General features: G+C 49.2%; 2 protein-coding genes and 1 long non-coding RNA gene across 3 annotated transcripts; 1 reads left to right on the forward strand and 2 right to left on the reverse strand.

Moving 5' to 3' along the window:
- Positions 1–17600: 17600 nt before the first annotated feature.
- On the reverse strand, positions 17601–97267 carry smpdl3a (sphingomyelin phosphodiesterase acid like 3A). The gene is made up of 8 exons (XM_072499337.1): positions 97118–97267; positions 60382–60595; positions 48651–48795; positions 46620–46716; positions 43656–43834; positions 32973–33153; positions 30751–30875; positions 17601–18678 (listed from the first exon to the last, which is right to left on the reverse strand). Exons 1-8 carry the CDS (start codon positions 97233–97235, stop codon positions 18373–18375), a joined length of 1365 nt encoding a protein of 454 aa, XP_072355438.1. The 5' UTR covers positions 97236–97267; the 3' UTR covers positions 17601–18372.
- On the forward strand, positions 96747–98537 carry LOC140410759 (uncharacterized). The gene is made up of 2 exons (XR_011940725.1): positions 96747–96858; positions 97095–98537. It is a non-coding gene; the product is annotated as an uncharacterized lncRNA (long non-coding RNA).
- Positions 98538–98861: 324 nt separating this feature from the next.
- Positions 98862–100667, reverse strand: fabp7b (fatty acid binding protein 7, brain, b). Its single transcript, XM_072499338.1, has 4 exons — positions 100493–100667; positions 100005–100177; positions 99353–99454; positions 98862–99255 (listed from the first exon to the last, which is right to left on the reverse strand). Exons 1-4 carry the CDS (start codon positions 100563–100565, stop codon positions 99205–99207), a joined length of 399 nt encoding a protein of 132 aa, XP_072355439.1. The 5' UTR covers positions 100566–100667; the 3' UTR covers positions 98862–99204.
- Positions 100668–144179: the final 43512 nt, after the last annotated feature.

The following is a 144179-nucleotide window of genomic DNA, read 5'->3' on the forward strand; positions in this document are numbered from 1 at the left end:
CTCGTTGAGTTTGCCTGGGCGATACATAATCTCGTAGTTATAGGTGGAGAGCTCGATTCTCCACCGCAAGATTTTTATCATTTTTGATCTTGCCCCTCTGTGTTGTTGAACATGAAGGCTACCGACCGTTGGTCAGTGAGAAGAGTGAATCTCCTGCAGGCCAGGCAATGCCTCCAATGTCGCTCAGCCTCAACGATAGCCAGGGCCTCTTTTTCAACGGTTGAGTGCCGAATTTCGGAGGCATGGAGGGTGCGGGAAAAACTGTGAGCGTGACCGTGCAGTACCCCCGGATCGCTACGCGATGGGATCCAGAGGCCAGGGAGATACTTTGATTAGTAGGGTGTACCTTAAGGGAGCAGTGCCTTACCATATTCGGGTGTACAAAGCTCTCGGTGCTCCCAGAGTCCAGTAGGCAGGAGGTCACCTGGCCATTGCCTTTCACGCTAGTGGATGCGTTGGTCAGATTATGTGGTCGAGACTGGTCGATTGCCATGGATGCGAGCCGTGGTTGATCGTCGGGTAGTGAGGCGGCCGTTGAGTTGAGATCCTGGAACGCCGTTGGTGTCCATGTGCTGCGGGGTGGATAAGATGGCAGCGCCCGGAGATCCTGGGGATTACAGAATGGCGGCGCCCATGGGACACACATTGCGGGGGTGGAGCCCATGAAACGCACGTGTTGTGCGGGGGAGAAGATGGTGGCGACCATTGATCCCACATGGCCTGGGGAGGAGAGAAGAATGGTGGCGCCCATTGTCCGTGACCGGGGGGTGGGGGCGACCGCAGCCGCTGAGCGGGCCTGGCACACCGCAGCAAAGTGGCCCTTCTTCCCACAGGCCTTACAAAGGGCAGCGTGGGCCGGGCAGCGTTGGCGGGGGTGTTTTTGCTGGCCACAAAAATAGCATTGGGGCCCCCCGGAGATCACTGGCTGGCGCGTAGCGCAGGCGTATTGGGTGGGTAGCGCCCCCACTAGGGCGGCTGCATGTGGGGCCCATGAAGCGTAGGAAGAGTGGGCCGCGCGGTTGGGGGCGTAGGACGGACATTGCGCAGGGCGACTGTCATGGAGAGCGCTAGTGTTTTAGTCTCTTGCGAGGTCACGTCTGGCCCCTTCTAGGCGCTGCTGCCTGATAACATTGTAGCCACCTAAAATGGCTGATTCACGATTAATTTGGCCAAACCCCGATGTAAAATGGCAAACTGAAAAGGCTGATGGGAAAATCAGCCAACAGGGCACAAACGGACAGCTGCAGACAGAACAGTGTATTCGGCTCTGGGGAAGTCGGCCCAGATCGATACCTGCGACCATTAGCAGCACATCAACCCAGACATCTGCAGTTTAATCAGCGATCCCCGGGAACAATTGCAACAAATTAGCAATTGAATGCCGATCCAGACCTCTCGGCGCCAGCAGTGGCCGAGACAAAGAAAGGTGAACGACCTCCCCCCGATCAAGGAATCGCCCCATTATTGGAGCATATCGAACCCAGTGATTGGGACCAAGTCCAATCACTTGGGACCAGGGTCAAGGTCCACCCCGAGAGGCGGGAAGCCCCTGGGAACTATAAAGATAGGGGCCAAGTTCAGATCGACCCTTCTTCTCCTACTCGCAACCTTCGAGACCCTTCGACGAAAGAACAAGTAAGTCTTACTCCAGCGATCGCTACCAGATAGGTGTTCCAGACTATCGACCCGTACCAGCCTTTTTGAATTCCGCAGGCCAGACCCAATTCGATAAGCCATTCGTTTCCCTGACCTGGTGGGCCATCATCAAAGTTAAGTCTTGGCCTTTAGTGGTAGGTAATAGTCTAGAGGTAGTATTATTGTATAAGTATTTATTGCTGTGTATAATAAATAATCGTTGATTTAACATTTACTAAGCGGTGTGCTGTATTATTAATCATGATGTGGAGATGCCGGCGTTGGACTGGGGTGAGCACAGTACGAAGCCTTACAACACCAGGTTAAAGTCCAACAGGTTTGTTTCGATGTCACTAGCTTTCGGAGCGCTGCTCCTTCCTCAGGTGAATGAAGAGGTCTGTTCCAGAAACACATATATAGACAAATTCAAAGATGCTAAACAATGCTTGGAATGCGAGCATTAGCAGGTGATTAAATCTTTACAGATCCAGAGATGGGGTAACCCCAGGTTAAAGAGGTGTGAATTGTCTCAAGCCAGGACAGTTGGTAGGATTTCGCAGGCCAGGTGGTGGGGGATGAATGTAATGTGATATGAATCCCAGGTCCCGGTTGAGGCCGCACTCATGTGTGCGGAACTTGGCTATAAGTTTCTGCTCGGCGATTCTGCGTTGTCGCGGGTCCTGAAGGCCGCCTTGGAGAACGCTTACCCGGAGATCAGAGGCTGAATGCCCTTGACTGCTGAAGTGTTCCCCGACTGGAAGGGAACATTCCTGCCTGGTGATTGTTGCGCGATGTCCGTTCATTCGTTGTCGCAGCGTCTGCATGGTCTCGCCAATGTACCACGCTTCGGGACATCCTTTCCTGCAGCGTATGAGGTAGACAACGTTGGCCGAGTCGCACGAGTATGTACCACGTACCTGGTGGGTGGTGTTCTCACGTGTAATAGTGGTATCCATGTCGATGATCTGGCACGTCTTGCAGAGATTGCCATGACAGGGTTGTGTGGTGTCGTGGTCACTGTTCTGAAGACTGGGTAGTTTGCTGCAAACAATGGTTCATTTGAGGTTGCGCGGTTGTTTGAAGGCAAGTAGTGGGGTTGTGGGGATGACCTTGGCAAGATGTTCATCATCATCAATGACGTGTTGAAGGCTGTGAAGAAGATGACGTAGTTTCTCCGCTCCGGGGAAGTACTGGACGACGAAGGGTATTCTGTCGGTTGTGTCCCATGTTTGTCTTCTGCGGAGGTCGGTCCGGTTTTTCGATGTGGCGCGTTGGAACTGTCGATCGATGAGTCGAGTGCCATATCCCGTTCGTACGAGGGCATCTTTCAACGTCTGTAGATGTCTGTTACGCTCCTCCTCGTCTGAGCAGATCCTGTGTATACGGAGCGCTTGTCCATAGGTGATGGCTTCTTTAATGTGTTTAGGGTGGAAGCTGGAGAAGTGGAGCATCATGAGGTTATCCGTGGGTTTGCGGTAAAGCGAAGTGCTGAGGTGACCGTCCTTGATGGAGACGAGTGTGTCCAAGAATGCAACTGATTTTGGAGAGTAGTCCATGGTGAGTCTGATGGTTGGATGGAACTTATTAATGTCATCGTGTAGTCGTTTCAGTGATTCTTCGCCGTGGGTCCAAAGGAAAAAAATGTCATCGATGTATCTGGTGTATAACATCGGTTGAAGGTCCTGTGCGGTGAGTAGGTCCTGTTCAAACTTGTGCATGAAGATGTTGGCGTATTGGGGTGCGAATTTGGTCCCCATGGCTGTTCCGTGCGTCTGGATGAAGAACATGTTGTCGAAGGTGAAGACGTTGTGATCCAGAATGAAGCGGATGAGTTGCAGAATTGCGTCTGGAGATTGGCAGTTGTCGGTGTTGAGTACTGAGGCTGTTGCAGCAATGCCGTCGTCATGGGGGATGCTGGTGTAGAGTGCCGAGACGTCCATTGTGACGAGGAATGTTCCTGGTTCAACTGGTCCATGGGTGCTGAGTTTCTGTAGGAAGTCCGTCGTGTCGCGACAGAAGCTGGGTGTACCTTGTACGATGGGTTTCAAGATGCCCTCGATGTAGCCAGAGAGGTTCTCACACAGGGTCCCATTGCCTGAAACGATTGGGCGGCCTGGTGTGTTGGCCTTATGTATTTTCGGGAGGCAGTAGAGATCTCCAATCTCCAAATCTCCAAAGATTTAATCACCTGCTAATGCTCGCATTCCAAGCATTGTTTGGCATCTTTGAATTTGTCTATATATGTGTTTCTGGAACAGACCTCTTCATTCACCTGAGGAAGGAGCAGCGCTCCGAAAGCTAGTGACATCGAAACAAACCTGTTGGACTTTAACCTGGTGTTGTAAGACTTCGTACTGTATTATTAATCATTACTTGAGCTTGAACCACATGGCGGTATCAGAAAGATGCCTGGCGACTCGTGAGCAAAGGTGACAGAATTAGAGCTAATAAAACTAAGGCTAATAAGAGCAACAACATCGGAACCAATCCCAGTTACAAAAGCATCCCACATAAGGAGATCCAAGTGCTCCTTAGCTGTAATGTCCTGGCAGTCACAGTCCCGAACTAGTGGGATCAAGGCCCTCCAGAAGTCCTCGATTGACTCACCAGGTAGTTGAGTATGCGTTGTGAGCGCGTGTCTGGCGAAGAGCGTGTTCGTCTTTTGTTCATAATTTTCTTTAAGTCGAGTCATGGCATCAGCGTAATTGGGCGCATCCTGGATCAGCGGGAATACTTTGGAGCTGAATCTGGAGTACAATACCTGGAACTTCTGAGCCTCTGGAACAGGGGTCGGAGCCGCGTTGATATATGCTTCAAAACAAGCTAGCCAGTGCTGGAAGTCCTTTCTGGCGTCGCTTGCGTGTGGATCCAGCTGCAGGCGATCTGGTTTAATCCGGAGGTCCATCTTCTGAATCTGATACTAATAAATTGAGGCATGATCAATTTGACTGGAGGTGAAGTTGAATCCAAACTGAGGCTATATTAGTATCAGATGCGTGGCCTCCCACAGCAGCTGCCGAAATGGCTGCGAGCTGGAGGCCACGCATATTTATAACCCGCCTCCTGGGCGGAGGTAGTATGCAGGGGCCACAGGTGAACCTGAAGTGGCGGTTTTACCGTACAACCTCTAATATCAGAACACAGTGGTTTACCACAGAGATGCAGACAATAAGCTCAGAGATCCTGTAAGGAAGAGAAGAATGCTAGCAGAACATCACACAGGGATGGAGGCTCTGCTTTCTATCTCAAACAATATCTGCCTTTTGTCATTTCTATTCTCTGTGGATATCAGAGGAATGCTCAAAACGGTGCATCCTTGACCAAGGCAAAACTTGTCAGGAACATTTTGCACCCATCCACATGCCCTCCAAACCACTAATTCTACCATGGAAGCATTTACTAATGGTCTGTAAGCTTTGGAATATCCAACACATTTCTTCCCGGGAGTTTGAGGATTTGAGGGATACCATTTGGTCTGTTTTCCCAAAGATCAATGATATTGATATTGCATCCTATATGAAAGCAGGAATTTGAACAAAGAAACGTGCTCTCCTTCATGAGAGCAACACATACTTTGAAGAGGTTCAAGAAATATCCTAAAGTGGAAACAACTATGTAAACATAAGTTACTGAAGAACCAATCCCAAAAATACATTCTGCCATGGGCCCATCTCAAGATTCTGTGTACCTGAAAGGAGGCAACCTCTGTCCAAAAAACTCACTATGAATGAAGTTAGTACATCACTCCCAGTCCTTGAGCGAGCACTTAGAAATAGCATGAGAATTGGGCAAAGGAATAATAATAATCTTTATTATTGTCACAAGTAGGCTTACATTAACACTCCAATGAAGTTACTGTGTAAAGCCCCTAGTCGCCACATTCCGGCGCCTGTTCGGGTACACAGAGGGAGAATTCAGAATGTCCAAATTACCGAACAGCACGTCTTTCGGGACTTGTGGTAGGAAACCGGAGCACCCGGAGGAAACCCACACAGACACGGGGAGAACATGCAGACTCCGCACAGACAGCGACCCAAGCCGGGAATTGAACTCGGGGCACTGGTACTGTGAAGCCACAGTGCTAACCACTGTGTTACAGACCAACAACTTTACAACACCCTACTTCTAATTTCCCAAATACATTTTCGGGCTGATATATTTAAAAGATTTATCAGGGAGATGTGGCTGGTTCATTAAAATATAATTCCTAGATACTTGATGAGAATTTCTCAACTGCTAGTCTTTCTGCTGACTTGTTTAGTCTGTTGAAGAGAATACACATTGCTGCCTGATATACAGATGAACGCTGTCTAGATGGATAAGTTATTTTCAGTGTCTTTCATACAAGTCTCTTCAATTCAAATCAGGATCAAGGGTTAGCATTGCTAAAAGTGTTAGTGAAATGCAAGGATGTTGGTTTTTTGAGCATTGATTTCCTGCTAACCTGCTTCTTATTTTTAATAAACGTGATTGTAACTTAAAGCCTGAGTCAGTCTGATAATGTCACTAGCAAAAGACTCTAGACACAAAAGCCAGCTCTCATTAGTTCAGTGAACACTCGGTAATCAGGACCTCCATTTGATTAATGGGCAATATGCATAGAAATTCACAACCGTGTTCCTGGAAAGAAAGCTTGCTTACAGGTGTGGCCGTTGGCTCACAACGCAGAAAGAGGCCATTCAGCCCTTCGAACCTGCTCCACCATTCATTATGATCATAGCTGATCATCAGGTTCAATACCCTGATCCTGCCTTCCCCCTCGATCCCATGATTCGTTTAGCCCCAAGACCTATATCTAATTCCTTATTTAAATTACATGTTTTTAAAAATATATTTACGGGATGTGGCCATCGCTGGTTAGGCCAGCATTTATTGCCCATCCCTAGTTGCCCTTCAGAAGGGGGTGGTGAGTTGCCTTCTTGAACCACTGCAGTCCTTGAGATATAGGTACATCCACTGTGCTGTTAGGGAGGAAGTTGCAGAATATTGCCCCAGCGACAGTGAAGGAACAGTGATATAATTCCAAGTCAGGGTGGTGAGAGACTTGGAGGTGAGCCTCCAGGTGGTGGGGTTCCCAGATATCTGCTGCTCTTGTCCTTCCAGATGGTAAATGGTCTTGTGTCTGGAAGGGGCTGTCTAAGTAACCTTTATGAGTTACTGCACTGCATCTTGTAGATGGTATACACAGCTGCCACTGTTCCGTGGATGGTGGAGGATTTGAATGTTTGTGGAAGAGGGAGCAATCAAGTGGGCTGCTTTGTCCCAGATGGTGTAGAGCTTCTTGGGTGTTGTTGGAGCTGCACTCATCCAGGCAAGTGGAGAGTATTCCATTACACTCCTGACATGTGCCTTGTAGATAGTGGCTTTGGGCAGGGGGGGACGGGGGTCAGGAGGTGAGTTACTCGCCATAGGATTCCTAGCCTTTGACCTGCCCTGGTAGCCACAGTATGATTCGCCCAGTTCAGTTTCTGATCAATGCCAACCCTCAGGATGTTGATTGTGGGGGATTCATTGAATGTCAAGGGCGGTAGTTAGATCCTCTCTTGTGGGATATGGTCATTGCCTGCCACGTTTGTGGCGCAAATGTAACTTGCCATCTGTCAGTCCAAATCTGGATATTGTCCAGATCTTGCTGCATTTGGACATGGACTGCTTCATTATCTGCGGAGTCGTGAATAGTGCTGAATATTGTGCAGTCATCCGCAAACAATCACACTTCTGACGTTATGATGGAAGTGAGGACATTGATGAAGCAGCTGAAGGTGGTTGGGCCCAGGACACTACCCTGAAGACCTCCTGCAGTGATGTCCTGAAGTTGAGATCATTGACCTCTAGTTTAGCTCGGGCTCCTTGATGCCATACTCCGTCAAATGCTGCCTTGATGTCAAGGGCAGTCACTCTCACCTCACCTCTGGCATTCAGTTCTTTTGTCCATGTTTGAATGAAGATCAATGAGGTCAGGAGCTGAGTGATCCTAGCAGAACATAAACTGAGCATCCGTGAGCTGGTTATTGTTGTGTAAGTGACACTTGATAGCACTGTTGATGACTCCTTCCATCATGTTGTTAATGATGGGGAGTAGGCTGATAGGGTGGTGATTGGCTGGGGTGGATTTGCCCTGTTTCTTGTGTACAGGACACACCTAGACATTTTACACATTGCCGGGTAGATGCCAGTGTTGTAGCTGTACTGGAACAGGCCTCAATCTTGTCTTTTGCACATATGTGCTGGGCTCCTCCATCATTGAGGATGGGGATATTTGTGGATCCACCTCCTCCAGTGAGTTGTTTCATTGTCCACCACAATTCAAGGCTGGATGTGGCAGGATTACAGAGTTTAGATCTGATGTATTCATTGTGGAATCGCATAGCTCGTCCATTACTTGCTGCTTATGCTGTTTGACGCACAGTCCTATGCTGTAGCTTCACCAGGCTGACACCTCATTTTTCTCTATGCCTGACGTTGCTTCTGGCATGCTGTCCTGCACACTCTTTATTGGCCTCAACTACTTTCTGTGGAAGTAAATTACACAGATTCACCACTCTCTGGGTGAAAAAATGTCTCTTCATCTCAGTCCTAAAAGGTTTACCCCTTATCTTCAAACTGACCACTAGTTCTGGACACACCACCACCGGGAACATTCTTTCTGAATCTACCTTGTCTAATCCTGTTCGAATTTTATGTAAGTATCGATGAGATCCCATCTCACTCCTCTAAACTCAAATGAATATAATCCTATCTGACTTAATCTCTCCTCATATGACAGACCAGCCATCGCAGGAATCAGCCTGGTAAACCTTTGCTGCTCTCCCTCCATAGCAAGAACATCCTTCCTCAGACAAGGGCACAACTGCACACAATACACTAGGTGTGGCCTCACTAATGCCCTATACAATTGCAGAAATATCTGCTGAAACCAGAAAAGCACAAAAGAAAGAACTTGCATTGATAAAGTTGCTTCACAGCCTCGATGTGAAGGAATCCAGCAATAAATAAAGAGTAAAAGTTTATCTTCAGATCAGTCATGATTTCATGGAGTGGTGGAGCAGACTGGATGGGCAGAATGGCATATTTCTGCTCCTACGTCTTATTGTCTTAAAGTCTTCTGGACTAAAATTGATTCTCTTATGAAGTAGGGATTAAAAATTAACAGAGAACAACTGCTGGTTAAAGGTTTAGAAGTCATGCGTGGGTATTAAAGTGCGCTTAAAGACAATAACATCCTGTCGCATAGAATATAGCATATCCTTTAAAACAAGGCAGTCCTGAAAAAAACAGGAATTGGCCTATACATCACTTCAGCATGGCACTGACAAATTAGAAGATACCACAATCTAAAACATGATATCCTTAAGGTTGATCCTAAAGAATGATCCTTGTCTACTAAATCCTGAAAACTGAGCGTAGTGACCACTATCTGCATTCCTTAGTATCCTGTTTTCTTGAAGGTTGTTGACTAAATGAAGGGTCTTAACGAAAACAAATTATGTTGCCCAGCATAAGTGCTCAAAATGCTTCCTGCTGGTCCAGTTCATTTATGGAACCATACAGTAAGATTTTTGGATTCACTAAATTCACTGCAGCATCTCTCAAGTTAAAGATGTAGCTGCTGCAGTTTAGTGTTGATATCTGAACAGGCGATGGAATGTGGCGACTAGGGGCTTTTCACATTATTATCATAGATCATAGAATTTACAGTGCAGAAGGAGGCCATTCGGCCCATCGAGTCTGCACCGGCTCTTGGGAAGAACATAGAACATAGAACAATACAGCGCAGTACAGGCCCTTCGGCCCACGATGTTGCACCGAAACAAAAGCCATCTAACCTACACTATGCCATTATCATCCATATGTTTATCCAATAAACTTTTAGATGCCCTCAATGTTGGCGAGTTCACTACTGTAGCAGGTAGGGCATTCCACGGCCTCACTACTCTTTGCGTAAAGAACCTACCTCTGACCTCTGTCCTATATCTATTACCCCTCAGTTTAAAGTTATGTCCCCTCGTGCCAGCCATTTCCATCCGCGAGAGAAGGCTCTCACTGTCCACCCTATCCAACCCCCTGATCATTTTGTATGCCTCTATTAAGTCTCCTCTTAACCGTCTTCTCTCCAACGAAAACAACCTCAAGTCCATCAGCCTTTCCTCATAAGATTTTCCCTCCATACCAGGCAACATCCTGGTAAATCTCCTCTGCACCCGCTCCAAAGCCTCCACGTCCTTCCTATAATGCGGTGACCAGAACTGTACGCAATACTCCAAATGCGGCCGTACCAGAGTTCTGTACAGCTGCAACATGACCTCCCGACTCCGGAACTCAATCCCTCTACCAATAAAGGCCAACACTCCATAGGCCTTCTTCACAAGCCTATCAACCTGGGTGGCAACTTTCAGGGATCTATGTACATGGCCACCTAGATCCCTCTGCTCATCCACACTTTCAAGAACTTTACCATGAGCCAAATATTCCACATTCCTGTTTTTCCTTCCAAAGTGAATCACCTCACACTTCTCTACATTAAACTCCATTTGCCACCTCTAAGCCCAGCTCTGCAGCTTATCTATATCCCTCTGTAACCTGCTACATCCTTCCACACTATCGACAACACCACCGACTTTAGTATCGTCTGCAAATTTACTCACCCACCCTTCTGCGCCTTCCTCTAGGTCATTGATAAAAATGACAAACAGCAACGGCCCCAGAACAGATCCTTGTGGTACTCCACTTGTGACTGTACTCCATTCTGAACATTTCCCATCAACCACCACCCTCTGTCTTCTTTCAGCTAGCCAATTTCTGATCCACATCTCTAAATCACCCTCAATCCCCAGCCTCCGTATTTTCTGCAATAGCCTACCGTGGGGAACCTTATCAAACGCTTTGCTGACATCCATATACACCACATCAACTGCTCTACCCTCATCTACCTGTTCAGTCACCTTCTCAAAGAACTCAATAAGGTTTGTGAGGCATGACCTACCCTTCACAAAGCCATGCTGACTATCCCTGATCATATTATTCCTATCTAGATGATTATAAATCTTGTCTCTTATAATCCTCTCCAAGACTTTACCCACTACAGACGTGAGGCTCACCGGTCTATCGTTGCCGGGGTTGTCTCTGCTCCCCTTTTTGAACAAAGGGACCACATTTGCTGTCCTCCAGTCCTCTGACACTATTCCTGTAGTCAATGATGACATAAAAATCAAAGCCAAAGGTCCAGCAATCTCTTCCCTGGCCTCCCAGAGAATCCTAGGATAAATTCCATCAGGTCCCGGGGACTTATCTATTTTCAGCCTGTCCAGAATTGCCAACACCTCTTCCCTACGTACCTCAATGCCATCTATTCTATTAGCCTGGGGCTCAGCATTCTCCTCCACAACATTATCTTTTTCCTGAGTGAATACTGACGAAAAATATTCATTTAGTATCTCGCCTATCTCTTCAGACTCCACACACAATTTCCCATCCCTGTCCTTGACTGGTCCTACTCTTTCCCTAGTCATTCGCTTATTCCTGACATACCTATAGAAAGCTTTTGGGTTTTCCTTGATCCTTCCTGCCAAATACTTCTCATGTCCCCTCCTTGCTCGTCTTAGCTCTCTCTTTAGATCCTTCCTCGCTACCTTGTAACTATCCATCGCCCCAACTGAAACTTCACACTTCATCTTCACATAGGCCTCCTTCTTCCTCTTAACAAGAGATTCCACTTCCTTGGTAAACCACGGTTCCCTCGCTCGACGCCTTCCTCCCTGCCTGACCGGTACATACTTATCAAGAACACGCAGTAGCTGATCCTTGAACAAGCCCCACTTATCCAGTGTGCCCAACACTTGCAGCCTACTTCTCCACCTTATCCCCCCCAAGTCACGTCTAATGGCATCATAATTGCCCTTCCCCCAGCTATAACTCTTGCCCTGCGGTGTATACTTATCCCTTTCCATCATTAACGTAAACGTCACCGAATTGTGGTCACTGTCCCCAAAGTGCTCTCCTACCTCCAAATCCAACACCTGGCCTGGTTCATTACCCAAAACCAAATCCAACGTGGCCTCGCCTCTTGTTGGCCTGTCAACATATTGCATATTGTTTCAGGAAACCCTCCTGCACACACTGTACAAAAAACGACCCATCTATTGTACTCGAACTATATCTTTTCCAGTCAATATTTGGAAAGTTAAAGTCTCCCATAATAACTACCGTTACTTTCGCTCTTATCCAGAATCATCTTCGCCATACTTTCCTCTACATCCCTGGAACTATTAGGAGGCCTATAAAAAAACTCCCAACAGGGTGACCTCTCCTTTCCTGTTTCTAACTTCAGCCCATACTACCTCGGAAGAAGAGTCCCCATCTAGCATCCTCTCCGCCACCGTAATACTGCTCTTGACTAGCAGCGCCACACCTCCCCCTCTTTTGCCTCCTTCTCTGAGCTTACCAAAACCCCTAAACCCCGGAACCTGCAACATCCATTCCTATCCCTGCTCTATCCATGTCTCCGAAATGGCCACAACATCGAAGTCCCAGGTACCAACCCATGCTGCCAGTTCCCCTACCTTGTTTCGGATACTCCTGGCATTGAAGTAGACACACTTCAAACCACTTACCTGAACACTGGCCCCCTCCCGCGACGTCAAATCTGTGCTCCTGACCTGTATACTCTCATTCTCCCTTACCCTAAAACTACAATCCCGGTTCCCATGCCCCTGCTGCATTAGTTTAAACCCCCCCAAAGAGCACTAACAAATCTCCCCCCCAGGATATTTGTGCCCCTCAGGTTCAGATGTAGACCATCCTGTCTGTAGAGGTCCCACCTTTCCCAGAAAGAGCCCCAGTTATCCAGAAATCTGAATCCCTCCCGCCTGCACCATCCCTGTAGCCACGTGTTTAAATGCTCTCTCTCCCTATTCCTCATCTCACTATCACGTGGCACGGGCAACAACCCAGAGATAACAACTCTGTTTGTTCTAGTTCTGAGCTTCCATCCTAGCTCCCTGAAAGCCTGCCTGACATCCTTGTCCCCTTTCCTACCTATGTCGTTAGTGCCAATGTGGACCATGACTTGGGACATCACGTACTCTTGCACCTGGGAGGCAACATACCAAACGTGAGTCTCTCACGCTCCCACAAAATCTCCTATCTGTGCCCCTGACTATAGAGTCCCCAATTACTAATGCTCTGCTCCTCTCCCCCCTTCCCTTCTGAGCAACAGGGACAGACTCCGTGTCAGAGGCCCGTACCCCATGGCTTACCCCTGGTAAGTCCCCCCCCCCCCACAAGTATCCAAAGCGGTATACTTGTTTCTCAGGGGAACGACCGCAGGGGATCCCTGCACTGACTGCTTTTTCCCAGCCCCTCTTAGTTACCCACCTATCTCCAATCTTTGGTGTAACTAATTCCCTGAAGCTGCTATCTATGACCCCTTCTGCCTCCCGAATGATCCGAAGTTCTTCCAACTCCAGCTCCAGTTCCCTAACTCGGTCTTGGAGGAGCTGGAGATGGCAGCACTTCCTGCAGGTAAAATCAGCAGGGACACTAACTGCATCCCTCACCTCAAACATCCTGCAGGAGGAACATTGCACTCCCTTCCCTGCCATTCCTCTAACTTTCTACCAAGATCTGGCTAACAACTAAATTAAATTTTTTATAAAAAATAATAATAATATAAAATATGGTACTTACCTCAGACCAATGGGTTTTATTATTAGGTTAGAGGAGGAGGGCGGGTGGGCGACACTACACGTGTAGTGTCTCGGGTTTCCTCTCCACCAGAATTTATTGGTGAGGGTCTTCCCAGATGTCCGCGGGTCGACTTCCTGTTGCCGCCTAAAACAGCTCCTGCTGAAATTGGTTAACCAGCCAGCTGTTCTCCCGCCGAAATCGACTGGCCTGCCCCTGCAAAGACAAGTGCTTTTAAAGGACAGACTTACCTCCCAGCAGCCACTTCCGCACTGCTCCCGCTGAAACTGACTCACCAGCTGTTCTCCCGCCGAAATCGACTGGCCTGTCCCTGCAAAGACAAGTGCTTTTAAAGGACAGACTTACCTCCCAGCAGCCACTTCCGCACTGCTCCCGCTGAAACTGACTCACCAGCTGTTCTCCCGCCGAAATCGACTGGCACCCCACTTAAGCTCACACCTCCGCCCTATCCCCGTAACCCAGTAACCCCGCCTAACCCAAGGGCAATTTAGCATGGCCAATCTAACCTTGCACATCTTTGGACTGTGGGAGGAAACCGGAGCACCCAGAGGAAACCCACGCAGACACGGGGAGAATGTGCATACTCCGCACAGACAGTGACCCAAGCAGGAATTGAACCTGGGACCCTGAAGCAACTGTGCTAACCACTATACTACCTCGTTGCCCTAATTATTATTATTTTTCCTTAATTGGGATAGAAGTAAGTTGCTAGATTGGGTAGCTTTCTACTTGGGATTTAAGGTAAATACTGCTTTAAATATTGATTGATATTGTAAAAATCTCTGTAACCTTAATAAGATTTGGATTCTCCATTAGGAACAGGGTTATACTATCAATGTTGCGATTACCGTCAAAAGTGAGTTGCGGGTTTGGTTCTTTAATAAATGTTTATATGATTTAGAAAACTATCGCATATAGTTTTTTGTATCCAAACTCGAGAACCTAACTCTGTACAGTCTTCAGTGAGTAGGTACATTGTTGACGGGAGATACTCAAGCCCTTAGACCTTGATGGTATAATCTAGCCAAAATGTATTAAAAAGGCTATCTGGAGGACTGCAATATTCTCTGGTTAAAAGCGAATTACTGCGGATGCTGGAATCTGAAACCAAAAGAGAAAATGCTGGAAAATCTCAGCTGGTCTGGCAGCATCAGTCGGGAAAGAAAAGAGCTAACGTTTCGAGTCCAGATGACCCTTTGTCATACATTCTCTGGTGGTTTCTTTCCTTTGGGAAAAGTTTGATCAGTTCTTCAGACCCATTTAAGTGTCTGTGGGCCCTGTCTTGCTCATCCTTAAAGTAAGAGTGATCATCAGAGGAGTACACCTGATCAGGAATAGTCCCAAAATGGAGATAGGATTATAATCCACTTCATTAGGACATCTGAAACAGTCAATGGAGTATGTTTCTGAAGCAAAGTCACTGTTACAATGTTGGAAATGCAGCAGCCAAATACACACAACAGGTCTCACAAACAGCAAGCTGATAATAACCAGGTTTACTCGTTTTAATGTCCAGGACATAGTCAAAACATTTCCTCCTCCAGTGATATGGATCTTTTACCACCGTCCAGCTAAAAGGGCAGATATTATCTCAGTTATGAGGCTCATCTAAAAGAGGGCACCTCCCTGAGCATTGTACTGAGGTTTCATCACAGATTCGATGTACAATACCCTTGCGTGAGACTTGAACCTATTACTTTCTGACTCCGAGGTGAGAGTGACACATAATTCCAGAATCAGGAAAGAAAATTTCCTTGCAGACGTTGAGAATTGTATACACAATTCTTACTCTTATACATAGAGGCTATGTTAAATGTTTGCAAAACAATGGTTAGGCACCAGCTAGCGTAAAGTTCCCAATTCTTTAGGAAGGATATTAAAGCCTTGAAGAGGATGCAACAAAGATTTCCGAGAATGATATAGTATGAAAGGTCTTCAGGTTATACGGAGAGACAGGAGAAACTGTTTGTCCTCATTCGAACAGACCGAGTGGAGATTTGACACAGGCATTCAAAATAGCTGAAAGGTTTCAATAGAGAAAATAAGGGCACACTGTTTTCAGTGGCCGAAGGATCAGTAACAAGACGACATAGATTTGAGTTAATGGCAGCTTGAGGAAAAGTATTTAGATAACAAGTTGCACTGATCTGGAATGTACTGCCTTGGAATGTGGTGGTATCAGATTCAATACTCGCTTTCAAAGGAGAATACTCAAAGTGGAATAATTTGCTGAACTTTGGAGATAGATATGGGAAATGGAACCAATTGGTCAGCCCTTTTCAAAGTGCTGGTACAATAGGTCAAGTTATTGCTTTCTGTATGATCCTAGAACCATAGAAAGGTTATGGTGCAGAAAGTGACCATTTAGCCCATCGTGTCTGCGCCGGCCAAAATAGAAAAAAAGAAACTCGCTGCTCATTTTAATCCCACTTTCTCACACCTGGTCCATAGACCTGCAGGTTCCACCACTTTAGATACAAATGCAGGCACCTTTGAAATGAGTTGAGTGTTTCAGCCTCAACCACCAACTTAAGCAGTGAATTTCAGACAATCATCACCCTCTGGGTGAAAAAGCTTTCCTTCATGTTCCCTCTAATCCTTCTATCAATCACCTTAAATCTAAGCCCCCTGGGAAACAAGTCTTTCCTGTCCAGGCCCCTCACCATTTTGTACTCTTCAAATAGGTCACCCCTTAGCCTCCATTCTTCTAAGGAAAGCAACCCAAGCCTATCCAATCTCGCCTCATAGCTGCACCATGTAAATTTCCTCCGTACTCTCTACAGAACAATTATGTTCTATCTGTAATGTGAACTGAATACATAATTCCAGCTGTGGCCTAACGCAGCATTTTATACTGTTTCATCATTACATCCCTATCTTTGTATTCAATACCTCACCCAGTAAAGGAAAGCATTCTATATGCTTTCTTGACCACTTGGTCCACCTCTCCTGCCACCTTGAAGACCTGTGGACATGTACTCCAAGATCTCTCACTTCTTCAACCTCTCTCAATGGGCGCGATTCTCCACTCCCACGCCGGTTGGGAGAATCGCCTGGGCCGCCAAAATTTCCGGGGACGCCAGTCCGACGCCCTCCTGCGATTCTCCCAAGCGGCGGGAACGGCCCGGTCGAGGTTCGTGGGCCGGAGAATCGCCAGAGACACCGAAAATGGCGATTCTCCGGCACCCCCGCTATTCTGAGGCCCGGATGGGCCGAGCGGCCAGGCCAAAATGGCAGGTTCCCCCCCGGCGCCGTCCACACCTGGTCGCTGCAATCGTGGGCGGTGCGTGAACGCTGGGGGGGCGGCCTGCGGGGGGATCCTGCATCGGGCTTTACCTGGAATGTGGGTGGCCCGCGATCGGTGCCCACCGATCGTCGGGCCATGCTCTCTGAAGGAGGACCTCCTTCCTTCCAAGGTCCCGCAAGATCCGTCCCCCATCTTCTTGCGGGGCGGACTTAGAGAAGACGGAAACCATGCATGCGCGGGTTGGCGCCGGCCAACCCGCGCATGCGCAGATGACGCCCGTTGTGCGGCGCCGGCCGAAGCATCTATTCGGCGCCGCTTTTACGCGGGCGACAAGGCCTGGCGCGTGTAGATGACGTGGCCCCGATCCTGGCCCATTGTCCGGGCCTGAATCGGTCGGGACCGGGGCCGTTCCGCGCCGTCGTGAACCTCGACGGCGTTCACGACGGCGCGGCCACTTCGGCGTGGGAGTGGAGAATCCCGCCCATGATCTTCCCATTTATTGATTATCCCTTACTTTGTTTGCACTCCCCAAATGCATTACCTCACACTTTTCCAGCTTAAATTCTCTTTTCCATTTCTCTGCCCACTCAACCAAACCATTGATATAATTCTGGAGTCAACAACAATCTTTTCACTATCAACTTCACAGTCAATTTTTTTCTCATCTGCAAATTTCCCAATCATGCCTCCCATATTAATAATGTATGCAACTAACAGCAAGGGTCCCAACACTGAGCCCTGTGGAACACAACTGGAACCTGGGCTGAAACTGGACCTATATGGTCTTTGAACATAAGGAAACACCAACTGAAGCTCTGGAAACATTATTCAACAAAAATAATAAAAAAGTGTTGCAGGAAAGTAGAACGGTGGAAACATAAGGGGCGATTTTGAACCCGTGTCCGCTATCAGTAAGAATAGAAACATGGGCGCAAAGTCTCGAGAGATCGCGCCGGTGAGCTCTTTTCCCAATTTTCCACTCCCTTCGTCAATGACAAAATGGAGATCACGGCCATAAAGGGTGAGAGCCTCATTTAAATAGATTTACACATATTTTAATTTCATTACCAAGCCCCCTGCCACATGATCTCCCCTCACTGAATATTCAAACTTTGCCAATGTGATATCACATCAACGAGGTTTGCAACAGATTTGGAAAGTTTGAATCAGTCGAGGGGATCCTCCTGGGGGCATAAAAGTAAGTAGAGCCCCAGGGAGGGTGAAAGGGACATACCCAGGCAGTTCCCACTGGCAAACGGTGTCACTGCCAGTGCCAACCTGTGCCAGGGGTGGACCCTCTGGGGAGCCCCATTAGGGGTGGAGCTCATGTTATGTTTGTTGGGGTTATGGGCCCTGGTGCTTGCGCTGGGGGGAGAGGAGGGGAGTCTCAGGTGCTTGTGAGGATTTGTGGCGGGGGTTTATTTTCTGTGCTGATCGGGGTGCCGTTTCGAAAAGGCGCCCCGATATCGGTGGAGGTGGCCTTGCCGGTTCTATCAGGCCCTGTCCTGCCACAATTATGCTTTTTCCGAGAGGTTCATGATCTGGACTAAAAGCGCAGCTGTGCAACTGGAGAGATACAATCCGGGTTTCAGTCAGAGCCTGACACGGAAAAAATATGGGAAAATTCTACCCAAAAATGCACACGGAGAAGAAGAAATTAAAGTTGGGAAAACTGATTTAAAAAGAGTAAAATAGAAGCAGCCTCTCAGGAAACAAAACAAAATGAAGAGTTTTTAAATAATTACAGGTAACAAGAGTTCAATACAAATATTTTCCTTGAAGCAGTCCTACTCTATTCCTCTTAAAATGCAGTTAGTGTATGCAGCATGATCTAAATGTTTTATAGCACATATCTGTTTCACTTTACAAAGGCCAACACAATGCACATTGATATTGTAATTGACAAAGTAATGATCATAATACATTTGAAATTTTTCACTGTGCAACCCTCTAAATTGATTAGTTAAATCGTACAAGGACTGTGGCTGTACGTCTTTTATGCCATAGGCTTCTGTCATGATGTATTCCAGCTTCCAGTCAGGTCTTTTCTCCTCATTGGCTTCAGTGAGATTCAGGTAATACTGCCAGAAATCCTGCAAGAAAAACAATATTTACTCCACTATATTACCTGGTACATCATTTTTAAAAACTGCTTTTGATTTTAAAGGGGCTCGTGTCTATGTGGACAGACTATTTGAACTAAGGAAAATAAAAGTTTGTGTGTATTTAAGCTATACAGCTGCAGGACGAAGTTAGACATCAAGAAGATTAAATGGAGGTATACTGACAATTGGAATAGGTTATCAGCTCACATGTTAAGTGTGGATTTGTTGCAATAATTCAAAAAGGAGCTAAGTGGGTTTCTTGCTGTAGCATGTATCACAACATACAGAAAGAGTATACACCTCACGGTCACTAACCTCCTGGAACTTACCTTGATTTCTGCTACAGCCCCCAAAGAGGTTTGAACCTACATTGTTTTAGATTCCCCTCCTACACCTTGGAATGCGAACTCCCCAGGTGATAAGGTGACAGAGCTTCCTTCCAATTGGAGGATCCCCCAGAGAATATAAACCCCGGCCTGGGAGCAGGTCGGGAGGAGGACCCTGAGGGGCAGTGGAGCGTGAGACAGTATTTTATTGAGGAGTAGTAGAATATACCTAGTTGTATCCTGTCTGTCTGGCTACGAGTGGAGTCCTTGCCTTTGGTCACAACAATTTCTTTGAGAATGGAAGATGGGAAGACGAATTTACTAGATTTTGTTCCTGAATTAGCCGAGATCTCTTTAATTTTTTTTGGTTGCAACTTTCAAGTGAATACAACAGAGAATTATAATGTTTAGTCGGGTCATGACTGTTTGAGACAGGCTTGAAGAACAAGCTGCTCTGTCCCATTCAGGGATTTTGTATGTTTGTAGATTATTTACAGATACAGACGTATAAGGGAGTAATCAAGGGCAAAGAAACAAATAAAGAGGCGAGCAACACCGAGATGACAAAAACGCCCAAAAGGCATCATGCATTCTAACTCACAGGTCCGAAGACTTCTCGGGATGTGATGTGGCAGTGCATTGGGTCTCTGAAAGGGAACTTTATTTGCACGAGGTGGATGTGGAGAAGTGCCGCAATGAGTACACCTCCATCTCCCAGGCCCCTGATTTCTGCCAAGATCCTCTTGGCCCTATGTATAAGAGAGCCAATCAGAGAAGTAACAGGAAATCCGTGGATGTCGTCTACGTGGATTTTAAGAAAATGTTCCAAAAAGAACCATACGAAAGGCTGGTTAACAAAATCATGGCACATGGAATGGGGATCCGTGTTCGATTGGATTAATAAAAATGGCCTAAGGAAAGGAAACTACAGGTCGTGAAAATGGTTATTTTTCAGACAGGAGGACAGTAAACAGTGCAGCTATTCCCCAAGGGCCAGTGCTTGGACCACAGTGATTTTTGCTACATAGAAATGATGTGGCTCTTGGAGTAAAGAGTAAAATTTCAAAATGTGCCGATTATACCAAAATTGGAAAAGTGGCAAATAGTAAGGATGATATGAATCATTTGCAAAATGACATAATTAGGCTAGTAGAAGAGTCAGACATCTGACAGGTGGAATTTAGAATCCATGGAAATCATAGAATCCCTACAGTGCAGAAAAAGGTTATTCGGCCAGCTGCACCGACTCTCCGAAAGAGTACCCTACCTAGGCCCACATACCCACCCTGTCCCTGTAATCCCATTTAACCTGCACATCTTTGGACACTAAGGGGCAATTTAGCATGGGCAATCCACCCAACCTGCACATCCTTGGTCCGTGGGAGGAAACCGGAGGAAACCCACTCAGACACAGAACGTGCAAACTCCACAATGACAGACACCCAATGCCAGAATTGAACACAGGTTACTGGAGCTGTCAGGCAACAGTGCTAACAACTGTACCACTATGCCCCCCATCAGAAACATGATGGAAAGTGCTGTCAATTGGCACATAGCAATATCTTGCTCACTGATTCTCAGTTTGGATTCTGCCAGTGTTACTCAGGTCCTAACCTCATTGCAGCCTTGGTCCAAATATGAACAAAAGAGCTGAACTCAAGAGTTGTGCTTAAGCCTTTGTCCTCCAGACCACATTTGACTGAGTGTAGCATCAAGGGGTATTTGCAATACTTGGGGATACCGTTCCACTGGTTGGAGTCATACTTAGCACAAAGGAAGATGGTTGTTGGAGGTCATTCATCTCAGTCCCGGGACATTGCTGCTGGAGTTATATCAGTCGAATCCTGCCAGCAGCAAACAATTCTGCACAAAATTTCTGAGACTTATTTAAAAATACAGTCGTTCCCAAAGTGGGTTATGTGTGTCCCTGTGGGTATGCAGATATCATTCAGGGGTACTTTTCTCTCAATTGTCTAATGGCAGATTTTCAGTGGTGACAACATTTTTCTGACCTCTTCCTTCCTCTCTCCATTATCCATCAGCTTCCAAACACAAATGCCTCTGGTGCTCAGGTCATCGCCTTCTGTCCGGGGAGAGAGTGCTGTCACTCCTCCGCAACAAGGCCAGCACTGCGAGGGTGGCATCCACAGTGGAGACCTTGGCACATGATTTGCACTCCATGGCAGGGGATGTCCGTTCCATGGTTTGGCTTATGGCCTCCGTAACTGAGGGAATAAGCGCAATGATGCAGGCACTCATGGGAATCCATGAACATCAGCGCCAGAGTGCGACGGGGCTTCTGGATCTCACTCCAGCTGCCCCTCCATCTCATGAAGGAGGCCAGGAGTCCCCAGACACCCGAAGAGAAGAGGATAGGCTGGAGCGCCACAGGAGACCCTGGTGGTGTCCATCCCATCTGACCCCACCCCACCCAGTGAGTGAAACACCTCTAGCCTCACACAATGGGATGGTCAGCCCTGCCCCACCTGTGCAGCCTGAAAGTAGGCCCAAACTCTCAAGGTCCAGGCCTCTCATGGGACGCCTGCCAAGATCATCTCGAGCAGCAGGGTGTGGAAGCTAGAACATCAGCCATGGATCCTGGGGATACACCTAGATGTAGCGAGTGGGCGACGAAGAGTAAAAGATGATGGGCACCGACTGGCACTAATAGAGATATGTCACCATTGTATTAAAGCACTTATATTAAATATCACTTTGATCACCCATATGAATACTCCACAATGTCATGGTGCCACGCTTCGCAAACCCCCACACAAACGCAATGTTTCATCCCTGTGCAGTGTGCGCTATGTCTCTCTCACCACTCCCCTCCGAACACTGATGACACAGTAAAGCCATGGCACTCCTGTCGCGGGCACCCGAGCCCCACCAACCCCTATCTATGTAACGTTTACCCCCACCACACCCCCCCCCCCCCCCACACCCCGCCCCGTGGTGGTATGTATTAGGGGTCATGTGGGACTGTGAAGCCGAGATGCTATTGGCTGACAGATCCCGGGTCCTGGTTGGCTGCCGACTCCTGGCTCCGTCCTGAAGGCGGAGTATAAGAACCCGAGCTTCTCCCCGCAGCTTCATTCTGTTGCTGAGCTGCTGGGGACAAGCATCGCTTAATAAAGCCTGGATCGACTTCATCACTTCTCGTCTCTCGTAAGTCATTGTGCGCTACAATTTATTAAGCGAGCTTAATAGACTATGGAGCTCCGAATCGCCCCGGAATGCCTGCGGATCAGCCCCCACGCAGCGAACCCGGCAGCAGTATTCAAACACTGGGAAGCATGCTTTGAAGGCTATCTCCGAACGGCCCCTGGCCGGATCACAGAAGACCAGAAAATGCAGGTCCTGCATTCGAGGGTAAGCCCGGAAATTTACCCTCTCATAGAAGACGCAGAGGATTTCCCAACGGCGCTCGCATTGCTGAAGAGCATCTACGTTCGGCCTATTAACCAGGTCTACGCGCGCCACTAACCCGCGACGAGACGGCAAAGTCCCGGAGAATCACTAGAGGAATTCTACGCCGCGCTGCTAATTTTGGGATGGGGCTGCAGCTGCCCGCCGGTGAACACAGTCAAACACACGGACCTGCTAATTCGCGAAGCATTTGTGGCAGGTATGAACTCTCCCCAAGTCCGCCAAAGACTTTTAGAAAGAGAGTCGCTAGGACTCTCAGAGGCATGGGCCCTTGCAGCTTCCCTAGATGTGGCCTCGCAAAACGGCCGCGCCTACTGCCCCGACCGCGTGGCAGCCCCTTGGGCGCCGTGGACCCCCGTCGCGACAAACTCCCCCCCCCCCTCGCAAGCTTGCGCGGTTAAAGCGCCAGACCATCCCGGGGGGGCCCGCTGCTATTTCTGCGGACAAGCGAAACACCCCCGGCAGCGCTGCCCGGCCCGTGCAGCTATTTGTAAAAGCTGCGGCAAGAAGGGCCATTACGCGGCAGTGTGCCAGTCCCGGGGGGTCGCCGCAATCCCCAGAGAAGAACGAGCCCAGCACATCCCAAACGCTCCCCAACCCCCCCAGCGCCCCATGTGCAACCCGCGGGCGCCGCCATTTTGGGTCCCGGGCACCACGAGGGGAGGATGGGCGCCGCCACCTTGTGACCCCCCCAGCCACGTGCAATTCATGGGAGCAGCCATTTTGTCCACCCCCGACCACGTGCGATCCATGGGGGCGGCCATTTTGTCCACCCCCGGCCGCGTGCGATTCATGGACGCCACCATCATGGTTGACAACAAAGGACCCCAGCATTGACGGCTCCACGGGGTCCGAAGAAGACACCGCGACACTACTACCACGACTGGCTTTGGTGACACTGGATCAATCGCGGCCCCGGACGCTCCAGACGACGACGACAACAACGGTGCTGGTCAATGGAAATGAGACGCCATGCCTGATCGACTCCGGGAGCACTGAAAGTTTTATTCACCCAGACACGGTAAGACGCTGTTTTCTGACCATCCATCCAAGCACGCAAAAGATTTCCCTAGCTGCAGGATCCCACTCCGTAGAGATCAAAGGGTTCTGTATCGCGAACCTAACGGTGCAAGGGAGGGAGTTTAAAAACTACAGGTTCTACGTCCTTCCCCAACTCTGCGCGCCCACATTACTGGGATTAGATTTCCAGTGTAACCTGCAGAGCCTAACATTCCAATTCGGCGGCCCAATACCCCCACTCACTATCTGCCGCCTAGCAACTCTCAAGGTTGAACCGCCGTCCTTGTTTGCGAACCTCACCCCGGATTGCAAACCCGTCGCCACTAGGAGCAGACGGTACAGCGCCCAGGACCGGATATTTATTCGGTCTGAAGTCCAGCGGTTGCTGAAGGAAGGCATAATCCAAGCCAGCAATAGTCCCTGGAGAGCCCAGGTGGTAGTAGTAAAGACCGGGGAGAAGCAAAGGATGGTCGTAGACTATAGTCAGACCATCAACAGGTACACGCAGCAAGATGCGTACCCTCTCCCCCGCATATCCGACATGGTCAATCGGATTGCCCAGTATAAGGTCTTCTCCACCGTGGACCTCAATGCCGCCTACCACCGGCTCCCCATCCGCCCAGGTGACCGCAAGTACACCGCCTTCGAGGCAGACGGGCGTCTATACCACTTCCTAAGGGTCCCATTTGGTGTCACAAACGGGGTCTCGGTCTTCTAACGGGAGATGGACCGAATGGTTGACCAGCACGGGTTGCAGGCCACGTTCCCGTATCTCGACAACGTAACCATCTGCGGCCACGATCAGCAGGACCACGACGCCAACCTCCAAAAGTTCCTCCAGACCGCTAACGCCCTGAACCTCACATATAACGAGGAAAAGTGCGTTTTTAGCACAAACCGGTTGGCCATCTTAGATACGTAGTGCGCAATGGGATAATAGGCCCTGACCCCGAACGCATGCGCCCCCTTATGGAATTCCCCCTCCCCCACTGCTCCAAAGCCCTGAAACGTTGCCTGGGTTTCTTTTCATATTACGCCCAGTGGGTCCCTCAGTATGCAGACAAGGCCCGCCCGCTAATACAGTCCACTACCTTCCCCCTGTCGACAGAAGCTCGCCAGGCCTTCAGCCGCATCAAAGCGGATATCGCAAAGGCCACGATGCGCGCCATCGACGAGTCCCTCCCCTTCCAGGTCGAGAGCGACGCATCCGACGTAGCTCTGGCGGCCACCCTTAACCAAGCGGGCAGGCCCGTGGCCTTTTTCTCCCGGACCCTCCACGCCTCAGAAATCCGCCACTCCTCAGTGGAAAAGGAAGCCCAAGCCATAGTGGAAGCTGTGCGACATTGGAGGCATTACCTGGCCGGCAGGAGATTCACTCTCCTCACCGACCAACGGTCGGTAGCCTTCATGTTCGATAATGCACAGCGGGGCAAAATTAAAAATGACAAGATCTTAAGGTAGAGGATCGAGCTCTCCACCTTCAACTATGAGATCTTGTATCGTCCCGGAAAGCTGAACGAGCCGTCCGATGCCCTATCCTGCGGCACATGTGCCAACGCACAAATAGACCGCCTCCAAGCCCTCCACGAGGACCTCTGCCACCCGGGGGTCACTCGATTCTACCATTTCGTAAAGTCCCGCAACCTCCCCTACTCTGTGGAGGAGGTCCGTACAGTCACCAGGAACTGCCACATCTGCGCAGAGTGCAAACCGCACTTTTTCAGGCCGGATAGAGCGCACCTGATCAAGGCTTCCCGCCCCTTTGAACGCCTCAGTTTGGATTTCAAAGGGCCCCTCCCCTCCACCAACCGCAACGCATACTTCCTGAACGTGGTGGACGAGTACTCTCGTTTCCCCTTCGCCATCCCCTGCCCCGACATGACAGCGGCCACAGTCATTAAAGCCCTTGGCACCATATTCACACTGTTCGGTTGCCCCGCATATATCCATTCATGAGTGACGAGCTGCGCCAGTTCCTGCTCAGCAAGGGCATAGACTCGAGCAGGACGACCAGCTACAACCCCCGGGGGAACGGGCAAGTAGAGAGGGAGAACGGCACGGTCTGGAAGACCGTCCTACTGGCCCTACGGTCCAGGGATCTCCCAGTTTCCCGGTGGCAGGAGGTCCTCCCGGACGCTCTCCACTCCATCCGGTCGCTGCTGTGTACCACCACTAACCAAACACCTCATGAGCGCCTCCTTGTCTTCCCCAGGAAGTCCTCCTCCGGAACGTCGCTGCCGACCTGGCTGGCGGCCCCAGGACCCACCTTGCTCCGGGAACATGTGCGGGCGCACAAATCAGACCCATTGGTTGAGAGGGTTCACCTTCTCCACGCGAACCCACAGTACGCCTACGTGGCGTACCCCGACGGCCGACAGGACACGGTCTCCCTGCGGGACCTGGCGCCCGCCGGCAACACACACACACCCCCGACACCGATCATCCCCTCCCTGCCACCGGCGCACCCCGCGACCGCCCCCTTCCCGGGGGATCGGTCCTCCTCCCATGCCCGCCCAGGAGTAAAACAGGAACAAACACCGAAACGCTCCCGGAGACAACAACGCCTGAGCAAGCACCTGCACCACCACCGGGGCTGAGGCGATCGATGAGGATGACAAGACCGCCCGCTCGTGGAATCCGCGTGACACCAAGAATGTTGTTGTAACAAAAAAAAGTTTTTTGCTAATATTGTAAATAGTTCTCACAAACTTGTACATAGCCCAGTGTAGGGCTAAAACTGTAGTAACATGTCCGAAATTTTCCTTCCAGGGCCAGCCTTGTAAACCCCTACCACCATGCGAACCACCACCCCGCCGGGTTCCTTTTTAACAAGGGGTGAATGTGGTGGTATGTATTAGGGGTCATGTGGAACTGTGAAGCCGAGATGCTATTGGCTGACAGATTCCGGGTCCTGGTTGGCTGCCGACTCCTGGCTCCGCCCTGAAGGTGGAGTATAAGAACCCGAGCTTCTCCCCGCAGCTTCATTCTGTTGCTGAGCTGCTGGGGACAAGCATCGCTTAATAAAGCCTGGATCGACTTAATCACTTCTCAGTCTCTCGTAAGTCATTGTGCGCTACACCCCCCTCCACACCGCCATATCTGTCAGCATTCTCTAGTTATGAGGGTGCCAAGGGCTGAAAATGTGCTGAGAGTCTGCCCACCTCGTCAGTAGGTGGAGAAAAACATCAGAACCCCTGACGTCAGAGGAGGAAACCTGTTCAGTGGCAGGTCACGTTCAGCTGGCAGAAGTCAGACATTTCGCTGAGGATAAGAGGAGCATCACTTTGTCCTCACTGCAGGCCATCATCATTCTCCTGCAGGTCTGCCAATCGTTTTAGCACCCTGCCCATGAATGTAGCCACCATGACGATGACCTCCCACAGGTACCACAGTAGTGAGAAGATATCAGACCCCATGGTGGGAGAGGTCATCACACCCTCGTCCTGGTTGTCCCCAAACAGAGGCTATGAGGATATCCGTAGCCCTGTGCCCCATATAGGCCCTGGCCACCACCCGAGGTCCATCCTTCAACTCCTCCATGGCCCACTCCACCCTCCTCAATATCTTCCTCATCTGAGGAGAAATGGCGCTCCTCCTGGTCTAGCTGGTCACCCTGATGCATGGCAGGTTACATTGAGCGCAGCAGACCACGAAGATGTGGGACACTCTCTGGGGGCTGTATTCGATAGCTCCCTACGAATGGCCCAGGCACCAGAACCGCAAATTGAGCAGGCCAATCGCCTGCTCGACCAGCGCCGCGTTGATGTGTGAGCCTCATTTTATCGAGTCACAGTGGGTGTTTGTGACCTGTACACAGGTGTCATCTGCCACTTCCTGAATGGGTACCCTTTGATCCCAGGGCGCCATCCCTCTAGCTGCTGTTCTCCCTTAAAATCATCTGGGCTCTGCGAGCATTCCACAATGTGATGGCCAGGGAAGCTCCCCAGGAAACTGGCATACACAGGCATTATGTGATCGCATGGTCACAGACGATCTGGTGGACATTAAGGGAGTGGTATTCCTTGTGGTTCACAAATGGTGCCCCATGCTGCATGGGGAGCGCAAACCCACCTGAGTACAATCAATGATGCCCTGTAACGACGCGGAGTTACAGACGCGCCGGGTCGGAGAATCGCCGGTGGGCCGCGTGAATCGCGCCATGCCGCCCAGACGCGATTGGTTGGCGCGGCGCCGGTCGCAGGCCGATCTACGTGACCGACCCACCGATTCTCCGGCCCAGATGGGCCGAACGGCCCAAAGAAAAGAGCCGAGTCCCGCCGGCCCAGAGCAGCTTAGTACAGCACCGGCGCTGTTCTAACCTGCTCTGGGCCGGCGGGACCTCGGCGTGTAAGGATCGGGTGGCGGCCTTTGGGGGGGGGGGGGGGGGGAGGGGGGGGAGGTGGGGGGGGGGGGGGGGTCCGACCCTGGGGCCTCCGATGTGGCCTGGCCCGCGATCGGGGCCCACCGATCAGCGGGCCGGCCTCTGTGGCTGGGGTCCTCCTTTACGTGCCGGCCCCTGTAGTCCTGCGCCATGTTGCGTCGGGGCCGGCGTGTTGAAGGAGGTCACTGCGCATGTCCTCGTTGGCACCGGCGCAGCTGCGCATGCGTAGATCCCGCGGCGCACATTTCGCGAATTGCTCCAGCGCCGTGCTGGCCCCCTGGAGGGGTCAGAATTAGTCGTGGGAGCGGCCCGTTCACGCCGTCATAAAACGCAACTGCGTTTACGACGGCGTGGACACTCTGCCGCGGGATTGGAGAATCCCACCCCCTGTACCTGAGGCATGCCAGTATGTGGGAGAAGCCCAAGGCCCTGGCATCATGGTTTGCCTGGGTCCCAGTCCAAGTTGATGCACATGTGGGCCCTCAAATAACACATCTGTGACCTCCTTTGTGCACTTGTGCACTGCTGACTGGGAGATGCCGCACAGGTCAGCCATGCAGCCCTGAAACAAACTGATAGCATAGAAGTTCAGAGCGGCAGTAACTTTCAATGCCACAGGCAATGGTTGGCTTCACAATCTAGGTGATGCCAACCTTTGTGTTACCTGGCACAGGTGATCCACTGACCCCGGGACAGAATCAGTCTTCTCCGGCACTGGTCCTCGGACATCTGGAGATAAGCAGTTCTGTGGAAGAATATCCTTGGCTGATAGTGTCTCGTCTGAGGCTCTGCCACCTGTGTCCCTGCATCCAGAATATCACCGGGCCCTGCCTCTCCCTCTGCAGGGCGCTGGTCCAGGCCATGTGCAGCGGCATGTCAGTGTCCCTGCTGCTGCTCAATAGCAACCAAAAGAACTGTTAGCGCGACTGGCTCCGTGATTCTACCGAATGAAAAACTGAAAGGAAAAACTGAGGAGGCCTGAACCACAGCCCTCTCAGGATCTTGGACATCCACCTATGCGCATCCCCATATACGAGCACCTTTCCAATGAACCTCACTGCCTCTCCTGTCACACAGTAGCTACTTCTGCACAGTTGCCCCTCTCAACTCCACCTGAATGAAGCGCTTTGACCCTTCCAAGCCTTAACGGGCCGCGTGACTCCCCCAAGGGCAGTTGAGTGCATTCAATGGACCTGCATTCTAGCCTCACAATGGAAACGAGATTCTGCCGCCCATCATCTCCTGAACAGGGTAACTGGTGAGCACCTTTAACATAATGCCTTCCATTCGGAGCCACATTGTACCCGGTTTGGCTTACATGTGACTCCGGGCCGCCAGAAACACAGCAATGTGTTTAACTCTTAAAATGCCTTCTGAAATGCCCTCTGTTCAAGGGTAATTAGGGATGGATAATAAATGCTGGCCAAGCCAGGGACTAATAAAAAAAATCTCTCTCTGTTATGGAGGTGTGAGTATTAGCCTCAGAGTTTAATGCTTAGGGGTTAGGCTTTCAACTATTTGGTCAACAAATAACTAAGTAAACTAAATCAAATAAACTGTGGGACAAATTAAAGAGACAGTCCCTTAAAGAGAAACTGCGTTAAACAGGGTTAACAATTGGGCACCAATCAGTGACACACTCACGCATTGCAATGCTGATGAAATTGGCACAGTTAGCTCGAGGAGCTCATTAGGCAACTGGGTTCCTTTTGTGGTAAGTGAGGCATACCTGATGCATGTGAAGACTGCAATTTGCAGTCAACGTCTTCCTTAGAGGGCACCCTCATTCCCCAGCGAATTAAACCTTGAGCATGCCAGGCACCATACACAATCGCTGTCAGCCTGGCCTCCATAACCAGTGGCCTTGAATGTCCAGACAGCTCATGCCCTCTGGCTTCAAAGTACAACCAGAGTGTTGGGGTTCAGTCTGACTGCACTTGTCCTCCTCATTGTGTATGGATCTTCAGCCCTCATGAAGCTGGGGAACACCCCTTGTCAATGTTCCCCACTCAGCCTATGCAGCCTGGCATATCACATGACACCACCCAGGGACCTCAGTCACTCCCGGTGTTGACTCTGGATTTACCTAATCCCACCCACTTTCCAGTTGTTGCTCTAGAAGGGCAATCCTTCAGCAATGATATCACCACAAGCCCAGCAAGGAGGACACGGGAGGTGCTGCCTTCAAACCAGTCACCAGACCCCTTTAAAACTAGAGGCTCACAACCATGAATGGCTAAGGGCTGCGAGCCACCCGCCCCCCCCTCACACCACCCCCCCCCCAAGATACTGAGCCTGACCCCCCACCTCCCCAAGGCCCTGAGTTGTACTTATTTGGGTCCCCCGCATCCTCTCCAGGGCATCCTCTTCAATTGGCACCCTGGAGGGTGATTCCAACCTGAGCGCTCACCTCCGGTTTCCCCTTAGGGGTGAGGTTGCCAGGTTCTTGTTCTTATACAGCTGTTGTAAATGTTTCTGTTGTAAATCATGCTGGTGTGACGTCACATTGGCACCCAATGAATATTCAGCGAGGGGAAGTCTCGGGAAGGCTCGATAAGATGCTCACGTGTTTAAATGGGGTTCCCGACCTTCCGTGGTGAGGTTCTCATGACATCACCTGCGAGGGGCCTGGAAAATCTGAAAATGTGATCGAGCCAGCGAGAATCACCCCGGACGGCTAACATGGGCTGAAAATCGCCAGCCCAATTCTTTCTATTACATTGCCCAATTGTCCGGTTCATGGAACACTACATTTATATTTAAGCAATTCATTTTCGCACAAACATGAGGCCCAACCCAACCAATTCCATATCAAGCACATTTTGACAAGAATTTTCTGATTGTGGCCAAAACAGAAACACTGCCTCACTTTTGTCCAAATTCCAGTGTCTAAAAGACTCTTACCAATAAGCTGTAGTCACTTGTGTCATACTTGTACAAGCGTAATCCTGGGTTATTGGTTACACCGTTCAAAGTTCGTCGTTGTGGAGTGACAGCTGGTGCAACAAATAAAGAGTTGATAGGATACCCTGGTGAAGAATAAAGGACGTGAAATAAAATAACTTAATCAGTGAAAACATTTGCAACACTGATACGTAAACTTCTAAAATATATTCCTGAAATTATTAGTATACTTTGAGAGATCTAAATCAATATGGGGGCAAAACTGGAACCCGCCCATGGAAACAAGCATGGGTATTGTGAGGCACATTTAACTTGCACTCTTTGATTAAAATATAGGAAGCATAGAAACTGTGTGTTACCCATTCATTAGATGATTGCACCTAACCACATTGAGTGGCTGGAAGGTGAGCTCATACACGCTGAGAAACAACTTCTGAAGAAATACAGCCAGAGTTTCTGCATGGTTCTTTAAAAAAAATATTCTTACTAAGGCATTTATATTAACAGCAAACACACAAATAAGAGTTAGGGTGTCAGTTAAGTGAGCTGTTTTCTCCCAGATGGTGTTGAGCTTCTTGAGTGTTTTTGGAAGAGTTTGTTTCACTTCAGTCCCTCAGATCTCACAGAAGGACCTTCAAGTAAGAGTGAGATACCTGTGGAGCAACCTTCCCAGGTCTCCCCATTGTTATGGTTGCTGAGCCTCAAAACCCTGTGTGTGGTTCAATCTTTTTGAACCCTGCTAGGGTCCCTTTAATCAGAAATCCTTTTCTTAACACCTCCAAGGATGTGTGTTCAGCCCTCGACTGTACTCCCTATACACACACGACTGTGTGGCAAGATACAACTCCAATTCAATCTATAAGTTTGCAGATGATACGATTGTGATGGGTCGTGTCTCAAATAACGATGAATCAGACTGTAGAAGGGAGATAGATCATTTGCATGGCATACCGAAAACAACCTCTCTCTAAATGCTGGAAAGACCAAGGAACTGATCATCGACTTCAGGAAGCGTAGCACGACCACCCCTCCCCGTCTATATCAATGCCCCCCCCCCACCCCCTCCCCCCCACCGTCTACATCTCCGAAGTAGAGATGGTCTACAGCTTTAAGATCCTGGGGATCACCATCACCAACAGTTTGTCCTGGTCCGCTCACGTTGATGCAACAGTCAAGAAAGCCCAACAACGTCTCTACTTCCTATGGAAGCTAAAGAAATTCGGTATATCTGCATCGACTCTCACACACCTCTACACATGTGCCACAGAGAGCATCCTATCCGGCTGCATTACGGCTTGGTATGGCAACTGCTCGGCCCAAGATCGCAAGAAACTGCAGTGTGGTGAACTCAGCCCACACATCACACAAGCTTGCCACCCTCCCATTGATTCTGTCTACACCTCCCGCTGCCTCAGGAAGGCAGACAGCATTGTCAAAGACCCCTCCCACCCAGGCATTGCCTTCTTCCAGACCTGTCCATCAGGCAGAAGATACAGAAGTCTGAAGACCCGCACATCCAGACATAGGAACAGCTTCTTCCCCACAGCTACTAGATTCCTCAACGACTCTCCCTTGGACTGATCTGTTCACTGTAAGAACACTATTCTCGACACCCTATGCTGCTCTTGTTTGGCCCCTTGTTCCACACTGTAACCAATCACTATTTGTTGATGTACCATTTGTCAATGTTCTCTGTCGATTATTCTTTTGTCTACTATGTGCGTACTGTGTATGGTCCCTTGGCCACAGAAAAATACTTTTCACTGTCTTTGGTACATGTGACAATAAATATCAATCAACCAGCACCCTCTCTGATGGACCAGGAAACATGGAAGTGGGATACCAATGCTGTGAATCAGTTAAAGAGCCAGACCGAAGTCCCCCTTGTTCAGCATTCGGGTGCCTAACGCACGAGTGGTCTTGCCATTCAGCAGGGACAAAGTTTTTAAAATTTTGCCTGGGATTTTGATCTTCAGAAACATTTGATGAAAGTTTGTGGATACCATGTGTAATATGACTGAATGCATTTTTATTCTTCCACAACCTGATTATCCATTTTCTGGACATCTGTATGAAAAACAAGCCACATTAACAAGTTAAGAGAGGATCAGCAGCAGCCTTGGAACTATATTCCAGGAAGGAATTTATGCTTTCCTGAGGGAAGGAGAAACAGACTGGAAGAAAACTGTCAGCAACAGGAGGAAGGAACAAGAATCCATTACCGTGATTATCCAGAAGGACCATGATGCTGTCCTTGTGAGTGTGGCCAAAAAACTGTCCATCGATGACATCGCTGTATTTGCAAAGAATCTGCAGCAGCCGCTCATTGTCTTTCTCCCTTATTGCAGTGGTGTTCATTGAATCTGGCAAGTAGCCCAGAGGAACATGTGCTATGAGATATACCTGGAAGAAATGCATTCACTGATGAGAAATTGAAACCCACTCAGCATAATGTTGTTATTTAAAACTCTTCTTCCAACTCTCCTTCTTACCATTAAATACATAGAAGGCAAATCCATGCCAATCATTAAAGAGTTTTATCTTTAAAATATTTCTGCCACCCTACCCTACTAACAGAAGCTAACGTTTGGGGCGCGATCTAATGGAAAGGTTTCTAAGTGTGGTAGCGAGCAAGAATCGCCAGATGCTTCCCGACGGCCAATCAGGGTTGGTAATGGTGTCCCAAGGGCTTCACGTCGGAAATTATTGTCCTGCCAGCTAAATCGCCTGGTCCGTGCACGGCAGCTCCCCGCTAACAAGGGGGAACAGCACTTAAACCAATCCCGCAGAGCAAACCCCAGACAGCACGCTGCCATGCCGTAGCACAGACCTGCTCCATGATTCAAAGATGCCAACCTGACCAGACTGTTGGATGCGGTGGTACAGTAGTTAGCACTGTTGCCTCGCAGCTCCAGGGTCCTGGGTTCAATTCCGCCCTCAGCTGACTGTCTTGGTGGAGTTTGCACGTTCTCCCCATGTCTGCATGGGTTTCCTCCACGTGCTCCGGTTTCCTCTCACCGGTTAGGTGATTGGCAATGATGAATTGCCCCTTTGTGTCAAAAAGGTTAAGTGGGGTTACTGGGTTACAGGAATAGGGTGGAGGCGTGGGATTAAGTAGGGTGCTCTTTCCAAGGGCCGGTGCAGACTCAATGGGCCGAATGGACCCCATCTGCATTGTAAATTCTATGATTCTATGAGACAGGTACCCTGTTCCCCTGAGGGAGTTGGAGGGTCAGCCACAGGGCAGCCGGTACCACCTGAGGGACAGTGGCAACGGGAGTGTCACAAGTAGAACTGGCATTTAGCGCCGCAAGAAGCTAAACAACCTCCACTGAGCCGCACTGGTGAGCTGACATTGGCCCCATGGCACTGGTCCCACCTGCCACCCTGGGCCTCTACATGCCCGCCCAACCCCCGCCCTCTCTGCAAATCAACGACCCTGCGGCTGGCACCGAATCCCCCACCAGCACAATACCGTGCCTGTCCCCCTGCACACCCTGGCACCCACCAGTATACCCCACCCATTGGACCGGGCCCTGGAGGTCGCAGGTGTGGTCGAGGACAGAGTGATCACCGATGCCGAGGTGAGCCAGCCCGCATCCAGATGGTCTGTCACATGTGGGTTGTTCATGTCAGACATAATGATCCTTCCCTCCCACAGACCACATGGCCATTCTCCTGCAGGATCTCTATATTCGATGATGCTGGTCCATCCAGGGTGGTCCCTGCCCCTGCTGCCGAAGACTTGGATGCCACAGTCAAGGCATCACAGTTGTCATCCCCACCCTGTACCAGCGCAGAGACACACACCTCACTGGGCGAAGTGGTGGACAAGCTTCGGGGGCACATTCTGGTGAGCACCACATGATTACCAATGCACATCAAGTGGAAGCAGGAACATCCAGAGGAGGCAGCAGTCGGAAATCTGCTGCATCCCAGGACCCAACTGGGTCCCAGTCAGATTCTAACCTCTGGATCAGGTTATCCCAGAGCGGATGCAGTGGCAAGAGTGCCGATGTTTCAGAAGGGGATGTCAGTGACACTATAGAATCATAGAATTTACAGGACTGAAGGAGGCCATTCGGTCCGTCGAGTCTGCACCGGCTCTTGGAAAGAGCACCCTACTTAAGCCCACACCTCCACCCTATCCCGTAAACCCATCCGAACCGAAGGGCAATTTAGCATGGCTGATCCACCTAACCTGCGCATCTTTGGACTGTGGGAGGAAACCGGAGCACCCGGAGGAAACCCAGGCAGACACGGGGAGAATATGCAGACTCCACCTGGGACTCTGGAGCAGTGAAGCAACTGTGCTAACCACTGTGCTCCAGTAGGTCCACAGCCGATTGGTGGACTTCCAAAGGCTATGGGCACAGGAGATGCCACCGCCAATGCGTGGCACCGAGGCCAACACTGTTAGGGTGGCGACCGCAGTGGAGAACCTGAGACGAAATTCTCCGGTATCGGCGCGATGTCTGCCGATCGGCGCCAAAACGGTGCAAATCAGTCAGGCATTGCGCTGCCCCAAAGGTGCGGAATCCTCTGCACCTTGGCGGGCCGAGCCCTAACCTTGAGGGGCTCGGCCCGCGCCGGACTGATTTCCGCCCCGCCAGCTGGCGCGGAAATGACATCGCCGGGTGGCACATGCGCGGGAGCGTTAGCGGCCGCTCACGGCATCCCCGCGCATGCGCTGTGGAGGGAGTCTCTTCCGCCTCCGCCATGGTGGAGACCGCGGCGAAGGCGGAAGGAAAAGATCGGTGGGCCCCGATTGCGGGCCAGGCCACCGTGGGGGCACCACCCGGGGCCAGATCGCCCCGCGCCCCCCCCAGGACCCCGGAGACCACCCGCGCCACCTTGTCCCGCCGGTAAGGTAGGTGGTTTAATCTACGCCAGCGGGACAGGCATTCTAGCAGCGGGACTTCGGCCCATCTGGGCCGGAGAATCGCAGGGGGGGGCCCGCCAACCGGCGCGGCGCGATTCCCGCCCCCGCCAAATATCTGGTGCCGGCGAATTCGGCAACCGGCGGGGGCGGGATTCACGCCAGCCCCCGGCGATTCTCCAACCCGGCAGGGGGTCGGAGAATCTCGCCCCTGGAGTACGATTTCAGCAGCATGAGTGGTGGTGCCCAAGGCGTTGCTCAGTCAGTAGTGAGGGTGAGGCCATGGGTGAGGGTCTCAACTACGTCCCTGAAGGATGAGTCCTTGATGCAGGTAGACCTTGCCAAGGAGCTGCGCAGCATGTCCCAGTCACTGAGGAATGTGTTCCAGGCGCAGCTGGATGTTGGCGAGGCACTGCAGAGCATGGCCCAGTCAGAGAGGGGCATCGCTGAGGATGTTGAAACAATGGTGCAGACTATGAGGAGCCACCAGGGCTGGCAGAGCCAGATGACGCAGGAACCTCTGGAGCTCGCTCCAGCTGCCCTTCTGTCCCAAGTTGAACCCCAGGGCCTACCGGCACCGACTAGGAGGAGGGAGTGCTGGAGGCCAAGCCAGAGCCTCCCTACATTGAGACGATGGTAGGCACCAGCTGTCCCGAGTCTCTCCCTTGACAAAGGTGCATCTCGCGATCAGCAGGCGGAACATGGTGGCACAGCGAGCATGTGTCACCGGCAAGTCCAGGGTATGCACCTACACGTAGCAGCAAAGCAGAGAGGGCTAAGCAGATACAGGATTACTGAGGGGGCACTGTGGGAAGAGGCACCATCGGTAGCTAGGGACAGTTAGGGTCACAATTGTTCACCATCAAAACACGTTACACATGAGATATGTGAAGCCTCTGTCACATTATTCTGCATGGCCAGCCTGCACAAAATCCCCCCAGTTACCCTCCACCCTCGCCCAGCACCAGCCTCCCGGTCATGGTGGTCATGCATCAGGATGGCCCCCCCCCACCCCCACCCCCCGATGCAGACCATGTGCAGGTGATGGGTGTGAGCACGCTGTCAGCAGAAAGACAGGAGTCAGACTATGGCATAGATTGAGGAGCACCTGAGCTCCGCTCATTATATCAGGTCTCCGTATTGATCTCCGGCCCCTGCACTGGCATCATTAGCCAGGACTTCAGTGAGTACCCCTTATCCCCCAAGAGCCAAACGGTCATCCTGGAGTGTCCCCCGAAGACACCGGGGATCTCCAACTGCCCCAGATTGTAGTTGTCATGCACACTCCCTGGAACCCATTCTGTTAATGAAGGGCACTCCTGGACCACACGTGCGTGTAAGGCGACATGCATGCCATTTATTAAACCCTGTGCCTGGGGTATCTCAGTGATAGTGGAGAATCCTGCTACCGGGCATCTTAATGGTCCTGGTCCAGGTCAATGTTTATATAGTTGGCTGCCTGGGAGATAGGGCATCCGTAACTTCACGGCTGCACTTGTGGACCGTTGGTTGGGAAATGCCACACAAGTCCCACTCGAACCCTGGAATGTCATGGTTGCTAGGAAGATCTTGATGGCCACCTGGAGCAGGTAACCTCCTCCTCCTCTATGTGGTGCCAAGTTCGCAAGAACATGGCACAGGTGCTGCATCATCCAACTTGTTGAGGTGGAGTGGCCTGCGGCACATGCTGTCTGACATCTCTTCAAATGACCAGCGATGCTGTACACATTAGACCATCACCGGCCTCCGCCTCTGGGTCCCTCCCTGTCCAGATAAGCGGCTGAGTCCTCAGCATCAGAGGTGTGCCCCTGCACATGGACTGTCACCTCAGGCCTCTGTCGGCGCTGCTGCCGCCGCCTTCTGTGGTGTCTGGCCGCCAGGACTGCCACTGCCTCAGCGATGGAAGCTGCTGCGGGGTCCACAATATATGTAAGGAGTTTGAGAGAGTGAGGAACCGACAATCGGTTATGGCTTCCACCCTGGTACCCTCGAATCCCCCAAGCCTCTCTGTCCTTACAGATCCTGCCATCTCTCAGGCTAGCATCCAAAGAGTCGGTTGAGTTGGGGGACCCTGCCTCACACACACACCAGGCCTCAGCGTGGGCTCCCTGGTCACCAGACCACAGTCTCCCGCCCGGAATATTACTTTGACTGGGCACAGGTCCACTCCCGGTCCACACAACGTACTCTCTGGTCACGAGGATGTCCCCAGTGCTGAAGCCCAGCTCATGGGTATTGGATTGTTGGCTGCTTTCGCTGAGATGTTGATATCTCCAGGGTTCAGGCAAAGTGTCCAGACCTCAAGAGTCTGATTGGGATGCCAGGCAGTAACACACTCCTGCGAGATGTCTACCTACGGGAATCCACTTGGGAGCTGTGGAGTGCTCACATTACAAACATTGACAATTTCTTATTCCCGATAGCCTCCAACTACTGCGCAGCCAGAAGCCGCCACGGTGAGTAGGATTTAAAGTGAGCACACACACACATACTCACACACACACACAAACTCACACACACACACCATGTACCTCCCAATCCCCTCGCGAACAATTCCCAATTATAAAGCGGCAACCATTTCTTGTAGATATTGTGACATAGAATATGCTATCCAACAGCTCAGTTTCCATTCAGTGCCAGTAATCTTTTATCACTATACAGAGTGATAAAAGATCTCCAACTATATATCTCACTTCTATATCTGAACTCGATGCCAAGTCCTCTTCAGGTCCGCTGTGGTCTGATTTATTCCTCTGCAATGCTTATTACATTTTTATTTTTGCCTGCCTTCATACTTTCAATAAAGTATACATTTTAGTGAATTACAATCTTTAACATACTTATAAATCTTACACACTTCGAACAATCCGTGACTGTTAATCAAAAAAAAAGAACTAAACATTCTATTCTATATAGAAATACGAGAAAGACTTCAAAAACCATGAAGAAATTATGTGAATTTACAAAACAAAATATAGGAATGCAGTGTTTTTGGAAAGTTTATTTCTCTCATGCTGTGAAACATCTTGTGTTGTGACTCATTCCTAATGTAAAAGAAATGAGCGGAAGCTCACCCACGAAGGCCATGCCTTATAGACACAATAGGGGAAATCATGTGGACTCCCCAGCTGTAAAGGTTTCTGAGAAAACGTAATACTGGCTTTATTTTCCCACCAAACCGATGGTATCTGGACACATCCAAATGAAAAAATATTGTTACAAGTTTATTTGTAACTTTCAATGCATTGAAAAATCTTTGGCGCAATTTAACGGCCGCCCTGTGCCCAGCGGGGATCTGTGCGAGCGTTAGATCGCAAGAGAGGCCAAAATCAGGATCCGCGGCAAGTGTCGATAGGTTTCTGATCTAACCAGCCTGCTCCAGTTTGCTTATTCCAGATCCCGCCTAGACATGGTGAAGTTCCACTGAACACAATTCCATATCATTAATGGGATGCACACCTTATCTAATGGTGAGATCCAACTGGCTCCCCAGCGGGAGGCCATACGGCAAGGTTTAACATACCTATTTTAAAACAGGAAGCAAGCGCAATGGCTGCTAAGGGGATCGGAGGAACTGAGTTGCCATCTTCAAAATTAGGCATACAGCCAAGGACCTTTGGAGCTGCTGCCCCAGTACTCCAGGTGGAGGAGCCGCTGGAGGATGGGGGGGGGGGGGGGTGCTTGAGCCCATCAGTGATGAGGGAGGGGGATTCACCCCTGGGCTTGGAGGATGAGGGGTTCAGTGCCCGCGGGGCCGAATTGTGTTTACCCATAAAAGGGGCACCCTCAGCTGCTGCCTGTCCATCCGACTGAACACCACCAGGGCAGAGTGTCTGTCTGTCTGTGGTAATATGATGAAAGTCACTTTACTCCCTTTGACTGCGCAGCCTCTGGTTGCATAGCTGAAGGGTATTGCTAATTGGGAATTAGCATTGTTCTTTATTTATCTAAATTTAGTGTACCCAATTCATTTTTTCCAATTAAGGGGCAATTTAGCGTTGCCAATTCACCTACCCTGCACATTATTGGGTTGTGGGGGCGAAACCCACGCAAACACGGGGAGAATGTGCAAACCACACGGACAGTGGCCCAGAGCTGGGATCAAACCTGGGACCTTGGCGCCATGAGGCAGCAATGCTAACCACTGAGCCACTGTGCTGCCCTTGCATTGTTAGTTATATGAGCATTTCACAGCTCGAGTGGAATCCTGTGGGTACACGTGCCATGTCTCAGACGAGTGTTATTGCCTAACATTCCAATCAAACTGTGAGGGCTGGACACTTCTGCCTGAACCCTCGAGTGATTAACACCACTGAGGCAGCAGGCAACAATCAAACACCTGAGTGCTGGGCTTCACACTGGGGATATCCCCGCAGCCTTGTGTTGACCAGGGAAGGAACCTGAGCCTGGTCCAAATAATGTTCCCAGCAAAGGTCTGGGGTCCAGAATCTGGTGTCTGGGGCCTCTGCTGTGGCTTGGGACACGTGTGCAGGGCGGGGTCCCCCAGCACAACTGGCTCATTGGATGACACCCTGAGAGATAGCAGGGAATGTAAGAGCGCGAGTGACTTGGAGGATTTGAGAGTCTCGGGATGAAACCCATAACTGAGTGTCAGTCTCTCACCCTCTCCAATTTCTTATAGGAATCACATTGTGGATTTTATCGAGGGCATCTGCCCTCACAGTGATGGTGGCAGTCCAGGCAGCCAGACGCCTAAGGTGGCGGCGGCGGCCCATGTGCAGGGGCAGCCCGTGTGCACGAGCAGCCCATGTGCAGGGGCCCAGCCCATGCTCTGAGGACCCGGCCACCCATCAGGCTGGGGAGGGACCCGGGAGGGAGGGTGGGGGGAAAGGCCGACGCTGATCCAAGGTGTGCGGCTGTCACTGGTCATTTGAGGAGATATTGGACAGCATGCGCACTGCCTCAACAAGAGGATGGTGTGGCACCTGTGCCATGTTCTTGTGGACTTGACACCACATGGAGGAGGAGGATACCTGCTCCAGGTGGCCATCAAGGTCACCGCAGCTCTGAACTGCTATCCTTTGGGTTCATTCCAGGGCTCGAGCAGGGAATTGTGTGGCATTTCCCAACCTACAGCCCACAAGTGCATCGGTGAAGTCATGGATGTCCTGTATGCCCAACCATCAGACTACATGAACTTTCCGAGCTGGACCAAGCCCATCAGAATGACCAGGCAGCTGGATTCACCGCCATCGCTGGGATACCTCAGGTCCGGGGGTAATTGATGGCATGCATCTCGCCTTGCAAACACCAGGGCAACAGGGAGTGCTCTACATTAACAAAAAAGGGTTCCATTCCCTGAATTTTCAACTTGTGTGTGACCACCAGCTACGGATCATGTACGTGTGTGCGTACTTCCTCAGGAGTATGCATGACAGCTACTTCCAGAGGCAGTTGGAGATCACTGGGCATCTTCGAGGACCACCCAAGGATGACCACTTGGCTCTTGGGGGATAAATGTACCCGCTGATGACACTAGTGTGGAAGCCGGAGACCGATGCGGAGAACCGGCATAATGAGGCCCATGTTGCCACCCGTCCTGTCATTAGGCGGTGCATCGGCCTGCTTAAAATATGGTTCTGATGCCTCGACCGCTCTGGTGGTGCACCGCGGCACCCCCCATAGGGTCGCCTGCTTTATGGTGGTCTGCTGTGCCCGCCACAACCACGCACAGCAGTGAGGCAATGTGCTGAGGGGTTGGGGAAGAGACATGTGGCCTCCTCTTAGGAGGAGTGCGAGGAGGAGACGGACCAGGAGGGGCTGGAGGACATGCTCGGGGAGGACCTGTGGGAGCAGCTGAAGGATGGAGGAGAAGCGGCGGAGAGCGTCTGGCATGCCCAGAGGATCAGAGAAGCCCTCCTCGTCGCCCACTTTTCATAGGACAGTCCGTCATCCCAACCAATTTCCGCGCACCTCCCAACCATTCCCCCACCCTGACCTATTTCCCCATCCCTCCCTCCCCGACTACCTTGTTCTACCCTGCCAGGGTCTGTGTAATATCACTCCAGGGTGATCGTCTTCAGCGATGCTTCTCTGTGATTGGGCCACGCTCTGGAGTGCCTCGGCAATGTCCACCTGCATCTGGGACACATAGTTCAGTGACTGGACCACAACAGTGTCCACATGCATCCAGGACACGTCCTCCAGCAACTGGGAGATGCTGTTGAGGCGCTCAATGATGGGACACTCCCACTCATGAAACTGAAATTGTGCCTCAGGTTTTCCACTGTGGTCACCGCCCCAGCAGTGCTGACCTCGGTGCCATGCGTTGCTGGCAGCACATCCTATGCCGTAGCCTTTGGGACTCTTCCAATTGGCCTTGAACCTGCTGGAGTGTCACTGACATCCCTCTGAATCTCATGGCTGCACCCTAAGTCTACATCAGCTCCGGGATAACTTTGTCCAGAGGCTTAGCATCCGACTGGGACCCAGCTGGGTCCTGGGATCCAGCAGGGTCCTGGGATCCAGCAGATCTCCGACTGCGGGCTCGCCTGGATGTTTCTGCTTCCATCTGTTGTGCATCAGAGTCTGTGTGGTGCTCACCAGATAGTTCTCCAGAACCCTGTCCACTAAAGGTGTGGGTCTCTGTTCTGGTGAAAGGCTGTGATTCCACGATGGTGGCATTCCCGGAACTCTCCTCTACGATGTTCTCTTGGAAGGGCGAGGGGTGAAGGTGGAGGGCCTGGATGGGCTCGCACCATAGGATGGAGCTCCTACGGTAGAATGGACATCTGGTCAGTGAATCTGACATGAACAACTCACTTGCGACAGGTCATCTGGGTGAATCTTCACCTCTGCAGCCCAGACCAACCTCGCTGTCAGTGACCTCTCCATCCTCGGTCACCTCGGCGACCAGGGCCCATTCCTCATGCGAGGTGAATGTCCGGCACCCCACGGCCTGTCTGGGCGTTTTCCCGCCTGTTATGTGCCAACTTCTCCTGTGAGGAGTGAGAGGGCATTTTTAGCCGCACGCTTCATGCATCGGTGGGCATCTATGACAGGAGCCAGGTGTGGGCACCGCTGCTGGGCATGGGTAGTTTGTGCTGGTGAAGGCCAGGGTGTGCCGGGCACGGGCGTGGTATTACGCTGGAGGGAAGGGGGGGGTGGGGGGTGGTTGCGATACGAGCTGCCGACTTGTAGTTTGAGGAAGGGGGCAGTGGCAGGGTCCATGGGTGGCACGCTGCCCTAGTGGAGCAGTTGAGCGCTGGACTGAGGTCTTCCTCGTAACCTTCCCTGAGCTGTTGGCCGACGCCTCCCAGGCAGCACTGGCTAACCTGTGGCTGACTCTCCAGCCCTCTCGGGGGAACAGTGTCCTGTTTTGACTCCACCCCGTCCAACTGTCTGGCCAGATCAGCATCTCTGAAACGTGGAGCATGTCTGAGCGGTGGCATGACTCAAGAGGCAGCGGTTTGTGTGATGCACCTCCTTGTTCGCAGGGAGCTGCCGGGCTCAGTCCAGGTGAATCAATTGGTGGGACAGTCATTGTTGCCGTGAAGCCTGTGCGATAGATACTTGTCGCGGTCTTGTCGTGTCGGCCATTGGGAAGCACCCGGCAAGTCGTGCTTGCTACCGCACTTAGTGCTTGTCCCTTTAGATTGCATCACTTATATTTGTACATTTCCTTGTCGTGTCCTCACGACATTCAAAAGAAGTGTACAAATAGTGGATTATTATTTGAAGGGTAGATACTTATGATTAAGAATATTCACATTCATCTGAACAAACTGACAGGAACTTAGTTAAAGTTTCATCTGCAAGACAGAACATCTAACAATGTCAGTAAATGGCGACAGCCAACTTTCTGGTCAAATTCTTCATGGATATTGATGGCACACACTTGAGAATCGAATGCTACTAACTGAGCCAACTTGTTAAATACCTGTAGCAAATTCATTTACAAATAAATCTAACATTTATTAAGGAGAATTGTCACATTGCAAGCATAAAATCTGCTTATACTAGTTTAAATTCACATCTTTTTTGGAAGATTGTTAAATAGATTTACCCTCTCTTTGTTTTGTTGAGCTTTCTTCAGTATATCTTCAAGCCAGGCAAACTGCCCTGCAGGGTCGGGGATTCCCTCAGTCACTTTATTGGGACCATAGTACAAGTTTGTGTTTAAGCTGATTATCCTGAGAGTCTGTTGGGTGACATTACAATTAAAGACTTGGGTATAGAACCCACCTATAGAAAGAAGAAAGCAAACTCAGGAATATAACAAGGATTTAGTTATAAAAATACTCCAAAAAACTAAATCAACTTACAGAGGAATTATTACTTTTAACAGAAAGGATGTGGGAATCTCACTGCAGCTTGACTTTGGACACAACAAAAATATGGGAGGGTAGAATGTCATCATTGTGATTTTGATTACATTAATTCAGATTTGAGAATTATTGTGCACCAAAAAATGAACTGGATGAATTTGAAAAAAAGATTACACGGATACAATTAATTTTGAAGTGTTTCCCCTCCACTTCTTTACCATTGTTTCTAAAGTCAAGTCAATAATATTGTCCTAAATCATCTTATGCTTATTTACCTGAAAGTATTAGAATTGAAATGCTTCAACCTCGTGTGCGAGGCTGGGGTTGATAAAGGTGATGCACAGGGTGCACCTGATGAAGTTGAGGATGAACCGGCTGTTTGAGGGGGTAGAGGGTATTTGTGAACTGTGTGGGAGGGGTCCGGCTAATAATGTGCACATGTTCTGGTCCTACCCAAAGTTGGAGAAATTTAGGGAGTTGTTTTTCAGCACCATGTCGGCAATCTTAAATGTGGACTTGGAGCCCAGTCCTCTGGCGCCATATTCAACGCATCAGACCCGCCGGAGTTGCAGATGGGAGCGGGGGCACATGTTTTAGTATTCTCGCTGATTGATCGCAGGCGGGTTTTGTTGGGGTGGAGGTCAGCTTCTCCACCCTGTGCCTCGGTGTGGCTGGGGGATCTAATGGAGTTCCTGCAGTTAGAGAAGGTTAAATTTGCCCTAGAAGTGTTCCACAAGAGGTGTGGTTTGTTTATTCTGCATTTTGGAGAACTAGTTACTGGGAAGAGCCGGTCTGGGGGGATGGGGGTATCAGGGGTGCGGTTCTGTGTTGGGTTTATGTTGTATTGTAATGTTTTAAAATATTAAAATGTTAAAAATGTGAATAAAAAGTAATAGAACTGAAGAATTTGTAATAGAGATAGCACTATGGGGGGAACGACTGGGATAAAGGACCGACTCCCAACCAATGATAAGTTTGCAGTAAACTTAAAACTTTTGTTTTCTTTCGACTCGGAACGTTGTTACTTCTGAAAGGTAAATTCTAAAAAGGGTCTTCACACACCTAAACAATTCTACCCAAAAGTTGGTTTAAGAAGCACCATTTTGTTCAATACGAATTAATCAATTATGGTGTTTTATGTTGCACTGAATGGAAAGCTGTCATTATGAATAGTTTGATTCTAAATTATAACGAGTATAATGGGGAAGGGGGCATGTGTGGAGGTGTGGGTTCCTGAATTCAACATGACTGTGCTTAGATTACATACTCTAACTTGTTCATCTGTTGTTACAAGGTACTTTAAGCTGTACTCATGGTACACTACTGTTTCACCACAAAGTGGTTTTGGGTACCCTACAATACTAAAGTGGGTATATAACTCAGAGTGCAACCTTGTGTACTTAAACCTTCAGTTGAGAGGTTCTTCCCCCATGCCATCTCAGCCAGTAGGGAGGTTCCAAAGCATACAGTATAAATTCAGTCTTACATGCATTATTGAATCAGAAGACTGTACACTTGTACAGAGAGATGAAATGTCTTTTTCAATTCTGCTTCTTTTTACCAACATTTAAAAAAAAAAATTTAGAGTGCCCAATTAATTTTTTTCAATTAAGGGGCAATTTAGTGTGGCCACTCCACCTACCCTGCACATCTTTGGGTTGTGGGGGTGAAACCCACGCAGACACGGGGAGAATGTGTAAACTCCACATGGGCAGTGACCCAGAGCCGGGATTGAACCTGGGACCTTGGCTCCGTGAGGGAGCAGAGCTAACCACTGGGCCTACCTGAACAGCCGCCAGAGTGTGGCAACTAGGGGATTTTCACATTGTCTGCGAGGGTTTCTTCCCACAGTCCTAAGATGTCCAGGTTAGCTGGATTGGATATGCTAAATTGTCCCCAGGTGGGGTTACAGGGATAGGATGGGGGATTGGGCGTAGGTTACGTTGCTCTTTCAGAGGGTCAGTGCAGACTCGATGGACCGAATGACATTGTTCTACACTGCAGGGATTCTACGATTTCAAAAGGAGTTTGGATGGGCACTTGAGGGCAGTAACCCTTCAGGGCTACAGGGAGAGAGCAGCACAATGGTATGACTGGATTGTTTTACAAAGAGTTGCATGAACTCCATGGATTCAATGGTTTTCTTTTGTGTCATACATCACTTTATTAAAATGGCGCTGCAAGTATACATATGAATTAGGAGGCGAAGGCCATTCGGCCCTTCGAGCCTGCTCCTCCATTCAATAAGATCATGGTTGATCGGATTTCAATATCAATTCCATGTTCCCGCCCACACTCGGCAACCTTTCACTTCCTTATTTATCACGATTCTACTACCTCTGCCTTTAAAATATTCAAAGAGTCTGATTCTACCACCATTTGAGGAAAAGAGTTCCAAAGATTCACGACCCTCTGAAAGGAAAGATTTCTCCTCATCTCTGCCTGAAATGGGTGACCCCTTATTTTTTAACAGTGGCCCCCTCAGTACTAGATTCTGCCACAGGAGGAAACATCGTCTCCACATCGACCCTGTCAGCACACTCAGGGTGTCACATGGTCAAGTTACTCTTGGCAAAACATTTTGAAGAAGAAAATACACATAGGTCCTTTAAAAGTCAATTTTTAGATAGTATTTTACATTTAAATGGAATTTCCTCTTTCATTTAAAACCACAATCCAAGCAACAAGGATTAAATTTTAACCTTTTTGCAAAGTCCTACGTGCATTGCTCGTCAACCACTGTTTCCACATGTCAGCTGCTGCATTGTAAACTTCACTTACATTAACAGGAAGCTGGTCCTATCAAAATAAGAAAAACAAACAAATTCACCATTTTCTTGTTTTAAGAAATTAAGTACTTTGAATGTAAATATCATTGGGATTTTTATTTCGTTTCCTCTTCTACTCCTCATCCCTTCTACTGAAAATGTGGCCTTTGCTGGGATACGGTTTTATCAAGTTACCTTTGGCAAGACATTTTGAAGAAGAAAATACACAGCGGTGACTTTAAAAAGCATTCTTCCTGCGGTGTCTGGACAACATCACAATCAAGCAATGTCCACACGTCTGTGTTTTCAGAAGATGTGGAGATGCCGGCGTTGGACTGGGGTGAGCACAGTAAGAAGTCTTACACCACCAGGTTAAAGTCCAACAGGTTTGTTTCGATGTCACTAGCTTTCGGAGCGCTGCTCCTTCCGAATGAAGAGGTACCTCTTCATTCACCTGAGGAAGGAGCAGCGCTCCGAAAGCTAGTGACATCGAAACCAACCTGTTGGACTTTAACCTGGTGTTGTAAGACTTATTACTGTTTTCAGAAGATGTCACAGAATAATCAGGGCAGGAAACTCCAAATAGTATTTATCAGAGTCCTACAATTTGTCTTTGTCAATTATACTCCTCTTCCAATTAGACAACCTTAGTCAAGCCAGGATTACCAATTAAAGCACAAATTACTTAAACCTGGGACCTACTATCTGTGCTGGAGGGACTCTAAAGACAAATGTTCACCAGGGGAACCAATACCACTATGGTTCAAAGCAATAGTTACAAGCAGAATTTTGTTTTCTGATTGTTCTTCTCAGTTGACTAACATGTTCATCAAAGCAAGGGATGATAGCATCAGGGGATGGAAGACATCTCTGTTTCACACCTCCACTTTTAGTATCAAACATGATCAGCTCAGATATAGCACACCTGAAATAATAGAAAAAGCTCCCCTACGATGACTGACAATGTGCCTTAATCCTCAAACTCTCAGCAAGGGCAAAGAACAGAGAAAAGTACAGCCCCTTCAGCCCTCCAAGGCTGCGCCAACCATGCTGCCCGTCTAACCTAAAACCTTCTACACGTCCGGGGTCCGTATCCCTCTATTCCCATCCTATTCATGTATTTGTCAAGACCCCCTTAAACGTCACTATCGGCCCTGCTTCCATCACCTCCTCCAGAAGAGAGTTCCAAGCATCCACTACCCTCTGTGTAAAAAGTATTACCTTGCACCTCGCCTCTAAACTTTGCCCCTCGCACCTTAAACCTATGTCCCCTAGTAATTGACGCTTCCACCCTTGGCCAAATAAAGAGCCTGTTTGAGCAGGATGTGAAGTGGATATTCAGACTTGGAAGTTTAGTGTCCGACTTTGCAGCACTTGTGATTTTCTTTTAATAATTCATATAAATCACCAGAAAATTGGAAGCACAGTGAATCAGACACACTGGCCTCAGTGACCACTGTCTTCATTTACTCTGATGTTGGGTGAGGTTTTCACAAGGAGGTTACTCTCCAATGTTAACAATATTGAACAATCCTTGGTGGGAGAGAAATTGGAACACTTGCTATATTTGGCTAATTGGTTTTCCCCCAAAACATGTTATTTTTTACCTTTATTGATTTTTTACAACTTTTTAAAAAAGCATAAAAATGATCGTCCTTTCAAGCTGTTAATAATGAATCCAAAATGACTTTCTCATTAATCTAAATTGTGAATTTAGTTGATTTGTTATAAAATAAATCAAACATTGGCGTCATTTTTCACTCTTACAAATCTGAAAGTTTCTACCTAAAGAGCATCTGTTGAAGTTGGTCTGGACTGTACATTTAATTTTAAACAATTCAACTATTAGGGCTTGTGGAGTTTCTCTCTTGTGAATATAAATACAAGTACGTAATGCATGTGGTATATAGCTGTTTTCTGTTTCAGCTAAGGTCTATATTATGTTATATATTTGGCTATACTAACCTGTGGCCAATAGTCATGGTTTCCCAATGTAGGAAAAACCTGTAGATCTTTGAAGTATTCCCGGATGGTCTGTGTCATATTATGGAGAATGTCAATCACAATTTTTGTAGACAGCTTTGGCACTGGCACATGGGGAGGACTATCTCTACAATAACAAAAGAAAAGCAAAAGCAACGATGATGAAAGCGGGCACAGGACACACTATTTTGACAATCAAAATACATGCTCTTATCCTTAGACATTTACAGAGCGGAAGGAGGCCATTCGGCCCATCGAGTCTACACCAGCCCCTAAAAGAACTAAGCCTCCACTCTATCCCCATAACCCAGCAACCCCATCTAACTTTTGGACAATTTAGCATGACCAATCCACCAAACCCGCACATCTTTGGACTGTGGGAGGAAATCGGAGCACCCGGAGGAAACCCACGCAGACACGGGGAGAACGTGCAGACTCCGCACAGTGACCCAAGCCGGGAATTGAACCCGGGTCCCTGCCGCTGTGAAGCAACAGTGCTAACCACTGTGCTACCATGCTGCCCTGTTATCCTTAGATATTTACAGGGTCAATTTATAATATTTTGAAAATACTGAGCAGGTCAGAACATTCCATTTCAAAATACTTTGTAAATTCAGATGCTGTACAGGTTAAATGGTAGCGTTTATTTTCCGAATAATTAATTCCTACTACTGCACAGTAAAATCAGCTTTGGGTGCGATTCTTGGGTCTCATCCGTGGTGGGACCCATTGCCAATGATTATGGAAATTTTGGTAACCCTGCGAAAACTCCATTAACTTTCTGTATCATTGGAAAATTCCAGCCATGAACGATGAGGGAGGAATTTGGCCTTTGACTCAATGGTACCGCTCCCAGTCTTGAATGGGTTCCTGTGCTACTGGGGAGACTTGACCAGCTGATACCTCAGTGAAGTACAAAGTGAGCCTAGACTGAGGAAGATGTCAGCATTCAGAAGAGATGCCAAACCGCTACTCCGACTTCCTTCTCTTGACATGCATTGACAAAGAAGAGGGGAATGCTCCCCAGTGACCTAGTCAATATTCATCCCTCAGTTAACAGCACTAAAAACTGGCCATTCTTATTGTGGAACCTTGCTGTACACAACTGCCACATTTCTTCCATTACAGCAGTTTCAAAGGTACCAGAATAGCCTGAGGTTGTAAGGTGCTATATAAACGCAAGTTCATTTCTTTTCTGAACATTATTTAAATAGCTAACTTTTTACTGGGTTCACACTGTGACAAAATCCATGGCAATTTGGTAAGACAAATGCTTTTAGCATGCCTGCAATTGCAGAATCCATCCACCAGGTAGTGGTGTGGTGTGGGAAGAGCCATCACATTGGGCGCGATTCTCTGGAAACATTTTAAAATGTGGCAGCGAGCGGGAATTACCGCGAGCTTCCCGGTGCTCAGCCCAGTGAGGCGGTCGACGCAATTCAACGTTAATTGGTCCACTTAACTAGGCCTTACAGGCTTCTCGCTGCAAATGACTGCTCGCCAGCTGATTTGCTGGGACTGCACTCAGCAACAACCCCCGCTAACAAGTTCGAGCAGCACTTAAGATACACTTGCTCAGCCAACCCCAGCCATCTCGCAATAATGGCACCGAGGAGACCAGCCCCAAGATTTGGGGAAGTTGACCGAGGGAGTGTCCTGGACCCGGTGGCGGCCAAGAGGGATGTCCTGTTTCCCCGAGGGTCCCAGCGGGCGAGTCACAAGACAGCTAGTACTGAGTGGGACGAGGTGGCAGCACCCGTCAGGTCAGAGAGTGTGACCAGGAAGATTGGCATTCAGTGCCAGAAAAAGGTCAATGACCTACATGGGGCAGCACGAATGAGTAGACACCAATGCCCCAACCCCGGCCTAAACACTCCCCCCTCCCCCCCCTCCCACCACTGTGAACCACGCATGTGGCTAATGATGCCCTCTCTGTGTCTCCTCGGGAAAAGCTCTCCCATAATCGCCGAGAGAGTGCCCAGACTGGCGGTGGGGTGCCGGACATAAGAATCCCCACCTCCTTCAAGGAGTAGGCCCTGGAGGTGAATGGTGTGGCCGAGGACAGATTGGTCACCAACACAGAGGTGGCGGAAGCCGCAGAGGTGAGGAACTACTAGGCTCCACCCGGAGGACATATCAAACGTGAGTACTGACTGACCCATCCCTCCCACTGACCACATGTCCATTCTCTCATAGGTCCGCTAGCCGAAGGAGCCAGCCCACTCTGCCGGCCCCCTCTCCCGACTCCGAGGAGAGCACCTCAGATGGGAGCTATTCACCTCTCCTCAGATCCCCACAGAAGCCCTTCCGCCAGGTTAACGTTGTTCATAAGGAGTACTTATTGGCGCCAGCGTGAATACTTTCTGGGGGGGGGGTGGCGCTGAATGGCGGGACGCCGTTGGATATGGGGTCACTCTCGTTAATTGTATGGAAATAGGGCTTAAGTGGTGATTATTGGTTTCCCGTCGCTCCAGTAGAATCCCGATTTCACCGATGGAAGCGGGCCGGTTGCATGGCAAACTGTTTGGCGCCTGGTGCGGATTTCGCTTTTGGCCTCCCCCGCTATTCACCAGCCTTGTTTCGCTTGAGCGAGAGCGTAACAACGCCGGAGAATCGCGCCCATTGTTTCAAGTCAGTAAAATGCAAGTCATTCTTTAACATGTGCAAAATCAAAACTGGTTACAATGTAGATTCAATTCTATTTTTGTCATAGGGACAACTCATTGTTCAACCAGTCCCCAGTTTTGTGTTCATTAACTGATGTGTTGGGTAGGCTGGGTCAATGTGGACTGCACTTGATGCAGTGTAGCAAGAGGCAGACATCCAACACTTGATAAGATGCAACACGATTTTATTTAACATCTAAACTATTATACATGTTCAACTGTGGGTTGACACTATGCTGGCTTGACTGGAGACCTGGGGCGAAATTCTCCGTTATCGTCGGAAAGTCCGCCGATCGGCGCAAAAAACGGCGCAAATCCCACTTGCGTCACGTCATAAAAATGGGTCGATAGTCTCCGGCCCGAAATGGGCTAGCAGCGACGTAACGGGATCCGCGCTTGCGCAGTGGTTCACGCCGTGCAGCGTCATACGCGCTGCACGGCGTGACGGCTCATAAGGCCGCGCAGCTCCCCCCCAACCGACCGGAACACCCAACCGCAACACCCGACTGGATGGCTGGCAGTCGCTCAGCCCCGAGGTTCGAGTCATGCGATGTGGAGGCGCTCCTGGACGCGGTGGAGCAGAGGAGGGACGCCCTGTACCCCGGGCACGGCCGCAGAGTTGCCCCACGCCACAGCCGGCGTCTGTGGAGGGAAGTGGCAGAGGCCGTCACCGCTGTGGCCCTGACACCACGGACAGGCACCCAGTGCCACAAGAAGGTGAACGACCTCGTCAGAGCAGGCAGGGAGAGCCTCCCCCATATCCCCCCTCCCACATATCCCCCATATCCCCCCCTCCCCCATATCCCCCTCCCCCATATCCCCCCTCCCCCATATCCCCCCTCCCCATATCCCCCCTCCCCCATATCCCCCCTCCCCCATATCCCCCATATCCCCCTCCCCCATATCCCCCCTCCCCCATATCCCCCCTCCCCCATATCCCTCCCTCCCCCATATCCCCCATATCCCCCCTCCCCCATATCCCCCATATCCCCAAGTGAATCAAGCCCTAACCTTAACCTCTGCAATGCACGCGCAACCGATGGCGTGCATCCATATACCTGCCTAACACTGTTGCCTTTTACCCCTGCCACCACCCCCCCCCCCCCCACCCACAGGAGAAGCGCGCACACAACAATAGGGAGCATGTGAGGACTGGAGGAGGGCCCGCTGATGAGAGGCTACTGACCGTACACGAGGAAAGGGCCCTGGAACTGGCTGGCGGACCTGAGGACCGGGAGGTTGCTGATGCAGAGGTCGGGGGCCCACCAGCAAGTGAGCCACCGACAGCCCGTCCCCATATCCCCCCTCCCCTATATCCCCCTCCCCCGTATCACCTGATCACTGCCTGATGTCTAACCATGCATGCTTCATTGTGTATCGCAGGACCAAACGTCCAGGCACCCATCCCCGCAGATGCACACCGCCCGCAGGATGCCCCTCGGAGACCACAGGAGACGGAGAGACCCGCACCCTCCAGCATGCGACGCCCGCAGGATGCCCCTCGCACACCACGGGAGACGGAGAGACCCGGACCCTCCAGCATGCGACGCCCGCAGGATGCCCCTCGGAGACCACGGGAGACGGAGAGATCCGGACCCTCCAGCATGCGACGCCTGCGGATGCCCCTCGCACACCACGGGAGACGGAGAGACCCGGACCCTCCAGCATGCGACGCCCGCAGGATGCCCCTCGGAGACCACGGGAGACGGAGAGACCCGGACCCTCCAGCATGCGACGCCCGCAGGATGCCCCTCGCACACCACGGGAGACGGAGAGACCTGGAGCAACAGGGAGACGACATCCCCGTCACGTGCGGGAGCGACCACCCAGCGATGAAGGGGGCAGCCACAGGCCCCCGTCACATCCGAGCCAGGACACCACTACCCAGAACACCACTACCCAGGACAACACTACCCAGGACACCACTACCCAGGACACCACTACCCAGGACACCCCTACCTGGGACAGCACTACCCAGGACACCCCTACCCGGGAAGACAAAATACCGGACAGTGACTCAGAGTGGATGGGTGGAGACGAACCCCCACCCCAAAGTGCCATGGAGTCAGAGTGGGACGAAGAGCACGACACAACGCCACTGCTGTCACCAACACCCTCCACCATCGCAAAAACACTCACCACGGTTGGGCACTTTAGTGATGAGGCGTCTGGTACACTCACTGGTGCGCACAACACAGCCGTCCCGGTACAGCAGGTGCAGGTCGGAGCAGCAGAGGGACCGGGCGGTCGGAGGGCAGCCCAGGCCAAGCGAGCATCTGCCGCCCAGATGGATGCCGGGTTCTTGCAGTTACCACACCCACACATAGATCCGATGCAACCACCGACCCGGAGACGAGCGAAGAGGGTGACGGGCGGCTTGCGGCGGCTGCGGTCGCAGGTGGAGGAGTCCACCCGCGTCCAGGAGCTGGGAGTGGTCCCGGTCATGCGTGCCACCCAGGCTGACACCGCACGGATGGCGTCCGCGGTGGAGGCAATGGTTGCGACGGTGTCAGACATGGGGAACGGTTTGCGAGGCCTGGGGAACTCCCGTGCAGGCGGCGTCTGTGGCCCAGGAAATGGCTGCCCTCTCACAGGAGGCCATGAGCCAGTGCCAGCGCCAGATGGCAGAGGCGCTCAACGCCATAGCCCAGTCTCTGCAGGTCATGGCCCAGTCTCAGCAGGCCATGGCCCAGTCTCAGCAGGCCATCGCTGAGGGCATCGGCGCCAGTGGCCATGTGCGAGCCGGCGTCGCACTGTCACAGACAGGGTTTGCTAACACCCTGGGCTCCATGGCTGCAAACCTGCAGACCCCTGTCGATACCAGCACGGGCCTCCAGGACTGGCAGCGCCAGATGTCGGGGGGGCGTCGGATGGCCAGTCCGTTCGCATCCCCCACCCATGTAGAGGCCTGGGGGCCATCGGGCACCCCGAGGGAGGAGGAGGTGGTGTGGTCCGTCCCGGCTCCCTCTGTAGGGGAGGTCCCGGTACACCGCGACACCTCGGACTCCCCCCCTTCCGTCCCAGGTGCATTGGGTGGGCAACGGGCAGGACAGGCTGGCAGCTCGCCATCTCAGTCGCCCGGGCCGCAGCCTGGCCCATCTAGGCCAGGACGCCCCAGGAAACGGCCGCCAAAGGGATCCAGTGTCAGAGGGCAGGAATCACAGGAGTCCACCTCCAGTTCTGCTGTACCATCTGGGGAACCACGTAGACGTAGTCAAAGGGCCCGTAAGGCCAAACAATTAGACACTGAGTAAGTTGGCACGGGTGCAGGGCACAGATGAGTTTTAGGGGCTAGGGCACGTGCATGAACTCCTTTGGTTATTAAAGTCAATGTTACACCGACCGAAGCTGCCTTTGTGCTCTGTCCAAAGTGTGCGGGCGTGTCATGTACGTTGAGCGCAAGTGTGTGTGTGAGGGGTGGTCTTACCTCAGCCCCAGGTGAGTCTGCCCCCTTCCCCCTGGGCCGCCATCAACATCCCCCGGGCAGAGGACGGGACCGTGCGCTGCAGTGTCACAGCCGCATGCAGGGATGGTCCGGGTGGATGGTGGTACTGTGGCCATGGGTCAGACATAGTCCAACGATGTAGAGCCAGGAGCTCACCGCAGGGCGGGTTGTCATCATCCTCCATGGCCTGCGATAGACACGCGTCCACCCGCAACTGTGTGAGCCCGGCCCGTTGTGCCGCCGGTGGATCGGCAATGGTGGTGGGGGGGGGGTGGTGTGCATGCGGGTGGGGTGGGTGGGGTTGGGGAGGGGGGTGAGGGTGCTGGGTGGGTGGATGGGTGGGGGGTGTGGGTGGTCGGCTGTTGCCATCGTGTGCGGTCTGTGGCCATACTACCCGATTCCCACGCCCATCTAGTCAGTGAAGCGGGCGTCTATCAGTCTGTCCCGTGCCCGCTGGGCCAGCCGGTAACGGTGGACAGCCACCCGCCTGTGTCTACCCCGTCTGCCCTGACCATTGCCCCCATCCCCCTCATCTGGGGAGGACTGTGCCTCTTCCTGCTGCTCCTCCACTCCGCCCTCCTCTGCCTGCGGCACATCGCCCCTCTGCTGGGCTATGTTGTGCAGGACGCAGCACACCACAATGATGTGGCCGACCCTATCTGACCGAAACTGGAGGGCGCCCCCAGAGAGGTCCAGGCACCTGAAACGCATCTTCAGCACGCCAAAGCACCTCTCAATCACTCCCCTTGTCGCTACATGGGCATCATTGTAGCGGTTCTCCGCCTCATTGCGTGGCCTCCGTATAGGCGTCATCAGCCACGATCGCAATGGGTAGCCCCTGTCGCCCAGCAACCAGCCCCTCAGCCGGGAGTGGCGTCCCTCGTACATGCCGGGGATGGATGACCGCGACAACACGAATGAGTCGTGTACACTGCCTGGGTGACGGGCGCAGACGTGCAGGATCATCATGCGGTGGTCGCAGACCACCTGTACGTTCATCGAATAGGTCCCCTTCCTATTAGTGAACACGGCCCTGTTATCTGCAGGTGGCCGCACGGCGACGTGCATCCCATCGATCGCAACCCTGGACCTTGGGGAACCCGGCCATGGCAGAGAAGCCCACGGCCCGGGCATCTTGGCTGGCCTGGTCCACGGGAAAGCGGATGTAGCGGGGCGCCATGGCATAAAGGGCATCGGTCACTGCCCGGATGCACCGATGTCTGTGATATGCCAGACAGGTCCCCACTCGGTGCCTGGAATGACCCCGTTGCATAAAGGTTCAGGGCCACCGTAACCTTGACGGACACGGGGAGAGGGTGTCCCCCGCCAGTGCCACGCGGTGACAGGTGTGCCAGCAGGTGGCAGATGTGTGCCACGGTTTCCCGGCTCATCCGGAGTCTCCTCCTGCATTCCCGGTCCGTGAGGTCCTGGTATGACTGCCGGGGCCGGTACACACTCGGGTGCCTCCGTTGCCGTGGGGCCGCGACGTCCTCCTCCCCCTCCTCGTCCTGTCGGTCAGGTATCCCTCCAGCCTGGGCGGCTGCCGCCTGCCCCTCTGCGGCAGCCTGCGCCGCCTCTCTGGCACGCTCCTCCTCCTCCTCCTCCTCATCCAGGGCAACATAGACATGAGCGGCTGCCACCACGGCGGCCAACATCGCTGGATGATCTGAAAACATGACGGCCCCCCCGCCGCACACACACACACAAGCCGAGACACACCTCTCCTCACGCAATCGGACTGTGGCCACGCCATTTCCTGCCCAGAGCCAACCCCCCAGGCCGTCACTCACCTCCTCGCTGGTCGGCGTGAGCCTGGAGCACCGGGTCACGCCGATGAAAAGGAGGTTTGATTCACGTCGACGTGAACGGTCATCACGTCGACAGAACTTCGGCCCATCCAGAAGGGAGAATATCGGCAGACCGAAAATCGGCTGCCTTGCGCAGACCCGTGACATTCTCCGCCGCAGCGGCGCCATTAACGCCCCGCCGACTTTTCTCCCTTCGGAGACTTCGGCGGGGGCGGGATTCACGGCGGCCAACGGCCATTCTCCGTCCCTCTGGGGGGTCGGAGAATGACGCCCCTGATACTAGCCTAATCAGACTTACTAGCTACCACATGGTGTTTGCACTGTCCAGCTCACTAACTCTGACTGTCTCAGAGGCTGGGTCCCGAGAGAGTGGGAAAGCTGGTGCCCTCTGGCTTATAGTGATCGTGTCCTGTCTGGTGATTGGCTGCTCTGTTCTGTGTGCTTACTGGTCATCCTGTGTGTCAATCACTGCCTGTCTGCACTCCATTATATACATAGATGTATATTGTGACATTATCTACTCGTTCCTTTCATGACACCACTCCCACATGCGGCACTAGATTCTGCTCCTGACATACTTGACCTTTGTAATTCATCCTCATGTTTTGCTGTCTTCCAAGTGAATGATTTGGCCTTAACATATATTATGCCCTAGCATTTAAGTGACCTGTGTTTTCAACTCTAAACAATCATTTTGTGGAACTGGGAGAGGTGACCTTGCATCAGTGGAAACTATCTTATCCAACTGAACAGCAATAGGATGCACAGAATCCAGTGCTCTTTTAAGAACATAAGAACTAGAAGCAGGAGTAGGCCATCTGGCCCCTCGAGCCTGCTCCACCATTCAATGAGATCTTGGCTAATCTTTTGTGGACTCAGCTCCACTTTCCGGCCCGAACACCATAACCCTTAATCCCTTTTTTCTTCAAAAACTATCTATCTTTATCTTAAAAACATTTAATGAAGGAGCCTCTACGGCTTCACTGGGCAAGGAATTCCACAGATTCACAAACCTTTGGGTGAAGAAGTTCCTCCTAAACTCGGTCCTAAATCTACTTCCCCTTATTTTGAGGCTATGCCCCCTAGTTCTGCTTTCACCCGCCAGTGGAAACAACCTGCCCGCATCTATCCTATCTATTCCCGTCATAATTTTATATGGTTCTATAAGATCCCCCCTCATTCTTCTAAATTCCAACGAGTACAGTCCCAGTCTACTCAACCTCTCCTCGTAATCCAACCCCTTCAGCTCTGGGATTAACCTAGTGAATCTCCTCTGCACACTCTCCAGTGCTAATACGTCCTTTCTCAAGTAAGAAGACCAAAACTGAACACATTACTCCAGGTGTGGCCTCACTAACACCTTATACAATTGCAGCATAACCTTCCTAGTCTTAAACTCCATCCCTCTAGCAATAAAGGACAAAATTCCATTTGCCTTCTTAATCACCTGTTGCAGCTGTAAACCAACTTTTTGCGACTCATGCACTAGCACACCTAGGTCTCTCTGCACAGCAACATGTTTTAATATTTATCATTTAAATAATAATCCCTTTTGCTGTTATTCCTACCAAAATGGATAACCTCACATTTGTCAACATTGTATTCCATCTGCCAGACCCTAGCCCATTCACTTAGCCTATCCAAATCCCTCTGCAGACTTCCAGTATCCTCTGCACTTTTTGCTTTACACTCATCTTAGTGTCGTTTGCAAACTTGGACACATTGCCCTTGGTCCCCAACTCCAAATCATCTATGTAAATTGTGAACAATTGTGGGCCCAACACTGATCCCTGAGGGACACCACTAGCTACTGATTGCCAACCAGAGAAACACCCATTAATCCTCACTCTTTGCTTTCTATTAATTAACCAATCCTCTATCCATGCTACTACTTTCCCCTTAATGCCATGCATCTTTATCTTATGCAGCAACCTTTTGTGCCCCACCTCAAGCGGCAACATCAGCTGTGGGTCAAATTGGACTCAATGGCCATTAAGCCAGGCTGAGCAGTCCTCTCTCACCCATGCCTTCCACCTCTGTTGAAGTGTAATGCCCAGTTTAGGCAAAATAAATTCATAAAAATTCTCCTCCCATCAGATGAAGAGGAAAATACTGCCTCGAAGCAGTTCACCAAATTTCATCCAATTCTACAATGGTTCTTATCACTGGGTTCAATTATTCACCCACCCACATTACTCTCCTTGATCTGAACACTGTACTTGATCTTGGCTTTGCATGAAGAACACCACGGGTGACTAGACCCCAAATAAGCCAAAAATGCTGCAGCCATAAACCATGTTCTTTCAGTCACTGATATAAGTTATTCTTCCATGTTGACATGGTCCCTGCTTCAACTCCAGTAACTCATGGCAGTCATGAAAAAAAATCTTCTGTTCTCTGACTAACTCTTACCTTTAATGTTATAAGCAAGCTACATGTACTAAATTCATTCAACTACTGCAAAGAGTTAATTTCGATCTACACCTTGTCCCAAACATTCAGAATTTTAAACACCCCTATCAAATAGCACCACCAACAGTCTGAATTTCATTTGTATTTCATCATAGAAAACAGTATCCTAGTGACTCTGATCATGATCCTTTTGATGCCTTAACATCCTGCCTTTAGTTTGAAGCCAAAACCTGCGTGGTACTCCAACTGTGGTCTTATTGACCTGTAACCTCCTTAGAGTGGCGCTCTCCAGATCACCAGTGCCGATGGATTTACCTTCACTGGGAATCCAAAGCCCCCGTCTCGCCCAACCTTCTTCACTCAGGCTGGGAATCGCGCTCCTGGCTGCATCAACATGGAGTAACTGGAGCGCAGAGAGGTAGTTCACTCCACCTTTATATTGCAGTAGCTGCCAGAAAGGAGCGGTTTAAAGGGACAATTAAAAGGTAAATGATTCAGACAATATGGGGGGAGATCGGGTTGGACTGGGGGAATTGGGGGAAATCAGGTCAGACCAGAGGGGGAGAAAGGGGGCTGGAGGGAGGAGGCAGACCAGACCCAGGGAAGGGGGAGTGGGGTTCAGACCAGAGGAGCGTGATCAATCCAGGATGAGGAGGGTTGGGCCAGAGAGGGAAGGTGGGTTGACCAGAGGTGGGGTCAGTACAGGAAAAAGGGGGTCATATCAAGTCGCACTGGGAAGGGGGATTGGACTGGGAGGGGGTGTCGGGTCCAGTGGGGGAGATGGGTGTCAGGTCCGGAGAGGCGGGGGGCTCAGGTCCATGAAGGGTGGGGGTCAGGTCGGGAGGGGGTGGTGGGTGTCCGGTCCATGGGGGGTTGAGGATCAGGCCGGGAGGGGAGGATTTCAGGGCACGCCAGCGATAGGGGGAATCAGTCCATGGACGGTGGTGGAGGCCAATCTTTTTGCTCTGATCAATTTCACCTCTGGCTCCTTAACAGCTTTCTGATCTTGCAAAACAAGATTATTTTAAAAACATGACTACTGCAGTCAAACACACTCCAACCCAGGCTTAATCCTTAAATTGCCAAATGTTTATAATCCAATATATCTAAGATCCTGCATTCGTCACAAAGAGATCAATTTTTTGCCAAGGATTTAGTGAGAGCTCTTCTTCAAATAATTCCATGGAATATTTTATGCTCACTTGCAAGGGCACACATGGTTTCAATTCAACATCTCATCCAAAAGATGGCATTTCCAACAGTGCAGCATAGTCTCTCTATTACAATCGATACAATGTTAGACATAATCGAAGGTTTTACACTCTGCTAGTACTTGGCAATAAGACTCATCTAGTTCAGTTTGACATTGCGTCAATATTTACCCAGTCCAGATCATAAAGGAAGGTTGCACTTTAGCATCTTTCATAAACGTTAAAGCAGACTGGATAAGATTATATGGTGAATCACATAAATAGTCTCCATAAGGTCCTGCATGCTTTGCCGGGCGCCCCATTGACGAAAAGCAAACTTTGGTAGGGTCCTTCGTCAAGTGGTAGGTAGGATCCAAATGCAAGTCAGTTATGTGCCAGAATTGTCCTAACAGAAAATAAAATGCAAAGGTTAGCAATTTGCCAGACAAAAACCTGCCACACAAAATTCAAATTCCAATAAAATGTCAACAGTGAATCAAATTGAACTGCCAATGTATATTTACTTGCAGTTGCTCAATGAGGTTCATATCACTGTTGGATCTATTTTGAAATGTTAGGACTCGTGCCTCAGCACACACTTGGAACCTGTGAGCCACTATCACTTTCCTCTCTGAACATCAACTTCTGCTCCAGCTTGTTCCTACCCTTCGTCATTTGTCCCTCTCCAATTGAATGCTGTAACTTGTTTTGCTTTTCTTGGGCTTTTATGTTAAAAGAGGCCTCCTGACATGTTTAGTGGTACCCCCACATTTAAAAATAAATGATAATCACATTTTTTTTTAAATGATCATTTATCGAGAACCACAATTCTAATACTTTATCGATGTTTGTTCCCTGCAGAATTGCATTTGTATTAGACTATATGAAATGGCTTTTTTCAAAGCTAAAATGCAGCATCATATTAGTAAGAGTGTTGCAGAGCTGGGTTACATTCCAGAAGCTCGGTGTAGCATCTTCATTCCGCTGTCCTGCTTCTCACTGAGGTACTCACCTATATGACATATGGGCACAAAGATACTAACATGTCTAAGCAGGCAACTGAGCATGTTAAAATACTTGGGCTAAAAGTAAGCTGAGCAATATACTGAAGATGTCAAAGAAATCAGCAAAAATGAAATTGCAGAGTTCATTCACGATAAGACCCAACTAGTCATTCTCCTGCTCGATTGACAGGCGGAGAGGGAGTGGACAATTAGCCCTGGGATCGGGTTGGCTCCAAGATGAGGTGGGGCAATTAGAAAAAATGTAACAAAAACCTGCAATTATATAATGCCTTTCATTAGCACAGGACATCCCCAAGCATATCACAGCCAGCGAAGTACTGTTCCAATATGGGAAATGCAGCTAGCAATTTTCACACACACACTCCCACAAACAGCAATTTGATAATGATCAGATAATCTGGTGATGTGATGCTGGTTGACGGATGAATATTGCTCAGGACATTGGGGAGTAAAATAACTCCCTTCTTTGAAATAGTGCTATGGGGCTTACACAACCAGCCAAATCAGAAGGGCATGGTTAGAGGAGGACTGTAGGAGGTTACAGAGGTGGCATGGGACAATGCCATGAAGAATGTGAAAGTCAGGATCAGAACCTTAAAATCGAGTCACTGCTGCACTAGGAGCCACCAAGTTAGCGAATACAGATGTGATGAAAGAATGGGGTTACTGTGAGTTAGGATATGGGCAGCAGAGTTTTGAATGAACTCGAGTTATTTGTATATTGCAGTGTAAGATTAAATTCAATATGTTTTTTTAATCAAAGATTTAACCATAAGTACAAAGAGTGGAAATTAAGTTGTAATTTCAGAAGTGAACTCTAACCAGTTATGTATGCTATTGACTAACATAAATTCATCAAATCCTTTCTTTATTAAACTGCAAAGGTTTACCGTTACATAATCCCCATTAGCAATCTCCAATTCTATCACCCTTTCACTAAATAACATATTACCGACATTTAATATTTTGCTTGACACCTTTAACTTTAATTTGTATTTCCTAGTCCATGAATCCTGTGTCCTAAACAGCGGGCAAAATTCTCCTACCCGCCCCGCCACATTTCTGCCCCGACCGGCCGGCGGGAGTCTCCGGAACACCGGCCGGTCAATGGGGTTTCCCATTGTGGGGCAGCCCCAGGCCATCGGGAAACCCCCGGGCGCCGGCAAAATGGAGACTCCCGCCGGCGGAGATTGACGCCCAGCGTTCTTTGATCCAAATTCTCCACACGTATGGCAGCCTAAATGACCTCTGTTAAATGCAGTCATACATTTTTTTTCCAATGAGCAAGACCCATGACAGCCACTGTTTGCTAACACCTCAGCCTTCTAAATTCAGAAAACATCTTACAGTTCTTCTCTTGTAACTCTGGGCAGAACTTTATACTCAAGGGGTAGGGTGGCAGGTGTGCAGGGGATGTAAAATTGGGTTTAACGCCACAAGTGCTATTCCAGGTGCCTACCCGCCCATCCCTGACCCCACCACAAGTTTATGTGTGACCGGCAAGGCATTGGGCATCCTTGGGCAAATTGATGGCACTCAAAGGCCTCATTGCAATTCTTGCTGCAGTGGGTGGAGACCAAAGTCAAGTTTGAAGCCCCAATCAAATTGTAGTTTAGGTACAGGCCAGTCAACGTAACCAGAGTGGTACACAGATTACTGTAAAAAGATTCTGAAGAACAGTATTAGAGTCAATATTAATTTAATAAGGGAAGGTCATGTCTGACTTCTTTCTGAGGAGGCAAGAAGGAGGAACAGTGGGGGTAACACGTAAGATGTAGCCAACATGGATATTAGCACAGTTTTTGACAAGTCCCATATGATATACTGGTCAGAAAATTAAAGTTCCATGGGTTCCATGGGCATGGACCAAGTTAGATCCAAAATTGGGTCAGTGGCAGGAAGCAATTGCTAATGGCTGATGTTTTTTTTTGATCCCTTGCTTGTTCTTGTATATATCATCATTTAGATTTAAATGTAAGGGACCCGATTAAGAAGTTTGAAGCTGATACAATAATAGGTAGTATGACTCATAGTGAGAAAGAAACTTGTACACTGCAGGAAGATATTAATGGTTATGTGAGCAGAAAAGTGGTAAATGGAATTCAATTTGAAGATGTCTGAGCTAATGCATTGTGCGGGGGTGGGGGGGGGGGGGGGGGGGGTTGCACTTCTGCAGATCCCTGGGAGTAAGATGGGTAGATGAGGCAGCTAAAATGGCACACAAAATACTTCCCTTTAGGGGCAGCACGGTGTCGCAGTGGGTTAGCCCAGCTGCCTCACGGTGCCAAGATCCCAGGTTCGATTCTGGCTCTGGGTCACTGTCCATGTGGAGTTTGGACATTCTCCCCGTGTTTGCGTGGGTTTCTCCCCCACAACCCAAAGATGTGCAGGCGAGGTGGATTGGCCACATTAAGTTGCCCCTTAATTGGAAAAAAAAATAATTGGGTACTCTAAATTTTTTTTAAAGAATTATTATATAGTTTATAGCAACTATACATTCCTTCAGGGCACAAAAGTCCTTGAAAGAAAATTCAGTCAACTGTGGCTAACCAAAGAAGTTAAGGATTGTATGAGGTGAAAGGAAACGGCCTATGAAATTGCCAGCAATAGGAGGAAGCCTGAGGATTGGGAGAATTTTAGAATACAGTAAAGGAGGATCCAAAAACTGATAAGGAAAAAGATAATAGAATGTGAACGTAAACTAGTAAAAAAACAAAAATGAACTTTGAAAGCTTCTATCGTAAAAAGGAAGCGCTTAGCTAAAACAAATATAGGTTCATTACAGGCAGATTCAGGAAATTTACAATGGGGAATACAGAAATGGCACAGAAGCTGCTGGCGTATAATTCACCCCTTTGTGTCTGTCTTCACTGAGGAAGGTACAATAAATCTCCCAGTATTAGAGATCCAAGAGACTCTGAAGAATGAGCAATCAGAGAAGATTGTAGAAGGGTCGTGTTGGAAAAATTAATGGGACTGGAGGTTGATGCGTCTCCAGAACCTGATATTATGGGTCTCCCAAGTATTGAAAAAGGTATTTATGGAGATAGAGAATGCAATAGTGATCATCTACCAAAATTCTATAGATTCTGGATTGGTTCCTGCAGATTGGAAGGTAGCAAATGCCATCCCACTGTTTAAGAAGGGAGGAAGAGAGAAAGTAGGAACTAATGACGAGTTAGCCGTATATAAATATGAGGGAAAATGTTAGAGTCTTTTCTAAAGGAAGTGATAAATGGATACAAGGATAATAATAAGGATCTGATAATAATCATTTATTGTCACAAGTAGGCTTCAATGAAGTTACTGCAAAAAGCCCCTAATCGCCACATTCCGGCACCTTTTCGGGGAGGCTGGTACTCAACATGGATTTCTGAACGGGGAATCATATTTGACAAATCTGTTGGGGAGTTTTTTGAGGATGTTAATAGTAGAATTATAAAAAGGGAGTCGATGGATGTAGTGTACTTGGATATTCAGAAGGCTTCTGACAAGTCACCAACAGGAGGTTGGTTAACAAAGTTAAGGCACATGGTATAGGAGGTGATACATTGGCATGGATTAAGGATTTTTTTAACAGACACAAAACATAGAACATAGAACATTACAGCGCAGTACAGGCCCTTCGGCCCTCGATGTTGCGCCGACCTGTGAAACCACTCTAAACCCATCTAAACTATTCCCTTATTGTCCATATGTCTATCGAATGACCATTTGAATGTCCTTAGTGTTGGCGAGTCCACTACTGTTGCAGGCAGGGCATTCCACGCCCTTACTACTCTCTGAGTAAAGAACCTACCTCTGACATCTGTCTTATATCTATCTCCCCTCAACTTAAAGGTATGTCCCCTCATGCTAAACATCACCATCCGAGGAAAAAGGCTCTCACTGTCCACCCTATCCAATCCTCTGATCATCTTGTATGCCTCAATTAAGTCACCTCTTGACCTTCTTCTCTCTAACGAAAACAGCCTCAAGTCCCTCAGCCTTTCCTCATAAGGGGCGAAATTCTCCGTTAACGGCGGAAAGTCCGCCGATCGGCGCAAATCCGACTTGCATCACGTCGGAAAAATGGGTCGAAAGTCTCCGGCCCGAAATGGGCTAGCAGCGACGTAACGGGATCCGCGCTTGCTCAGTGGTTCACGCCATGCAGCGTCATGCGTGCCGCACGCGTGACGGCTCATAAGGCCGCGCTGCTCCCCCCCACCCGACCGGAACACCCGACCGCAACACCCGACTGGATGGCTGGCCGCCGCTCAGCCCCGAGGTTCGAGTCACGGGATGTGGAGGCACTCCTGGACGCGGTGGAGCAGAGGAGGGACGCCCTGTATCCCGGGCACGGCCGCAGAGTTGCCCCACGCCACAGCCGGCGTCTGTGGAGGGAAGTGGCAGAGGCCGTCACAGCTGCGGCCCTGACACCACGGACAGGTACCCAGTGCCACAAGAAGGTGAACGACCTCGTCAGAGCAGGCAGGGTGAGCCTCCCCATATCCCCCCTCCCCCATATCCCCCCCCTCCCCCATATCCCCCCTCCCCATATCCCCCCTCCCCTATATCCTCCCTCCCCCATATCCCCCCCTCCCAATATCCCCCCTCCCCATATCCCCCCTCCCCATATCCCCCTTCCCCATATCCCCCCTCCCCCATATCTCCCCTCCCGCATATCCCCCCTCCCCCATATCCCCCCTCCCCATATCCCCCCTCCCCATATCCCCCCTTCCCCATAACCCCCCTCCCCATATCTCCCCTCCCGCATATCCCCCCTCCCCCACATCCCCCATATCCCCCCCTCCCCCATATCCCCCCTCCCCCATATTCCCCCTCCCCATATCCCCCCTCCCCCATATCTCCCATATCCCCCTCCCCCATATCCCCTTCCCCATATCCCCCCTCCCCCATATCCCCCTCCCCATATCCCCCCTCCCCCATATCCCCCATATCCCCCCTCCCCCATATCCCCCCTCTCCATATTCCCCATATCCCCCTCCCCCATATCCCCCTTCTCTCATATCCCCCTCCCCCATATCCCCCCACCCCATATCCCCCCTCCCCCATATCCCCCATATCCCCCCTCCCCCATATCCCCAAGTGAATCCAGCCCTAACCTTAACCTCTGCAATGCACGCGCAACCGATGGTGTGCATTCATATACCTGCCTAACAGTGTTGCCTTTTACCCCTGCCACCCCCCCCCCTCCCAAAGGATAAGCGCGCACACAACAATAGGGAGCATGTGAGGACTGGAGGAGGCCCTGCTGATGAGAGGCCACTGACCGAACACGAGGAAAGGGCCCTGGAACTGGCTGGCGGACCTGACGACCGGGAGGTTGCTGATGCAGAGGTCGGGGGCGTAGTAGCAAGTGAGCCACCGACAGCCCGTCCCCATATCCCCCCTCCCCTATAACCCCCTCCCCCATATCACCTGATCACTGCCTGATGTCTAACCATGCATGCTTCATTGTGTATCACAGGACCAAACGTCCAGGCACCCATCCCCACAGATGCAGACCGCCCGCAGGATGCCCCTCGGAGGCCACAGGAGACGGAGAGACACAAACCCTCCAGCATGCGACGCCCGCAGGATGCCCCTCGGAGGCCACGGGAGACGGAGAGACCCGCACCCTCCAGCATGCGACGCCTGCAGAATGCCCCTCGCACACCACGGGAGACGGAGAGACCCGCACCCTCCAGAATGCGACGCCCGCAGGATGCCCCTCGCACACCACGGGAGACGGAGAGACCCGCACCCTCCAGCATGCGACGAGGGGGGCAGCCACAGGCCCCCGTCACATCCGAGCCAGGACACCACTACCCAGGACACCACTAGCCAGGACACCACTACCCAGGACACCACTACCCAGGACACCACTACCCGGGACAGCACTGCCCAGGACACCCCTACCCGGGACAGCACTATCCAGGAAGACAAAATACCGGACAGTGACTCAGAGTGGATGGGTGGAGACGAACCCCCACCCCAAAGTGCCATGGACTCAGAGTGGGACGAAGAGCACGACACAACGCCACTGCTGTCACCAACACTCTCCACCATCGCAGAAACACTCACCTCGGTTGGGCACTTTAGTGATGAGGCGTCTGGTACACTCACTGATGCGCACAACACAGCCGTCCCGGTACAGCAGGTGGAGGTAGGAGCAGCAGAGGGGCCGGGCGGTCGGAGGGCAGCCCAGCCCAAGCGAACATCTGCCGCCCAGATGGATCCCGGGTTCCTGAAGTTACCACACCCCACATAGATCCGATGCAACCACCGACCCGGAGACGAGCGAAGAGGGTGACGGGCGGCTTGCGGCGGCTGCAGTCGCAGGTGGAGGAGTCCACCCGCGTCCAGGAGCTGGGAGTGGTGCCGGTCATGCGTGCCACCCAAGCTGACACCGCACGGGTGTCGTACGCGGTGGAGGCAATGGGTACGACGGTGTCAGACATGGGGAACGGTTTGCGAGGCCTGGGGCTTTCCGTGCAGGCGGCGTCTGTGGCCCAGGAAATGGCTGCCCTCTCACAGGAGGCCATGAGCCAGTGCCAGCGCCAGATGGCAGAGGCGCTCAACGCCATAGCCCAGTCTCTGCAGGCCATGGCCCAGTCTCAGCAGGCCATGGCCCAGTCTCTGCAGGCCATCGCTGAGGGCATCGGCGCCAGTGGCCATGTGCGAGCCGGCGTCGCACTGTCACAGACAGGGTTTGCCAACACCCTGGGCTCCATGGCTGCAAACCTGCAGACCCCTGTCGATACCAGCACGGGCCTCCAGGACTGGCAGCGCCAGATGTTGGGGGGGTGTCGGATGGCCAGTCCATTCGCATCCCCCACCCATGTAGAGGCCTGGGGGCCATCGGGCACCCCGAGGGAGGAGGAGGTGGTGTGGTCCGTCCCGGCTCCCCCTGTAGGGGAGGTCCCGGTACACCCGCGACACCTCGGACTCCCCCCCTTCCGTCCCAGGTGCATCGGGTGCGCAACGGGCAGGACAGGCTGGCAGCTCGCCATCCCAGTCGCCCGGGCCGCAGCCTGGCCCATCTAGGCCAGGACGCCCCAGGAAACGGCCGCCAAAGGGATCCAGTGTCAGAGGGCAGGAATCACAGGAGTCCACCTCCAGTTCTGCTGTACCGTCTGGGGAACCACGTAGACGTAGTCAAAGGGCCCGTAAGGCCAAACAATTAGACACAGAGTAAGTTGGCACGGGTGCAGGGCACAGATGAGTTTTAGGGGCTAGGGCACGTGCATGAACTCCTTTGGTTATTAAAGTCAATGTGACACCTACAGAAGCTGCCTTTGTGCTCTGTCCAAAGCGTGCGGGGGTGTCATGTACGTTGAGCGCAAGTGTGTGTGTGAGGGGTGGTCTTACCTCAGCCCCAGGTGAGTCTGCCCCCTTCCCCCTGGGCCGCCATCAACATCCCCCGGGCAGAGAACGGCACCGTGCGCTGCAGTGTCACAGCCGCATGCAGGGATGGTCCGGGTGGATGGCGGTACTGTGGCCATGGGTCAGACATAGTCCAACGATGTAGAGCCAGGAGCTCACCGCAGGGCGGGTTGACATCATCCTCCATGGCCTGCAATAGACACACGTCCACCCGCAACTGTGTGAGCCCGGCCCGTTGTGCCGCAGGTGGATCGGCAATGGGGGGGGGGGTGGTGTGCATGCGGGTGGGGTGGGTGGGGTTGGGGAGGGGGATGAGGGTGCTGGGTGGGTGGATGGGTGGGGGGTGTGGGTGGTCGGCTGTTGCCATGGTGTGCAGTCTGTAGCCATACTACCCGATTCCCACGCCCATCTAGTCAGTGAAGCGGGCGGCTATCAGTCTGTCCCGTGCCCGCTGGGCCAGCCGGTAACGGTGGACAGCCACCCGCCTGTGTCTACCCCGTCTGCCCTGACCATTACCCCCATCCCCCTCATCTGGGAGGCCTGCGCCTCTTCCTGCTGCTCCTCCAGTCCGCCCTCCTCTGCCTGCGGCACATCGCCCCTCTGCTGGGCTATGTTGTGCAGGACGCAGCACACCACAATGATGCGGCCGACCCTATCTGACCGATACTGGAGGGCGCCCCCAGAGAGGTCCAGGCACCTGAAACGCATCTTCAGCACGCCAAAGCACCTCTCTATCACTCCCCTTGTCGCTACATGGGCATCATTGTAGCGGTTCTCCGCCTCATTGCGTGGCCACGATCCACGTGGCCGTCATCAGCCACGATCGCAATGGGTAGCCCCTGTCGCCCAGCAACCAGCCCCTCAGTCAGGGATGGCGTCCCTCGTACATGCCGGGGATGGATGACCGTGACAACACGTATGAGTCGTGTACGCTGCCTGGGTAACGGGCGCAGACGTGCAGGATCATCATGCGGTGGTCGCAGACCACCTGTATGTTCATCGAATAGGTCCCCTTCCTATTGGTGAACACGGCCCTGTTATCTGCAGGTGGCCGCACGGCGACGTGCATCCCATCAATCGCGCCCTGGACCATGGGGAACCCGGCCACGGCAGAGAAGCCCACGGCCCGGGCATCTTGGCTGGCCCGGTCCACAGGGAAGCGGATGTAGCGGTGCGCCATGGCATATATGGCATCTGTCACTGCCTGGATGCACCGATGCACCGATGTCTGCGATATGCCGGACAGGTCCCCACTCGGTGCCTGGAATGACCCCGTTGCATAAAAGTTCAGGGCCACCGTAACCTTGACGGACACGGGGAGAGGGTGTCTCCCGCCAGTGCCACGCGGTGACAGGTGTGCCAGCAGGTGGCAGATGTGTGCCACGGTTTCCCGCCTCATCCGGAGTCTCCTCCTGCATTCCCGGTCCGTGAGGTCCTGGTATGACTGCCGGGACCGGTACACACGGGGCACCCTCGGGTGCCTCCGTTGCCGTGGGGCCGCGACGTCCTCCTCCCCCTCCTCGTCCTGTCGGTCAGGTGTCCCTCCAGCCTGGGCGGCTGCCGCCTGTCCCTCTGCGGCAGCCTGCACCGCCTCTCTGGCACGCTCCTCCTCCTCCTCATCCAGGGCAACATAGACATGAGCGGCTGCTGCCACGGCGGACAACATCGCTGGATGATCTGAAAACATGACGGCCTGGTGGGGGGGAGGGGAACGACGACATGTCATCATTGCCCATATCCCCTCCTCCCCCCAGCCAGGTGGCATGGACCGCATGGGTCCAACTGTTGGAGGCTGGCACCTGGCCAGGTGGACCAACTCACTTGCCCTCGCATCCCCCTCCCCGGCACGGACCCCCCATCCCCCTCCCCGCACGGACCCCCCCCAACCTCCACCCCGGCATGGACCTCCCCCCAACCTCCACCCCGGCACGGACCCCCCCCCAACCTCCACCCCGGCACGGAAACCCCCTCCACCCTGGCACGGACCCCACCCCAAACTCCAACACGGCACAGACCCCCCATCCCCCTCCCCGGCACGGACCCCCCCCCAACCTCCACCCCGGCATGGACCCCCCATCCCCCTCCCCGGCACGGACACCCCCCCCAAGCTCCACCCCGGCACGGACCACCCATCCACCTCCCCGGCACGGACACCCCCCCCAACTTCCACGCCGGCACGGACCCCGCCCCCAACCTCCACCCCGGCACAGACCCCCCAACCTCCACCCCGGCACGGACCCCCCCCCCCCCAACCTCCACCCTGGCACGGATCCCCCCCCAACCTCCACCCCGGCACGGACCCCCCAACCCCCTCCCCGGCACGGACCCCCCCCCAACCTCCACCCCGGCACGGACCCCCCCCAACCTCCACCCCGGCACGGACCCCCCCCCAACCTCCACCCCGGCACGGACACCCCCCCAACCTCCACCCCGGCACGGACCCCCCCCCAACCTCCACCCCGGCACGGTCCCCCCCCCAACCTCCACCCTGGCACGGACCCCCCATCCCCCTTCCCGGCACGGACCCCCACCCCAACCTCCACCCCGGCACGGACCCCTCATCCCCCTCCCCGGCACGGACCCCCCCAACCTCCACCACGGCACGGACCCCCCATCCCCCTCCCCGACACGGACCCCCCCCCCCCATCCCCCTCCCCGGCACGGACCTCCCCCCCCAACCTCCACCCCGGCACGGACCCCCCATCCCCCTCCCTGGCACGGACCCCCTCCCGGCACTCCCCCGGAGCAAAGCCTACTCTAACCACCCCCCCCCCCCCCGCCGCACACACACACACACAACCCGAGACACACCTCTCCTCACGCATTCAGACTGCGGCCACGCCATTGCCTGCCCAGAGCCAACCCCCCAGGCTGTCACTCACCTCCACGCTGGTCGGCGTGAACCTGGAGCACAGGGTCACGCCGATGAAAAGGAGGTTTAATTTACGTCGACGTGAACGGTCATCACGTCGACGGGACTTCGGCCCATCCGGAAGGGAGAATATCGGCAGGCCGAAAATCGGCTGCCTTGCGCAGACCCGTGACATTCTCCGACGGCAGCGGCGACATTAACGCCCCGCCGACTTTTCTCCCTTCGGAGACTTCGGCAACCGGCGGGGGCGGGATTCACGGCGGCCAACGGCCATTCTCCGACCCGCTGGGGGGTCGGAGAATGACGCCCAAGATCTTCCCTCCATACCAGGCAACATTCTGGTAAATCTCCTCTGCACCCTTTCCAATGCTTCCACATCCTTCCTATAATGCGGCAACCAGAATTGCACGCAATACTCCAAATGCTGCCGCACCAGAGTGTTGTATAGCTGCAACATGACCTCATGTCTCCTAAACTCAATCCCTCGGCAATAAAAGCTAACACACCGTACGCCTTCTTAACAATCCTCTCAACCTGGGTGGCAACTTTCAGGGATCTATGTACATGGACACCGAGATCTCTCTGCTCATCCACACTGCCAAGAATCTTACCATTAGCCCAGTACTCTGTCTTCCTGTTATTCCTTCCAAAATGAATCACCTCACATTTTTCTGCATTAAACTCCATTTGCCACCTCGCAGCCCAGCGCTGCAGCTTATCTATGGCCCTCTGTAACTTGTAACATCCTTCCGCACTGTCCACAACTCCACCGACTAGTGTCATCTGCAAATTTACTCACCCATCCTTCTACGCCCTCCTCCAGGTCATTTATAAAAATGACAAACAGCAGTGGCCCCAAAACAGATACTTGTGGTACACCACTAGTAACTGGACTCCAGTCTGAACATTTCCCATCAACCACCACCCTATGTCTTCTTCCAGCTAGCCAATTTCTGATCTAAACTGCTAAATCCACCTGAATCCCATACCTTCCTATTTTCTGCATTAACCTTATCAAACGCTTTACTGAAATCCATATACACCACATCAACTGCTTTACTCTCATCCACCTGTTTGGTCACCTTCTCAAAGAACTCTATAAGTTTTGTGAGACACGACCTACCCTTCACAAAACCGTGTTGACTATCTCTAATCAAATTATTCCTTTCCAGATGATTATACATCCTATCTCTTAGAACATAGAACATAGAACAATACAGCGCAGTACAGGCCCTTCGGCCCACGATGTTGCACCGAAACAAAAGCCATCTAACCTACACTATGCCATTATCATCCATATGTTTATCCAATAAACTTTTAAATGCCCTCAATGTTGGCGAGTTCACTACTGTAGCAGGTAGGGCATTCCACGGCCTCACTACTCTTTGCGTAAAGAACCTACCTCTGACCTCTGTCCTATATCTATTACCCCTCAGTTTAAAGTTATGTCCCCTCGTGCCAGCCATATCCATCCGCGGAGAAGGCTCTCACTGTCCACCCTATCCAACCCCCTGATCATTTTGTATGCCTCTATTAAGTCTCCTCTTAACCTTCTTCTCTCCAACGAAAACAACCTCAAGTCCATCAGCCTTTCCTCATAAAATTTTCCCTCCATACCAGGCAACATCCTGGTAAATCTCCTCTGCACCCGCTCCAAAGCCTCCACGTCCTTCCTATAATGCGGTGACCAGAACTGTACGCAATACTCCAAATGCGGCCGTACCAGAGTTCTGTACAGCTGCAACATGACCTCCCGACTCCGGAACTCAATCCCTCTACCAATAAAGGCCAACACTCCATAGGCCTTCTTCACAACCCTATCAACCTGGGTGGCAACTTTCAGGGATCTATGTACATGGACACCTAGATCCCTCTGCTCATCCACACTTTCAAGAACTTTACCATTAGCCAAATATTCCGCATTCCTGTTATTCCTTCCAAAGTGAATCACCTCACACTTCTCTACATTAAACTCCATTTGCCACCTCTCAGTCCAGCTCTGCAGCTTATCTATATCCCTCTGTAACCTGCTACATCCTTCCACACTATCGACAACACCACCGACTTTAGTATCGTCTGCAAATTTACTCACCCACCCTTCTGCGCCTTCCTCTAGGTCATTGATAAAAATGACAAACAGCAACGGCCCCAGAACAGATCCTTGTGGTACTCCACTTGTGACTGTACTCCATTCTGAACATTTCCCATCAACCACCACCCTCTGTCTTCTTTCAGCTAGCCAATTTCTGATCCACATCTCTAAATCACCCTCAATCCCCAGCCTCCGTATTTTTTGCAATAGCCTACCGTGGGGAACCTTATCAAACGCTTTGCTGAAATCCATATACACCACATCAACTGCTCTACCCTCGTCTACCTGTTCAGTCACCTTCTCAAAGAACTCAATAAGGTTTGTGAGGCATGACCTACCCTTCACAAAGCCATGCTGACTACCCCTGATCATATTATTCCTATCTAGATGATTATAAATCTTGTCTCTTATAATCCCCTCCAAGACTTTACCCACTACAGACGTGAGGCTCACCGGTCTATAGTTGCCGGGGTTGTCTCTGCTCCCCTTTTTGAACAAAGGGACCACATTTGCTGTCCTCCAGTCCTCTGGCACTATTCCTGTAGCCAATGATGACATAAAAATCAAAGCCAAAGGTCCAGCAATCTCTTCCCTGGCCTCCCAGAGAATCCTAGGATAAATCCCATCAGGTCCCGGGGACTTATCTATTTTCAGCCTGTCCAGAATTGCCAACACCTCTTCCCTACGTACCTCAATGCCATCTATTCTATTAGCCTGGGGCTCAGCATTCTCCTCCACAACATTATCTTTTTCCTGAGTGAATACTGACGAAAAATATTCATTTAGTATCTCGCCTATCTCTTCAGACTCCACACACAATTTCCCATCCCTGTCCTTGACTGGTCCTACTCTTTCCCTAGTCATTCGCTTATTCCTGACATACCTATAGAAAGCTTTTGGGTTTTCCTTGATCCTTCCTGCCAAATACTTCTCATGTCCCCTCCTTGCTCGTCTTAGCTCTCTCTTTAGATCCTTCCTCGCTACCTTGTAACTATCCATCGCCCCAACCGAAACTTCACACTTCATTTTCACAGAGGCCTCCTTCTTCCTCTTAACAAGAGATTCCACTTCCTTGGTAAACCACGGTTCCCTCGCTCGACGCCTTCCTCCCTGTCTGACCGGTACATACTTATCAAGAACACGCAGTAGCTGATCCTTGAACAAGCCCCACTTATCCAGTGTGCCCAACACTTGCAGCCTACTTCTCCACCTTATCCCCCCCAAGTCACGTCTAATGGCATCATAATTGCCCTTCCCCCACCTATAACTCTTGCCCTGCGGTGTATACTTATCCCTTTCCATCATTAACGTAAACGTCACCGAATTGTGGTCACTGTCCCCAAAGTGCTCTCCTACCTCCAAATCCAACACCTGGCCTGGTTCATTACCCAAAACCAAATCCAACGTGGCCTCGCCTCTTGTTGGCCTGTCAACATATTGTTTCAGGAAACCCTCCTGCACACACTGTACAAAAAACGACCCATCTATTGTACTCGAACTATATATTTTCCAGTCAATATTTGGAAAGTTAAAGTCTCCCATAATAACTACCCTGTTACTTTCGCTCATATCCAGAATCATCTTCGCCATCCTTTCCTCTACATCCCTAGAACTATTAGGAGGCCTATAAAAAACTCCCAACAGGGTGACCTCTCCTTTCCTGTTTCTAACTTCAGCCCATACTACCTCGGAAGAAGAGTCCCCATCTAGCATCCTCTCCGCCACCGTAATACTGCTCTTGACTAGCAGCGCCACACCTCCCCTCTTTTGCCTCCTTCTCTGAGCTTACTAAAACACCTAAACCCCGGAACCTGCAACATCCATTCCTGTCCCTGCTCTATCCATGTCTCCGAAATGGCCACAACATCGAAGTCCCAGGTACCAACCCATGCTGCCAGTTCCCCTACCTTGTTTCGTATACTCCTGGCATTGAAGTAGACACACTTCAAACCACCTACCTGAACACTGGACCTCTCCTGCGACGTCAAATCTGTGCTCCTGACCTCTATACTCTCATTCTCCCTTACCCTAAAACTACAATCCAGGTTCCCATGCCCCTGCTGCATTAGTTTAAACCCCCCCAAAGAGCACTAACAAATCTCCCCCCCAGGATATTTGTGCCCCTCAGGTTCAGATGTAGACCATCCTGTCTGTAGAGGTCCCACCTTCCCCAGAAAGAGCCCCAGTTATCCAAAAATCTGAATCCCTCCCGCCTGCACCATCCCTGTAGCCACGTGTTTAAATGCTCTCTCTCCCTATTCCTCATCTCACTATCACGTGGCACGGGCAACAACCCAGAGATAACAACTCTGTTTGTTCTAGTTCTGAGCTTCCATCCTAGCTCCCTGAAAGCCTGCCTGACATCCTTGTCCCCTTTCCTACCTATGTCGTTAGTGCCAATGTGGACCATGACTTGGGGCTGCTCCCCCTCCCCCCTAAGGACCCGGAAAACACGATCCGAGACATCACGTACCCTTGCACCTGGGAGGCAACATACCAAACGTGAGTCTCTCACGCTCCCACAAAATCTCCTATCTGTGCCCCTGACTATAGAGTCCCCAATTACTAATGCTCTGCTCCTCGCCCCCCTTCCCTTCTGAGCAACAGGGACAGACTCCGTGCCAGAGGCCCGTACCCCTTGGCTTACCCCTGGTAAGTCCCCCCCCCACAAGTATCCAAAGCGGTATACTTGTTTCTCAGGGGAACGACCGCAGGGGATCCCTGCACTGACTGCTTTTTCCCAGTCCCTCTTACAGTTACCCACCTATCTCCAATCTTTGGTGTAACTAATTCCCTGAAGCTGCTATCTATGACCCCTTCTGCCTCCCGAATGATCCGAAGTTCTTCCAACTCCAGCTCCAGTTCCCTAACTCGGTCTTGGAGGAGCTGGAGATGGCAGCACTTCCTGCAGGTAAAATCAGCAGGGACACTAACTGCATCCCTCACCTCAAACATCCTGCAGGAGGAACATTGCACTCCCTTCCCTGCCATTCCTCTAACTTTCTACCAAGATCTGGCTAACAACTAAATTAAATTTTTATAAAAAATAATAATAATATAATAAAATATGGTACTTACCTCAGACCAATGGGTTTCCTCTCCACCAGAATTTATTGGTGAGGGTCTTCCCAGACGTCCGCGGGTCGACTTCCTGTTCCCGCCTAAAAAACTAATTTTAAAAAAAAGAAAAATTCTCAGCTCCTGCTGAAATTGACTAACCAGCCAGCTCCACTCCCGCCGAAATCGACTGGCCTGCCCCTGCAAAGACAAGTGCTTTTAAAGGACAGACTTACCTCCCAGCAACCACTTCCGCAATGCTCCCGCTGAAACTGACTCACCAGCTGTTCTCCCGCCGAAATCGACTGGCCTGCCCCTGCAAAGACAAGTGCTTTTAAAGGGCAGACTTACCTCCCAGCAACCACTTCCGCAATGCTCCCGCTGAAACTGACTCACCAGCTGTTCTCACGCCGAAATCGACTGGCCTGCCCCTGCAAAGACAGGTGCTTTTAAAGGTTGACTTACCTCCCAGCAGCCACTTCCGCAATGCTCCCGCTGAAACTGACTCACCAGCTGTTCTCCCGCCGAAATCGACTGGCCTGCCCCTGCAAAGACAAGTGCTTTTAAAGGACAGACTTACCTCCCAGCAACCACTTCCGCAATGCTCCCGCTGAAACTGACTCACCAGCTGTTCTCCCGCCGAAATCGACTGGCCTGCCCCTGCAAAGACAAGTGCTTTTAAAGGACAGACTTACCTCCCAGCAACCACTTCCGCAATGCTCCCGCTGAAACTGACTCACCAGCTGTTCTCACGCCGAAATCTTATAAACCTTTCCAAGATTTTGCCCACAACAGAAGTAAGGCTCACTGGTCTATAGTTACCGGGGTTATCTCTACTCCCCACCTTGAACAAGGGGACAACATTTGCTATCCTCCAGTCTTCTGGCACTATTCCTGGAGACAAAGATGACTTAAAGATCAAAGCCAAAGGCTCAGCAATCTCCTCCCTAGCTTCCCAGAGAATCCTAGGATAAATCCCATCCGGCCCAGGGGGCTTATCTATTTTCACACTTTCCAGAATTGCTAACACCTCCTCCTTATGAACCTCAAGCACTTCTAGTCTAGTAGCCTGAATCTCAGTATTCTCCTCGACAACATCATCTTTTTCCTGTGTGAATACTGACGAAAAATATTCATTTAGCACCTCTCCTATCTCCACGGACTCCAAGCACAACTTCCCACTACTGTCCTTGACTGGCACTACTCTTACTCTAGTCATTCTTTCATTCCTGACATATCTATAGAAAGCTTTAGGGTTATCCTTGATCCCACCTGCCAAAGACTTCTCATGTCCCCTCCTGGCTCTTCTTAGCTCTCTCTTTAGGTCCTTCCTAGCTAACTTGTAACTCTCGAGCGCCCTAACTGAACCTTCATGTCTCATCTTTACATAAGTCTCCTTCTTCCTCTTGACAAGTGTTTCGACTGCTTTAGTAAACCACGGTTCCCTCACTTGACCACTTCCTCCCTGCCTGACAGGTACATACTGATCAAGGACACGCAGTAGCTGTTCCTTGAACAAGCTCCACATTTCCATTGTGCCCATCCCCTGCAGTTTTCCTCTCCATCCGATGTATCCTAGGTCTTGCATCATCGCATCATAATTGCCTTTCCCCCAGATATAACTCTTGCCCTGCGGTATATACCTATCCCTTTCCATCACTAAAGCAAATGTAATCGAATTGTGGTCACTATCACCAAAGTGCTCACCTACCTCCAAATCTAACACCTATCCTGGTTCATTACCCAGTACCAAATCCAATATGGCCTCGCCTCTCGTTGGCCTATCTACATACTGTGTCAGGAGACCCTCCTGCACACATTGGACAAAAACGGACCCATCTAATGTACTCGAACTGTACAAAACAGTAAGAATAAATGGGTCATCCCCGCGTTGGCAGGCTGTGGTTAGTGGGGTAATGCAAGGAGTTTTATTTGGGCCCCAGCCACTCAGAATATTTATTAATGATTTGGATGTGGGGACCAAATGTGATATTTCTAAGTTCACAGATGACATAAAACTAGGTAGGACTGTTCGTTATAAGGAAGATGCAAAGTGGCTTCTCAGCGATTTGGACAGACCTGGGACAGGTTTTTCTGGCTGTTCCCATTGGCGGGATCTTTCGGTCCTGCCGACATTACCCCCTCCCCCACCCCCACCACTCCTCCTGCAGATACCCTGGCAGTGGCAATATGAACAATGGAAACCCCGTTGTTGACAGCAGCGGGACCAAAGGATCCTGCCGTCGGGCAATGGTGGGATGCCTCCACTGCCTCAAAACACGTCACGGGGGATGTTGAAAATCCCGCGCAGTGAGTTGGCAAGAACATGGTAGATGGAATATAATGTGGAAACATATGAAAAGATCAACTTTGGTAGGAGGAACATATGTGCGGAGTATTTCTTAAATGATGAAATTAAAAGTGTAGATGTACACAGGGATCTGGGTGTCCTCGTTAGTAAGTCATTGAAGGCTAGCATGCAGGTGTAGCAAGTAATCAGGAAGATTAAAGGCGAACTACATACCACCATCAACAACCAAGAAACAAATCACCCCGAAGCCCTGCCAATCGTGGCCGGAGATTTCAATCAGGCCAACCTTAGGAAGGTTCTACCCAAACTCCAGCAACATATCTCCTCGCAAACACCCTGGACCACTGCTCCACGAGCATCAAAGGTGCCTATCGCTCCATTCCCTGACCACACTTCGGCAAATCAGACCACAGTCAGTATTTCTACTCCCGGCTTACAAACAGCAACTATAGGAGCGGCACAGTAGCTCAGTGGTTAGCACTGTTGTTTCACAGTGCCAGGGTCCCAGGTTCGATTCCGGCTTAGGTCACTGTCTGTGCGGAGTCTGCACGTTCTCCCTGTGTCTGCGTGGATTTCTTCCGGGTGCCCCAGTTTCCTCCCACAAGTTCTGAAAGACGTGCTTGTTAGGTGAATTGGATATTCTGGTTCCTCCCTCAGTGTACCCGAACAGGCGCTTGAATGTGGCGACCAGGGGCTTTTCACAGTAACTTCATTGCAGTGTTAATGTAAGCCTACTTGTGACAATAATAAAGATTATTATTATTTTTCTAAAATGTCCTGCATTTGGTGTAATTGTAGGTAATTGTGTAACACTAAATGAACGTAATAATTTTGAGTTTAAGTGAGCTTGTTGAGGAAGAAAGTTCTCTCATTGCTGAATTCTGTTCAATCTTTATGACCCGAATCAAGTTTTCTTCCTGTCTTGTCTGTTTGACCCTCTTGCTCAGACTTCAGGACTGAAATTGTATCTTTCATAAAAGCAGATGGTAATAAAGATAAGATAAAGACATTCTAAAATCCGATATCAAATTCAAAAGAAACTTCATGGACGAAAATGTTGAACTCATGACTGTAAATAATTGTTGAGACAGGTAGCAAAGATGCATTTAAAGGAAAGCTGAGTAAACACATTAGGAACAAAATGGAGCATCATGCTGCTAGAGTTGGATGAAGAGATTGTAGGAGATTTATGTGGAGTGGTTTTTAACATTATGTACATTTAAAAAAACAATGCAAAAGTAACAAGAACATCAGATACCCCCCTCCCCCACTTCACCGGCCAACACCCAAATAATGCCACAAAACACCTCCCCACCAACCATCCCCCTCCCCTGAGCAACAGACGGTAACCAACTCTTTAAAGTGCAGAATAAACAGACCCCATCTCTTGTGGAAGCCTTCAATCGCCCCACTCAAAGCAAACTTAACCTTCTCCAAATGCAGAAACTCCATCAGGTCCCCAAGCCATACCGAGGCACAGGGCAGAGAGGTTGACGTTCACCACAACAGGTCCCGACTGCGGATAATCGGCGAGGCGAAGACTAAAACATCTGCCCCCATTCCCATCTGCAGCTCTGGCAGATCTGATACCCCAAATATGGCCCCAGGGGACTGGACTCCACATCCACGTGCAACATGGCCGACATGGTGCTGAAAAACATTCCCGAAAATTTCTCCAACTTCGGGCAGGATCAGAACATATGGTAAATGGTTATCCGGACCTCTCCCACACCATTCGCAAATGTCCTCCACCACCTCAAACAAGCGTCTCATCCTCAACCTCGTCAGGTGCACCCTGCACACCACATTTAACTGTATTAACCCCGGCCTCGTACGCGAGATTGAGGCATTCACCCTCCGCAACACCTCGCACTGCAACCCCATCTCCAGCTTCTCCTCACTTGGCCTTAACCACCCCCCCAGCGACGCCATATGCTCCTCCCATAAATTGCTGAGATGATCCCTCCCTCCAACCCCATCACCGACAACATTCCCCCCAAAAGCGAGGAGGATGGTGTTACCAGAAACCTTGGGGAAATCTTCCTTGCAAAGTCCCACACCTGCATATACCTAAAGGCCTCTTCCCGCGGAATCCCAAACTTCTCAAAACTCGCAAACCGTCCTTCCAAAAATACTTCCCTTCATTCCCACCGTTGGGGAGGTTTTAAACTAATGTGGCAGGGGGGTGGGAACCAGATTAGGAAGTTAGAGGTCAGTAAAGAGGCAGCAACAAAAGCCAGTAAGGTACTAGATAATAAACTCAATGTGACTAAGGGGAAGAGTAGACAGGGAAGAGATGATGAATGCATTTGTTTTAATGCGAGAAGTGTAGCAGGTAAGGCAGATGAACTTAGGGCTTGGATTAGTACCTGGGAATATGATGTTATTGGTATTACTGAGACTTGGTTGAGGGAAGGGCAAGACTGGCAACTAAATATCCCAGGGCATAGATGCTTCAGGAGGGATAGAGAGGGAGGTAAAAGGGGTGGAGGAGTTGCATTTCCGGTCAGAGATGATATCACAGCTGTGATTAAGGAGGGCACGATGGAGGATTCGAGCACTGAGGCAATTATGGGTAGAACTAAGAAATAGGAAGGGTGCAGTAACATTGTTGGGACTTTGCTACAGGCCTCCCAAAAGCGAGCGTGAAGTAGAGATACAAATATGTAGACAGATTAAAGAAAAATGTAGGAGCAATAGGGTGGTCGTGATGGGAGATTTTAACTTGCCCAACATTGAATGGGACTTATGTCGTGTTGGAAACGTAGATGGGGCAGAATTTGTAAGGAGCATCCAGGAGAGTTTGTTAGAGCAGTATTTAAATAATCCAACTCGGGAAGGGGCCATACTAGACCTGGTATTGGGAAATGATCCCGGCCAGGTGGTTGAAGTCTCAGTCGGTGATTACTTTGGGAATAGCGATCACAATTCCGTAAGTTTTAGAATACTCATGGACAAAGATGAGAGTGCTAAAGGAAGAGTGCTAAATTGGGGAAAGGCCAAGTATAACAAAATTCGGCAGGAGCTAGGGAATGTGGATTGGGAGCAGCTGTTTAAGGGTAAATCCACATTTGAAATGTGGGAGTCTTTTAAGGAAAGGTTAATTAGAGTGCAGGACAGACATGTCCCTGTGAAAATGAGGGATAGAAATGGCAAGATTAGGGAACCATGGATGACGGGTGGAATTGTGAGACTAGCTAAAATGAAAAAGGAAGCATACATAAGATCTAGGCGACATAAAACTGATGAAGCTTTGGAGGAATATCGGGAAAGTAGGACAAATCTCAAACGTGCAATAAAGAGGGCTAAAAGGGGTCATAAAATATCTTTGGCTAACAGGGTTAAGGAAAATCCCAAAGCCTTTTATTCGTATATAAGGAGCAAGAGGGTAACTAGAGAAAGGATTGACCCACTCAAAGACAAAAGAGGAAATTTATGCGTGGAGTCAGAGGAAATGGGTGAGATTCTTAATGAGTACTTTGCATCGGTATTCACCAAGGAGAGGGACATGGCGGATGTTGAAGCTCGGGATGAATGTTTAAATACCCTAGGTCTAGGGAGGGTTTAAACTAGTATGGCAGGGGGGTGGGCACGGGAGCAATAGGTCAGAAGGTGAGAGCGTTGAGGGAGAACTAGGGAATATGGACAGTGTGGCTCTGAGGCAGAGCAGACGGGGAGAAGTTGCTGAACACAGCGGGTCTGGTGGCCTGAAGTGCATATGTTTTAATGCAAGGAGCATTACGGGTAAGGCAGATGAACTTAGAGCTTGGATTACTACTTGGAACTATGATGTTGTTGCCATTACAGAGACCTGGTTGAGGGAAGGGCAGGATTGGCAGCTAAACGTTCCAGGATTTAGATGTTTCAGGCGGGATAGAGGGGGATGTAAAAGGGGAGGCGGAGTTGCGCTACTTGTTCAGGAGAGTATCACAGCTATACAGCGAGAGGACACCTCAGAGGGCAGTGAGGCTATATGGGTAGAGATCAGGAATAAGAAGGGTGCAGTCACAATGTTGGGGGTATACTACAGGCCTCCCAACAGCCAGCGGGAGATAGAGGAGCAGATAGGTAGACAGATTTTGGAAAAGAGTAAAAACAACAGGGTTGTGGTGATGGGAGACTTCAACTTCCCCAATATTGACTGGGACTCACTTAGTGCCAGGGGCTTAGACGGGGCAGAGTTTGTAAGGAGCATCCAGGAGGGCTTCTTAAAACAATATGTAAACAGTCCAACTAGGGAAGAGGCGGTACTGGACCTGGTATTGGGGAATGAGCCCGGCCAGGTGGTAGATGTTTCAGTAGGGGAGCATTTCGGTAACAGTGACCACAATTCAGTAAGTTTTAAAGTACTGGTGGACAAGGATAAGAGTGGTCCGAGGATGAATGTGCTAAATTGGGGGAAGGCTAATTATAACAATATTAGGCGGGAACTGAAGAGCATTGATTGGGGGCGGATGTTTGAGGGCAAATCAACATCTGACATGTGGGAGGCTTTCAAGTGTCAGTTGATAGGAATACAGGACAGGCATGTTCCTGTGAGGAAGAAAGACAAATACGGCAATTTTCGGGAACCTTGGATGACGAATGATATTGTAGGCCTCGTCAAAAAGAAAAAGGAGGCATTTGTCAGGGCTAAAAGGCTGGGAACAGACGAAGCCTGTGTGGCATATAAGGAAAGTAGGAAGGAACTTAAGCAGGGAGTCAGGAGGGCTAGAAGGGGTCATGAAAAGTCATTGGCAAATAGGGTTAAGGAAAATCCCAAGGCTTTTTACACTTACATAAAAAGCAAGAGGGTAGCCAGGGAAAGGGTTGGCCCACTGAAGGATAGGCAAGGGAATCTATGTGTGGAGCCAGAGGAAATGGGCGAGGTACTAAATGAATACTTTGCATCAGTATTCACCAAAGAGAAGGAATTGGTAGATGTTGAGTCTGGAGAAGGGGGTGTAGATAGCCTGGGTCACATTGTGATCCAAAAAGACGAGGTGTTGGGTGTCTTAAAAAATATTAAGGTAGATAAGTCCCCAGGGCCGGATGGGATCTACCCCAGAATACTGAAGGAGGCTGGAGAGGAAATTGCTGAGGCCTTGACAGAAATCTTTGGATCCTCGCTGTCTTCAGGGGATGTCCCGGAGGACTGGAGAATAGCCAATGTTGTTCCTCTGTTTAAGAAGGGTGGCAGGGATAATCCCGGGAACTACAGGCCGGTGAGCCTTACTTCAGTGGTAGGGAAATTACTGGAGAGAATTCTTCGAGACAGGATCTACTCCCATTTGGAAGCAAATGGACGTATTAGTGAGAGGCAGCACGGTTTTGTGAAGGGGAGGTCGTGTCTCACTAACTTGATAGAGTTTTTCGAGGAGGTCACTAAGATGATTGATGCAGGTAGGGCAGTAGATGTTGTCTATATGGACTTCAGTAAGGCCTTTGACAAGGTCCCTCATGGTAGACTAGTACAAAAGGTGAAGTCACACGGGATCAGGGGTGAACTGGCAAGGTGGATACAGAACTGGCTAGGCCATAGAAGGCAGAGGGTAGCAATGGAGGGATGCTTTTCTAATTGGAGGGCTGTGACCAGTGGTGTTCCACAGGGATCAGTGCTGGGACCTTTGCTCTTTGTAGTATATATAAATGATTTGGAGGAAAATGTAACTGGTCTGATTAGTAAGTTTGCAGACGACACAAAGGTTGGTGGAATTGCGGATAGCGATGAGGACTGTCTGAGGATACAGCAGGATTTAGATTGTCTGGAGACTTGGGCGGAGAGATGGCAGATGGAGTTTAACCTGGACAAATGTGAGGTAATGCATTTTGGAAGGGCTAATGCAGGTAGGGAATATACAGTGAATGGTAGAACCCTCAAGAGTATTGAAAGTCAAAGAGATCTAGGAGTACAGGTCCACAGATCACTGAAAGGGGCTACACAGGTGGAGAAGGTAGTCAAGAAGGCATACGGCATGCTTGCCTTCATTGGCCGGGGCATTGAGTATAAGAATTGGCAAGTCATGTTGCAGCTGTATAGAACCTTAGTTAGGCCACACTTGGAGTATAGTGTTCAATTCTGGTCGCCACACTACCAGAAGGATGTGGAGGCTTTAGAGAGGGTGCAGAAGAGATTTACCAGAATGTTGCCTGGTATGGAGGGCATAAGCTATGAGGAGCGATTGAATAAACTCGGTTTGTTCTCACTGGAACGAAGGAGGTTGAGGGGCGACCTGATAGAGGTATACAAAATTATGAGGGGCATAGACAGAGTGGATAGTCAGAGGCTTTTCCCCAGGGTAGAGGGGTCAATTACTAGGGGGCATAGGTTTAAGGTGAGAGGGGCAAAGTTTAGAGTAGATGTACGAGGCAAGTTTTTTACGCAGAGGGTAGTGGGTGCCTGGAACTCACTACCGGAGGAGGTAGTGGAGGCAGGGACGATAGGGACATTTAAGGGGCATCTTGACAAATATATGAATAGGATGGGAATAGAAGGATACGGACCCAGGAAGTGTAGAAGATTGTAGTTTAGTCGGGCAGTATGGTCGGCACGGGCTTGGAGGGCCGAAGGGCCTGTTCCTGTGCTGTACATTTCTTTGTTCTTTGTTCTTTTGTCAAGTCGGCATAAGGTAGGGGGAAGTTCTGGGTATTCTAAAAGGCATTAAGGTGGACAAGTCCCCCGGTCCGGATGGGATCTATCCCAGGTTACGAAGGGAAGAGAGGGATGAAATAGCTGGGGCCTGAACAGATATCTTTGCAGCATCCTTGAGCACGGGTGAGGTACCGGAGGACTGGAAAATTGCTAATGTTGTCCCTTTGTTTCAGAAGGATAGCAGGAATAATCCAGGGAATTATAGACCTGTGAGCTTGACGTCAGTGGTAGGCAAACTGTTGGAGAAGATACTGAGGGATAGGATCTATTCACATTTGGAAGAAAATAGACTTATCAGTGATAGGCAGCATGGTTTTGTGCAGGGAAGGTCATGTCTTACAAACCTAATAGAATTCTTTGAGGAAGTGACAAAGTTAATCAATGAGGGAAGGGCTGTAGATGTCATATACATGGACTTCAGTAAGGCGTTTGATAAAGTTTCCCAAGGCAGGTTGATGGACAAAGTGAAGTCGTACGGGGTTCAGGGTGTATTAGCTAAATGGATAAATAATTGGCTGGGCAACAGGAGACAGAGAGTAGTGGTGGAAGGGAGTGTCTCAAAATGGAGAAAGGTGACTAGTGGTGTTCCACAGGGATCCGTGCTCGGACCACTGTTGTTTGTGATATACATAAATGATCTGGACGAAGGGAAAGGTGGTCTGATTAGCAAGTTTGCAGATGATAATAAGATTGTCAGAGAATACAGCAAAATATAGATAGATTGGAGAGTTGGGCAGAGAAATGGCAGATGAGTTCAATCCAGGCAAATGCAAGGTGATGCATTTTGGAAGATCTAATTCAAGAGCGGACTATACGGTCAATGGAAGAGTCCTGGGGAAAATTGATGTACAGAGAGATCTGGGAGTTCAGGTCCATTGTACCTTGAAGGTGGCAACGCAGGTCGATAGAGTGGTCAAGAAGGCATACAGCATGCTTGCCTTCATCGGACGGGGTATTGAGTACAAGAGTCGGCAGGTCATGTTACAGTTGTATAGGACTTTGGTTAGGCCACATTTGGAATACTGTGTGCAGTTCTGGTCGCCACATTACCAGAAGGATGTGGATGCTTTAGAGAGGGTGCAGAGGAGGTTCACCTAGGATGTTGCCTGGTATGGAGGGTGCTAGCTATGAAGAAAGATTGAGTAGATTAGAACTGTTTTTGTTGGAAAGACGGAGGTTGAGGGAGGACCTGATTGAGGTCTACAAAATTATGAGAGGTATGGACAGGGTGGATAGCAACAAGCTTTTTCCAAGAGTGGGGATGTCAATTACAAGGGGTCACGATTTCAAGATGAGAGCGGGAAAGTTTAAGGGAGATGTGCGTGGAAAGTTTTTTACGCAGAGGGTGGTGGATGCCTGGAACGCTTTGGCAGCGGAGGTGGTAGAGGCGGGCACAATAGCATCATTCAAGATGCATCTAGACAGATATATGAATGGGCGGGGAACAGAGGGAAGTAAATCCTTGGAAAATAGAAGACAGGTTTAGATAAAGGATCTGGATCGGTGCAGGCTGGGAGGGCCGAAGGGCCTGTTCCTGTGCTGTAATTTTCTTTGTTCTTTGTTCTTTTCCCATCAGCCCCGCTCCTCCCAACCCTGAAACCTAGCATCCAGCCTCGTCGGCTCAAACATATGATTTTCTCGGACAGGCATCAGCTTTGACCCCACCCCCAACTTAAAATGCTGTCAAAATAGCCTCCATATCCTCTGCGTGGCTACCACTGCCGGACTACCTGAGCATTTTCCTGGGGCAAACGGGATTGGTGGTGTTGCCAGTGCCCACAAACTCAATCCCCTACAAGAGCCTGCCTCCAATCTCACCCACATTGCCTCCGGCACCCTACCCCAGCCCCGCACTTTCTCGTTGTTCGCCGATCAATAATAATACAAAAGTTTTAGAAGAACCAAACTGCCCAATTGTCACCCTCTCTGAAGCACCGTCTTCCGAATGCTCGCTACCTTACCTGCCGATAAAAACGGTAAATTCAAGCGTTCCACCCCCTTATAAAATGCCAATAGCAAAAAGACTGGTAAGCACTGGAATAAAAATAAAAACTACGGCAAGATATTCATCTTTACTGCCTGCACCCGGCCCGCCAATGATAAGGGAAGGATACCCACGTCGACAAATCCACCCTAACCCTACCCACTTGCGGAGGGGGCTCAGTCCCAAGCCACCTGCACCCCCAAACACCTGAAGTGAGTAGTCGCCACACAAAACGGCAATCCCCCCATCACCCGCCAAGTCTGCCCCTGCCCCTGGAGAAGAAACCAAAAAGCTCTTTTCTAAATTCAGTTTATATCCAAAAAAAGCCCCAAACCTCTTGAGCAGCAATGTTATATCCCCCACCATGAAGTGAAATGAAAATCGCTTGTCACAAGTCGGCTTCAATGAAGTTACTGTGAAAAGCCCCTAGTTTCCATGGGACCCGGGTTAGAAATATACAACAAAATGTCATCAGCATACAAGGAAGCCCTATGTTCCACACTCCCACCTTACTATCGCCATCCACTTAGACCTCAGTCCAATGGCCAAGGGTTCCATCACCAACACAAACAAGGGACACCGCTGTCTTGATCTCCTTTGCAACTGAAAATATCCCCAATTCACCTCATTCATAAGCACACGCGCCTTAGGCTCCTTATGTAACAACTTAATCCATAACCACTCCAACACACAAACAAGTAACTCTGGTCTACTCGACCAAACACCTTCTCCGCATCCAGCGCCATCACCGGTTCCCCACCTTCAGATTGGGTTAGCACCACATTTAACAAATGCCTACCCTTTACAAATCCCGTCTGATCCTCCCCAGTTACATGCGGAAGGCACTTTTCCAACCTAAGTGGCAATACCTTAGAAAGAATCTTGGCATCCACATTTAGCAGAGATATTAGCCGGTAGGTCCCACTCTTCACCGTTCCTTATCCCTTTTTAACAATGGCGAAATAGATGCCAGTCCCATTGTCTTCCATAGCGCCCCCTTAGCTACCGCATCATCAAACATCTCCACCAGCGCCAACCTATCCAGAAATGTTTTTTAGAATCCCACTGGAAACTCATTAGGCCCTAGTGCTTTACTCATCTGCATCTTCCCTATATCCGTCCGAACCTCCTCAATCCCCACTGGCTCTTCCAACCATGCCCGCTCCTCCTCTCCGACGAGGACACTCCAGCTCCCGCCTGCCCCAAAAAACGTCCCTCATATCCGACTCAACCCCCCGGTGGCTCCAACCTATACAACCTTTTACAAAACTCTTTAAATGCCCTGCTCACCTGCTCCAACGTCACCGTCAGCCCCTTTGTCCCATCCCAGACCTGAACAATCTCTCACGAGGCCACCTGCTGCCGGAGCTGTCCTGCCAACAAGTGCATGGCCTTCTCCCCGCATTCATAAACTATCCCGTCGCCCGCCTCAACTGACGTCCCACTGTCCTTGTAGACATAAGATCAAACCGTGCCTGCAGTTCATTCCTACTGACCAAAGGTTCCGGAATGGGATCTTCCACATACTTCCCATTAACTTCCAAGATTTCACCTACCAGCTGCTGCCGCTCCTCTCTTGCCTCCCTATCCATCTGTGCTTTAAATGAGATGATCTCGCCCCTCACTACTGCCTTCAGCGCCTCCCAAACCACTGACAGTGAGACCATTCTTATTGATCCCCACATAATCATCAACACTTTCCCATCCTTGCACAAAAGCTCAAATCTGCCAGCAACCCCACATCTAACCTCCACGCCACTCTCTGTGCAGGTCCCTTCTCAAGGACCACATCCACCAAATGTGGAGCATGTTATGAAATGATAATTGCCGAGTATTCCACTTTCCTCACCCCTGATAACAACAATCTCCCCATTATAAAGAAATTAATACTCGAATATACATTAATCACTTGCAAAAAAAAGGAATACACTCTATCCCCTGATGTAAGAACCGCCATGGGTCTGCTCCCCCATCTCTTTTATAAATGCTGCCAAAACCTTTGTGCCCCCGAAGGTGTCAACGAGCGTGGCTTAGACCGATCTATCTTCAGATGCAACACAGTGTTTAAGTCTCCACCTAAAATTAACTGATGCGGGTCAAGACTTGGTATTGCAGCCAACGTCCTCTTCATAAACACAACATCATCCCACCTCGGGGCATGCACGCTAATCAACACCAGCACCCTCCCCTCCAACGCACCCATTACGATAACATATTTACCCCCCTGATCTGCCACCACCTTCTCGATCTGAAACCTAACTCACTTATCCCCAAGCTCCGCTACCCCCCGGGCCCTGCTAGCAAAACCCAAGTGGAACACCTAACTCACCCAATCCTTCCAAAATGCAACTTGGTCCTTCACCTTCAAATTGGTCTCCTGCAACAGCACCATGTTGGCTCTCAAGCTCTTTAAATGCAAGAAAACTCTCACTTACTTCACCAGTCCACCCAACCCTGCACGTTCCACGTTCCCATTCGCACTGGGGTCTCTCACCTCCCCCCCTCCCCATCAGTCATGATCAATAAAGGGATTTGGGGATATGGTGTACGGGCCGGAGAGTGGAGCTGAGTCGACAAAGATCAGCCATGATCTCATTAAATGGCGGAGCAGGCTCGAGGGGCCAGATGGCCTACTCCTGTTCCTAGTTCTTATGTTCTTATGCCAGCCCCACCATACGAGCGGGACCATGCCCTGCCCCTGGTCACCGTCAACCAGCTACCACTCCCCCGCCTCCCAGAAACCGCCCCCCCCCCCAACCACATTGTCTTTGCATACTCCTCTGCCTTCTCTAAGTAATGGTCCTTGGAGTTATGCATAACTCTCAACTTCGCCGGTTAGACCAAACCGCACACACACAAGAGCCTTCACCGTTAACGGTCGCCTGCCATTTTGCCAGCTCCACCTTGACGTTTCGGTATATACAAATACCGCTGCCTTCCCACCTCAGCTCTCATTTCATCTTGGCCCATCTCAACACCTTCTCCTTCATCTGATATGTGAAAACAGACTATGACTGCTTTTCATCCTATATTCTTCCGTTGGGCTTGTGACATCCTCTAATTACCACAACCTTACTGGAGACCGTTCATCGAACATTTCCCTCAAAAACTGGGTGAAAAGATCCAAAAAATTAGAACTCTAGCGAGAGCCTCCCAATGTGCGACCTCCACCTACATGTCGCCACCGGAAGTGCTGGCAATTCTATATAACTGTCTGTTATGAACTTATTTTTTGTTATCTCTATTTAAACTTTCATGCACCCATCTTTCCCATTGCCAGGTGCTTTCAAAGGATTCTGTCCAATTTTGCAGCTGAGCACTTCTTTTCCAGTTAGCAGCTTTCAACAAATTTGATTGAATTTTTTGAATATGTGATCAGGTGTGTAGATGAGGGTAGTGTAGTTGATGTAGTTTACATGGATTTCGGCAAAGCCTTTGACATGGTCCCACATGGGAGACTTATAAAGGCAAATGCACATGGAACACAGGGTAACTTGATAAGGTGGATTCAAAGCTGGCTTAGCTGTAGAAGAGGGTGAAGACAGACGGCTTCTTTTGTGACAGGAAGCCAGTGTGCAGTGGTGTACCACAGGGATCTGTGCTGGGTCCCCTATTGTTTCTCATTTATATAAATAACATAGATGGCTATGTGGGAGTAGGATCGGTAAGTTTGCAGATGACACAAAGATTGGCCAGATGGTTAACAGTGAGGTTGAGTGTCTTGGATTACAGGATGATATAGACGGGATGATCAAATAGGCAGAAAAGTAGCTGATGGAATTTAACCCTGAAAAGTGTGAGGTGATACACTTTGGAAGGAGTAATGTGACAAGGAAGTATTCAATGAAAGACATGACACTGGGAAGTTCTTAGGAACAAAGGGACGTTGGCATGTTTGTCCATAGATCTCTGAAGACAGATGGGCAGCTTAATAGGGTGGTGAAAAAGCGTATGGGACACCTGCCTTTATCAATCAAGGGATATATTACAAAAGCAGGAAGTCATGTTGGAGTTGTATAGAACTTTGGTAAAGCCACAGCTGGAGTACTGTGTGCAATTCTGGTCGCCACATTATAGGAAGGATGTGATTGCATTGGAGGGGGTGCAGAGGCGATTCACCAGGATGTCATGATGTGGAGATGCCGGCGTTGGACTGGGGTGAGCACAGTAAGAAGTCTTACAACACCAGGTTAAAGTCCAACAGGTTTGTTTCAAACACTAGCTTTCGGAGCACTGCTCCTTCACCTGAGGAAGGAGCAGTGCTCCGAAAGCTAGTGTTTGAAACAAACCTGTTGGACTTTAACCTGGTGTTGTAAGACTTCTTACCAGGATGTTGTCAGCGATGGAACATCCAGAGAGCTTGGATAGGCTTGGGTTGTTTTCCTGAAGCAGAGAAGATTGAAGGGCAACCTGATTGAGGTGTACAAGATTATGACGGGCATGGACAGAGTGGATCGGGATCAGTTGTCCCCCTTCGTTGAAGGGTCAGCTACCAATTCAAGGTCAGGATGTTTTGGGGAATTTGAGGAAAACCTTTTTACCCAGGGGGTGAAGACAGTCTGGAATGCACTATGTGGGAGGGTGGTAGAGGCGGTTTGCCTCACATCTTTAAAAAAGTAGCTGGATGAGCACTTTCCACGTCATAATATTCAAGGCTATGGGCCAAGTGCTAACAAATGGGCTTAGATAGTCAGGTCAGGTGTTTTTCATGTGTCGATGCAGACTGGATGGGCCGAAGGGCCTGATCTGTGCTGTATTATTCTGTGATTCTCTGAAAACCTAAATTCCTTCGAGGCAATGTCCAAAGTGGTGGGGGTGAGGGTGGAGCCATGCCCGAAAGTGGCGGTCTTAGGGCTTTCAGACCAGCCAGATCTATTCTGGGGAGGACGGAAGAGACAGGGAACAATAGAGGAGAGCCAGGGAGGTAGGTGGGGGGGGGGGGGGGCAGGGAAACGTTAACCAACCTGACATCCACAGGAACAGAGATAAAGGTGAATACAGGCGGAGGACGGGAGGGCCGGCTGAAGCGGTAGTGTGCACGAGAAGACAACGGCGGCAAAATCCGACCGGGTGAAGCGAGGGGCAACACCGGCACCAGACCCACTCGAGGATTGCCCTCCGGAAGTGCCTCGCCGGCACAAACGGAAGCCTACTTACATATATATATACCATATCCTGTGTACATAACGGCAAAATATACTCTTTTCAAAAATCCAATAAAAAACATTTAGAAAAAAAAAACTAAATTCATTATAACTGGGATATTCTATTCAAAGCTATTGACATGCAAATATTTCTGCAACTCCTGTTTTACAGGCAACCTTTATCTTCTTTCTAACCTCTCCTTTTCCCCTATCACAACCTTTTTGGCATATTTTACATATCCTACTTTTATAGAATCAGATATGTTCACAGCATAGGAGGATGCCATTCAGCCTGTAGTGTCTGTGCTAGCTCTTAGCTGGAGCAATCCAAATATTAATCCCATTGCCTATGCTCTCCCCACAGGCCACAGTCTTCTTCCGCTTCAGTTAACCATAATTCACTTAAAATAAATGTTAAACAATGCCGGCTGAAAAGCATTGCATGGTTCAGCTCTCTGCATAAAATTCTCCTGACCTCCTCTCAGTGGTGATTTTAAATTCATTATTGACTCCATAATTGGAGGAAATAGTCCTTCCCTATTCACCCTAACAAGAGCTCCGTTATCATTTTAAAATCCCCTGGAAAATCTTGGTCCAGTTGTGACATTCCCAGTATTTCCTTGCAATTGGATTCCCTTCCCTGGCATCATATTGGTGAATCTACGCATTTTATTTATCATGAATTTATCGATTTGGTGTCTAAAACTGTGGCCCAATCACTGTGTTGTATAAACTTACAATTTCAGACATCCTATTGATGACCGAGGGTTACTGTGAATAGGTATGGAATCCAATGGAGTGTAATAACGCGAAAGCTACATGTGGGCGTGTGGCTGATGAGGAATTTTAATGCAACATTTTAAAACAGGATGCACAGGCCTAAAACTGCACTCACAATTTGTACCTTCAACTTTGGATTTCCGTTCAAATATCCATCCCTTTTTTCTGGTTTCCTACATTGTCAGGCACACTTCTTGCAATTGCTGACTTAAAAAGTGGCAGAAGGACCTATTTTCCTGGCACCGAAACGCAGCAGCCACTTAGTTAGTGGTGCTTCATTTGTTCGTCTGTTCTAGAGATAGTTCTTTCACAAGAATTTGAAGAAAAGCCAGGTTGCTGAGCAACTGTTCTGTGTATTCTAATTATGTTGGGTTCAATTCACTTTTCGGCAAGCAAGTTTTTCTTCTTTTGATCGGTAAGGAGTATAATGTCTTACATCTAGAAATACTCTCACTTCCACAAAAGTCACTAAAAATTGTGAATTATTCTATTTTTAAAACCTGTAAAATGTACAAGTGTCAGAAATGAAGTGACAGAAATTTTCTGTAGAAGGTTCTTCACGACCACTCCACTCTTCACTGTATCAATGTTGAAGTGAAAGAGTGAGATAATCCTGTGTCTTTATAAATCACTAGTGTGACTGCACTTAAATTACTGAATCCAATCATGGATCAGATATTAAATGGATAAAGAAGAGAGCAACCGGAGGAATTCTGAGGAGTTATTGTGCAGATGGAATATATTCTCATTGGAAAATGGAGAATGGGTGTGGAGGTGTTTTGATTATTGCCAAAATTCTAAACGAGCAAGATCAATTGTTTTGAAACTGCAGTCTGTGGGCCTAAAGAGAGTTCTCAGGAGTCCATAAAATGAAATGAATAGGAACCACTGCTGCAATGGTGTGGGTCCGGTGCATGCTGTCAGCCAAATAAGTTACTGGTAATGTCACAATGGTGGAAATGTCACAATGACACACACCAGACAAGATTTCAGTGATATTTTAGCACTGACCAGCCAATAAAAAAGGGGAGAAATAACCTAAATAACAGGGGGGGGGCTGAGTGAGAAGTCGGCAGGGGGTGGAGGTTTACACCTGGAAGAGTGTCATTTTACCTAACAAGAGACACTAAACCTATTCTCATTCCAGGAAGAAGTGTGCTGTGGTGACGTTTACAACAGGCATGGCTGTGAACCTGTAATATTATATTTTTGCTTCAGCATAAAGGCAATATTTCTACAATTATATCAATGTTCACTGTTTCTCACAGCACCAGCAAAATGATATGCAAGTCCTTTGACAAGCCATTAATTAAGTTTACATTAATATATGTAAATGGGCAAAACGTTTATTGCATTATGACTCTGAAGAGGGGTTTCTGTGATTTGAAATCAATTTGAAAAGGATTCCTTTAACCAAACCAGTGTGTACATGGTAGCCTTTGGCATTTTTCACCTGCCAATTAATTTGTTCTAAAATTGCCACAACAATAAACAATTCTGGAGTATCACCCAGAGATTGTGAGGGTGATGCGAGAGCAACAATTCAGGCATAAATTGAAAAAGAATGAGATTTGAGTCAGATAGGAAGCAGCAAATCACAAGGAAACTTACATTATGATTCAGGTTGTGTATTGAGATAAGAATCTCAGATAAGTGTTAATTCTTAAGTTGTTTTAAAGTCTTATATTATTTCTGATAAGAATTGGTTTTGGACAAAGCTCGGCACAACATCGAGGGCCGAAGGGCCTGTTCTGTGCTGTACTGTTCTATATATATATTGGTCTAATAAATAGAGACATGCAAGAGACCTTTGTTCCTTGGACTGCATATTCTGCTCCATGTGGGAACTCCAAGACAATGTTTATGCGCGAGCAGTATAGTACATCCAGTCGTGAATGAAAGAATTCTACAATTCAGGCTTGGAAGAATGAGTGACTGTGACTGCAGCATTGTCCATGGCAGCACAGGTCACTGAGCTGCAGTAGTGGGAAGTAAGAAAGATTTGGAAAACAATACTCATGGAAGATTCAATAGTAAGGAAAACAGACAGGCATTTCTCCGTCACAGATGTGATTTCTGGATCGTATTTTACTTCACTCACAAGAGTCAAGGATGTTGCTGAGTAGCTTCAGGGCAGTCTGAGCGGGAAGGATGAACAACCAGAGGTCATGGTAGCATCGACATAGGTAGAAAGAGGAATTAGCACTTTATTTATTCTTTCGTGAAATGTAGGCATCGCTGGCAAGGCCATCATTTTGTTGCCCAGCCCTAATTCCATTGAAAAGAAGCATCAACCACTGCCATGGGTCTACAGTCACATGTAGGTCAGACCAGGAAAGGATGGCAGATTTCCTTCTCTAAAGGGCATTAGTGAACCAAGCAGGTTTTTATGACAATCGATAGTTTCACCATTACTGAGAGACTAGCTTTCAATTCCAGATTTATTAATTGAATTTCAATTCCACCAGCTGCCACGGTGAGATTTGAACCTGTGTCCCCAGAACAATAGTCTGGGGCTCTACATTATTAATCCACCAACATTAACGTTACTCCACAATCTTCCCAACAATTTCTATTCCATGACCTTCAGCTTGCTGACAAGTCTGTTATGTGGCACCTTATCAAACGCCTTTTGGAAGTTAATGTACACCCCCTCAACCAATTACCTTCGTCAATCCCCTGTTACCTCATCAAAATAATAAACTTAGTGAACTTTGCCTGAACCAATCTGTGCTTTTCTTGAATTAACCCACACTTGTCTGACTGACTGTTAATTTCGACCCAGATTATTGTTTCCAAAAGCATTCCCACCACCAAGGCTAAACTGATTGGCCTGCAATTGCTGCTTTCGTCCTTGCATTCCTTTTTTGAACATGGGTTTAACATTTGCAATTCTCCAGTCCTCCAGCACCACCCTCATGTCGAGGGAGGATCAGAAGATTATGGCCAATAGCATGGTAATTTCCAGCAACATGAGAAAATGATTTTCTTCCAAAGGGATTGATTAGAATTAAAAATGGCACCGCTTGAGCATGCGGTGGAAGTAGATTCAATCGTGGCATATGGAAGGGAATTGGTTGTTTGCCTTAGGAAAAATAAGTGTAGGACGATGAGCAAAGGGTGGAGGGATGGGAGGAGCTAGGTTGCTGTCTCGGACAGCAGGTCTGAAAGCGTGTGATTGTCCCTCTCCAAACTGCTGTGCGTCACTCAACCATATTGGGCACACCTCCTTCCCACTGTTATTATTTCCGGATCAGCCACTGTACAACAAACTTTTCTTACAGAGTTTCTGTATGAGATAGATACCGGTTTCGTCCAGAGAATAACAGTAACAACTTCTCGGGATATTTTGTAACAAATCGGACTGCAACCCGCAAATGATCGACTTGTTCCAAAACAAAAAAGGTCATCTTATCTCTGCAGCGACGTTACATTTCAAAACATAAAATGTCAGCAAATGCTCTCCCAGCATGACTTTAGATCCAAACAATTGCAGCAATCGGTATAGATTGATTATTTGATCATTGCTCTTCGAGAGCAATGAGTTTGAACGGGGTAAAAGGGAGGGAAGAGGGGAGGAGACCCCAGATCAGGCAAAGCACCTTCACTCCAGCAGCTAAATACTTCCTCTATTCCTTTAGCTTCCAGGACAGAGGTAACTCACCAGCAGCCCTGACTCCGACCCTTTTCCGATGCAAGGCAGCGGTGAAAGCAGAAGCATTTGAAATGAAGCCACAGAAGCTGGAGAAGCAGAGACACAGCACTGCCAGCCTCGCCTCCATCGCAGCCTCAGCAGAGCTGATCGACCGCACGTCACTGACGTCCACTCTCTGATACGCTCATTGAACAAGTGGGAGAGTTTTCACCGAACTCCTAGTGTTCCTGCCCGGCTAGCATCTAACAGTGTTCACATTGAGGAAACATTGACAGTCAAAAAAAAGCACTTGCAAGTCCACCCCGGTCATTGTAATTCTTAAACAGTCAATGCAGATACCTAACTACATTCTGCGCTCTTACAAATCTGCCAGAGCTTTTCCTTTTCCTCCTGAATTTTAATTTGGTACATACTTAACCCACTCGTAATGCGTAACTAAAGGAGTAGGTTGTTCCTCTAATGTATGTCGAGGCAGTGCAACATTTGTTTTAAATTCATTTGAAGTAAACTGCAACTGCTTAAATAATCAGCCGTTGCACGCCACAGGTTCAGTTCACTGGTTTTGAGGAGGCTTTTTTTCAAAAAGCCCCTGGTATTGCCCTATTATGTATTTTCTTTTAATTCTTTTTCTTTTCATGTACTTAATGATCTGTTTGAGCTGCTCGCAGAAAAATACTTTTCACTGTACCTCGGTACACGTGACAATAAACAAAATCCAATCTAAATCCAAAAATGTATTCGGTATTGCGCGTGTTAACTTTTTTTTAAAAACATATCGATTGAGGACATGCTGCATTTCCACTAGTGTAGATTGAAAATTTCCGCCACCCGCCACATAAAAGTGTTCTCCAGTTGCAATGCTACCACCCAGATCACAGTAAGAAGTCTTACAACACCAGGTTAAAGTCCAACAGGTTTGTTTCAAACACTAGCTTTCGGAGCGCTGCTCCTTCCTCGGGTGAATGAAGAGGTATGTATGCAGGTGCAGTGCTCCGAAAGCTAGTGATTTGAAACAAACCTGTTGGACTTTAATCTGGTGTTGTAAGACTTACTGTGCTCACCCCAGTCCAACGCCGGAATCTCCACATCTTGTCCCCCCAGAGAGCAATGACCCAGACCAAACAGGGCAGAGAGCTAAAAGACAGTTAGTTCTCTCTCAGTCTCGCTGCAAAGCAAATTTGAAGCATGACTTTCTCGTATGCATTGGAATTCCTATAGTTTCTGGGAACAATGTTCGGTCGTCCACAGCATATTTCATAAACGTCAGAGCCCATCATCAATCCTTAATATTTTTCAAGGGCAAATAGGGATACTGCCAATTTTATATTATGGTTCGTTTTTTTAATTGTGGAACAATTTCTTAATCAACCTTTAAAGGTATTACTATTCTGCCAATAGTTTGTCAAATAATAAATCATCTTTAAATAAACACGTGTTCTGCTCCCACTCTGCCTATTGTATTGAATGGGTTTGACTTTGGACCCAGTCAGACTATTTTACACAATTGTAGCAAACAGGCCGTTGAAGTTCGCCGGAGGGGACACAGGAATCAGCCGAATGACAGACACAATAAACATATAGACTAATGTATTTAAATGCAACACTATTGAAACCTACTGCATGAAAATGAAGCTACAGCACCCAGTTTAAAAAATAACTTTTGGATAGTAAAATACGTCAGGAGGTGATTTGACGACACGATCGATTGAAGCAAACCCACCACTGTTAACATAAGAAACACCACTACTGCCAGTTCCAGAGCAACACTTTTATTCACCGTTTCAACTTGTCATTGTGACTAAAAGACAGGCTTTCCACAGCTGAACTCCGTTTTATAAAAAATAAAAAGGTGGATAAGTGATGTACAGATATTACAAAATTGTTATTCTGTTAAGCTTTACAACATAAAATGCAGTATTTCGGATTTTGTTACAAAAGAGGTCGGAGGGCTCGTTCCCCCCTCCAATGGAAATCCCTGCAAGTTACAGAACTGCAAGAGGAAGGACCGCTCCAGATTTCAAATACTGCCATTGAGTCCAATAAATCGGACCCGATTACTCTGACAGGGGGGCACGGGACTCCCTCCCCACGGAACGTTATGCCTTCTCGTAGGTACGGACGGCAACAATATCGTCAAACGTGAGAGTCTGTTTGAACACAAAAAGAATTCAATAACACAACTAAAAGCCACGCGCACACACACAAGAGCAAAACACCAGGAAATGTAACTGCAGGTTAACATACCATAACCATTTTGCCATCCTTAATCTCTCTGGCGAAAGTGGTTTCCTTTCCATCCCATTTCTGGACGTGGACAAGCTTATCGCCGTTCAAAGTCACCGTCGTCTGTTGACACCAAAATACCAATTACCGACTGGTAAACCATTTAGTTAACGAATGGACAAGGCCTTTTATAAAGAATGGACAAGGCCACCGATTGACAACCGCCACAGTTGTTAATGTAACTGGAAATATTCCAATCCAGTTTAGAGAACACACTTCTCTGTATAACGGTGCAATGGACAATATTTCAGCAGCATCTCTATTCTCCTCGGTGCCACCTAACCTGGGTGGGTGGGATAAAGAAAACGCAGAGCGCAAGTCCCACTCACTCCCCATCCTAATCGAGTACGAAGTCTTACAACACCAGGTTAAAGTCCAACAGGTTTGTTTCGATGTCACTAGCTTTCGGAGCGCTGCTCCTTCCTCAGGTGGATGAAGACCTCTTCATTCACCTGAGGAAGGAGCAGCGCTCCGAAAGCTAGTGACATCGAAACAAACCTGTTGGACTTTAACCTGGTGTTGTAAGACTTCGTACTGTGCTCACCCCAATCCAACGCCGGCATCTCCACATCCTAATAGAAACACAGAATGGCCAGTCACTTTCTCAACTTACTTTGCAGTTTCGGTCATCTGGCGTGGTCTCGTCAAACTCTTCCCCAAGTTTGAAATTGATTTCGGTATTTTTAAAGGTACTCTGGGTCTTTAGCACCACCTTATCCTCCTCTTTACTGATAATAATGGTCGGTTTGGTCACATTCCCAACTTGGCGAGTGGCGAAACTCACACCTGCCAAAAAGACACAACTTGCAGGAGTTGCTGCTCTTTGGACAAAGACAGACTGAAATTACGGCTAGCCTCACTAAAAAAAACACCAGAAATGTTTAGCTTGGACAATATCAAGACATATGTAACAATATCAATACATACCCGCAGCATAGCTCCTAAAATCTGGACCATTTTGCACTGTAATCAAAGTCTAAACGCATTTATTTCGAGCACATGTCTCCACAAGATTTGGCCATCGTTTTTGGCTCTGCCTGCAGATATAAGATTTAGATTCAACCCCCAGCTACTTAAGCTGGTTAACAATGCGCTGCTTACCCAAAGCTTTCATGTATGCATCGAAATTATCGCTTTCAACCAGCTTCCAGGTTCCAACAAAAGCATCGACCATGGTGACGGTTCTGGAGATTGTAGAAAGGACGCGATTTGGCGTTGAAATGGGAACTGACTGACGGTGAAACTGCAAAGCCCGTGGTCCAGTGTGGGCTGTGAGCCCCTATATACAATCCCCTGGGGGAGGGGCCGTGGGCGGGCCGGAGCCAAGAGCGGATAAGACAAATTGCCTTTCATCGGCTGTGATTGAAACGATAAAAAGTTTCACAAAAGGGCATTCGGGGGGGGGAGAGAGAGAGAACAAAACGCTGGAATAGAGAGGTTGTAATGAAAACAGAGATGAAGTTCTGGTCACTATTTTGTCTCCGTTGCGCTTACGAATCATTGCATCTGGTCGCCGCCACAATCTTTACAGTTCACTGGTCACCGTTTTGAGTGGAAAATGAAGCGATTAAACTTTCCTGCCCAACCAGGAAAATCTCTGCTTTATCCGTGCACTTTGTGGCACAGTTCCCGTTCGCAAATCGGAGTGGTGCTGGCATTAAAGACCTGCTCCACATCTCCAAAGACTATGTGATGTATTTGGTCTCTAAGAGTAACAATGGTATTTAATTCGGTTTAATTTTGATGCAGTGTTATACCTTCGCAAAGATTGAATAATCCGAATTGTTTGTGTACAAGGTTCTTTTTCTATAATTGAAAGGAGCGTATTTTAGGCAATTGTGATAAATCCTGTCTGGGACGGAATGATGAGAGAGAGGGAGAGAGAGAGAGTCCTGGACAGTTGTGACCAGTACAAGCGACACCTGTTGTTCAGTTTAAAGAAAACACTAAGATCGGAGGAAAGGGCTGCCTGGGAGTGAGTGATATTGCTCACGGCCAGTTTCTTATTCGAATGCATCTACTTTATATTTATTACACACTGTAGGCAGAATTTCTCAGCATTAGTTACTGTCCACGATACCTGGGATCATTTCCACCAGCAACAGAGCCACAGAGTGAACGGGAGATGGGAAGGATATGAATAGTAATGACGGAAGAAAGGGATTATACTAAAAGGAAGGGAAAAAAGGATGAAAGGGAGGAGGTGAAATGAAAGTCGCTACAGTCCTCGAGGACCACAGGTTTCTCTCCCCTTTGAGCGAGAGAGCTGACTGGTGGTGATTTAAACTGAGGGTCACCACACCTTAGGCGAAGGGCAAGTTTGAGAAGGTGGGGCCTTCATGGATAACCTCGGCTGTACAGGAATTGAACCCGCGCTGCTGGCGTCACTCTCCATCACAAACCAGCCGTCCAGCCAACTGAGGCGAGGGGTTAGCAGAAACAGGGCCGTTTCGGGGGAAATTGTGCAAACCTGGCAGATTACAATCATCCGTGACAGTTCGACCAGGCTCTATTTACAGCAATTAGTTCCCCAGTCTTCACGGGGAGTCGGAGGAGTTTCCATTCACCACACAGAATTTGCTGTGTGGGAGCAAGCCTATGTCACAATGAGGAGGAGGACTTTGGAAATACAGGTGGGTCGATGCACTGGGGGCTGCTGAGGTTCATGCACCACCCGCTTTTGTTTCATCATATGTCTCTGATCAGAGATTGTAGGTTACCGTAATAAAAACAAAATACTCTGGATTCTGGAAATCTGAAATAAAAACAGAAAATGCTGGATAAGCTCAGCAAGTCTGGCAGCATCTCTGGAGAGAGAAACAGAATTAACATTTTGAGTCAATAAGACTTCTTCAGAACTGAAGAGGGATAGAAATGTAATGAATTATATCGTTGGAGATGGGGTGGAGTTTGCAGAATAGGAGGTCAGGGAAAGGTCAGAGCTAAGGAGGGATGGACAAATAGAACATAGAACATAACAGCGCAGTATAGGCCCTTCGGCCCTCGATGTTGCGCCGACCTGTGAAACCACTCTAAAGCCCATCTACACTATTCCCTTATCGTCCATATGTCTATCCAATGACCATTTGAATGCCCTTAGTGTTGGCGAGTCCACTACTGTTGCAGGCAGGACAATCCACGCCCTTACTACTCTCTGAGTAAAGAACCTACCTCTGATGTCTGTCCTATATCTATCACCCCTCAATTTAAAGCTATGTTGCCTCATGCTAGACATCACCATCTGAGGAAAAAGGCTCTCACTGTCCACCCTATCTAAACCTCTGATCATCTTGTATGTCTCAATTAAGTCACCTTATATCATGGTCTTCATTCACCTGAGGAAGGAGCTGCGCTCAGAAAGCTAGTGTTTGAAACAAACCTGTTGGACTTTAACCTGGTGTTGTAAGACTTCTTACTGTGCCCACCCCAGTACAAAGCCGGCATCTCCACATCAGTGAAAGGAAGATGGTTCTATGAAGGAGGCGCTGGGCATTGGGACAAACCAAGAAAAAAAAAAAAAAGAGGGGTCAAGGTGGAGGGGGAAGTTCCTAGTCTAAAGTTGTTGAACTCAATGTTGAGTCCAGGAGGCTGTAACATGTCTAATTGGAAGATGATAAGTTAGCGTGTTGATTTTAATGTCTTCCAAAAGGCTGAAATAGTGCTTCACACCTGGAAGACCGTGGTAAGCAAAAAAGGTACAGCATGGACATCTGATGCTATCAAGATCCCGATAAATACTCTTTTTCAAAGTAGTGTCTCCCAGCTGGGAGAGCAGACAGCACCACAGTTTAACATCTCAACTGAAAGCCAACACATCCAACAGTGCAGTGCTCTTTCAGCCTAAATTCCTATGTTCCAAGATCTGGAGTTAGACTTGAACCCACAATGTTGTGACTCACAGTCAGGAATGCTGCCAACTAAGGTGCATAAAGTACTGACATTTGGTATGTAGGTACATACATGCACCAAGGGAAGCACACATACTAATAGAAAAGCAAAAAACGTTGATGCAGGAAATCCAAAATAAAAATAAAAAATACTGGAAATACTCAGCAGGGCTGGCAGCATCTGTGAAGAGAAACCGTTTGTAACTTCAGATGCACAAGTGTCAGTGTGCAGATGTGTGCACCTTCAATGCAGCTTCACCAGCTTGCTCTCACCTCTGATACTCCTCCTCCAGATAGACACTATTTGTCTTTTCACATCTGCTGCCAGAATGCTGAATGTTTCCAGTATTTTCTGTTTTTATTGAAATACACACTTTATCGGTTGTGAGTAAAATAACGAATGCACTAAAAGCGTGGCGCATGCACACAATGTTCTGGTATTCTTGGAATTAACAATAATAACAACAATATTATGGGTGGCAGGCTATGTTGGTTGACCTATTTAAGGATGATTCAGAGCTGGCATCCGAGAAGGAAGGAAGATGTGCACAGGGTTATATGTGCAATGGCGAGGCATGATAGTCTCCAATATTAGTGTAGCACATGTGTCAGGCAGCCTGGTACCATCTTCATCTTCTGCTGCTGCTCCTTAAATGCATGACAACATCACTGCAGGAGTTCCTCAGGGTAGTTCCCCAGGCCCAACCATCTTCAGCTGCTTCATCAGTGAGCTTCTTTCCATCACAAGGTAAGAAGTGGGGATCGCTGATGACTGCACAATGTTCAGAGCCATTCATGACTTCTCAAACCAGTCCATTTCCAAATGCAACATGGACAATAGGCACGTAACATTCACGCCACACAGGTGCCAGGCAATAACCATCTCCAAAAAGAGAGAATCTAACCATTGCCCCTTGAAATTCACTGGCACTACCTTCACTGAATCCCTCACTAGCAAATTCCTGTGGGTTACCATTGACCCGAAACTGAACATATAAATACTGTGGCTTCAAGAGCAGGTCAGAGGCTAAGAATCCTGCAGCAAGTAACTCGCCCCTGATTCCCCAAAGCCTGTCCACCATCTACAATCATAGAATCATAGCATTTATAGTGCAGAAAGAAACCATTCGGCCCATCGAGTCTGCACCGGCCCTTGGCAACAGCACCCTACCTAAGGTCACACCTCCACCCTATCCTCGTAACCCCACAAGGCACAAGTCAAGAGTGGAATTGAATACTCACCTGGGTGAGTGCAGCTCCAATAACTTGCCTGGATGAATGCAGCTCCAACAACACTCAAGAAGCTCAACACCATCCAGGACAAAGCACCCCTCTTGATTGGCACCCCTTCCACAGTCAATCACTCCCTCCACCACCAGCACACATTAGCAGCCTTGTGTACTATCTACAAGTTGCACTGCAGGTACTCACCAAGACTCATTAGAACCTTGCAAACCCAAAGGAACTACCATCTAGAAGGACAAGGGCAGCAGATACATGGGAACATCACCACCTGGAAGTTATCGTCCAAGCCACTCACCATCCTGACTTGAAAATATATCACTGTTCCTTCACTGTTGCTGGGTCAAAATCCTGGAACTCCCTCCCTAACAGCACTGTGAGTTCAGCTACACCACATGACTGCAGCGGTTGAAGAAGGCAGCTCACCACCACCTTCTCAAGGGTAATTAGGGTGGGCAATAAATGCTGCCTTAAGCAGCATCCCCCAAAAATGAATATTTTATGAAAGGAAATTGTGGTCTCTGCCTGTAACTTCACATGTGCGGGTGCCGTGAGTGAGTCACTTACATGTCCAGTGCAACATCAATGAACAGGCCTCAGCTCTGATTGTCCTTCTCTTTCAAGAAGTCCCCTGATTATGTGTCAAAAGTCCTCTCCCAACACATTGTCGTCAGTGGATTTTAATTAGTAATTGAACTGTGAAAGCCAAGTATGCTATTAAGTAGCTGTCAAAATCGTCAGGAACAACTTGTTCACTAAGGTGGATTGCAGTTAAGAGAGGTCGTTATATGAAGAATTATTCACCAAATTGGCATGCAGCTTCTTTAGTAGTGTAAGCAGGCAACGTAATTGTCAATCTCTCAGTAATCCTCCAGGTGGCCGTCCTGAGCATGCCCTTCAACACTTTACCAAGATGCGATGAATGACATTGCAGTTAAAGACCCCATCTGTACCTCCTTAACGCCCAAAGTATTCATCGAATATCCCTTCATAAAAGTTTAACACACCCACGGAGTTGATCCTCCCTTGTAATCCAAGTTATTTTCAGGTCAGTATGCAACAGGTGTGTGCTTCCTCTTGTAAAATGGAAGTGAAATAAAGCAAGTCTCCTGTGATGTGTACGCGACTGCATGAAGTCTATATTTGGGCATCCTTAATAATGACAGATGTAAAAATGCCTCAGGTTTTGATGGGTTCTCATTTGTAACCCTCTCCTGAACTTGTCTTCCTCATCTAAGGCACAGAGAAATAACTACATGAAATGGGCCCACCCTTTGTTGTCACTTTCCTTCCACACAAGAAATTGGCCCTAATTACATTGATCATTATGTCTGTGCTGGCTATTTTAAAAGATTTAGTCCCACTCAACTGCTCTTTCTCCATTGTCCTGCAAATCCTCTCCCTTCAAATATTTATCCAATTCCCCTTTGAACTTTATTATTTAATAAGTTTCAATCACCCTTCCAAGAAGTGCATTCCAGATTACGACAGTCACTGTGTACAAAAATATTTCCTAATGTTATCTCTGGTTATTTTGCCAATTACGTTATATCTGTTCTCGCTGATTACCAACTCTCCTGCCAGTAGAAACAGTTTCCTGCCATTTACACTCTATCATAACTTGTGCTTCTTGTGTGTAGAATGTTGGACCTGCATGTTAGCTTTCTCTGATTCACGTCTAAGGACATCCAGGTTTCCCTGAATGCAGGTATTTCCCAGTCTCTCGTCAAAAAGTGTTCTTTTTTTATTTTATTCACTGAAGTATATAAACTCTCAGTGGCAGATTGTGATTTAAAATTTAAAAGGGCAACTTTTTTTTCCGATAAGAAATCTACTAGAAATTAATTTTATCTAACTTCTCCTCAAGGTAGGTTCTCCACTGGGAGATAAATCCAAACTAAGAGTGCCCCAAAATAATTAGAGATAATTAGCCACCATTAGGAACACAACCAGGGGATGTGAATTAAACCTGTTCCTTCAAGTGTGGAAAAGAAATGGCTGAAGTGGGCCATTTGATCTTTTGAGCTTGGTCTACCATTCAACAAGAGATTACTGACCTTCTATCACAACTTTACTTTTCTGTGTGATCCACAAATCCATTACTTCCCTTAATTTATCAAAATCTATCAGCCTCTCTTTGACTGGGCATCAACAGCAGAACATTCAAAAGGTTCATAGCCCTTTGAGGATTCATTATCACCATCTCAGTCCTGAATGGCCAACCCATATTCTGAGGCTGTAACTGCGATTTAGATTCCTGAGCTAGAGCAAAATGTTTCTCAACATCCATCCCATCAAGCACCTTCAGAATGTTGCACCTTTCAGTTAGAGCATCTCTCTGTCTTCTAAACTCCAGGAAATATAGACCTGGTGTACTCAGTCTCTCCTCGTAGAACAATCCCCTCAACCCAGTAATCAGCCTAGTGGGCCTTCACTGCAGTTCCCCTCAGAAAAGTAAGGAGACTGAAGTAAGGAGAACAAAAACTTCACACAGTATTCCAACCTCACCAACGCTCCGTCCAATTGTAGTACAAATCCTTACTCTTATATTCCAATCTCTTTGATAAAAGAGCTACTGTACTAAATTGCATTCCGAATGATTGCTGTACCTGCATGTTAACTTGCTATAATTCATGTACAAAGGCACCGTGCAAACATTTCCCAATCTCCCACCATTCAAAAAATGATGTGGAGATGCAGGTGTTGGACTGGGGCAGGCAAAGTAAGAAGTCTTACAACACCTGGTTAAAGTCCAACAGGTTTGTTTCAAATCACTAGCTTTCAGAGTGCAGCTCCTTCATCAGGTGACTTACAAAGCAAAGTATCGTACACGCCCCTGTCTGCATCAATGGTGCCGAGATGGAGATGGTTGACAGCTTCAAATTCCTAGGTGTACACATTACCAACAATCTGTCTTGGTCCACCCACGTCAACGCTACGACCAAGAAAACATCAACTGAGGAAGGAGCAGTGCTCCAAAAGCTAGTGATTCGAAACACACCTGTTGGACTTGAACCTGGTGTTGTAAGACTTCTTACCATTCAAAAAATATTCAACCTTTTTATTTTTCCTACCTGTCGCCACATTGTACTCCATCTGCCTTGTTCTTGCACACTCACTCAAACAGTTTTGATCTGTTTGCAGCGTCTTCACTTACTTTCCCATCAAACTTCATATCATTGGCAAACTTGGATGTATTACACTCAGTTCTCATTCAAGTCATTAATATACATTGTAAATAGCTGAGGTCCAAGTACTGATTCTCATGGTTACCTCCTAGTTACAGCCTGCCAAACCAAAAATGTCCCTTTTATTTCTATTCCATTTTCTGGCCATTGACTAACCCTCAGTCCATTCTAATATGTTACTCACAACCCCGGAAACCGTAATTTTATTTAATAACTTCTTGTGTGGAACCTTATTAATTGTTATTTGAAATCCAACTCCATTCCTTTATTCTTCTCATTAGCTACATCCGTAAAAAATCTAAACACAATTTCCTTTTCAGAAATACATGTCAATTCTGCTTAATCGTATTATGATTTTCTAATTGCAGTGTTGGGGGTGGTGTGTCACAGAACACTCTCGGAGTCCTGGTTGCTGTGGCAATGGTGGTTGCTGAGAAAGATAGAGAACCTAGTGGCATGGTGTAATGACAATAATCTCTCCCTTAATGTCAGCAAAACTAAAGAACTGGTCATTGACTTCAGGAAGCAAAGTATCGTACACGCCCCTGCCTGCATCAATGGTGCCGAGATGGAGATGGTTGGCAGCTTCAAATTCCTAGGTGTACACATTACCAACAATCTGTCTTGGTCCACCCACGTCAACGCTACGACCAAGAAAACACAACAGCGCCTATACTTCCTCAAGGAACTAAGGAAATTTTTCATTTCCACATTGACTCTTACCAACTTTTACAGATGCACCATAGAAAGCACCCTATCTGGCTGCATCACAGCCTGGTATGGCAATTGCTTGGCCCTAGACCTTAAGAAACTATAGAGAGTCATGAGCACAGTTCAGTCCATCACACAAACATGCCTCCCATCCATTGATTCTGCCTACACCTTCCGCTGCCTTGGGAAAGCCGGCAGCATTATTAAAGACTCCTCCACCCGGGTTATTCTCTCTTCCAACCTCTTCCATTGGGCAAAGGTCTGAGAACACGCACGGACAGACTCAAAAACAGCTTCGTCCCCGCTGTTGCCAGATTCCTGAATGACCCTCTTATGGAGTGAATGGATCTCTCCATGCATTTTCTGTACTGTATAGCAGTACGTAAGAACATAAGAACTAGGAACAGGAGTAGGCCATCTGGCCCCTCGAGCCTGCTCCGCCATTTAATGAGATCATGGCTGATCTTTGTGGACTCAGCTCCACTCTCCGGCCCCTACACCATATCCCCGAATCCCTTTATTCTTTAGAAAGGCATCTATCTTTTTCTTAAAAACGTTTAAAGAAGGAGCCTCAACTGCTTCACTGTGCAAGGAATTCCAGAGATTCACAACCCTTTGGGTGAAGAAGTTCCTCCTACACTCCGTCCTTAATCTACCTCCCCTTATTTTGAGGCTATGCCCCCTAGTTCTGCTTTCCCCGACCAGTGGAAACAACCTGCCCGCATCTATCCTATCTATTCCCTTCATAATTTTATATGTCTCAATAAGATCCCCCCGCATCCTTCTAAACTCCAATGAGTACAGTCCCAGTCTACTCAACCTCTCGTCATAATCTAATCCCCTCAACTCTGGGATCAACCTAGTGAATCTCCTCTGCACTCCCTCCAGTGCCAATATGTCCTTTCTCAGGTAAGGAGACCAAAACTGAACACAATACTCCAGATGCGGCCTCACCAACACCCTATACAATTGCAGCATAACCTCACTAGTCTTGAACTCCATCCCTCTAGCAATGAAAGACAAAACTCGATTAGCCTTCTTAATCACCTGTTGCACCTGCACACCAACTTTTTGCGACTCGTGCACCAGCACACCCAGGTCCCTCTGCACAGCAGCATGTTTTAACATCTTACCGTTTAAATAATAATCCATTCTGCTGTTATTACTCCCAAAATGGATAGCCTCACACTTGGCAACATTGAATTCCACCTGCCAGACCCTAGCCCATTCACCTAACCTATCCAAATCCTTCTGCAGACTTCCGGTATCTTCTGCCCTTTTTGCTTTACCACTCATCTTAGTGTCGTCTGCAAACTTTGACACATTGCACTTGGTCCCCAACTCTAAATCGTCTATGTAAATTGTGAACAACTGCGGGCCCAACACTGATCCTTGAGGGACCCCACTAGTTACAGGTTGCCAACCAGAAAAACACCCATTTATCCCCACTCTCTGCGTTCTGTTAGTTAACCAATCCTCTACCCATGCTACCACTTTACCCTCAATGCCATGCATCTTTAGTTTATGCAGCAACCTTTTGTGTGGCACCTTGTCAAAAGCTTTCTTTTGACACTCCGTACACTCCGTATGTCTATGTATTTACTCCGTGTGTCCTATGTTTTTCATGTATGGAACGCTCTGCCTGGACAGTATGCAGAACAATACTTTTTATTGTACCTTGGTACACATGGCAATAAATTTTAATCTAACATGCACTTTTACATGCATGATGCAGTCTGGAGCTATAGATGGTCATTTTGTAGGCTCCAATTTTCTTTTCATCATATGGCTGACCAGGAATAGCTCCTGCTCTTGTCATCTGCCATTGGTGTGCGTTGAATGGATTTACAAGTCGATAATCAACTTAGTTGATTGCATTATGAATGCACCCAAATTGACCATCAAATCCTGGGATAGTATTCAAACCGAGAGTAGGGATGCTACACATATACACAAGAATTCCCTAATTGCACAATTACCATGTCTTGAAGGGCGGCATGGTGGCGCAGTGGTTAGCACTGCTGCCTCACAGCGGCAAGGACCCGGGTTCGATCCCAGCCCCGGGTCACTGTCCGTGTGGAATTTGCACATTCTCCCAGTGTCTGTGTGGGTCTCACTCCCACAACCCAAAAAGATACGCAGAGTAGGTGGATTGGCCATGCTAAATTGCCCCTTAATTGGAAAAATAGTGGGTACTCTAAATTTATATTTTAAAAGTTACCATGCCTTGAATAATATATTGTAGCAGTACTATGTTGGGCTAACTAGCCTAGGTACCAATTTATTCTCGTCTCTCTTAAATAGCAGGAATATATTTGAAACATTCCAGGAATCAGAGAGTCGAGAGATTGGGTAGCTGCAATCAGTCGAGGGCCACAGGGATCAGTGCTGGGGCCTTAAGTATTTTCCATTTATATTGAAAATGAAATGAAATGAAAATTGCTTATTGTCACAAGTAGGCTTCAAATGAAGTTACTGTGAAAAGACCCTAGTCGCCACATTCCAGCACCTGTTCGGGGAGGCTGGTACGGGAATTGAACCGTGCTGCTGGCCTGCCTTGGTCTGCTTGAAAAGCCAGCGATTTAGCCCACTGTGCTAAACCAGATCCTGATGACCTGAATGAAGAGATTGTCTGTTTTGTAATCAAATTTGCTGATGATAAGAAAGCCAGTTGTAATGAGAATGCAAAGAGTCTTTAAAGAAATATGGATAGGTTAAGTGAATGGATAAAAAAATTGGCAGATGGAGTATAATGTGAGGATATGGCATTGTCAATTTAGGTGGTCTCGAGGGGTGTGTGGTATGGTGGGGAGAGGTGGGCAGGTTGTGCATTGGGGGGGGGGGGCTCCTCGGTGGACTTTTGGGGCAGCTCCCTTAAGGGGTTACTCCCATGGCCCATGCCGAGTTCACCAATGTCAGGAGGGCCACACTGGTAAATACCAGCAGTGATCCATGCCCAGCAGTGATCCGTGCCCACATGATCTCGGCCTGGAGGACTGGAGAATTGCAAGGACCCAGAGACTGATGCCGAGCCCGCTAATTGATGCAAATGGGTCATTAGGTTCTCATGCACGAACCCTGTTCCAGTCGACAGCGGGGGGGGGGCCGGAGCATAGCGGTCGGTTGGGCGTCCAGTGCGAACCTTGATTTTGGATGAACACCAGATTGTGATCCGCGTTGCCCACGTCACAGGGCAGAGAATCCAGCCCCCTATTTAAAAAGGAGATACAGGTTGGCTGGATTGGTGGAACTGGTGTTTTGATATGTTATGCCCAGTCAAACTTTAAACAGATGTTTACCGAAGGCAAGTTGGTAACAATGGAGGATAGAATATCGAGAGTTTAAGTAAAGATGTTAAAAGTTCAAAGGAGAAGATGGAGGTGTGCATTTCACAATTCCATTCTCAAAGGTGAATTTGCAAAATGAAAACCTCACTAAAATACATTTGGCTATATTTTAATATTATTAACGGGCCTCCCTGCCACATGATTTCCCCCTCACACAAGATGGCGCTGGAGTGTGGCGACTCTCTGCGAGCTCCCCCGAACAGATCCTCTTTTTGCACCTCATATAATCGTACTAATCTTTTAAAAGTTAATTCTAACACTAACATTATCACTATCCTTTCTCTTTTATCTTCCCGTGCAGGTTTGAAGATCCTCTGAGGCTCGTGGAGTGGACCTTTTGTAATACTACACTCCTGTATGCTTCACCCAATGCATACAGTGTCTGTGTATTTACATGGTGGACCTTATGTTGCCCTATTATGTATTTTCTTTTTCTTTTATTTTCATGTACTAAATGATTTGTTTGAGCTGCTCGCAGAACAATACTTTTCACTGTACCTCGGTACATGTGACAATAAACAAATCCAATTTTATATCATTTATTTATTGTCACGTGCACTGAGGTATAGTGAAAAGTATTGTTCTACTTACAGTCCAGGCAGATCACACCATACATCAATAATAGAACATACCATAATAATTATAGAACATACCATAATAACAGTTATACAAGATGTAGGAAGAGGATCTGTAGGGGAGAGCTCACAGAGAGTCGCCACTCTCTGGCGTCATCTTGGAAATTTTTAAAAAAATGTAATATCCAGCTGCAGCCCGTTGTTTTATGGGCCCGATGTTCAGTCAGGAAGAGGAAGAGCTAGTTCGATTCCCTTGTAGTTGGCCTCCTTGGGTTGGTACAATTGTTAGAAATATTCATACCTTGCCGATCTGACATCATGTTGTTGACACCTCAGCAGTTTAGAAATGTGAATCAGTCAAGCGATTCCTCTGGAGGAGCAAAGGTAAGTGTAGCCCCTGGGGTGTGGGGGTGGGGGGGGGGTGGGGACACATGCCTTGGCACTGCTCCCTGGCATTGCCTCCTGGCAGAGGGTGGCAGTGACCACCTGGCAGTGCTGACCTAGAAATGCCACCCTGGCAGTGCCAAACTAGAAGTGCCAATATGTGCCGGGACAGTGCCAGGGGCTGGCCCTCATTGGGGGCCCCATGGGGGGGGGGGTCCATTTATGTGTGTGGTGTCCCGATCTCTGATGATAGGAAAGCCAGTTGTGGTGAGAATGCAAAGAGTCTTTAAAGAAATATGGATAGGTTAAGTGAATGGATAAAAAAATTGGCAGATGGAGTATAATGTGAGGATCTGACATTGTCAATTTAGGGGGTCTCGAGGGGTGTGTGGGTATGGTGGGGAGAGGTGGGCAGGTTGTGCATTGTGGGGGTGGGGGGGGGGGCGGTCAGCTCTATTAAGCTAATCACCCCCTCTCATTTTTTATCTTTAAAGAGGGTCAAGATCTGGAGAGAACTCTGGTCTGTGGAACTGCAGAGCTACACCCCAGTTTTCAGTCTGTGCCTGATACTTTGAATAAATATGGTAAGATTCCACCCAGTGTATCAGGGACAAGTTCACCCTATGCAAGTTAGCTGCTGTTGACACCTCACCCCACAAGCTGTGCTTGGAGAAAAGCCTATTGGAGAAACCAGTTGTGTTATCATAAGCTGAAAATTACCCCGAAAGGTGTAAGTGCAAAGTGTGGTAACTATTGCTTGATTTTGCCGATAGTTTTAAAACCCATGGGATATTGTTTGGAAAGGCTTAGTTCTGAAATTAGGAAAATAGGGTGATTTGGAACTGGGAAAATGTTAATATACTTTGGATAACCATTAGAATAGTCAGTATATTTCTACTTGACTTTCCTTTGTGTTTTATTGTTTAATAAACATTTATTTTGTTTAAAATCATCACAAATGCTTCTGGGGCATCCTTCAGATCTTTCCTCAGAATATTCCAAATGGCAAAACACAGTCGAGAGCAGGCATTTCAAGTTTCCCTTATGGGATTTGACATAGCCCAGCATTTAACATCAGCTGTTTCCTTAACAGCAGGAAGAATTAAAAAGCAGAATATTATTTAAATGGAGGGAAACTGCAGCATACTGCAGTGCAGAGGGATCAAGGTGTCCTTGTACATTAGTCACAGAAAAGTTAGTATGCAGATACAGGATGTAATTAGGAAGGCAAATGGAATATTGGCCTTTATTGCAAGGGATGGAGTATAAAAGTGGAGAAGTTACAACTGTAGAGGACATTGGTGAGATCACACTTGGAGTCCTGTGCTAATCTTTTTTCCTTACCTAAGAAGGGAAGCAGTTCAGAGAAGATTTACTAGACTGATTTCTGACTGAGGAAAAGTTGAGCAGCTTGGGACTATACTCACTGGAGTTTAGAAGAATGAGCGGTGATCTTATTGAAAGCGAGAAGATTCTGAGGGGGTTTGACAGGGTAGATGCTGAGGATGTTTCCTCTCATGGGGGACTCAGAGGATGCAGTTTAAAAATAAGGAGCTGCCTGTTTATTATGGAGATGAGGAGAAATTTCTTCTCTCAGAAAGGTGTTAGTCTTTGCAACTCTCTTCCACAGAGAGAAGTGGAGGCTGAGTCACTGAATGCATTCAAGGCCAAGTCAGACAGATTTGTTTGATCTGAAATGAGTCGAGAGTTATGGGGCCAGACAGAAAGTGGAGTTAAAGCCTGATGCACAATCAATTACTTGTGAGACAAGGAGAGTCATACTAATCTGCTTTAATCAGCTAGAACTGTACCCAGCAGCTCCGATACAGAAAGTGAGGGCTGCTGGGACGGCATGGGTTCTTATACCCCGCCTCTCAGGGCGGAGCTACGTACATTGGCCAATGGTAGACTCCTAAGTCTGGCCAATGGGCATCCACCTCTCAGATACTGCAATACCTGGTATTACCACATTCACCCCCTGTTAAAAAAAGAACCCAGCGGGGTGATGGCCAGTGTTACTGTCGCTTTTTGCATGGTAGGACCAGGTATTGCAGGTACCATGATGTTGAGGGTAACAGAGAAAGTTTTTATTGTTTTATGGTGCAGCAATCAGACGATCGGGTGGCCTGGTCGTCCTTCTGGAGCGTCTGGGCTTCGGCGGTGATCCTGGTATAGGCCCCGGCGGTTGTGGCTCCAGGAACGGGAACGTGGTGTCTTCCTCCCTGGCAGCTTCGTCACCCCTAGGCGGCGCTGTTGGGGCGAAAAGTGGGCAGGGGGAGGGGCGCCTGTAGGGGCCGTCCGTGCCTGTTCGGCACTGGGTAGGGGCGGCGGTAGTACTGACCCTCTGGTCAGGTGCTGCGGGGAGGGTGGGGGCAATGGTGCGGGTGCGCCTGGGGCTCTGGTGGGCGCCAGGTCCCGAAGGGAGACCGTGTCTTGGCGGCCGTCAGGGAACGCTACGTAGGCGTACTGGGGGTTGGCATGCAGCAGGTGGACCCTCTCGACCAACGGGTCCGACTTCTGCGCCCTCACAAGTTTCTGCATCAGGACGGGTCTGGGTGGCGCTAGCCAGGTTGGGAGCGAGGTCCCGGAGGAGGACTTCCTGGGGAAGACAAGGAGACGTTCGTGAGGTGTCTGGTTTGTGGTAGTACAGAGCAGCGACCGAATGGAGAGAAGGGCCACTGGGAGGACTTCTTGCCAGTGGGAGACTGGGAGATTCCTGGACCGAAGGACCAGCAGGACGGTCTACCAGACCGTTCCGTTCTCCCTCTCTACCTGCCTGTTTCCCTGGGAGTTATAACTGGTCGTCCTGCTTGAGGCGATGCCTTTGCTGAGCAGGAATTGACACAGTTCGTCGCTCATGAAGGAGGACCCTCTATCACTGTGAATGTACGCAGGGAAACCGAACAGTGTAAAGATACCGTGGAGGGCCTTGATGACAGTGGTTGTGGTCATGTCTGGGCAGGGGATGGCGAATGGGAACCGGGAGTATTCGTCAATCACGTTAAGGAAGAACGTGTTGCGGTCGGTGGAGGGGAGGGGGCCTTTGAAATCCATGCTGAGGCGTTCAAAGGGACGGGAAGCCTTTATCAGGTGCGCCCTCTCTGGCCGGTAGAAGTGCGGTTTGCACTCCGCGCAGATTTGGCAGTCCCTGGTGACTGTCCTGACCTCCTCGATGGAGTAGGGCAGGTTGCGGGTCTTAACGAAATGAAAGAAACGAGTGACCCTCGGGTGGCAGAGGTCCTCGTGAAGGGATCGGAGGCGGTCCACTTGTGCTGTGGCACAAGTGCCGCAGGACAGGGCATCAGGAGGCTCATTTAGCTTACCCAGACGGTACAAGATCTCGTAATTGAAGGTGGGGAGTTCGATCCTCCACCGCAAGATCTGGTCGTTTGTTATCTTGCCCCGCTGTGCATTGTCGAACACGAATGCCACCGACCGTTGGTCCGTGAGGAGAGTGAATCTCCTGCCGGCCAGGTAATGCCTCCAGTGTCGCACAGCTTCTACTATGGCCTGGGCCTCCTTTTCAACCGAGGAGTGGCGAATCTCGGAAGTATGGAGAATGCGGGAGAAGAAAGCCACAGGCCTGCCCGCTTGGTTGAGGGGTGGCGGCCAGAGCTACGTCGGACGCGTCGCTCTCGATCTGGAAGGGGAGGGACTCGTCGATGGTGCACATCGTGGCTTTTGCGATATCCGCGTTGATGCGGCAGAAGGCCTGGCGGGCCTCCGTCGACAGGGGGAAGGTTGCGGACTGGATCAGGGGTCGAGCCTTGTCTGCGTAATTAGGGACCCATTGTGCATAATAGCTAAAGAAGCCTAGGCAGCGCTTTAGGGCCTTGGGGCAGTGAGGGAGGGGGAACTCCATGAGAGGGCGCATGCGTTCAGGGTCGGGGCCTATGACTCCATTTCGCACTACGTAGCCTAGGATGGCTAGACGGTCGGTGCTAAACACGCATTTCTCCTTATTGTAGGTCAGATTAAGAAGGTTCGCGGTCTGGAGAAATTTTCGGAGGTTGGTGTCGTGGTCCTGCTGGTCATGGCCGCAGATGGTGAGGTTATCAAGATACGGGAACGTTGAGCGTAAACCGTACCGGTCAACCATTCGGTCCATCTCACACTGGAAGACCGAGACCCCGTTCGTGACACCGAAGGGAACCCTTAAAAAGTGATAGAGCCGCCCATCTGCTTCGAAGGCAGTGTACTGGCGGTCCCCATGACGGAGGGGCAGCTGGTGGTAGGCAGACTTGAGATCCACCGTGGAGAAAACCTTGTATTGCGCAATCCTGTTTACCAGGTTGGCAATACAGGGGAGAGGGTACGCGTCCAACTGCGTAAACCGGTTGATGGTCTGGCTATAGTCAATGACCATCCTATGTTTCTCCCCGGTCTTTACCACCACTACTTGAGCCCTCCAGGGGCTGTTGCTTGCTTCGATGACCCCTTCCTTCAGCAGCCTTTGGACCTCGGACCTGATGAAGGTCCGGTCTTGGGCACTGTACCGTCTGCTCCTGGTGGCGACGGGTTTGCAATCCGGGGTGAGGTTCGCAAACAGGGAAGGCGGTTCGACCTTATGGGTCGCGAGGCCGCAGACAGTAAGGGGGGGATTAGGGCCGCTGAATTTAAAGGTTAGGCTTTTCAGATGGCACTGGAAATCCAGCCCAAGGAGGTGGCTGCGCAGAGGTGCGGCAGAACGTACAGGTGGAAATTGCAGAATTCCCTGCCTTGGACAGTGAGGTTCGCTAGGCAGAACCCCTTTTTCTCCACTGCGTGTGACCCGGAGGCCAGGGAGATCCGTTGGTTTACGGGATGGGTGACAAGGGAACAGCGCCTTACCGTGTCAGTGTGGACAAAGCTTTCCGTGCTCCCGGAGTCGATCAGGCACAACGTCACGTGGCCGTTGATAGCGATCGTTGTGGTGGATTTCGCTAGCGTCCGGGGCCGACTCTGGTCCAGGGTCACGGAGGCCAGCTGCAGTAAGGAGGAGTTCTGGTCAGGCAGCGTGGAGTCGGTGGTGCTGGGGGCTTGAGGCCGGTTCAAGGTAACGGAGGCCAGCTGTAGCAAGGGGGAGTTCCGGTCAGGCAGCGTGGAGTCGGCAGCGCTGGGGTCTTGAGGCCCCATCCAAGATGGCGTCAGCCACGGGTCGCACATGGAGTCCGGGGATACAGAAGATGGCGTCGGCGAGGGACAAAATGGCGCCGCCCATCCACCCAGTGTGGTGGCCGGGGGGCAAAATGGCCGCCCCTGTGGATCGCACGTTGCCTATGGGTAGGAGGGCGGCGGTGGGCCTTGGACGGCCGGGACCTGGAACAAAGGCTGGTGATAGTCGCTGGCGACTGCTGCCATGGCGCGGGCCTGGCAGACCGCGACATAGTGGCCTTTCTTGCCGCACCCTTTGCAGGTGACGGTGCGGGCCGGGCAGCGTGCGCGCGGATGATTCGCCTGGCCACAGAAGAAGCAGAGTTGGCCGGCGGTGAAAACGGGAAAGTCTGGGGGGCTTCCGCGACGGGGTGCCATGCAGCCCAGGAGGGTGCCGTGTGCCCCGGAGCAAAAGCCAGTGCGTTCTTGTACGCAATGTCCATGGACCCTGCCAGGGCCCGTGCCTTAGTGAGGCCCAGCATGTCCATTTCAAGGAGCCTTCTGCGGATGTCGGAAGAAGACATACCTGCCACGAAAGCGTCCCGAATTAAAAGTTCCGTGTGCTCATTCCCCATGACTGGCGGGCAGCCGAAGTTCCGGCCCAGCACTAGTAGGGCCCGATAGAAGTCCTCCAGTGTTTCATCAGGACTCTGCCTTCTAGTTGCCAACAGGTGATGGGCGTAGACCTGGTTCAGGGGACGGATGTAATGTCATTCCAGCAGCGTGAAAGCTGCAGCATAATTCTCCGCCTCCTTGATCAGAGGGTAGATTGCAGGGCTGACTCGGGAGCGTAGAAGGTGCACCTTCTGCCTTTCCGTGGGGGTGTTGGCGGCTGTGTCGATGAAGCTCTCAAAAGACGCCAGCCAGTGCTTAAAAATACCAGCGGAGTGGTCTGCGTGGGGACTGAGCTGAAGGCACTCCGGCTTGATGCGGAGGTCCATCCTGTCAGAAGTAATAGCTGATTAAATTGATGCACAATCAATTACTCGTGAGACAAGGAGAGTCATACTAATCGGCTTTAATCAGCTAGAACTGAACCCAGCAGCTCCGATACAGAAGGTGAGGGTGCTGGGATGGCATGGGTTCTTATACCCCGCCTCTCAGGGTGGAGCTACGTACGTTGGCTAATGGTAGACTCCTTGGTCTGGCCAATGGGCATCCACCTCTCAGGTACTGCAATACCTGGTATTATCACAAAGCCACAATCAGATCAGCCATGATCTTACTGAATGGCGAAGCAGGTTCTATGGTTTGAATGACCTACTACAGTTCCTATTTCTTCTGATCAATCTTTGGGAAATATTCTAGAATCTAAGGATTTCTGGAAGATATCAACTAATGCATCCACAGCCTCGGCAGCTTTCTCTTAGAAAATGCGAGGATACAGCTCATCAGGTCCAGGAAAATTGTTGCCACTTATTTGCATTAATTTCTCCAGCATTATTTCCTATAATGACACTGATTTCTTTAAGTTCTCCACTCTCACTAAACCCTTGTGCCCTAATGATTGTGATGTCTGAAATAACTTTGGTATTTTCTACTGTGAAGCCAAATACAGATATTTGCCAATGCCATTTCCTTTCTAATTTCACTGTCTCTGCCTCAAATAGAGCTACATTTACTTTTACTAGTCTCTTCCTATTTACCTACCAATAGAAACGTTTACAATCTGTCTTTGTCTCTTGCTTATATTTCCCATATTCTCTATTCTCTTTTCTTTCTTCTTCTCAGTTTCTTTGTCCTCCTTTGCTGAATTCTAAAATTCACCCGAGCCTCAGGCTTATTTTGTTTTGGCAACATTATAAACCTTTGTCTTTGATCCAACACTATCTTTAACTCCTGTTGTTAGACATGGTTGGACCATTTCTTCTGTGGAACCTTTGTGCCTTAATAAAATGTATATCTGTATTAATTATAGCTATTGCTTATCTACTTATCATACATTTTAACGTGATTTCCAAATTTCCATAGCCAACTCCATCCCCCTTACCTCTGAAGTTTGCTTTGCTTGGATTTAAGACCCGAGTCTTAGACTTGGCTAAATCACTTTCAAGCTCCATAAGCGATTTTCATTTTTCATTTCATATACATATTATGGTCACTCTGCCTGAAGGGCCCCTATACTACAAGGTTAGCAGTTAACCTTTTTCATTTCACAATGCGAGATGCAAAATAACCTGTTCCTTAGATAGTTCCCAGTAAACTGATCCAGAAAACATTTTTAAAATTTTGTCGTGGGATATGATGTTGCTGGCATGGCCAACATTTTGTTGCCCATCCGTAATTAATGGTGAGCTGCCTTCTTGAACTGCTGCCACCCATCTAGTATAGGTGCACCCACTGTGCTGTTAGGAAAGGAGTTGCAGGATTTTGATCCAGCAACAGCAATGTATTCCAAGTCAGAGTCGTGTGTGGCTTGGAGGGGAACGTACAGGTGGTGATGTTCCCAATCATGTGCTGCCCTTCTCCTTCTAGGTGGTAGAGTTCACAGCTTTGGAAGGTGGTTTTGAAGGAGGCTTGGAAAGTTATTGCAGGGCATCTTGTATGGTACACACTGCTGCCACTGCGCATCATGGTGGAGGCAGTGAATGTTTCAGGTGGTAGATGGAGTAACAATCAAGTGGGTGTTTTGTCCTGGAGGGTGTTGAGCTTATTGTAAGTTACATGCTGTACAGGGTTATGATGGATATTAACAGTTTGGTGGTGCTTCTGGATATGGTCAATGTCAAAGTGAGTATGGTTCAAGTTATGGACAAGCACAGTCTGAGTTGAATTCTCAATCCTCAACACCAGGCTACTGGAAAAATGGCCATGGCAATGGAAGTGCGAGTTCTCATTATGGAGATAAATAATTGTATGGAAGTTATGGTCAGATTCCCCAAACAGCTGTGGCTCAAAGTCTGAGACACAAGCCAGCTATATAAGTGTGTTGAAGCTGCAGCCATCCAGGCAAGTAGAAAGTATTCCATTACACTCCTGACTTGTGCTTTGTAGATGGTGAACAAGTTTTGGGGAGTCTGGAGGTGAGATTCTTGCTGCAGATATAGAGTGACTGGCTTAGTCTTATAGTATTTATTTGGCTGTTCCAGTGCAATTTCTGGTCAATGGTAACCCACAAGATGTTAATTGTGAGGATTAGTGATGGTAATGTGAATGAATGTCAAGAGGGTATGGTTAGATTCTCTCATATTTTTGATAGTTATTGCCTGGCACTTGTGTGATGTGAATGTTCCTTACCTGATGTGGTATTTTAAAAGAGAAACTTGCAGACTGCAAAGGTACAATACAACCAAAAGTTTTATTGGGAAGGTGTTGCCACACAGGCTGCCTGTGTAGAGTGACTGTTACCCAGACTGCCGATGACATCATTAGTATGTCACGTGATTCAACTCTTAAATTGATCTTGTTCCAACTCTTGTCTGGTTTAGCACACTCGGCTAAATTGCTGGCTTTTAAAGCAGACCAAGGCAGGCCAGCAGCACAGTTTGATTCCTGTACCAGCCTCCCTGGACAGGTGCTGGAATGTGGTGACTAGGGGCTTTTCACAGTAACTTCATTGAAGCCCACTTGTGCCAATAAGCAATTTTCATTTCACTAGGAACAAACATGAATACACAACACTTTATGTCCAGGGCCTTAGCTGATTAAGCTTCAACAACCACAACCATTTTCCTTTGTACTGATATAACTCCAACCAGTGATTCACATTCACTTCAATTTTGATAGGGCTCCTTAATGTCACGTTCAGTCAAATCGTGCCTTTATGTTAAGGACAATAGCTCTCCTCTCACCTCTTGAGTTCAACTCTTTTGTCTTTGTTTGGACCAAGGCTGTCATGAGATCACGAGCTGAGTGGTCAGGCAGAATCTAAACTGTGTTTCAGTGAACAGGTTATTGCAGGTTAAATGCCCCTTGTTAGCATTGTCGACATCTTTCATCAATTTACTAATGATCAAATTGAGGGAGATGGGGTGGTAATTGGTTGGGTTGGTTTTCTCCTGCTTTTTTTGTGGACAGGACAGCCGAGATTCTCCACTCCCACGCCGTTTGGGAGAACCGCCTGGGCCGCCAAAATTCCCCGGGACGCCGGTCCGGCGCCCTCCCACGATTCTCCCAAGTGGCGGGAACGGCCCAGTCGAGTTTCGCGGGCCGCAGGCCGGAGAATCGCCGGAGACACCCAAGATGGCGATTCTCCGGCACCCCCGCTATTCTCAGGCCCGGATTGGCCGAGCGGCCAGGCCAAAACGGCGGGTTCCCCCCGGCGCCGTCCACACCTGGTCGCTGCTGTCATGAGCGGTGCGTGAACGCTGGGGGGGGCGGCCTGCGGAGGGGGGGTGAGGGGGGATCCTGCACCGGGGGTACCTTAAATGTGGGGTGGCCCACGATTGGTGCCCACCGATCGTTGGGCCATCCTCTCTGAAGGAGGACCTCCTTCCTTCCGCGGCCCCGCAAGATCCGTCCGCCAGCTTCTTGCGGGGCGGACTTAGAGAGGACGGCAACCACGCATGCGCGGGTTGGCGCTGGCCAACCGACGCATGCGCGGATGACGCCTGGTATGCGGCGCCGGCTGCATCATCCATGCGGCGCCGCCTTTAGGCGGGCGACAAGGCCTGGCGCATGTCGATGACGCGGCCCCGATCCTGGCCCATTGTCAGGGCCTGAATCGGTCGGGACCGGGGCTGTTTCGCGCCGCCGTGAACCTCGACGCGGGAGTGGAGAATCCCGCCCGACATATCTGGTGCAAATGTTTCATCTGCTAGTCCTTCATGATGGCTTGACTGGACTGTTCATACAATGCAAGATGTGTCACCTTCCAGGAGACTGTCCATTTTTAAAACTAGAATTTAAACAAGAGAATACAGAAGAGAAACAAACTTTAGAGATTTTATTTTCTGCGCACCCTCTCATCATGACTGTTTTCTCAGTCCATGTGGAAATTAAAGTCCCCCATGATTATCATATTACCTGTATTACATGTGCCTCCAACTTTTTGATATATACTCTGTCCTGCATTGAAACTACTGTTGCAGGACAGAGAAACACCTCCTGTGTTTTCTGCTCCTTGCTGTTACTTAGCTCAACCCAAGTACAAAGTACAAAGCCCTGCCTGCTGCTGCCCTAGATATTCAATTCATCAGGACACTTGTCCTAGTGTAGTATGAGTGGGGTCTGTCCCAAAAAAACAGCTCCCTCTTTCCTCAGTAAGCATGCCAGCGACCATAAAGCAAACCTCCTTTCTCCTACACCACTCCTTCAGCCACTCACTTAAACTTCTACACGATTTACCCCTATGTCAATTGGTGCGTGTCTCAGGTAAAAATCCAGTGATTGTTTCTGAGGTTCTGCTTTTTAACTTTAACTCTTACTCCTCAAATTATCTCAGCAGAACATCATTCGAAGTATTAACTGTGTCACTGATGCCCAGATGGATCACAGCAACTGGATCCTTACCCTCCAACTTCAAATTGGGCTATCATCACAAGGTGCTTTTAACCCTGGCATTGGGCAGAAACACACCATCCAGACTCCCACTTATAACTGCAGAGAACAGTATAGTATCTATTGTCCTTTATATGATTTCTGAGCATTACCATGTTCCTTTTCACTACCCTCCTCACTATTCTTATGGTCATTTTACCCATGGATTGGATTTTGTTTATTGTCACGTGTACCAAGGTACAGTGAAAAGTATTTTTCTACAAGCAGCTCAACAGATCATTAAGTACATGAAAAGAAAAGGAAATAAAAGAAAATATATAATAGGGCAACACAAGGTACACAATGTAACTACATAACACCGGCATCGGGTGAAGCATACAGGGGTGTAGTGTTAATGAGGTCAGTCCATAAGAGGATCGTTTAGGAGTCGGGTAACAGCAAGGAAGAAGCCGTTTTTGAGTCTGTTCTTGCGTGTTCTCAGACTTATGTATCTCCTGCATCCACACTGCAGTACATATTCTCATCCACATAGGTAGCAAGTATCTTATACGTTTGATCAAAGTCAAGGGCCAAAGCTCCTCTATCACTACATCCTGGATCTCACAGTCACACCCTCCTGCCTCTTTTATTCTTTATGGCAGGTTTCTGCTGGTATGCAAAATCCTGGCTGGTCCTTCTTGGTAATTAATACGAGAAATGATCTGAAGCTCATCTCAGGTTAAACATGAACCGAAGATAAACAACTTTGGATGCAGTCTCAGCAAGTAGGCTGGGGTGCTAAACTTTTCATAGGAATTGAACAAATTACCTTCTTTATTCAAAAGACTGGTAGAAATTTGAAATAATGGTGGAGTAATGAAAGGAAATATAAAACAGTAGATGGGATTAGAAAATGCAGCCAAACGTCATTTTGACTTTCAGAAATTCCCAAACTTTAGTCAATTACATATTTTCTTCCAGCTGCTTTCGCACCCCTATCGGCATACAGATTTAATATTTTAATGCTTTAATGCCTTTAATGCTGATGCTTTGTACAAAGTACAATACACATATACAACATAAATAATATGATGGATGAAGTTATTTGCTCGAGCAGAGATGCATAACATTTGGAGTGATATATGATAGCTTGAGTCATAAGTTATTCAGTAACTCAGACACTGATGAATTATGATTTTGTTTTTTGTACACTATATAGATGGGTGAACAAAACTTTTGTTAACCTTCAGCACTTGTCTACCATGGGAATGACAGTTTAGAGCAGATGGTGATGCACTAAGCTTTTTCTGGATCAGTGAACAATAAGCTGAAACTGCTTCTGCTGAACATGGGATGCATTATGTAAGTGGGTGGGGCTGTCTGAACCACTCACTTGCTCGGCCTGGCTGTCTTCAATGGCGATTAGAAAATCTCGGATAACTGGGATTCTCTCCCTGTTTGTGTTCGCCCTGCTGTCATTGGTGGCCTAGTATCCATGCTAGCTTCAATGCTAGTCTCCCCAGACCTTGCTGTTATTGTTTGTGGGAATGGTGTCTGACCCGGGCCACTCTGACCCTGTTGTAACCTGGGAGCTAGTTTCTGCGGACCTACCTATTGTCATTAGCGGCCGTAGAATCGATGCTGCAGGTGCTGCTGCTGCTGTCACATCAACATTTTGCTCACATGAGCCTTGGGCAATCCAATTTGTAATCAACATTTTCAACTTTTTCTGACTATTCTCTTAAACTTGTTTTTTGTTTTTCATTTCTGGGCCCCTGGAAGATGCTTCTCAATGTTAATCATGTCTGACTACGTTTCTCAGTTGACTCACATCATACTGTTTTTTTTAAGTGCTCTGACTGAAAATGACGTAAAATGATAACAATGTGCATGTCAATTAGTTTTTTGCAGAAAAATGCCGATTGGGGTATGCCATTCAGTGTCTATCACCTAGATTATGTTTTCATACTCGGTAATTTCAGATATTTTCATACGTAAATATGTGCATGTTCGACATGGTTTGTAGCCTACTTTTTTGAAGTATTTTTTATTTACTTAGCTGCTGATTTGGGGCTCCCCTTGTGGCCATGCGTCGCATACTCTATATCATCTAGTTGAAGGCAAGGATGAGGAATTGATGGAATGTGAAAGTCACTTGTGTGGTAATATAAACAGGGCCTAGTTTTAAGGCCGATTAAATTGGATATCCTAAATTAAAGAATTCAACATTTCAAAATCTGCAGTCAAACTCAGAAAGGCTGTTAGAATCCAAACTTGACCAAAGTCAAATACACAACAAACAGACAAGCTGCCAGAACATGTCTGGGCCTGTCCCATCAATCACCCATCAAAGATCATCGCACTCTACTGAGACCCAGCAGGAGATCATCGTATCCCATTGAAATGCACAGGTCTATTGTCCGTAGCCTAGATCGAGCCAGACTTTCCGTCACCCAGAGTATCTACTGTTACTTTATATGGAAACAGGTCATGTGCGGCCCACACCACCAGAGATCGAACACCTGGGGCGGGCTCAGGTGCCCTGTCAAACAGCCATCAACCGGACCATTGGCTGCTGGGACCCACTCCCGAGACCTCATTGGCCAGAAGCCAGAGAAGTTTCTGGAAAGGTGGGCATTTCAGGTGTACCAGCAGCAAAGACTTGGGGCGGGATTCTCCGAGCCTCCGCAGCGAAATCACGATCGGTGCGGGGCTGGAGAATGGGCGTCAAACCCGAGATCGGGTCCAAAGCCGCCAATCGGGTGTGCGCAGTTGATGCGGCGCCGGTCGGGAGCCATTGAAAGATGCCCCCATGGCGATTCACCGAGTGCAACTGGCCGAGTTCCTGCCAGCGTGGTTCTCACTTGGTTCCACCCGGTGGCAACTCGGCGTGGCAGTTGCGGACTCAGTTTGCGGCCACCCTGGTGGGGGGACCATTCGGGGGGGGCCGTCCCGGATGGCCAGGCTACTGATCGGGGGCCACCGATCCGCTGGCGCAGGCGATCTGGGGGGGGCCTATCTTCTTGGTGCCGGTCCGCGGTATGGGTCGGCCATGTCTTGCAGGACCCACGACCGGAGGTGCAGGGCCCCGTATCGGCAGCCGGAGCTATGAGGAGCACTCCAGCGCCCTGCTAGCTCCCTGCATCGGAGAATCACCCTGGATTTTCTCCAGGTAAGTCCAGAGTGATTTGCGTGCATTTTTTCTCAGGCGGGGGACATAGCCTCATTATTGGAGAATCACGCCCTTGGTGTGTAAGGTGACCTTGACCAGACAAGAAGGAAGGAAGGAAGCAAGCATGGAAGAAAAAGCCATTGAGAATCATCTTTGCGAAGAGGAACCAGAGTGATTCAGGGACCGGATCTACAGCATACCAAACCGCCTTTGCGGGTAATATAGTCGAATCCTGGGTGTTTGTAGCGGGTAATGTACGGGTTAACTATATTTAATAAAGTATGTTGCATTATATCTGTGTCCGTACTTTGTTCTCCTCATAAATAAAGACACCTGGGTAAACTTTAATTAAGGAACTGATTGAAGTATCTGAATTGGACAGATACAACACTCGGCTCATGGGTTGGATTCTCCGCATCCCAACGCCAAAATCGCAGCTGACGCCAGGGCACAGAATCCAGTTTGACCCTGCCGGCCGGTGCCGGTTCGCAGATTCTCCGGGCACCGAGAAGCGAAGTCTCCGGGAAGTACACCGCGCCGCTCAGCAATCCTCGCCACCGACCAGCCGAAGTCCCGACGGCGCGGGACTAACCTGGACAAGCTGGTCGGGATACTCGCGTGGTGGGTGCGGACTCAGTCCAAGGCCGCCCTGGTTGGGGGCAGGTGGATCGGATGCCATTGGGGGCCTTATAAGTGCCCGGGGAATGTTCGTGCGGGGGTTGAGTGTCGGGCGCATGGCCGAACGTGGACTCTCCATTGTGGGTCTGATGCACTAAGCGTCAAGAACCACAAAGACATGTGAGACTTTAACTAAGGCTTTAATACACTACATAGGAAGCTTACCCGACACAGACGACCCCAGACAAAATGGGTCCGGTCTCAGAAGTTGGGTCTTATACTTAACTCCCGGGGGAGTGGCTAAGGCGGAGCCTGTGGCCAGGTCAGGTTACATACAGGTGACCGAACCTCTACAGAGCTACAGTACAATACACAGTACAATACACAGGATTACAGGGCCATGTTACACACAACTATTATATAACTATGTACAATGCTAGGGATGTACAGTGGTGTATCACCACATTCACTCCTTGTTTAGAAGGGGTGAAAATATGGAGTAGCAAACACAGTGAACAAATAGGGAGTATGGAACAGAGTGCATCAGGAGGTTCCGTGTCGTCAGAGGTCGAGACGAACGATGGGTTTGGTCGATCTCTTTGAACGTCGGAGCTGCGGCACTGAGGTAGTGTCCGGTGGTATCCGTGCGGTCGGTGGTGCTGGGTCGCGAGGCGGCATGACGTCCCCCACCGCTTCGGCTGGCTCGAGGCGAAACTGCAGGATGACAGTGGCTGGCACGGAGTAGTAACAGGCCGAGGGATCGACGGGAGCAGAGAGGGAGCGGGGTGGAGGTTGCGGGGCGGGGGCAGCAGGGGCCCCAGAGGGGGCCAGGTCCTTGATGGAGACGGTCTCATCACGCCCGTTGGGGTACGCTATGTACGCGTACTGTGGGTTGGTGTGGAGGAGATGGACTCTCTCCACCAGGGGCTCCGCCTTAGAGGTCCGCACGTGCTTGCGGAGCAGGGCTTCTCCCGGGGACAGGAGCCAGGACGGAAGCGATGTCACGGATGCCGATCTCCTGGAGAAGAGAAACATCCGCTCATGAGGGGTAGCATTCGTTGCAGTACACAAAAGGGACCGGATGGAGTGGAGTGCGGCAGGGAGGGCCTCCTGCCAACGGGAGACTGGTAGGCCTTTGGACTTGAGGGCTAGCAGCACGGCCTTCCAAACTGTCGCGTTCTCCCTCTCCACCTGTCCGTTCCCCCGGGGGTTGTAACTGGTCGTCCTGCTCGAGGCAACGCCCCTGGCGAGCAGGTACTGATGCAGCTCCTCACTCATGAAGGAGGAGCCCCGGTCACTGTGAATGTAATTGGGATAACCGAACAGCATGAAGAGGTCGTGCAACGCTTTGATGACGGTGGCGGAGGTCGTGCAACGCTTTGATGACGGTGGCGGAGGTCGTGTCGGGGCAGGGAATGGCGAAGGGGAACCGCGAGTACTCGTCGATGACGTTGAGGAAGTACGTGTTGCGGTTGTGGGTGGGGAGGGGCCCTTTGAAGTCAATGCTGAGACGTTCAAAGGGGCGGGTAGCCTTGATTAGGTGCGCCTTGTCTGGCTTGTAGAATTGCGGCTTGCAGTCCGCACAGACTTAGCAGTCCCTAGTCATGGCCTTGACCTCTTCGACTGAGAAGGGCAAGTTGTGGCCCTTGATGTAGTGGTAGAGCCGCCTGACGCCCGGGTGACAGAGGTCATTATGTAGTGCCCGTAGTCGGTCATCCTGTGCGTTGGCACAAGTACTACAGGACAGGGCATCAGGAGGATCATTGAGCTTACCTGGCCGGTATAAGATAGTATAATTATAGGTGGAGAGTTCAATCCTCCACCGTAATATCTTATCATTTTTGATTTTACCTCGTTGTTTGTTGTCGAACATGAACGCAACTGATCGTTGGTCAGTAACGAGGTTAAATGGTTTTCCGGCCAGGTAGTGCCTCCAGTGTCGGACGGCTTCCACTATGGCTTGTGCCTCCTTCTCAACAGAGGAGTGGCGGATTTCGGGGCCTTGGAGTGTGCGGGAAAAGAAGGCGATGGGCCTGCCCGCCTGGTTGAGGGTGGCACCCAGGGCAAAGTCGGAGGCATCGCTCTTGACTTGGAATGGTGCAGACTCGTCTGCCGCATGCATGGCGGCTTTGACGATAGTGGTTTTTAGGAGGTGGAAGGCCTGGCAGGCATCGGGCGGGAGGGGGAATGAGGGGGAACGGAGGAGGGGTCGGGCCTTGTCAGCGTACTCGGGCACCCACTGGGCATAGTAGGCAAAGAACCCGAGGCATCGCCTCAGTTCTTTGGGGCAGGTGGGAATGGGGAGTTCGAGAAGGGGGCGCAGATGGTCGGGATCGGGGCCGAGGACACTGTTCTCCACCACGTAGCCGAGTATGGCGAGGCGGGTGGTGCCGAAAACACATTTTGCCTCGTTGAACGTGAGATTGAGGCGTTTGGCAGTTTGGAGGAATTTAGTGAGGTTGATGTCATGGTCCTGCTGGTTGTAGCCTCAGATGGTGACATTGTCCAGATACGAGAAGGTAGCTCGCAGTCTGTTCTGGTCCACCATTTGGTCCATCTCCCGTTGGAAGACCGAGACTCCATTGGTGACGCCAAAGGGTACCCTAAGAAAGTGGTAGAGGCGGCCGTCCGCCTCTAAGGCCGTGAAGTTACGGTCCTCCGGGCGGATAGGGAGCTGGTGGTAGGCGGATTTCAAGTCTATGGTGGAGAACACCCGGTACTGTGCAATCCGGTTGACCATGTCAGATATGCGGGGGAGGGGATACGCATCAAGCAGCGTGTACCGGTTGATGGTCTGACTGTGGTCAGACTAGCGGTGTTTCTCGCTAGACTTGACTACCACCACTTGGGCTCGCCAGGGGCTGGTGCTGTGACCAATGATCTTTTCCGAGAGAAGGCGCTTAATCTCCGCTCGAATGAATTGGCGGTCCCCGAAACTGTAACGCCGACTTTTAGTAGCCACGGGCTTGCAGTCGGGGGTGAGATTAGTAAACAGTGAAGGGGGGGGGGGGGATCCTGAGCGTGGAGAGGCTACAGGTGGGACCCGGGGGGGATCAGGGAAGAACTGGGGGTTGGAGACCGTGAGGGGGGAGGGGGCCATTAAAATGCAAGGTGAGGCTGCGCAGGTGGCATTGGAAGTCCAGGCCGAGGATCGTGGCAGCGCAGAGGTGAGGGAGGACCATGAATTTGAAATCCTGGAGCACCACGCCGTTCACTGAGAGGGTGACGACGCAGTAGCCCGAAACCTCGGCCGACTGGGAGTTGGAGGCCATGGAAATATGCCTGCGCATGGGTAGTACCTTGAGGGAGCAGCGGTGCACGGTGTCCGGGTGGAGGAAGCTCTCCGTGCTGCCGCTGTCGAAGAGGCAGGTAACAGTGGAACAATTTACCTGAACCTCCATGGTGGATCTGGCGAGCTGATGCGGTCGGTCCTGGTCGAGGATGATGGATGCGATGGTGGAGCTGTTGGGGAGCGGCCTGCGGAAGAAGGTGTGGCGCCCAGGTGTCGTAGTCTGCTGTTGGAGGCCAGGTTGCTGTCGGTGGCTGCATCTCAGTTGTTTGCAGCATTTCGGTCGAGTGCGCAGGACCGGAAGTGACGATCGACGGTGGACCGGAAGTGACATAAGTCGGGGTTCCGGGCGGCGCCCATGCAGACTACGTGGAGGGGGGGCCAGAGGTCGAGTGCGCAGGACCAGAAGTGACGATCGGCGGCGGACCGGAAGTGACGTTCGGCGGACCGGAAGTGACGGGAGCCGGGCCGGGGATAATCAAAGATGGCGGCGCCCCTGCATCGCACATGTCGAATAGCGAGCCGGGAACGGAGGACGGCGGCACCCCGGAGTAGCAGGCCGCGGTGTTCGACCCCGAGGCAGCGGTGGAGCGGCAGACGTTTGCAAAATGGCCTTTCTTGCCACAGGCTGAACAGGTAGCATCTCTAGCAGGGCAGCGTTTCCTGGGGTGTTTTGCCTGGCCACAAAAGTAGCACTGTGGCCCAGGCATTATTTTTATTGCTGGTGTGGCTGGGTGGGCCGTGGCTTGTAGGGGTTGTAGCCGGGCGGGCGGCAGGGAGGTAGCGGCCACGTAGGGAACGTGGGCAGGCGTATAGGAAGTTTGTGCAGGTGTGTAGGACGTTTTATTGTCATAGACTGCCTGTTGGGCCTCTGCCATAGTGACTGCCGTGTCCAGAGTCAGGGTAGTTTGTGCCAGTAGAAGTTGGCGAATTGGGATGGACGTGATGCCGGCTACAAAGGCATCGAGCACCAGGGCCTCAGTGTTCTGCTCAGCGGAGACTGCTGGCGCATTGCAGGTAAGCGCGAGGGCACGGAGGTCCCGAACGAACACGGATAGGGGTTCACCCGGCTGCTGGTGCCGGGAGGCGAGGCGGTGGCGGGCGTAAATAGAATTAACAGTTCGTGCATACCAGCTTTTGAGCTTCACGATGGCGTCGTCGTAGGTCGTAGTTCCCGTGATGAGGTTGAAAATGCTGTAGTCGAGCCATGAGCACAGGAGGTTGAGTCGGTCAGCGTCCGTTTTGGCGAAGGCAGAGGATGCTTCCAGGTAGGCCTCGAAACACCGGAGCCAGCAGGTGAAAAGGTGATCCGCACGTGGAGCATGGGGGTCGAGCGAGAGCTTGTCGGGTTTCAGAGCAGCCTCCATTATAACTGTAGTGTATTAAATTGATGCACTAAGCGTCAAGAACCACAAAGACATGTGAGACTTTAACTAAGGCTTTAATACACTACATAGGAAGCTTACCCGACACAGACGACCCCAGACAAAATGGGTCCGGTCTCAGAAGTTGGGTCTTATACCTAACTCCCGGGGGAGTGGCCAAGGCGGAGCTCTCCGTGGCCAGGTCAGGTTACATACAGGTGACCGAACCTCTACAGAGCTACAGTACAATACACAGTACCATACACAGGATTACAGGGCCACGTTACACACAACTATTATATAACTATGTACAATGCTAGGGAAGTACAGTGGTGTATCACCACAGGGTCTACCTCCACGGTCCAAGTCCGCCATGGAGCATGTCCATCATGTCTCCACATTATTATTCTGGTGTCATGTTTCTGCACACTGGCCAATCTGCTTCAATTAGGAATTGAAGTCTACTGTCTTTGGCGGGACGGTAGCATAGTGATTAACACTCTTGCTTCACAGCGCCAGGGTACCAGGTTTGATTCCTGGCTTGGGTCATTGTGTGGAGTCTGCATGTTCTCCCTGTGTTTGTGTGGGTTTCCTTCGGGTGCTCCGGCTTCCTCCCACAAGTCCTGAAAGACGTGCTGTTAGGTAATTTGGACATTCTGAATTCTCCCCCTGTGTACCGAACAGGTGCCGGAATGTAGTGATTCGGGGCTTTTCACAGTAACTTCATTGCAGTGTTAATGTGAGCCTACTTGTGACAATAAAGATTATTATATTATTATTAAAACACAGCCATTATGATATAAGCATCAGCACCCATGCTCCTCCTGGTGTTTGAGTCACAATCAGTACTCTTCTAAGTCATGATCCATCCTCCATTTTGATGAGTTAGGGGGAGCTGTTCATACCTCCAAGAGTGCCATTGCCTCTGTTTGGGTCTCCGTAGACTTTGTACCTTCCTGGAATAGAACGTGACTTCACAGTACCAGTTAGCAGTTACTTCCTTTGTTTAGCAATATGTCTTTTTTTTTAAAAAAGGTTGAATATTCATACAAATGACAAGTGATGAAGTCGCAAATTAACATTCCTTATAGCACATCTTCAGTCAGGAAATTGTCTTTCTCACTATCTGTTCTAACTGCATGCCATGTTATTACAGATAAAGATGAAAATGGCAGCCATAAACTCCCTTGGAATCTTATACTTCAGAAAAGGCAATATCGAAGTCCAGGTTGTTTATCCAGAACAAGAAACACATTCATTCAAATACTGTGCCCTAGAGGAGACCACAGCATCCATCTTTCCAGTCAGGAAAACATCCATTCACAGTTACTCTCTCACCCCTACTCCTTCGTCAACTTTGTACTCAAATTACCATTGTCCTTTTAATCACAAGTGCTTCTATTTTCTGAATACATCTATTATGTGGTACTTTAGCAAATGCTGTTTGAAAATTCATATATAGACCATTTATTGTATTACTTTCAACAATCATCTCTGTTAATTCATCAAAAAATTCAATCTGGAAGACCAGGCACAATTTGCCTTTTGCAAATCTGTGCAGGCATCCCTTATTAACCCATGTTTCATCCCAGCCAATCACTCATAATGAAATAAATGGTCTGACATTTTGACATTCTATTATAAAGGATTGCTAGACTGGATCTCATTTCTCTTGAGCAACAAAAAAGGCTGAGGGGTGATCTGATAAAGGTCTTTAAAATTCTGAAAAGCTTTAATAGAGCGGATGCAGAGCATAATCTGTTGTGGCACGAGGTAATACAACGAGGCAGAGTTACATCACAACGGTGACTTATTAACAAAGGAAGAACTTACAGAACAACACAACTTCACCACAGTTCCCTCGACTCCCAGGCTTACACTATGATACCCGCTTCCCGGGTCCGCGCCCTGGCACCCAATAGGCCCAGGTTTGCGCGCTCCATTTCCATAGGTACCGGGCGGGCCGCGTGACCCATAAAGGATCACCCCTTAAAGGGGGTCACATTTCTTCCACCTTGAGTTCCATTACACTGACATACAACTCTTAAATGTAACTGGGTACAATTGAACAGAATTCTCAGTAAGGGGGCCCATGGGTAAAGTTCATAAGTTCAATCTATCAGGGGGCTTTCAAACTCTTCCTGAACACTTCAACTCTGCAACTGATTGCTCCATATTCAAAGAGTCAGAGTCCCCATCGGCAGCAGGCAAACTGAAGATGAGCCAGTGCCGACACTCTCCCCAACACTTTCTGCTGACACACGAGATCTCCCTTGGGAAACCTTTGGTTCTACCACCACCGACTCTGCAGTGTTAATGTAAGCCTACTTATGACAATAATAAAGATTATTATTAAGTGGGGTAGTAGGAGGCCACTTGTATGTGGTGGATACTATTAAACTTGATGAAAAGTTTAAACTCCTCAGCTGAGAAAGCAGTGCCGATATCAGAAATAATGCTGTGTGATGCGAAAATCTATTGCAGTTTGACTATCATGGCTGACAAAGTCATAGAACGTATGAGTTGGCTGTCGAACCATTTTCAGTGGGTGTCCACAACAATTAGAAACATCATTCCCATAAAAGGACCAGCAAAATCAATGTGGAGCCTCTTCCAAAGACAGCCCGGCCACCCCCAAGTTTGTAGCAGAAGGGTCAGCTGCGTCTGGCACTGGTCGCAAAGGTTGACAACGCCCTCTATTAGTTTGTCTATCCCTGGCCAACAAATGTAGCTCTTGGCCAACATCTTTATCGTGCTTTGGGGCAACACGGTGGCACAGTGGTTAGCATTGCTGCCTACGGCGCTGAGGACCCGGGTTCGAATCCCGGCCCTGGGTCACTGTCCGTGTGGAGTTTCACCCCGACAACCCTAAGATGTGCAGGGTAGGTGAATTGACCACGTTACAAAATTGCCCCTTAATTGGAAAAAATAATTGGGTACTCCAAATTTAAAAAAGAAACGATTGATTTTTTTATCTTGGTTTGGCCAGGATACATGCTGTGAAACTCCTGGGTAAGTAATACTCGATCCGGGATGACACTATCTCTCTGCTCCTTCAAATAAGCACCCTGTCTTCACAGGTAATTTCATCCCATTGTTGCAAGTATGGCGTGATTTGCTGTTAACTTGCTCTAACTTATCAATATGCCAGCTAGGGAGAGCCATCCTTTTCATCTTTGATAAAACTGGGTCCCTGTTCGTCCATGGTATGGGCTGACGAAATAAGCAGAGTGTCGAGAAACTTCAGAGCCAAGATGATCTCCTGAGGAATGGGAAGCACAGATACCATCTGTGGAGGTGGATGCCAGCTTAAAGCATCAGCATTTGAGGTCTGCGTACCTGGTCTGTATCGAAAAGTGTAACAATACACAGCCAACAGTAATGCCCACCTTTGCACTCTGGCCGATGCGATTGGCAGAACTGGTTTATCCTTGCGGAAAAGCCCAAGTAACGGTTTATGGTCCGAGATGATAATGAAGTGATGGCCATAAACATATTGGTGGAATTTTTAGATGGCATATGTGATTGACAAACTCTCTTTATCTGTCTGTGGGTACTTCCTTTCAGCATCTGACAAGGTTCTGGATGCAAAGACTACAGGCTATCTTCCAACTTATGAGAAAGTCCCTCCCCTATGCCATTAGGTGATGCCTCACACATCACTATTATGGGTTTGTCTGGATCGAAATTCGACTATTGAAAGGTCTGCTTCAATTGGTCAAAGTATATTCTTTGGGAATCTTCCCACTTCCATCATTGGTGCTCCTTCAACATCTATCGTGGAGTGGACCTAAGACCATAAGACCATAATACATAGAAGCAGAATCAGGCCACTCAGCCCATTGAGTCAGCTCCACCATTCAATATGGCTGATATTTGTCTCATCCCCATTCTCCTGCCTTCTCCCCAGAACCCCTGATCCCCTTATTGATCAAAAACCTATCTATCTCTGTCTTAAAGACACTCAGTGATTTGGCCTCCACAGACCTCTGCGGCAAAGAGTTCGACAGCTTCTCCACCCTCTGGCTGAAGAAATATCTCCTCATCTCTGTTTTAAAGGATAGTCCCCTTAGTCTGAGATTGTGTCCTCTGGTTCTAGTTTTTCCCACAAGTGGAAACATCCTCTCTACATCCACTCTATCCAGGCCTCACAATATCCTGTATGTTTCAATAAGAACCCCCCTGATCCTTCTAACCTCCAACGAGCACAGACCCAGGGTTCCTCATATGATAAGCTCTTCATTCCAGGGATCATTCTTGTGAACCTCCTCTGGACCCTTTCCAAGGCCAGCACATCCTTCCTTAGATTTGAGACCCAAAACTGCTCACAATACTCCAAATGTGGTCCTACCAGAGCCTTATACAGTCTCTGAAGTATATCTCTGGTCTTGTATTCTAGCCCCCTTGACATGAATGCTAACAATGCATTTGCCTTCCTAACTGCCGATTGAACCTGCACGTTAACCTTAAGAGAATTGGGAACAAGGACTCCCAAGTCCCTTTGTGCTTCTGATTTCCTAAGCATTTCCCCATTTAGAAAATAGTCTATGCCTAAATTCCTCCTTCCAAAGTGCATAACCTCACACTTTTCCACGTTGTATTTCACCTGCCACTTCATTGCTCACTCTCCTGGCCTGTCCAAATCCTTCTGCATTGACTTTGAAACGTAAACATGTGATCTCATTGGCCTGAAACACAGAAATTTACCATGCAGATACATGAAAAATGTAGGAAAGAAAACCATTACAAAGGGATTGGAGTATAAGAGTAAAGAAGTCTTATTGCATCTATATAGACCTTTGTTAGACCACAGCTGGAAGGTTTCCTTACCCAAGGAAAGTTATGCTTTGGATGCAATGCAGTACTCTTGGCTGATTCCTCGGATGATAGGATTGAACTATAAGGAGAGAGTGAGCCAGAATTCCTGGGGAATGGTAATTGCCATTCTGCTCTTTTTTTATACTTGAAATGCAGCTGCACATTTCTTGCTGAATCTTTCAAGTTGGGTCAGGTGAGAATTGTGCAGCAGTGTCTACTCCTGAGGCCTTCTGTTGAATGCAGCAAAGTTGGGGAATGAAAGTCACAATTCCTTTTTTTATGGCACTAGCTGTTGTAAAGCCGATAGTTTAAAGGTACCAGCCACTTTTGCAAGAAAGGGAAAAGGTAAGTGTGCAAGATAAGTGGGTAGGATGGGTTAGCGGGTGGATGGTCATTCCGAGGGATAGTCAGTCCAGTATTCATTTAGGGTGGGGGGAGGTGGACAGTTCGGTGGTCAGTCAGTGGTGGCGAGGGTTGGGGGGTCAATCAAGGAGTAGGATGGGTGAAGAAGATGGGGAGGTGGGGACAGGAGTAGTTGGGAGGTCAGGAGGATAGTCAGTGTGAGGTGGGTGGGCATTTGGGGAATCAGGAGGTGGATGTGTAATTTGGGAAGTGGTGGATAGTAGAGGGAAGGCTGGGGGCATGGGAGGAAGTCAGGGCTGGGGATTCATTTTGGGGATGGCAAGTAGTAGGGGAGCTGGGGCTTGTCGGGGGGTTGGGGAGTAGTTGAGTAATTGGGAGATAGACGGGGTTTGGGAGGGTAGTCGGGGAACTGGGAGGTAGTCGGGGGCCAGGAGGGTGGAGAGCTGTCAGGTGGGTTGGGGGTAACGGGTTAGGAATTTGCAGTGAGGGAACGGGTTTCGCTGGGGCGGGGGGGTGGGGGGGGGGGGGTGCGGAAATGTCAGTACTATAGTTTCTCAGGAGTTAGAAATGGTTTTAATTCTTATAACTGGGTAACTGCTCCATTAAGACATTCTGACTCATTCGAAGTCTCTGATTTAAAACAGGGTTTCAAATGGCTCCCAGGCAGGCCAATTGCCTATTCGAAGTTTGAATTTCCTGGGTAATCCTTGAGTGGGTATGTCCGTGGGTTGGGGAGGCTCGACACATCTTCTGGGCACCTCCCGAGTGTGACCCTCGCCCCCTGGTGGAGATGCCGAAAAACACCCTATTAAACAAACTGATTAACTTACTTACCTTGCAGGTCAGCTGTTTAGTTCGGGAGTGAGAGCCGGGACCTTAGAAACAGCGCGGGAATTTGAAAAAGTGCGGGAGCTGCGAGGCAGAGGGGACCGTTTAAAAGGTCGCAGCCTGGGTGAGGTAAGTACTGATTAACAACTTACTTACCTTGCAGGTCAGCTGTTTAGTTCGGGAGTGAGAGCTGGGACCTTAGAAACAGCGCGGGAATTTGAAAAAGCGCGGGAGCTGCGAGGCAGAGGGGACCGTTTAAAAGGTCGCTGCCTGGGGTGAGGTAAGTACTGATTAACTTACTTACCTTGCAGGTCAGCTGTTTAGTTCGGGAGAGAGAGCCGGGACCTTAGAAACAGCGCGGGAATTTGAAAAAGCGCGGGAGCTGCGAGGCAGAGGGGACCGTTTAAAAGGTCGCAGCCTGGGTGAGGTAAGTACTGATTAACAACTTACTTACCTGGCAGGCCAAGTCGATTTCAGCAGGAGCGGAGCAGGCTAGTCCATTTCAGCGGGGGCAGTGCGGAAGTGATTTCTGGGAGGTAAGTCTCTCCTTTAAATTTTTTTAAAAAAAAATTTAGTGTTTAAGGTGGGAACAGGAAGTCGACCCGCGGACTTCTGGGAAGACCCTCACCAATAAATTCTGGTGGAGAGGAAACCCGAGACACTACACGTGTAGTGTCTCACACCCGCCCTCCTCCTCTAACCTAATAATAAAACCCATTGGTGTGAGGTAAGTACCATATTTTATTATTGTTATTAATATATTGTTTTTTTTTATATAAAAAATGTAATTTAGTTGTTAGCCAGATCTTGGTAGAAAGTTAGAGGGATGGCAGGGAAGGGAGTGCAATGTTCCTCCTGCAGGATGTTTGAGGTGAGGGATGCCGTTAGTGTCCCTGCTGATTTTACCTGCAGGAAGTGCTGCCATCTCCAGCTCCTCCAAGACCGAGTTAGGGAACTGGAGCTGGAGTTGGAAGAACTTCGGATCATTCGGGAGGCAGAGGGGGTCATAGACAGCAGCTTCAGGGAATTAGTTACACCAAAGATTGGAGATAGATGGGTAACTGTAAGAGGGACTGGGAAAAAACAGTCAGTGCAGGGATCCCCTGCGGTCGTTCCCCTGAGAAACAAGTATACCGCTTTGGATACTTGTGGGGGGGACGACTTACCAGGGGTAAGCCATGGGGTACGGGTCTCTGGCATGGAGTCTGTCCCTGTTGCTCAGAAGGGAAGGGGGGGAGAGGAGCAGAGCATTAGTAATTGGGGACTCGATAGTCAGGGGCACAGATAGGAGATTTTGTGGGAGCGTGAGAGACTCACGTTTGGTATGTTGCCTCCCAGGTGCAAGGGTACGTGATGTCTCGGATCGTGTTTTCCGGGTCCTTAAGGGGGAGGGGGAGCAGCCCCAAGTCGTGGTCCACATTGGCACTAACGACATAGGTAGGAAAGGGGATAAGGATGTCAGGCAGGCTTTCAGGGAGCTAGGATGGAAGCTCAGAACTAGAACAAACAGAGTTGTTATCTCTGGGTTGTTGCCCGTGCCACGTGATAGTGAGATGAGGAATAGGGAGAGAGAGCAATTAAACACGTGGCTACAGGGATGGTGCAGGCGGGAGGGATTCAGATTTCTGGATAACTGGGGCTCTTTCTGGGGAAGGTGGGACCTCTACAGACAGGATGGTCTACACCTGAACCTGAGGGGCACAAATATCCTGGGGGGGAGATTTGTTAGTGCTCTTTGGGGGGGTTTAAACTAATGCAGCAGGGGCATGGGAACCTGGATTGCAGTTTTAGGGTAAGGGAGAATGAGAGTATAGAGGTCAGGAGCTCAGATTTGACGTCGCAGGAGGGGGCCAGTGTTCAGGTAGGTGGTTTGAAGTGTGTCTACTTCAATGCCAGGAGTATACGAAATAAGGTAGGGGAACTGGCAGCATGGGTTGGTACCTGGGACTTCGATGTTGTGGCCATTTCGGAGACATGGATAGAGCAGGGACAGGAATGGATGTTGCAGGTTCCGGGGTTTAGGTGTTTTAGTAAGCTCAGAGAAGGAGGCAAAAGAGGGGGAGGTGTGGCGCTGCTAGTCAAGAGCAGTATTACGGTGGCGGAGAGGATGCTAGATGGGGACTCATCTTCCGAGGTAGTATGGGCTGAGGTTAGAAACATGAAAGGAGAGGTCACACTGTTGGGAGTCTTCTATAGGCCTCCAAATAGTTCTAGGGATGTAGAGGAAAGGATGGCGAGGATGATCCTGGATAAGAGCGAAAGTAACAGGATAGTTATTATGGGAGACTTTAACTTTCCAAATATTGACTGGAAAAGATATAGTTCGAGTACAATAGATGGGTCGTTTTTTGTACAGTGTGTGCAGGAGGGTTTCCTGACAGTTTGTTGACAGGCCAACAAGAGGCGAGGTCACATTGGATTTGGTTTTGGGTAATGAACCAGGCCAGGTGTTGGATTTGGAAGTAGGTGAGCACTTTGGGGACAGTGACCACAATTCGGTGACGTTTACGTTAAGGATGGAAAGGGATAAGTATACACCGCAGGGCAAGAGTTATAGCTGGGGGAAGGGAAATTATGATGCCATTAGACGTGACTTGAGGGGGATAAGGTGGAGAAGTAGGCTGCAAGTGTTGGACACACTGGATAAGTGGAGCTTGTTCAAGGATCAGCTACTGCGTGTTCTTGATAAGTATGTACCGGTCAGGCAGGGAGGAAGGTGCCGAGCGAGGGAACCGTGGTTTACCAAAGAAGTGGAATCTCTTGTTAAGAGGAAGAAGGAGGCCTATGTGAAGATGAGGTGTGAAGTTTCAGTTGAGGCGATGGATAGTTACAAGGTAGCGAGGAAGGATCTAAAGAGAGGGCTAAGACGAGCAAGGAGGGGACATGAGAAGTATTTGGCAGGAAGGATCAAGGAAAACCCAAAAGCTTTCTATAGGTATGTCAGGAATAAGCGAATGACTAGGGAAAGAGTAGGACCAGTCAAGGATAGGGATGGGAAGTTGTGTGTAGAGTCTGAAGAGATAGGCGAGATACTAAATGAATATTTTTCGTCAGTATTCACTCAGGAAAAAGATAATGTTGTGGAGGAGAATGCTGAGCTCCAGGTAAATAGATTAGATGGCATTAAGGTACGTAGGGAAGAGGTGTTGGCAATTGTGGACAGGCTGAAAATAGATAAGTCCCCGGGACCTGATGGGATTTATCCTAGGATTCTCTGGGAGGCCAGGGAAGTGATTGCTGGACCATTGGCTTTGATTTTTATGTCATCATTGGCTACAGGAATAGTGCCAGAGGACTGGAGGATAGCAAATGTGGTCCCTTTGTTCAAAAAGGGGAGCAGAGACAACCCCGGCAACTATAGACCGGTGAGCCTCACGTCTGTAGTGGGTAAAGTCTTGGAGGGGATTATAAGAGACAAGATTTATAATCATCTAGATAGGAATAATATGATCAGGGATAGTCAGCATGGCTTTGTGAAGGGTAGGTCATGCCTCACAAACCTTATCGAGTTCTTTGAGAAGGTGACTGAACAGGTAGACGAGGGTAGAGCAGTTGATGTGGTGTATATGGATTTCAGCAAAGCGTTTGATAAGGTTCCCCACGGTAGGCTATTGCAGAAAATACGGAGGCTGGGGATTGAGGGTGATTTAGAGATGTGGATCAGAAATTGGCTAGCTGAAAGAAGACAGAGGGTGGTGGTTGATGGGAAATGTTCAGAATGGAGTTCAGTCACAAGTGGAGTACCACAAGGATCTGTTCTGGGGCCGTTGTTGTTTGTCATTTTTATCAATGACCTAGAGGAAGGCGCAGAAGGGTGGGTGAGTAAATTTGCAGACGATACTAAAGTCGGTGGTGTTGTCGATAGTGTGGAAGGAAGTAGCAGGTTACAGAGGGATATAGATAAGCTGCAGAGCTGGGCTGAGAGGTGGCAAATGGAGTTTAATGTAGAGAAGTGTGAGGTGATTCACTTTGGAAGGAATAACAGGAATGTGGAATATTTGGCTAATGGAAAAGTTCTTGAAAGTGTGGATGAGCAGAGGGATCTAGGTGTCCATGTACATAGATCCCTGAAAGTTGCCACCCAGGTTGATAGGGTGGTGAAGAAGGCCTATGGAGTGTTGGCCTTTATTGGTAGAGGGATTGAGTTCCGGAGTCAGGAGGTCATGTTGCAGCTGTACAGAACTCTGGTACGGCCGCATTTGGAGTATTGCGTACAGTTCTGGTCACCGCATTATAGGAAGGACGTGGAGGCTTTGGAGCGGGTGCAGAGGAGATTTACCAGGATGTTGCCTGGTATGGAGGGAAAATCTTATGAGGAAAGGCTGATGGACTTGAGGTTGTTTTCGTTGGAGAGAAGAAGGTTAAGAGGAGACTTAATAGAGGCATACAAAATGATTAGGGGGTTGGATAGGGTGGACAGTGAGAGCCTTCTCCCGCGGATGGAAATGGCTGGCACGAGGGGACATAACTTTAAACTGAGGGGTAATAGATATAGGACAGAGGTCAGAGGTATGTTCTTTACGCAAAGAGTAGTGAGGCCGTGGAATGCCCTGCCTGCTACAGTAGTGAACTCGCCAACATTGAGGGCATTTAAAAGTTTATTGGATAAACATATGGATGATAATGGTATAGTGTAGGTTAGATGGCTTTTGTTTCGGTGCAATATCGTGGGCCGAAGGGCCTGTACTGCGCTGTATTGTTCTATGTTCTATGTTCTATGTTCTAAACAAAGCGTTCAGGGTCACAGTCTCAAAATAAGGAGTTGCCCATTTATGACTGAGATGAGGAGAAATGTCTTCACTCAAAATCTTTTAAACCTAGGGCGGCATGTGGCGCAATGGTTAGCACTGGGATGTGCAGGATTGGCCACGCTAAATTGCCCCTGAATTGGAAAAGAAAATAATTGGCTATTCTAAATTTATAAATAAAATAAAAAATCTTTTAGACCTTTGGCAGTGAGCTGTCAGTGATTAGCATTGAGCATATTCAAGACAGAGATCGCTACCATTTGGATAGTCAGGGAATTAAGGAAGATGAGGATAAAGCAGGAAGGTGGCGTTCTGGTCGAAGATCAGCCAGATCAAGCAGCTGCATTCTCCTTTTTTTAATTTGCTATCGAGCTTGGATACGAAAGGGATTTGCATTAATGTTCTAACCTTGCATGCCTTCGCAAATAGAATTAGTAATTTGTGTTTCTATTATGATATGAAATTGTCTGTTATTAGGTAAGAGTACCATCTGATGGGCACATTGGTATAATCAGTGCTGAATAACTAAAATAATCTTCACTCAGTCTTCTGATGTAGCTGCCATCAGGCCCTCTGATCTCCGGGTAAGCGTTCTCCAAGGCGGCCTTCAGGCCGCGCGACAGCGCAGAATCGCTGAGCAGAAACTTTTAGCCAAGTTCCGCACACATGAGTGCGGCCTCAACCGGGACCTGGGATTCATGTCGCATTACATTCATCCCCCACCATCTGGCCTGCAAAATCCTACCAACTGTCCTGGCTTGATACAATTCACACCTCTTTAACCTGGGGTTACCCCATCTCTGGATCTGTAAAGATTGAATCACCTGCTAATGCTCGTATTCCAAGCATTGTCTGGCATCTTTGAATCTGTCTATATATATGTTTCTGGAACATACCTCTTCATTCACCTGAGGAAGGAGCAGCGCTCCGAAAGCTAGTGACATCGAAACAAACCTGTTGGACTTTAACCTGGTGTTGTAAGACTTCGTACTATATTATCTTTAGTCAACTCAAGACCCACAACTCCAGAGTGGAAGAAAGTCAGTCTCAATCAACGAAATATCAGAAAATTGTATGAGTCAGAAAATCGGTCTGCAAAGGAACCTACTGATTTCCATCAGTTTAAATGAATGTTGAAATTGGGGGATCCCTCTTTAGGCATAAGCTTCGGTCCGTCCATTGTTCTGATGCATGTTGCTATCAGGCAATGCTGTATTCCAGGCCCAAGGAAACCTCCTGATGCACTACCAATTACGACGAGACGAGAGTAGAGTGCAATCGAGGCTTTATTAAGCAGAGATGTGTTGCCTCCTGCAGCTGCTGCCGAAATGGCTGCTGCTCGGTGAGCACATACATTTATACTCCGCCTACTGGGCGGAGCCAGCAGGCAGGGATCTATCCCCGTACCTGTAGTACAGGAGCCTTACCATATTACCTCTCATATACGTATTATACAAACAGTGGTGACTACCACATTCACCCCATGTTAAAAAAGAGTCCAGCGGGGGGGGGATGGAAAACTATTTACATGGTATGTGAGCATTTTTAAAGAGTACAGTTTGGTGAAAGTTCATAAATTTAGCCGGTCGGGTGCCTTGATCCTCCGTTGTGAGCGCCGCAGTCCCGGTATTGATGCAGGCACCGGCTTGGTCGCCTGTGACTCCGGGAGCGTGTAGTCCTCATCCCCGGGTGGGTCCAGTGGA

The sequence above is a fragment of the Scyliorhinus torazame genome, chromosome 4 (assembly GCF_047496885.1).
Source record: "Scyliorhinus torazame isolate Kashiwa2021f chromosome 4, sScyTor2.1, whole genome shotgun sequence".
Classification (NCBI taxonomy): Eukaryota; Metazoa; Chordata; class Chondrichthyes; order Carcharhiniformes; family Scyliorhinidae; genus Scyliorhinus; species Scyliorhinus torazame.

Coding starts and splice junctions, on each gene's coding strand:
- smpdl3a (XM_072499337.1), bottom strand. CDS start 97,235: ATGGAGGCGAGGCTGGCAGTGCTGTGTCTCTGCTTCTCCAGCTTCTGT. Junction 46,717..48,650: donor ACCATGACTATTGGCCACAG/GTTAGTATAGCC, acceptor TTATTTTGATAG/GACCAGCTTCCTGTTAATGT. Junction 18,679..30,750: donor CAAGTGACTACAGCTTATTG/GTAAGAGTCTTT, acceptor TTTTTCTTGCAG/GATTTCTGGCAGTATTACCT.
- fabp7b (XM_072499338.1), bottom strand. CDS start 100,565: ATGGTCGATGCTTTTGTTGGAACCTGGAAGCTGGTTGAAAGCGATAAT. Junction 99,455..100,004: donor CAGATGACCGAAACTGCAAA/GTAAGTTGAGAA, acceptor TGGTGTCAACAG/ACGACGGTGACTTTGAACGG. Junction 99,256..99,352: donor AGGATGGCAAAATGGTTATG/GTATGTTAACCT, acceptor GTGTTCAAACAG/ACTCTCACGTTTGACGATAT.